Here is a 128,096-nt window from a genome sequence, read left to right on the forward strand (position 1 = left end):
CTGAGGCACTCTTTTGTGCAACCACTCACTCAAACCTGAAATTAAATGTGGAGCATAATTCCAGGCCGAGTGTTGAAGGGCCTCATTGTGTGTAATTGATGTGATCGTGATGTTATGTACGCATTTTCTCTCTGTGCTGCAAATGTTTGACTGGTGATGCAAAAAAAAAACATTTCAGAGCAATATGACAATAAAGTATCATCATCATCATCTTTAACCCTGGTGTCCATATTTTGGTCATTATAGGCAAAATATTCTGGAATTCAGAATTCTTTGCTTATAACAGTGCTTCTCAAAGTGTGGTCGGGGGACCCCCAGGGATCCTTGAGGGGATCCCCAGCTAAATGATTGATAGATGGTTAGGAACCAAACGTGAACAAGTCTGTAACTCTGAGAGAGTACGAATGGAACCAAATGGACCCGTATATTGGGGGTCCTTAAAACTAAAAAGGTTTGAGAACCACTTGGCTTATAACGTGACATGCCCCAGAACAGGGACTCCAGGGTTGAAAGTAAGTGAACAAACAGAGGCCAGTGACTCACCCAGTCCGGGGGGGATCTCAGGGCACGGCGGCAGAGGCTTGGGCGAAGGCGTGTTGCCGGCCTTGGTGCTGCCGGCTCCCAGCTGCTCCCCGGTGGCCAGGTAGCTGGCCAGCGTGGCGTTGGGCCGGGACAGGTTGTAGTAGTAATAGTGGTGGCCGCTCCCGTTGCCGCGAGAGCCGTTGCGGCCGCCGGCGTTGTTGTTGAAGCGGCTGAAGAGGTCGAAGCGCTGCGTGTAGACGTCCAGGTACAGGATCATCATGATGAGGAAGTGGAGCAGGCAGAGCAGCAGCACGCCCTTGCAGATGCGCTCCAGGGTGCGGCCCAGCATCAGCCGGGTCATGGCCGGCGGCCGCGGTGACCGCCCCAGGGCGGCGGGCGGACGACGGAGGACGCCGGCCACACAGCTGGCGCCGCACAGCTGGCGCCGCAGGGCTACGCGCATGCACTCATCCAGACCCGACCCGACCGACGTGACCGACCGCTACACGATCACCCCCTGCTGCTGTTAGATCCTCGATGGGGACATGTGGCTCCTTGGCAATACAGATGCGTGACTTCTGCAGGGGACATGGAGGTCACTAATCAAAGAGACTTAGAGTCATTGAGGGCCAGTGGTTCTTGTACTCGGTGCCTCTGGTCTGGTTCTGGTACTGGTCTGGTGCTTTGATCATGCCCACATGATCAAAGCACCGACGCTGCTACTATAGTGACCCTGGGTCACACGCTGGGGGTCGATCTATCTGCCTGGGGCTGATGAAAGGGGCTTACGGTCCCCTGGTGCACACAGACAGGTGGAGTCTGATGATATATCGGTCATCTACATGTGTGAAGTCAGTTGCTGCCCCACAACTAAAGTCCAAATATTAGTGCTCAGGAAGGAGTGCCTAGTGAGTAGTTCACTGGAGACCAGCAGTCGTCCACTGCTGCCAAGCAGTCATCAGCGCTGGGACCTCCTGGTGAGTCATTTGGAATCCCTCTCTTTTAATCCCCCTCTGCGTACAGTTGGTTGGCAACCCAACAACTAGAAATGAAGGGAGAAATGAAATAGAAGGGAAATATATTATTAATATGTTTAACTACAAGGATGGATGAATTATTTCCATCCTGCATTTTAGTTAAATGTAGGGTACAGTAAGTGATATATTTTTTTATTTAAATTTTTTGTAAAGGTTCAAGTACTATATTCTGATAGTAATCATTGCTACAGAGCGTTTGTTCGGTCACAGGGGTCTCTCCAGCTCTTTAGTAAACAGAATATAGTACATTTTCAGGTAGGTTACACATTTTAAGCCAAACAGGAGAGAGCACTGAAAATGCATTTTCTGTTTAATAAAGAGCTGGAGCGATATTGGAAACTCCTTATATGGACAGGACACTCTATACTAGTAACGAGCTCTATCAGAACATAGACCCATTTTGCAATTATTTGAATAATTGCAAATCACTTACCCTACCTTTAAGTCAAATGAAACATACATATATTGGAAAACAGAGCACATCATTCATATCCTTGTGAAACAGTGACAAAGTGAAGAGGCAAGTAAAATTTTCAACAAAAATAAATAAATAAATAAAAGTTCAATCATTTGTCATACAGAGTAAGCATATGAGGCTTATAGAAACACTAATTCTATTTTCAATAGGTATTTTTACCCATACACAACAGCAACAGCAATGGAGAGAATCCATCGACACAAACAAATAAGCAGCCTCAGGTGTAGGGCTGTTGAGCTAAATTGACATGCCAAGTCAATTTTCCAGCCAAGTGGTTCAAAAAAAGCATTTATGATAGAATGAGACAGCAAGTGGGAACACACACAACGCCCCACATGTGTGTGAGCAGAGAGCGAGGAACAAGGAGAGAGAGGACAGGAAGAAATCTCCATCCCCATTTTGGAGAGTCTTAGACGACCCGTTACAGATGTTTTGACTGATATTTTGTCTAAAATTGCAAGCTCACCCGCTCACAGCGCACATCACACGCCTCACTCCAGTACCCTTCTTTGCTAATTAATTTGAAAATGAAGGGAGCATAATTTACAAAGAAATGCATTATCATGATAACTAAAAGAAGACTTTACACTAGCGACTGAAAACATAAGTATAAGTAATTATTCAAATGTTTCCTACGGTAATAATACAGTGTAAAGTCAGGTCAAATACACTATACCCATAGACTTTAATGGAATGACAATTCTACTGCAACCAGGAGGGGAAATAGTGACACCTTCTCTAGGCCGTTAAAGTGGCGGATGCTTGCCGCCTGGTATATGGATCCAGTCGATCACCGATATTTGAATTCTATTCTGATGGTGAAAATTGGACAGGGGCCTGTTTGCAGATATTATCTGCAATTTACAATTTAGAATTTAGGCATTTAGCAGACGCTCTTAATCCAGAACGATTTACAGTAAGCAAGGAAAACACGAGGTAATACATTAAATGCACAGCAATAGTAATCTAGGATCATAGGTAAACCAGGAACCTATCATCAGCAGTGGTGTAAAGTAACTAAATACATTTACTCAAGTACTGTACTTAAGTACAATTTTCAGTACTTTTACTACCACTCCACTATACCTCAGAAGTATAGTGGAGTGGATTTACTCCACTATAATTATTTGACAACTTTAGTTACTAGTTACTTTATAGATTTTGATTATTATTACAAATCATACATTAACCACTTCAGCTCTGTATACTTTTCTACAAGCTCACAATGCGTTGCGAACCTCTAGTTTCATACATTTGAAAACTTTCTGCGTAATGAGTACTTTCTACTTTCTACTTTTGGTACTTTAAGTACATTTTGTGTACTACTTTAATGCAAATACATTTTGAATTCCGGACTTTTACTTGTAACAGAGTATTTCTACATCGCAGTATTGATACTTTGACCTAAGTAAAACATTGTGAGTACTTTTTCCACCACTGATCATCAGTCTAAACAGTATAATATTTTAAAAAAATCATAGCTGTCAATGAAGGCTGTCCTTACTGTCTGTGACAGTAAGTTCAAGCTAAATACAAGCACAACACCTGAAAGTAGAACACACAGTTATGTCTTTGTGTTTCATATTATGTTCTCTGGCCCTCAGGAACTCTCGCATTCATGCTAATGAGGAGTCTGCATAGCGCGCGCACGCACACATACACACACACACACGCGCACACGCACACCTTGAGGACAGCACAGGACAGTGCAAGGAGGAATCATCTCACAGGTCTTTCTCCTCTGGGAGGACACAAGGACAGGTCACACACATAGATACACTGAGGTCAATGAGTTGTAGGAGAGGAGAGAGAAGTCTGGTCACAGTATATATGTAGAGCTGGGGCTCTCAAACTTTTTCATGTCAAGGACCTGCAAGTTGATATGTATGTATTTGGGTGAGGACCCCCATCTGAAAAGATGTCGTGCAAGGGACCCCCAGAAGAGAAGATTTATGCAATCTAAATCATTAAAAATGTTCCCAAACGGTGGCGCAGTCGGTAGCGCTGTCGCCTCACAGCTACAGTAGAAGGTCCTGGGTTTGATTCCCGCCGGGGACGCTGTGGGCGCTGGGGGCGTGTCTTCTTCTCCGTGTCATCAGCGCCCTAATCTCTCAAGAACAGATTCTGCTCTGCGTTGGAATCTGTCGTGAAGGTTCGTCATAACGTGTACGCACTGTGTGGGCGTGGGCGTGCCTTCAGATCAGGAAGCAAACCGCGCTTTACCCAATCAAATGTAGTGGGCGGGATTTACGTGTCCGCTGATCCTTCCCTACTCGAAACAAGCCGAAACTAATTTAACAATGGCGTCCGCGGAGCAGACAAAACCACGGAAAGATATTCACATTTTAACTTGCTCTTTCATCATAGAAACAAGTGGGCTTATAACCAAAATGATCCATGTTCTCTGGGAGAAGTGGTGTTAGTGTTCCGTGTAGAAATATTGTTAGTGGGAATGAAAACATAGTCGCAAAAAAAAAAATGTTCCCAAACATTTTCGATATTTTTCAGAACTTTTCAAAAATAGCAGATGAGCTTGTAGATCTGCTATTTTTGAATAGCCAATGTATAAAATATGGATATGGATTTGAGAACCACTGATTTAGAGTTCTGCCTGTCTGCCCTTGACGTATCCAAAATAAATCTACGAAAGAATATTCATCCATACAATACTTGCACCATTCACACTGCGTCCATTTTGCTCTCACGTCATACTGCTTTCTATTCTTTATTATTAATGTTTAAGTCATGCTATAAATAGCCACAGGCTTTTATTAATTTTTTCACTACTGCTGCGATGAAATAAGTAAAAAAGTAACGCAAATTAGCATTGTGTGTTCAGCTGGTCTCCGGGCTGTTTGTAGAGGCATGATGCAGCACAAATAAATAAACACACATTCAGCGATTTGGCTGATGACCGGTGTATGACCAGCGAGCTGACTGCCTTCTGCTGCGTGTGTCTTTTCTCTGTGGACAGCACAGCATGCACTGCCAAGGCTGAGCCTCAAGGGGTGACACTGTTTGTGTGAGTGTGTGTGTGCGCACCTGCATTTTGAAATGTGAGTTAACGAGAGGGGGGGTATTTATTTTTGCTGACCGAGGGAGTGCACCACACCACACTCACCCTCAACCCTGGATTTAGGTCAGGTTCTCATTCCCTACGGTGCCACTTTCTGCAGTGGCACTAAATAGGCTGGCATGCAGTGTACCATGGTTGAGCTCCAAAGTCTGTCTGGCGGCATAATAATTTTAGCCCCAATTCTGCCTTATTACTACTGCTCAATTGTACCACTTGACTCCCAGGTTAAGCCCCATGGGGGGAAACACCGTTTCTGGTGCTTGGGGCGGGGGGTAGCTAGTTATGGGTTAAGTGTCGTGTTCGGGAACACTTTCTACACTTACAGCATACTAGGTGTGCCAAGTCGTTGAACCCTGTGACCGTACGACTCCGATTAGCTCGACCCACTCAGCTATGGCCACCCAATATGGAGGGGCAGCAGGCCTCAGGAGATAAAAGTTTGGATGTGGGAATGAGTATGTACTGGGCTTTAGTGTTGAAGTGGCCTTGAGCAAGACACCGAAACAATAGTTGCCCACTGCTCCCAATAGTTAGGATAGGTTAAATGCAGAGGATTTCAGGTATGTGCAACTGAGCTTGGACAATACACCAACAATAACTAGAGGGGACACTTTTATTTAGCACTAACTATTATTATTACACAGCAGTGGCCCATTACAGGTCCTTTTGGTTCCATTTGAACACTCTCAGAGTTATGGGCATCCTTGAAATAAAACAATAAAAAGAAAAAAACGTTTGAGAACCACTATTATACAGCATATCGTCTCGCTCGGGTGGAAACCTGTCCAAAACTCAATCAAATTCAAATCAAAAAATAGCAAAAGTAGCAGATCTACAAGAAGCTACACGTTACTTTTGTGTGACACTGTAGTGTGATCACGTATAGGGCATTCATTTACAAAAAGAAACACGAGATAAGAGGTTTCTGCCCGATAGAGACGATATACTGTGTACGTTCCTCAAAAAGACTGGTTCAGTTTTAGCCACTGTGCCGTGGGTAAATTATGCAGGCACAAAACCAACGTCACATAAGACATTAGAAACACAGGAAAAACCCTCGGGCAGTGGAAGTCCTACTGCACCACAGGCGACAGTAAACAGCAGAGCTATCACATATCAATGTGGAGGCAATATGCACATCGCTGTTTTATGACCTGGGCGGGCTGCTGAGGCGAATAGAAATCTACACGCTGTAAATCCAGACCAGAGAGAGAGAGAGCCACACACACACACACACACACACACACACACACACACACACACACACACACACACACACACACACACACACACACACACACACACACACACACACACACACACACACACACACACACACACACACACACACACACACACACACACACACACACTTTCCTACTTTTTTAATTTATTGACATTACAGTCAAACAGACCTCTCATGGGGACAGAAAAGACATTTTACTGTCAGGACATTTATTTTATTCATGATGGAGGCATTGCTAAATTAAAAAAAGGTTCAGGGGCCACAGAGAACGCTTGGTGAGTAAAACCATGACCGGTCAGCTCAGCTGTAAATTCAGGCCAGTCATTCACTCATACGGTAGTGGTTTCTGCTGCTTTATTCCTCGTCCATGTGCATTACTACCAGCTTATTCATTATTAATAGGTCTGGGCAATTAACCCAAAAATATATCGAAACCGATATTTAGAACTAATGACTTAATCTTGCTCATGGAGGTTAATCAAATAATTGAGAAGCAGGTTCTCTTTTATAATACTACATTTCTTAAATATCAATGAATCGACTTGAAAAAAGGATTCTAATAGATTTCCTATGATCGACTAAATTGATTAGTCTGATATGACCACTTAACCTTTCGTTGTACAACAGTGCGTACACAAATGGTGAAAATAGCCAATCTACAAGCTCACAATGCGTCGCGTCGCGGTGTAGATCTGCTGTTTTCACTTTGGTTTTAAAAATAATCGTTCATTAATCGTAGTCAAGGCCAAAGGTTTAACTAATCATGATATTCATTTGAAGTCATTTTGGCCAGCCCTAATATATAGTATATCGTTGCTGTCCGGCAGAAACCTCCAAATCTCCATATTCAAACGTTGTGTTTTTTCGTCGATTAACGTCCTACTTGACCATACTACAGCATCACACAAATATATCAAAAGCAGCATATACAATCCCGAAGCGCGGTGCGAAACACAGTGCGAAGCAACGTGTTTTGAGCTTGTGGTTCTGATACTTTTGCTATTTTTGAATTTGAATCCTGAAAAGTAACAGTTTTGGATGAGATTTCCAACCGACAAAGACGAGTTTTATGAGGAGGATGAGATTGGCAGAGAGACAAAATGTCAGACAGACAGACAGACAGACAGACAGACAGACAGACAGACATATGGACAGTAGACTAACAACCTTTTTGTTCCATTTATTTGAGGATTTCTATAATTCACCTATCTAGAGGGCCTTTTATTACAGCAATAATAGTGTTCCAATTCAGAAATTCTATGAAAATAATTGAAGTAGGGCCTTACCGTCTACTTTTAATAAGTTTCTAACGCTGAGGGGCGAATGAGCAGACGGCTGATTCTGTCTGGCTGCAGTTACATGCACCTCTAAAGGATGATGATGTAGGTCCTATACACCACTGACATTATTATCTACCGTATGATGTAGGACATTTGGCCGCGGACCACCATCTGAAAATGTTTTGTGCCAGGGACCCCCAGAAGAGAAGATTCAAATAATCCAAATTATTCCAAAACACTTTCAAGATAAAAAAAAAGGGGTTAAAATGATTGTGAACAAAACTGTGCTGTATTACTTTTTTTTTGCTGACCCCCCTTAAGGGGGACCCCACTTCGAGAACCACTGATGTAGGATGACGACGTAGGTCCTACACCATTGACATTACTATGTACTTCATCATTAACCACTTAAACGCCAGCATCGGTATTGTGGAGAAAGCTTTCGCTGAAAATAGCAGATCGACAAGCTCACAACGCGAAGCTTTCCCCATAATAACAGAAAATACACTAGCATTGAGCCCTGAGGGACTCCGGTTACCCATATGGGGTTTAAGTGGTTATCATCACTGCCTTCATCATATCATATCACACCCCGACCACCATCATCATCATTCCCTTGCTGTAGGAGAGAGAGAGGGCTACAGGAATGTAAGGCAAGGCATGAAGGATATTTTATTTCTATAGCACATTTCAACAACAAAGCAATTCAATGTGATTTGCACAGAACATCAAGCAGAGGAAGTAAAAACAAAAGTAAAACAAAAGAAGTAAAAAACAACAGATACAGCACATAAAGTGCAGAAGAGAAAGAAAAAGAAGAAAAGTAACTCAATGAAAGGCAGCGGCAAACAGAAAGCTCTTTAGTTGTGTTTTAAGTTCTAAGAAATCAGAGTGGCAGCAGACCTGCGGTTTTCTGGGAGTTTGTATTGTGAAAAGTATTTTGGCCCTAAACAATTCAAAGCTTTCTAGACCAACAGTAGTATTTTGAAATCCATTCTTTGACACACAGGGAGCCAGTGTAATGAAAACAGAGAGAGAAAGTAATGACAAAAACAATGGAGGGGGGTGAACGAGGGGGAAACGAGAGACGGAGAAACTAGAAGAGAAAGCGTTCTCATTGCTATTCCAAGACCGCACCTCCCACAGTTCAAGTCCAGGAATTTCTGGAACACTGCTGAGGTAAATGGAGTCAGAGACCAGTTTGAAGTTTATTGGATGATCTAGGGCTAGGCCTGTCACAATTATGACATAATTGCCAGATCACAAGTATTTGAGCTAATCGCAATTAAGTTGTTTATAATCATCTGTGCAAAAATAGCTGGATGAAATTATAATTAATCCGATATTTCTATATTATATTTCCATCATTATTTCCATGCCGTTGTCCAATGTCCAGGCTATTTTAACCCCTTTCTAACTGGTGTAGAACCTCACAATGTGTTGTGATGCGACATGTTGTAGATCAACTTTTTTTGCTAAAGTATAGAATCACTAAGTATGTGGCCGTTTTGGCCATAGTACATTATACAGTACGTGTCAGTCATTTCTTTGTAGATTTAAAGTAATAGGCTTTTATATTTAAGTTATTTGTCATATTTGCCCTGTACAATTTTAATTTACAATGCAATGTTCAATGCCAAAACCACAATTAAGTCATTCATCACTATTATCTGTACGACAATTACAAAATGTCATGACGACGGTGACAGCCCCGATAATATCAAGGGAGAAGACACACAGGTCATGCAGTCCTCTGACCAGACCAGGGCAGAGAAGAGAAGACAGGCCCTTATTATTATGATTAGATAAGCTGCTCCATCTGGTTACTGTGTCAGGGGACAGAAGGGACAGAAAGAGAGACCTGGAGGTCAACAATGTTTGTCCGACCGCTTGATGCCAACAGTGTCAGATTTACCATTACACCACCGGCCCAACGGAAGTATGAAGCGCTTTAATTTGTGCCTAACCTTATGTCTAGCCTCATGTACATACAGTGTACCAGCTGGATTATGCTACGTGTATATTGTCTCTGTCAGGTGGAGACCTCATATGTGCAAAACTGTTACTTTTCAGAATTCAAAAGTAGCAAAAGTAGCATATCTACAAGCTCAAAACGTGTCACTTCGCACCACTTTTGGATCTGCTACTTTTGATGCTTAACCCATTTTGGGCGGGAACCCCTATTTGTAAAGTATACCTTTCAGGACGGGAACCCCTTTTGTTGTAATTTTTGAATAAATATTTTAAGTTTTTCAGAGTTTTTAGAAGATGTTTTTAGAATCAGGTCTAAATGGGTTAAGGCATTAAGTAAGGCATTCATTTACAAAAAAAACACAAAAAGTTAGAATATTATGAAGATAATAATAATAAAGGTTTCTGCCCGACAGCAACAATATGTAGATATCGTAGATGTTTTGCCTATCCTTGACATATTCCTATTTACTGTTTGATTTATTGTTCTCCTTGCTCTCCCTGTCCCCCCTTCTTTTCTTTTTTCTCTTCCTGAAAACAACAAAACGATGGAGCTTGACCCACTTTATGTTACATCTGTAAACGTGTGTGTGATGTGACAATAAAGTTGATAGATGTAACCTCTACAATGTATGTATGCACAAGTACGCAACACTTACATAACATATCTCGTCAGGTCATACGTAGGCCATGGATAACTATTATTAGTGTGCTTGCTCTACTAGGAGAGCGCCCACTCATGTTGTTTACACTATTTATTTATTATTTATATATTTATCATTCTTCCCAAAACTTTGGCCCGGGTTCATCATTTTCTAGAAGCTTCATTCAAACTCAAAATATTCAGCTTCTTTGGGAGGCACAGGGAATTTTTGAAACTTTTTGAATTGTTCCATATATTTTGGGGGACATTTTCCAACTTTCCCTTTCTAAAACTTTGACTTGGTAAACTGGCTCTGTACTTGGACCTGGCTTTTTCTGTCTACACAAAATCTCTCAGCCAAAAATAGCTGATCTACAAGCTCGCAACGCGCTAATGGCTAATGTTCCCCTCTAGAATATGGACGCTGGGGTTCAAGTGGTCAATTTTATACAGCCATGGAATCCATGGAGAGACAAATAACTCAAATAATGTTTGGGGATGTCAACATGAAAGTATACCCCAGTCTAGTTCAAAACATTATTTCACACACATTACAGTACATTGTTAAGAAGGCAGCTCCATAATTAGAGCATCTCTTTGTAATTAGACTCTCTAAATCATCCTCATTACATAACAACGCTGCTTCGTTAGACAGAGCCACTTTCTTTTGGTCTTTTCTTAGAAGCCATTGGACCGTGTCACTGGAGGCCATTAGCATCCTCCATTTTGACACCATCACCTGTCACCCGTTGCAAAGCTTTTGCACTCGACATCGGTTCTTTGCCAGTTTAACCCATTCAAACCGGGAACGCTTTATCAATATTTTATACTTTGGCTATTCAAAAATAGAAGATATACAAGCTCATAGTGCGGCAACGAGTGCCGCGCTATGAGCTTGTAGATCTGCTATTTTTGAAAAATCTTGACCATTTGGGCAAATATTTGAATATATATATATATTTTTTTTTAAAGGGAACATTTGTAACTCAAATCTTTGCTTCTGGGGGGTCCCTGGAACAAAATATTTTGAGATGGGGGTCGGCGGCAAAATACATTTAGGGGGTCCTTGACATGAAAAAGCACCATTGATATTAAAGCAACATACGTTTTTCTGAAAACTGTTAGGACTTAGAAGACATTTGTAGAACCCCCAGAAGCAAAGATTTGAGTTACAAATGTTTGCTTGAAAAATATTCAAAGATTTGCACAAATGTTCACGATTTTTCAAAAATAGCAGATCTACAAGCTCGTAGTGCGGCACTCGGTGCCGCGCTATGAGCTTGTATATCTGCTATTTTTGAATAGCCAAAGAAATCTCAAAATGACACTGATTCTTTGCTGGTCTTAATGGGTTAACATGAAAGGAAACACTTTAATTTGCCATGTTATAATAGTGGAACAAGAATTATGTCTGGGTGACAAAAACGCAGGGGAAGTCAACTCTCACTTGTTAGCATCAGAATATTGTTGGTGTCTGGGCAGAAACCTTTTATCTCCATAATTCAACTTTTTATATTGTTGCTGTCGGTCAGCAACCTTTTATCTCCATATGCCGTTCGTTGTTTAATTCGCGTGGAACTCCTTTTGTTCTCCATATTTTATTCGTATATTAACGCCCTACTTGATCATACTACAAGTCACACAAAAGCATCAAAAGTGGCAGATCCGCGAAGCACCGTGTTTTGCACTTGCAGATCTGCTACTTTTGCTATTTTTGAATTTGAATCCTGAAAAGTAACAGTTTGGGACATTTTTCCACCCGACAGAGACGATATATTCTATACTACTTTGTTGTAAAAGAGTGTCATGCCATGCAGAGTATGGAAAATAGTTGTGAGCTTGTACTGTAGCGCATCACTTCGTGCCACGCTGCGAGCTTGTATATCTGCTATTTTTGAAAATATTAGAAAAATATCAAAGATGTTTGGAAAAAATTGAATCATTTTGAATAGTTTTTATAAATCTTCTCTTTTGGGGGTCCACGGCACAAAACCTTTACAGATGGGGGTCCGCGGCCAAATACATATCAATTTGGGGTTTGACCCGTTTGGGTATGACGTTAACAACAACCAGCTTTGCAGCAACCTTGGACTGTTTGGTTTCAGTCACTCCAACCACCAGGCCAGCCTGCCAGCCAGCCTGTTATTCATGTTGAGCTGAATGTGTCATGTACCATAACGTCTCTGATCCAAGCAGCCTGAGTTTCAAACTTTCCAAACCAAGTTCAGGCAGTGTATTACAGCTATAGGTGACACACAACTCTCTGGCTGTTAGGAGTTTGGATGACGGATACCTGACAGGCTTTTAAACTCGGCATTACAAAAGAGGAGGAAAAAAAAGTCTACTGAAGCGTGGGAAAGCAATATTCACATCTGGATGACATACAGTGCCGTGTATAAGTAGAATGCACCGACGTCAACACTTCTAAAGGAATATTCATCACAGGCTCACAGCACCAACTGAACTCAGAAAGCAAGCGCAGGAGGAAGAGGCAGACAGAGACGAGTGAAGCCTAACTTATGCTCCGTCACGTGGCGGTGTGGCGTGTCCGAAATAGCCCGTGTTGTACAAGCTCACGACATATCATACATGCAGCCTGGTTTTAAAGATACTCAAGGGACCAGTAACCATGTACATGTACCTGTCAAACTACTTCAAAAGAGTGAGAAACAGGCACGACACCAGATCCACTGATCTCATTCCCCCTCGATTCGGCACAAACATGGGGATGAATTCATTCTAATATTATGTCACCAAAATGTGGAATACCCTACCACCAGCCATCAAAAAGTACGACTCCCTACCCTCCTTCAAAACCGCCATAAACGAGCACCCGTCTGCAATTTGCAACTGGACCTAGACAAGTTTTCAAGCTTGCCAAAATAAATTACCCCCCACTGTTTTTCTTTTATTGCTCCTAGTATTGATGATTTCTTGTATAGTATTGTATGTCTTTATATGTCCTATGTAATTGAATACATAGGACCACAATGGAAACCAAATCAATATCACGGATGAGCTTGCACATCGGCTATTTTCGGTGCGCAACACCCGCTGCACTGTATTTGTCATCAGAAAATAAACCACTAGCTTACTGTACACCTGGTCCTCCAACTTTTTTTTTTCAAGGACACCCATAGCTCTGAGAGTGTACAAATGGAACAGCTTCATTTGTGCACTCATTTATCCCACAAGGAACCCTGAGGGTCCCTATACCCCACTTTGAGAACGACTGGCTTGCACTGTTCCATGTTGCTGTATTTCCTGGGTGGAGGAATGCCCAATCAATGTTTATAATGTTTCTGGCTTGCCCAAAGCCAGAAACTACAGAACTACGGTAGGACTAAAACACATGCTCTCGTAAAATCTCAATCCATAAAGAATTAACCCGATTAAATGTTAAATGTATGATTTTCAATTAATTAAAAAATAAAAACACTTTGAATTTTGTATTCTTTTTTAAACTTTTAGATTTTTTTGGGGCTAGTGAAAGTTACAGGTATGGTATGTGTGATATGAAATGTGAGCTTACCATAATCACAGTAATCCTTAATCATATTCCATCATATTCAAGGGCTTTTGGAGAGAAATGAGACAGACTCCAAGGAGCACTGCAGAGGGGAGGTGTGTGTGTCTGTGTACAGCTGATGCTCGTTGATGCTCGTTAGTGTTACGTCAAGGCAATTATGTTTCTGCATTCATTTTTGGAACAAGAATGTTCCTTTTGATCCTAAAAAGCGCTCACTTATCAATTAATTGATCGATAAGGTTATCAACTATAATATTAACTTAATATTTACATACTAGTCCATAACTAGACAACAATATCAGTTAAGTCTGATAAAATACAAATAATTAGAACATCATGACATCAAGAGAGGAAGTTGCTAGTTGTAAATACTGTATTAACTGTACTTGTCTTGGTACAATATTGGCCTATAAAGTACATTGTAATTGTCTCATTCAAAACCAGCTACATTTCATTGCTGTATGGCAGAAACCTCCATGTTTTAACTTTGTGTGTGTTTTCGTAAATTAATGCCCAACTTGCTCATACTACAGCGTCACACAAAAGCATCAAAAGTAGCAGATCTGCAAGCTCGAAACGCTTGAATCCTGAAAAGTACCGTAACTGTTTTGGACATATGAGGTTTCCACCCGACAGAGACGATTTGCAATGCTCAGGCAAGTTTTTCTACTGTCAAGTGTTAACAGTGAGATTAAATGCATATTGATGATATAAGTATATTACCATGGGTGGACTTCTTCCATTCCGGACATCATAAAACCTTTACTGGATTTCTGAAAGTCGGGGCGGGGCAGATTTTCAAACACTGACTTCCAAAATGTATACACCATGATTATTGTTATTATTATTTATGAGAATAAAGGCATTTAAAATGACCCATTTTCAAGTGAGGGCCCTGATGCAGAAAAGGTTGAGAACCACTGCCCTAGAGCATGAGAAGAGCATATGAATTGTTAATTGTCCTTTACTGTAGATAGGCCAGTAAATTAATTAAGATGGACGAGATAATACATACAGTAATTACCTATACATGTTTCTGTGGGGCGTGTGTGTGCGAGTACAGTATGTTGCTCTCTTTACATTGCAAGACATTCAGATCAGTTTGCATAAAGGGACACGATAAGCGTACACTGTACTACACGATATTGTCTCTGTCTGGTGGAAACCTAAAAAAAAGTCCAAAAATGTTACTTTTCAGGATTCAAATTCAAAAACAGCAAAAGCAGCAGATCTACAAGCTCGAAACGTGAGCGCGAGCTTGCAGATCTGCTCCTTTTGATGCTTTTATGTGACGTTGTAGTATGATCAAGTAGGTCGTTAATTTGCGAAAAAACACAAAAAGTTAAAATATGGAGATGGTTGGAAATATGGAGGTTTCTGCCCGACAGCAACGATATGATAAGCGTACACACTGTGTCTGTACTACATGATATGCAATATGGTTAGGAGAGATCATAGTTCAGCTATACTGCACATGAATGAAAGACAAATATGGCTAATATCTCCACGTTTTAAATGTAACCGTTAAGAAAGTACACCCGATTAATATTTTATAATACATCTTCCAAGGCTTGGGACATAAGAGTATGCAATGCCAAGCTTTACGCACACACACACACACACACACACACACACACACACACACACACACACACACACACACACACACACACACACACACACACACACACACACACACACACACACACACACACACACACACACACACACACACACACACAGCTGAAGGGAACTCTAAGTGAACTGCAAGCTAAAAGCTAGTCAAATACCTACAACACATCTATATGTTAAAACATTAATTTGTTGGCAGACGAGTGGTGACCTGGTAATTTGTGACGGTGCATAATTCATCAGGTCTGGGGTCAGCCATACAGTATGTTGGTACAGTAAGAGATGAGAGTATATGTGATTCAAGTGAGCATGACTGCTACATCTATGCTGGTGTGAAAGAGACATTTGCATGCTTACTGTACATCCATTTTAATTTGCTGTTGTCAGGCAGAAAACCTCTTATCTCCATACTTTTGTGTTGTTTTGTAAATCAATGCCCTACTTGATCGTACTGCAGCCTCACACAAAAGCATGAAAAGTAGCCGATACGTTTTGATCTTGTAGATCTGCTACTTTTGCTATTTTTGAATTTGAACCTTGAAAAGTCACAGTTTTGGACATAATGAGGTTTCCACCCAACAGAGACGATTTAATTTTATCAACCACTCTTTGCTGTTCAAACAGTAGATTAGGGATTGGACGATATGACAATGTCATGATGTCACGATTATTGTGGCCAAACTAATTCTGATTAACGATATTATCGTGATAATCAAAACATGCTTAAAACTCTTAAAATGCCACCTTTGTTATCCACTTGCACCCCAGCATCTAAATTCTGGGGGGGCACATTAGCCAAAAAATAGCAGATCTACAAGCTCAGAACGTGTCGCAACGTGTTGTGAGCTTGTAGATCAGCTATATTGGAAAATGTTAGAAAATGTGACTGCAATTTTTCAAAGTGATAAAAAAAATCGGGACACATCGGAATCGGACGCATAATTGCCAACACCGATGTTAAAAAGTCAAATGGCCGATATGTCGGTCGGCTCTAGTAAAATGTAACCAAATGGACCCGTAGCCATAAGGGTCCATTTGGTTACATTTGTACACTCTCAGAGTTAAAGGTAGGGTAGGTGATTTCCTTTGGTTAAAATAAGTGTATACTCATTGCTATAGAGTTCAGTAACAGGAGTCTCCATGTCTCTCCAGCTCTTTATTAATCATTTTCAGGACAGGATACCAATTTTATCCAATCAGGATAGAGAACTCAGACAGGATACAGTATAAAAAGAAATTGGAAGTGTTGACACAAAGAAATGAGCAAACAAAACTGCAACTGGAAAACTATAAAAAATGAAGCTGATAAATGGGTACTCTCACCTGATTGACTGACATTTTGTCACCTCCCTGAAATTGTATTTTCTGTTTATTAAACACCTGCCTGGAGAGACAGGGAGACCCCTGTTACTGAACAAACACTCTATAGCAATGATTACTATCACAATATAGTGCTTTAACCTTGTAAAAAAAAAAAACGTTTTGTTTTAACCCAAAAATATCACTTACCCTACCTTTAAATTCTCACTCAGGATGTTACAGTGTGCCTGGGGAACCTCAGCTTCTCCATTGTTCTCCATTCTCAGTTCAGATTCAGACCCATTGGCAGCTCTTTCTAATGCTGATTCCATCACTAAACCTTCCAACCAGCAAGAGGATGATGTTACCCCCGTAATTCTACAATGACGAGCTGCTTTATCTAATCTCAAGGCCATGCTGCTGCCGCCTTGGACTTCCATAAAACTCTTTGTCTACCGACTCGGATTCCTCCACTGTGTCTCCCTCTCATTCTCATGCAAACTCAGATTCTAAATGACTGAATGCATGAGTAGGATCGGGGTCTGAGTCTGAATGGAAATGAAAATAGGCTGCTGAATACATTTCTCCAGTAGGGCTCTGTTCCACAGCGTACACAGCACTGGTTAGGGTTTCCAACCGTCCCCTGAAATACGGAATCGTCCCTTATTTGGAAACTAAACAATGTGTCGCTTATTGAACTCCTTCTTTTTTTGGGAATCAATCAGTGACACACATCTTACAGAGATCTTACAAGTTCAAACTGTTCATACATACATATCGTTGATGTTGGGCAGAAACCTGCCCGACATCTAACTTTTTGTGTTTTTTCGTATATTAACGCCCTACTTGATCACACTACAGCATCACACAAAAGCATAAAAAGTAGCAGATCTACAAGCTCAAAACGCGGCGCGAAGAGTCGCGTTTTGAGCTTGTTGATCTGCTACTTTTGCTATTTTTTCAATCCTGAAAAGTAACAGTTGTTGGACATATGAGGTTTCCACCCGACAGAGATGATATACTTTAACCACTTAAATCATCTAGACTTATTAAACTGGACCTGAGCTGTGTCTGTATGTACTTGTACCACTTTTTTTCTGTCTACACTATATCTCTTTGTAGACAATTTCGCTCACGTTGTGAGCGAATTTACTAGCTCACAACGCTTCGCTTTGCCTCCTCCCGGAATATGGATGCTGGGGTTCAAATGGTTAATTTAATATACAAAAACTTTCAAACCTTATTAGAATTTAATGTAGTTGGCAACCCTAGCAGTGATCCATAAACAGGAACAGCCATATAGGCTCATCAAATTAACAAGGGAATTACTGTATATCACAGCCTTTCCACTTGCCATTTTACGCTTTTATTTGTGAATGCAAAAACACTGTTGGAGATTGTTCTTTTTATTTATTTATTTTCCCCAGATGGTGAATGCATTCTTGGCCGTTGTGTATACAAACTCAATCTATGGGTGTTCTCTACTGAGATGACTTTTCTATGCTTTTTAGGGTGGCCATCATTCTCTGCTGGGCACATAAATGACAAAACATCACCTCTAGTATGATTGGAAGATACAGACCTGGGCTTCCTCTCGCTACGTCTCTACAGCCTTGGGCTTTCACCCTTCCCTCCCACTGTCGTGAGTGAGACTGCCAGCCTGTGTTATTGATTGTCTGTGTAACACCCATAATGCCTAATTTATGCTATGTCGTACGCCAAAAATAGCCTACCTACAAGCTCACAGTTGTATGTAATTGTATGCTTGTCTATGGACCATGAGTTTGCAATATAGACATTCATTCATTCATTCACAATGAGCTTATCGGTAAGATCTTTTTGGGTTTAGAAAATAAAAATAAAAACCAGGCTTAAATCTAATGGAGATAACACTGTAACCGACACTATGAAACTATGACAAAAACAGCCGTTAGTTATAGCTAGAGAGCCTATATACAAACAGACAGACCCAGAATAAATTCCTAGTACGTAACACACCTACAAACCACTTTGTAAGTTGAAATCTGAAGATCAGAGCACTACGTCACGCAAAGCTTGGCTAATCAAAAAGAGGGACCGGGAGGAAAAACGTTGAACCGGGAGGGAAAACGTTGACCGGGAGGAAAAGAGGGACAGACAAAGCCTCCTGTAGGCCTGACCCCCTGGGTCTGGCAATAAGTTTCCCATTCTTCTGCTCCATTGCCTGGAGCTCGTTCTGTGCCGCTGAGAACATTCATGTTATTTTTTCAGTTGTCATGGCTGCCAGTTCCCACCTGATGTCGTGTGGGAGTTGCGACTGATCCAGATCGTACCGAGCGACCGCTAGCTTACATAACGTCTTCATGCTAGGACTCAAGTCTAGAATGAACAGGTTGCGTTCACGTCCTCCATAGACGACAATACGATCTCCCACCATGCAACAGTGACACCCAGAATCGGAATGCAGGCGTTTCCCTTTGGGCTCAAGCTTCTTCAAGGAGGTCTCTGGGTTGAATTTCCACACATGATCCACGCGTGCTTCAATTATGTACAGCTCTCCATTGTAGGCAAAGGCTGAAAGATAGGACACATCTAATGGAAGATGATGTGAAGACCTCAGCCAGCAGTTGGTCTCTGTGTCAAACACACTGATGGTCCTGTAGTCGTCCTTCTGGACCTTGTCTAGGTCCGGTAGAGCGGCTAGACTCGCACATACAAACATCTTTGTCCCGATGATGGTGGCAGAGTGACACCATGAAGCAGGAGGTGGAGTTCCTCTGATTTTAATTAAAGACCAGACCATTGTGGTGGTGTCCAACATGAATAAGTCATTGGTTTGTCCGAATCCGAAGCCATTCACCATCTTATGTCCTCCGTAGACATACATGACCTTCCCCAAGACACAGGCTGAGTGAAAATGCATCCCCTCTGGAACAACCCCTGATACCTTGGGCCTGAACCATCTGTGTGTGTCGACATCAAATGCATAAAGCACGTTGTAGTACTCTGTTATATCTTTATCCGTTCCCCCCCAGATGTAGGCGATATCTTCAATTAGCACAGCTGTGTGACCGGCACATTGGGAGGGAACCTCATTTGTCACTGGGGGCAACTTCATCCAGAGCAAAGACAATGTGTTAAAGATGTGGACAAATATCTGATCCCATGCAGGGAACGTCTCCCCGAAACGGAGATATCCAAAGGAGTACAACTTGTGCCCCACTGCAATAGCAGCACTACAGTTTCTACGTGGTCCCCCGGTCAGATGGACTGTGACGGTCAACATTTTATACTCCTGCAACACTGTGGACTAAACATAAATAATTCCTCTAACTAAAACGATAATTCTAAAACAGTTGAGTCCTAACGTACTCGCTACAACTTATATAAAACAGCACTAACTGGACACGAAGCTTGGCCAATCCACAAAGCCGATGGGTTGGGTTGGCCAATCAGGGATGTCGATGCTTGTTGATCTGACATTGGCAAACTTGCCATAGTAGCAACCCCACAGACACCCTGCAGACTGATCATTATAGACCAGCATCGGCACTACCCTCTCCTGGTTCCTCATCCTACATTTCCGACTGTTACGACCCTTTGCCTAAGGGCATAAAGTAGTAACATAAATATGGAAGAACGACAACTGAATTTAAAAAATGAAATGTTTTATTGTTTCAGTAGCAGCAGTTTTAACATGACATTTGTCACGGGAGATTGGCTTCAGGGTGAAGGTTCACAACAGTTCAGAACATCCTATACTAAACCCCTAACTTAACGCATCAAGTGCCAGAGTTTTTTTTTAAAACAGGGTACATCCAGTGCCACTGTTCTTACCGTGTACGCTGAGGTCTTTAGAGCTGTAGATGCCTCCGCCTTCACGAGGACGCGGTTGTAAACAAAGTGTGCGCGCACGATGGTCGAGGGTCCCGACTAACGACTGGAACAATAATATTTCTAATGCGATCCGCCATTGCGGAGTGATCGCACGTCGAAAACGGCTTGTTTTCACCGTGGTAAAAAGATATGGAGATATGGCCCCTTTTCTCCAGATCCTATCATTGGAGAGGACGGAAGAGACGTTTTTTGGGCCCTTGTCACATCCGTCCATTCCATTTTACAGGGACCTAGGATAATTCCTAAGATGCGTTAGGGCGCCCCTTGTGAGAAAAAATAAAAATAATAAAAACTTTGCAAACACGAAGATTCTCGTTTATGGCACTCAATGTGTTAACTCCTAACCAAAAATAAGACCAGGAGGCCCTGGTTCTGCCAGAACCAGAATAGATTCCTAGTACATATAGGTGAAAAGCATACGTCACGCTAAGCTTGGCCAATCAAAAAGAGGGACATGTAAGCACCATATATGGACAAAAACGTTGAACCGTTTTTGTCCATATATGGACAAAAGAGGGACCGACAAAGCCTCATGTTAGGCCTGACCCCCTGGGTCTGGCAAAAACTGTCCCTTTTTGTTTTTGGGCGGTGAAACCGCCCCTATATGTGAGGTTTGGATTTTGCACCCCCCCAACCCTGCGCTGTGATTGGCCACCAGTGTACCCCCCTAACCCTGCACCGTGATTGGCCAATCACAGTCTATTCAGGACTGTGATTGGCTAGTGAAACATGACACATGTGCATAGCCCTATAAATAGGACTATGCACTTTAAAAAAAAACATTTATGTTTTTTTTTTAAGTTAGGGGTGTACAATGGTTGGTCCACAATATTACTTTTCTTTAAGTGAACTTCCATCACTGTGATGACCACTGTGACCACACCGCCCACTTCACACTGGGTGTGATTTTTTGTATATATACTGAGTTACCAGCTCGTCAACTGACATTGAGCCTACCTGAATGTTGACAGGAAGAGGTGTTTGTCACAGCAGCCGTATTGACATAAACGGTTGTGTATTGTTACTTTCTTCACAGGTGTTACCAATGATACTGAATGTTGCCATGGTTACGGCTGCCCAGCTAAGGGATGGCCCCACGAGCTATGGGACGAACTGGCTCCCGGGTTGCCAGATCATGTGCGCGTATCCCCCCACGGGTATGGACTAGTGATACTAATTAACCACTTAAGCTGCTCTATACTTGGTCATACTACACATATATTGAAAACAGCCTATCTACAAAGCTCTGCTATTTTCATATGGTATTTTTATACAAAAACATAATAAAAGCTTTTGCAATCAGAGCCTTCCCATTGAGCCAACATGCATACTAGCAGCACCCTACCTCTGTTTGACCTGAATGGAACACAACCTTAACTAGTATCAACACCAACAATAACAACTATTAGTCGATGTGGCTGTCTGAAGCCACAAAAGGCTGTGGTTCACCGTGATTGCACACAGTCATATGGCAATGTATAAATCAGGCTTTAACTTCTTTCCTAAAGTCTCAAATAGTGCTGGGAGCTAGTTTCCCCCAGCCTATTGCCATTTTCGTGAGAAGATTAAGCGTATCAAATTTGAATGGCCATTCATGTGCTCGTCACTCACATTGTCGTCAATCATTTATCAGCCTTCATAGTATAACAAAGTAGGAAGGCCGTCCTATGTCCGAAATAATGCTTTAGCAGAGCATATCTCTCTCTCTCTCTCTCTCTCTCTCTCTCTCTCTCTCTCTCTCTCTCTCTCTCTCTCTCTCTCTCTCTCTCTCTCTAACACACACGCACGCACGCACCCACGCACGTATAACCTTAGCCTGATCTTATGGCTCCAGCACTGGATGCTACTGTAGCAGATGTTGTCAGCAGGCCCCGCGGGCTAGCAGCCCTGCTTTGTTTAATAAGCCTAAGTAAGTCAACTCATGTGGAACACAACACATATTCTGCCTTCAAGGTTATATGTGTGTTGTGTATTTCCACTCTGTATGGTTACTACTATCTCTTCATTTTCAGCTGTTTCAGAGATTCTTCAGTGGTCTTCAGGCGGTGCTGTGCAGTGCTCTGAGTGGAGCTTGTAGCGCTAAGCTAGTAGTTAGTATCAGAAGCAAAGATGGAGAAAGAAATGGTAAATAGGCAGAATTCTTACTTGGGTCACAGCTTTAGTATGCCACAGTCTATCTCTACATCCTCTCCCTCTCTACATTCTCTCTCTCTCTCTCTCTCTCTCTCTCTCTCTCTCTCTCTCTCTCTCTCTCTCTCTCTCTCTCTCTCTCTCTCTCTCTAGCCCCCAGCAACCAGGCTCCCTGTGCCTTAAACTACAGGCCAAGGCCCCTGCAGGTCTCATCAAAAATGCATTAGCCATACCACACTTGATAGCATGGTCCAGCAGTGGAGCCTTTCTGAGTGCTCTCTCTCTCTGCTTGAATATTGTAGCCTCTCAAGTCATTGCCATAGGTCAAGTAAATCTCCTAAAAAACCAACCAGTGGACAGTTGGATGAGCGGGAGTTATCTTAGGCTCCAGGCCACATCACCGCCACCACAGCTCCAGAGTTATCTGATCGGGCCCTCAGACCCACATATGCCCCTTAATGCTGTACATTTAATGTTAAATTGTTCATGTAAAGTCATGTAAACATGCCTACAATAAGGAAAAGTGTTCCCAGCTTATCTTAATGCATGTAAATTAAGAATGAATGATTTCTATCTGCAAATCATTGACTTTTTAGGTTAGGAAAAAATAATCTTAAAATGTCGCTAGAGATTATTATAGGACACTGCTGACTGACTTTGTGAGAGAAATAAGCAGCCAGGTCTATGAAAACTAGCCCAAAAGAAGCGAGTAGGCTACATGAAACCTGTATATTTAAACCTATATACAATCTACAAGCTCACAACGGGTTGCATTCACGACACGTTGTGAGCTTGTAGATCTGCTATTTTCAAAAATATCTTGAAAAGAAAAAGTGATGGGGGTCTGCAGAGAAATACATTAATTTGGGCGTCCTTGACGTGCAAATGTTTGAGAACTGGTTTAAACAATCATTTAAAAAAAAATAACTACACTTTAAAAACAAGCCCAAAAAAACGCAACCCGCAACTACCAATATTTACAAGCAACTTTACCGAAAAACAAGCCCAAAGTCGGTTATAATAAGCAGACATGGCAACACTGGTTGATGGCCCGGGTTACTAATCTAAAAACATCTCAGAACGCAAATAGAGAGAAATTGAGAGAGCATGATGATGGGAGAGAGGAAGAAATACTAGGAAATACTAAAAGGGAGGGAAGGAGGGATGGTGAGAAGAAGGTATAGAACAGAGGAAGAAGAAAGAGAGAGACAAAGTGAGAACAACTCTCTGTGGATTTAGAACACTGGTTTTCAAAGTAGGTCCTCGAGGGGGTTCCAGGGGGTCTCCAGAAACATGAGGAACAGTTTAAACACTTAACACCTACAGTATTTTTCAGCTATACTAAAAATGTGCCAGTCTACAAGCTCACATGTCGCGACACGTTGTGAGCTTGTAGGTCGGGTATTTTCTAAAGATATTGACAAAATTAATCGTCTCTTATGGTGGTCCCTGGCACAAGATCTTTTCATATGGGGGTCTGTGGCCAAATACATATCAAGTCCTTTACATTAACATAATTTGAGAACAACAGATTTAGAGAATCTGGGTCACGTCACCAACACCTTGGGAATTGAAGGTATGAATAAGACATGTTGTGGTGAAGAGCCATTGGATCTACATACTTTAGTGCAGGGGTCTAAAATGTTCAGGCCAAGGAACCCTTAGCTGAGAGAGAGATGAAGCAGGGCCTCCCACTACATGTGGGATTCATGTTAAATGTGTGTTTTCAGACATTTAACCACTTAAACCCTCAATACTTAGTAAACTTGACCATTGGCTCGGTACTTAGTCTGCTTTTTTCCGTCTACAGCAAACATTTTTGCCGAAAACAGCTGATTTACTAGCTCACAACGCGTTGCTATTTTCGGCTATGTTCCCCCCAGAATAGGGATGTGATGTGAGGGTTTATGTAAAAATAAAAAAAATAAGTCCCTATCACACAAAGATTTGGCGGCCACCCTGCAGTATCTCTGAGGAACCCCTAGGGGTCCCGGACCCCCTGTTGAAGACCCTTGCTCTAGTGTGACATCATTCCATTGTCCTGTCATGCTGTAAATACAGTCAAATCTACAGGGTCCTTTCTCATTCTCAACCTGGGACTCCAATAAGTAATTCAGTCTCTCAACCTGAGACCCAAGCTAATTACACAGTACACACACACACACACACACGCACACGCACACGCACACACACACACACACACACACACACACACACACACACACACACAGCTACACTTTAAGACTTCACACACTTCCCCATCTGGGGACTCAGTGAAAGTAGGCCGCTAAGCTAATTTGACAATGTGGCTTCCGTTCCGCTAGCTGTTGAACTGGGACGCATGTTTAAGTTTCATGCTCGAAGCAGTTAAGAATATCTCATATCAGACAGCTTTTTGTCAACTTCATCTTGGTCATTATGATAATAAATAGGCTACTTAACATGGACAACTGTACATTTGAGAACTTTACAGTACAGTGTATATCCAATCCACTCATTGTAAAATGTGTGTCATGTACTGTATGTTGCACTGGAAGAGAGATCACAGTAGTCGCCCACACGTACCTTCCGTGCCAAAAAGAAAACATGTGGCTGCTGAAACGGTTTCTGTTTTCATCTATTATTCACCTAACTAAAACTTTTTGGGCACGGAAGATACAAGTGTGCGGCTACTTTGATCTCTTCTTAGTTCTTTGATGTTGGTCTGCACCTCAACAGGATTGGTGTGCATTAACACCTCATTGGACTATGTACCGGTATGTTACTGTACATTATCATCAACTGCTCTGGTGGTAATGAAGCCCTCACTTCCAGGGAATACTCTTTTGGGGGCATTTCTTTGCTGTATTTAGATAGAGAGCAGATAGCGGTGGAAGAAGGGCATGCGGCGCAGGTCTCCAGGCGGAAAGAATCGGGGACGTTGTTGCAGTCACGTGGGCCACGCTCTATCCGTATAAGTGTATTGAAACTTTGATTATTATTTCAACATGCAGAGCTGCAGCTCCCTTTCCGCCTTGAAGCGACGGCTCTACGTGGTACCCATAGGTGGAAAGTAACTGGTACTCAAGTACTGTACTTTTCTTTGTTTTACTTTACTTGAGAATTTCCAATTTTCAATACTTTTACTTCTACTCCCACTACATCTCAGAGGCAAATATTGTACTTTTACTTGTAACCAGAGTATTTCTATATTGTGGAATTGAGTAAGAAGTAAAAAAAATGGAGTACTTCTTCCACCTAGGCCTGTCACAATTATTATATACTGTAATCGTCGAGATAATCGCAATTATTTGCTATTATCGTTTCCATGTTGAAAGATTTTCATATATTTTCAAATATTAAAAAGAAGCAGAAATAGCTGATCTACAAGCTTGCAACACGTAAAATTATCAAATATGTCAGTAATTTCTTTGTATATTTAAGTTATTTGACATATCTGCCCTGTGCAATTTGTGATTAAGAAGCCTAAAAGGTAAACAGAAATGTAATTTCTATTCACATGTTCCAATGTTCAATGCCAGAAACCCAATTAGATCGTCAATCGCAATTGTTTGTGTGACAAACAATTCTCAACATGAATGTGTAATGGTGACGGCCCAACGCATGTCCTGACTGAATCACTGGCTTCTGCTCCTCTGTCCACCACAACGCTGACCTTTCAGTGGGTCGTTAAAGGCGTTGCAAATTAAAATTGCACCGACCATCCTCCGTTTACACAAGAGGAGAGGAGAGGAGAGGAGAGGGGAGGAGAGGGAGAGGGAGAGGGAGAGGGAGAGGGAGAGGGAGAGGAGGCTGTGTATTGCTCTCACTCTTGCCCTTTCCTCCTCACCTCATTATCTCTCTGCCAACCCTGTGGTGTGGAGGAGATAAGGCACTGATCCTCACCTCCACACGCTGGCATTGAGTCCTTCTCATATTACTGCCCTTGGCAACGGGGTGCGTGTGTGTGTGTGTGTGTGTGTGTGTGTGTGTGTGTGTGTGTGTGTGTGTGTGTGTGTGTGTGTGTGTGTGTGTGTGCGTGTGCGTGTTCGTGTGTGCGTGTGTGTGTGTGTGTGTGTGTGTGCGTGTGCGTGTTCGTGTTCGTGTGTGTGTGTAGGCGTGTGTGTTTGCACATGAGTTCTATATCGTCTCTGTCGGGGTGGAAACCTCACATGTCCAAGACTTACTTTTCAGGATTCGAATTCAAAAACAGCAAAAGCAGCAGATCTACAAGCTCAAAAGGCTGCGGATCTTCTACTTTTGATGCTTTTGTGTAACACTGTAGTATGATCAAGTAGGGCGTTAATTTACGGGGACAAACAGTACACAAATATGGACATAAGAGGTTTCTGCCCGACAGCAGCAAGCATCTGACTTAAACGATGCACATGGAAGCATCACTGTGTTGCCATGCGAGGCACAGTTTACAGGTGCACAACATATTGTGTGTATCACGTAATTACCTGCTCATTATCACTTCATTTAACTATGACTCCTTTATGTTTCTTATGCGTCTATTTGTGTGTCTAGTGTCCTATCTATCTATGTGGATGTTTCAGCAATGGCAGTGTGGTTGGGTGGAAAAACACTAAGTATACTAAAATTATTAAATAACATAAAAAGAAAAAAGTAAAAGAAATAAATTCTTTAGTATTTTTTCTTCATCCACTGAATCCCCAGCATCCGTATCTTGCTTGTCGATCTGCTATTTTCAGCGAATGCTTTCCCCACAATAACAGAAAACAGAAAATACACTAGTGTAGAGCCCTGAGGGGCTCCACTCATCCATATAGGGCTTAAGTGGTTAAAACCTTTAAACATGTTTTTCATAGTGATACCAATAAATAAAGAACTTAAAGTCTACTGCGTTAGTTCCATTGATCCAAGCCGGAACACAATCGATTGATTGATCATTCAAATAAACATGCTCTGAAAACACACAAGGCCCACCCATCTGACCACTCTAACAAGTGTTAAGTGGACAGATAGGTGGGCCCTGATCCAGAAAAGGTTGACAACCACTGGCCTATAAGACATCAGATGAGGAACACACATGCAGCCCCCCCTAACCCCCCTGTTGGAGATCTCACCTATAGGAAATTATATAAATAATACACACTAATGGGTTGTGGGGTTATGTTGTCACATTAACAAATGTATATTTTGGAGTTAATTTTAACGTCGGCTTGCAACAACATGGCTTGCATGTCTGATGATTGGATGGTTCCGTTGAGTGTTGTGATTGGCTATGGCTAGACTAAAGAAATGACATAGTTAGTGGTCGTTGACAGTTTGGAAAAAATGTGAGAATTGAGGTCCTTCGGCTTGGTGTCAGCGTGCAACAAATGTGATGCTGATGGGCTTAGCAGTATCTGAAATTAGCTGCAAACACACACACGCACGCACACACGCACACACACACACACACACACACACACACACACACACACACACACACACACACACACACACACACACGCACACACGCACGCACGCACGCACGCACACACGCACACACACACACACACACACACACACACACACAGACACACACACACACACACACACACACACACACACACACACAGGCCATATTCCTGAGATAACACCGTTCAGAACAGAATCTGCCCCCCCCCCCCTAAAAAAAAGGTCTAGAATATTAGAATTCTAGACAACACACAGAGCTTACAACAGCAGAGCAGAGCCAAACAGAAGTGAGCACAAGAAAATAGAATGAAAGAGAGTCTGAGTGTAGAATGGAACATGATGTAGGTGAGCAGAGCACAGAGCACAACTCCAGGGCTGTCAGTGTTCAGCCCTCCACACAGCCATAGCTCTGCCCATGTTTCTATCTTAGCTGTCGGACAGAAACCTCGTATCTCCACATGTCAACTGTTTTCGTAAACGAACGCCCTATACTTCATCGTACAAGACTGTCGCACGAAAGTAGCGAAAATAGCAGATCTACAAGCCCGCAACGCATCGTGGTGAGATGCGTTGTGAGCTTGTAGATCGGCTGTTTTCACTGTTTTAAAAATGTTTTTATAATAATAATAATAAAGGAATGGTTTCCGCGCAACATCGATGATAATAAATTGCCTTCCTGCTGTCTCAGATCTTAAAGGGATAGTTCACCCCCAAAATGACTTTTATTTCTATCGATTACTGTTGTTTTTGTTGCATTCTCAAGACAATAATTTGATGACCGGCGGCGGCTCCGGTAGGAGACTCAAAGTGACACTTTGAGTCTCCTACCGGAGATATTAGCATCTTTCCGCCGGTCAAGCAGCCAATTCACTCTCCCATCATTGTACATTGGTTTTTCAAAACATAGTTGACAAGGGCTTCGCGACAGAAAGCAGAGAAAAGAATGGGGACGAAGCAGGAGCGTGGGGGGGAGGGGGGGGGGGGATTAGATGCAGTGCCATTTGTCAAAGTATTGTTATACATTACGCACGTCAGACACTTAGCCGATAACCTGTTCAAGTCATCCTGCCCCTCACTGTAAAAATCAGCCTTCTCTCAGCGTGTCAGCTATAGTCTACATTTAGTGCTATGCAAATGTCTGCGAGTTGGGTTCATCGCTGTAAAGACTGGAGTAGCAGGCAGCATCGCCAGCTCTCTGTCTCTATCGCTCTGTCTCTCTCTCTCTCTCTGTGATCCAGCTGCTCATTTGGCAAAGGAGCAAAGTATTAAATTAACCCATTCAATCCGGGGAACGCATCTGCGTCATTTTTTATTTTGGCTATAACCATTATTTTATACTTTGGCTATTCAAAAATAGCAGATATACAAGCTCATTGCGCGGCACTCAAGCTTTTCTTCTGGGGGTCCCTGGAACTAAATGTTTTGAGATGGGGGTCCGCAGCCAATTACATATAATTTTGGGTTTTTTTGGCATGAAAAAGTTTGAGCAACACTGATATTATAGCAACATAAATGTTTCAGAAGTGTTTAGAAGACATTTGTAGATGCGTTCCTGGTTTTAATGGGTTAAGTGCTTCGTCGGAAGGAAGTCTTCACTGGTATAAAGGATTCTGGATGGATGGACAGAGAGGAGGATTTGTGGAGGGGGCTTTAAAAGACACTTTATTCAAATGACCGTCTTTTTTTTTTTGCCTCAAAACGTCTTCGGGACATTAGGCTATAAGGCCTGCTGTTCAATTATGCCCTAACAGGCTGGAGAAACTAAACTAATTGTTTCCTAGAAGTGCTGTTTTCGTGTTTTGTAGTTGGTGAGTGGCTAGAATGGAGAACGCTGTGTTATTCTGTGCTATTCACTAGATCGGAAGGTTCCCGGTTCGATCCCTGTCTGCGTGTTGAACAGTGTTGCCAGATTCTGTGAGAGAAACAAGCAACTAGGTCTAGAAAAACCAGCCCAAAAGAAGCAACAATGGGCCACAAGAGCACTTTAACATATACATCAGCTATTTGAAAATAGCCGATCTACAAGCTTACAACGCACCGCGATGCGACGCGTTGTGAGCTTGTAGATCGGCTATTTTCGAATAAAATCTTGCCGGGAAATTATAGTAAGCAGATCTGGCAACCCTGGTGTTGAAGTGTCCTTGAGCAAGACACCAAACCCCCGATGAGCAGGTTGGTGCCTTGCATACAGCAGTCGTCTTTAACGTCAGTGTGTGAATGTAATGCCCTTTCTTTTACCTTTTAATGCTTGCTGCTCAGACAGGCTTATCAAATTGGCACAGAGGTCACCTAAACCGAAGGAGAACTCCTGTGTTTTTATATATTAGCATGTTTTCACCGGGTTTCATCAGACACTTGCTCCTAAGCAGCCGCCTGACGTCTCTCGGTACTAACTCGTGGGGAACTTTAACCGATTAAGACCTGAGGCCGATTCTATAAAATGTCTTCTAGATCCTAACAGTTTTTTGAAAAACCTATGTTTCTATATCAGTGGTTCTCAAACTTTTTCATGTAAAGGACCCCCAAAATGATATGTATTTGGCTGCGGACCCCCATCTCAAAATATTTTGTTCCAGGGACCCCCAGAAGCAAAGATTTAAGTAAAAAATGTTTGCTTTAACACTCGCATGACTGAGGTTTCATTATCCTCCACCATGCCTGAAAAAAGATCATTTTGATCCCCAAATCAGGCTATCCTATTGGCCACTGTCTCCCCTCTGGGCTCCAGACTAGTTCACACTTTCTCCCCCAAACAGTGGGGGTTCCATTGTCTTCTAAAAAGCTGAGAGTTGAAAATGGGTTGCCAAATTTTGAGAGAGAAATAAGCAGGCAGGTCTATGAAAGTGTTACTGCATGCGTTGTGCCCTGAGAAAACAGTGAGACATGAAGCAGTAGGCTAGTGTGTATTTCTATCTGTCTCCTATATGTCATCATGATTTGTGATTTGTGTATGTGGGGATCTCATTTTTACTTCCATGCAGTGTTGATTTCGTTAACGAAAACGAAACGAAATATGTTCGTCAACGCACATTTTTCAAAGGACGAAGACGAGACGAGACCACCACCCATATGAATAAACAATAACTGGGACTAAATCATTATGCAATTTCGTTGACTAATAAAGACGAGACGAAAATGTAGTTCACTAAATAAAGACTGGACTAAAATCTATGGTCATTTTAGTTCACGAACAAAGACGAGACGAAATATTATATCATATATTTATTATATGATTTTGTCACTCCCTGTCTCCTTTGATGCGCAGCGCAGGGCATGCTGTTCCTCACTCACACACACCCCCTTTTAAAGTTGCAGCCACGCACACACACATCCGACCCCAAAGTGCCCAAACTAATGCTGACGAACGTTAGCTTCTTAGCATGTAGCGATAAACTTACACCTGGTGTTTGCACTTTCTCCATTTACAGCCCGTATATCTACACAAACGTTCAGATTTCAAATATAAAGTGCTTACCTCATGGCCAGGGATGTTACAATTCTATTCGGGTAACCCATAAGTACCCATATTTTCCGTATTGTCCAATAAAAAACATTTTAATCCGATCGGTGGCCATTTTCTCCGTATTTTCTCCATGCTTTCAACTACGTGACCCTATCGGTTGGGAGGTGTAATTGCACTCTGATACACTATAACTCTATGAGAAAATGTCCGCCAATCGGATTAAAATGCTTTTTATTGAACAATACAGAAGTTACGGGTACTTATACCCACCCGAAGTAAATTGTAACATCCGTGGCCACGGAATAAAAACTTTATATTTGAAATCTGAATGTTTATGTAGATGTATGGGCTGTAAATGGAGAAAGTGCAAAAAACAGGTTGAAGTTTCGTCATGACTGTCATAATATGACCGTCATGTAATGCTGCTTTAAATTTAGTAGCAGCAAGCGAACTATAGTAACTTGTAAACAACCCAGTGACAAACCTATATTATTATTATTCATAATAATAATATTCACATTATTGTCTGAGCGTAAAGCTCTCATTCTATCAGCTGTCCACGACGCTGACAAACGCGTCTCCTCTCCTCCTCCCTCAGTGCAACAAGTGAACACAATGCTATGTTCCACAAATGTGCTCAATCCTGCGCAAAATATCTGATCTTCAAGCATAAAACAGTTGCTGCGTGACAAGCTGTATGCTTGTAGATCCTATCTTTTTCCACCGCTTTGCAGTGAAAGGGAAAGTGGAAAATGGGTCGCCAAATTTTGCGAGAGAAATAAGCAGTCAGGTCTATGAAAATGTTACTGCATGCGTCGTTGTGCCCTGAGAAAACAGTGAGGCATGAATGGGGTAATAGCCGAGGCTAATTTGCAACACCAGTCCCTGGTTAGACCTTTCTATATAAATATATACCTAATAAAAATGCATGAAGCTCTAATCTAAACAAGTATGAAAAGATTTTTATATCTGCAAAGTAACTAGTAACTAAAGTTTTCAAATAATTGTAGTGAAGTAAAAGTACAAGATTTGCCTCTGAGCTGTAGTGGAGTAGAAAAGTATTACCATTATAATGTAATATATATATATAATTATAATATTAATAATAATAGAAAGACGCGAAAAACAAGCCCAAAGTCGCTTATAATAAGCAGACATGGCAACATAGACTCGCTGCTGCGTAGGGAGTCTGCTCGTCTACGGGCCGCTCTGCGGGGGTCTGGAGGTGTGAACTACTCTTCCATGGGGGAGAGAGGGTGAGAGCGGTCAATTTAGCCGAAATATAACGGCTGGGATGGTATATATGGTATATATTTCATATTTATAATACGTTTCAGAAAGAAAAAAAAACGGAGATGATTTGAAACAAATATTTAGGAAAAGTCATGAAAGGGGAACTTTCTCAGAGCTTCATGAGAGAAGATAATCCACTTTAAATTCTCAAAATCGGTCATATTGATGGCTTAGTCATGCAAGTGTTAAACAGTATTCATGCCTTCATCTCATCCCGGATAGACTACTGCAACAGCATCCTCCACGGTATCACCGCCAAAACCCTCAATAAACTTCAATATGTACAGAACTCAGCCGCCCGCCTGCTCACTCACACCCGCTCCAGAGACCACATCACACCAGTCCTCCGTGACCTCCACTGGCTCCCGGTCAAACACAGGATAAACTTCAAAATCCTCATCATCACCTACAAAGCCCTCAACCACCAGGCACCCCAATACATCTCCGACCTCCTTCACAACCACGTCCCCACCCGTTCCCTCAGATCCAGCAATGCCAACCTCCTCAAATTCCCCACCAAAAAAACCAAGCACACCTGGGGTGATAGGGCATTTTCCGTTGCAGAACCCACCCTCTGGAACCCACTCCCACCTCACATCAAAACCGCCCCCACCCTTGCCGTGTTCAAAACCTCCCTCAAAACCCACCTCTTCAGAACTGCTTTTCCCACCTAGCCTGATCTCCTACCACCTTTTCAACTGCCATTCAACTTTTGTTTTATTCCCTGGCCCTCTGCAGCCTTTTAACTTTTTATTCTCTAGATTCTCTTATTAAAGTTGTTTTGTTTTTATTTTGCTCTACTTAGTTCAACATGTAAAGCGTCTTTGAGTATTCAGAAAAGCGCTATATAAATCCCAGGTATTATTATTATTAGTATATATTCAATGATTTGCACACATTTTCACGATTTTTCAAAAATAGTAGATCTACAAGCTCCTAGCGCGGCACTCGTGCCGCGCTATGAGCTTGTAGATCTGCTATTTTTGCACACGCACACACACACACACACACACAGGTGCTCCTCTATGAACTCTCCGTGATGACTAAGGTGAGCGCTGGTCCGTTCCCATGACGACAAATCCCAGTATGAAAGAGCTGGTATAATCTCTGACAGACAGCAGACACTGCTGCCCTACTAACTATTCTCCCTGGAGTCTTGAGAACAAAAAAAAAACACAGCTTATTCTGAGGGGAACGTTTGCAAGAGATTTGGTGTAGACAGCGGTCCGAGTAATAGCTTTAACTCAAGTCCGTTTCACTAAAGACTACGGTTGCTAAGCGGTTTTCTTACCTTTTCTGTGATGTTATGATATGTTTAGGATATGTATTTTTTTTTGGTGAGATCTGACGTTCATAGTGACAGAACACTATGCAACGTGATAGTCTTGAATGCGCCCCACCACCGGAAGTCTCGCTAGGCAAAATTCGACCGGGAACGTGTCATTTTAAGATTTCTTTGGCTATTCAAAAATAGCAGGTATACAAGCTCATGGCGCGGCACTCATGAGCTTGTAGATCTGCTATTTTTTTTTATTATCGTGAACAGTTGTCAAATCTTTAAATATATATTCTACAAATAGTTTTTTGAAAAAAAAAATATGTTGCTATATTGGTGGTGCTCTGACTTTTCCATGTCAAGGACCCCCAAAATGATATGTATTTGGCCGCGGACCCCCATCTCAAAATAGGTTGTTCCAGGGACCCCCAGAAGCACAGATCGGAGTTTTTTTTTAAATCGCTTTAAAACGTGTATATATATATTCAAAGATTTGCACACATTTAGAAGATTTTTCAAAAAATAGCAGATCTACAAGCTCATATGAGCTCGTATAGCTGCTATTTTTGAATAGCCAAAGAAATCTAAAAATGACACAGATGTGTTCCCGGTCTTAATGGGTTAAGTGGATATTTTGATTTACAACAAAATTTAAAAGAACCATCGATCAATGTCAATGACATCATCAGTGTCTGTTCTTTGTTGTTACCGTACGTCTGTCTGTACACGACCAAGGACCACGATGGAAATGAGTCTCTGACATCATCGTGTCTTTTTTTATCCTTGACGTGTTATTTCAGCGAACGCATTTCCTCTCTGTCGGACGGAAACCTCATAATGTCCAAAATTGTTACTTTTCAGGATTCAAATTCAAAGGCATCAATAGAAGCAGATCTACAAGCATCTACTTTTGATGCTTTCGTGTGACGCCGTAGTATGTATGATCAAGTAGGGCGTTAAATTACGAAAAAACACAAAAGTTAGAACATGGAGATCGAATGTTTCTCTCCGACGGTGACGATTCACTCGTATTTCTCTCTTTTAACATAACTAGATTCTCGGGGCGCTACGCGCCCCGAGAACCCATCCGCTGCGTGGGGCTTTGTGTTTGTTGGTCCCTCCGTGTCCCTCTCTCTGTGTCCGTGTCACTGCAGCACAGAGTGGGCAGTAGAGATGGGATTTATGTGTCTTTGAAGGGAGGCGGATCGTGGGGTTCTGTTCCTTTCAAAGAGGCGTTGTGAATACTGGCTCATTTATGGCTCATGTGTATATTATATATATTTTAAATATATATATAAATATGTATGTATTCATGTCATAATAGTATGTATAGTTATATTGTAGATATAATTTATATGTTAAATATGTGTTGTGTTATGTACTGTAATACAGCATATAACATGATGATATAATAATATATTATCATATGTAAAAATATATAATATAGGGATGCACCGATGTATCGTCCTTACATCGGCATCGGCCGATATTAGCCTTGCTGACTGCCATCGGCGTATCGGTGAATAACTTGACTTTCACCGATGGCAGTGGCCGATGTTCACTGACTGTGCTTGCTACAGTATGTGTTTTCTGCAGCCTACCAATCTGCAGTTCCAGATTAGATCCCTAGGTGGTGGTATAATACTACACTCACACACAAAAGAACAACTGCACATGCGCAGTAGGTACTACATGCGCTTCATGTTTACATACAATAAAAGAGACAACATCGGCTGTGTGGGATTTCTTCACTGTCTCAGAGAAAGATCGCCGTTTAGAAGTTTGCAAGACATGTTCCAATGAGATTTCAAGAGGGGGTAATACCAGCAAGGATTTCAACACCACAAATCTGGGTCATTTGAAAAGTAGACACGTTGAAGAATACAATGATTTCCTGAAAGCTGACCAGAAGCGGCGAGATGCACTGGCTCGTCTGGCTGCCAACACAAGCTCACAACGCATCGCAACACGTTGTGAGCTTGTAAATCTGCTATTTTCACAACGCATCGCGACGCGTTGTGAGCTTGTAGATCTGCTATTTTCACAACGCATCGCGACGCGTTGTGAGCTTGGAGATCTGCTATTTTCACAACGCATCGCCAGGCGTTGTGAGCTTGTAGATCTGCTATTTTCACAACGCATCGCGACGGTTGTGAGCTTGTAGATCTGCTATTTTCAAACATTTTAGTACTTTTACTTTTGGTACTTTAAGTATATTTTGATGCCAATACTTTTGTACTTTAGGCCTTTTACTTGTGTCAGAGTACTTCTACATTGCAGTATTGATACTTTTACTTAAAGGGTAAGACCACTTTAGTAGAGGTTTGGGTTGTGTAGTTACCTTGCCATGATGTAACTCCAAAGGTGGGCAAGAAATCAAAAATAATTGCTCCATTGATTAGAAATTGAATTCAAAATATGCTCCTCATTGACTTACATTGTACGGTAAAACAGCTCTTAAAGTCACTCTTTTAGCACATAAATGAACCCAAACATAACTGATTCAGACAATATAGAGCATCACCAAACCCAGTACTGTTTTTTTTCTTTTTTTTTAATGTCAACTTCCTGTTGATTTTACTATTTGAAGATCTGGATCCGGATCCGCCGATCCAGTCCGGGTTTTCTACTTATTAAAAATGGCAAAATCAACAGGAAGTTGACATTTTTATTTAAAAAAAAACCAGTACTGGGTTTGGTGATGTTCTATATTGTCTGAATCAACTTTGTTTGCGTTCGTTTTTGTGCTAAAAGAGTGACTTTGAGAGCTGTTTTACCGTACAATGTAAGTCAATGAGGAGCATATTTTGAATTATCAATTTCTAATCAATGGAGCAATAATTTTTTATTTCTTGCCCACCTTTGGAGTTACATCATGGCAAGGTAACTACACAACCCAAACCTCTACCAAAGTGGTCTTGCCCTTTAAGTAGAAAATGTGAGTACTTTTTCCACCACTGTTCGTTTGCAAAAGAGAGACTGTGGTGACTGAGAGTAAAAAAAAAAAAGGCTATTTAGCTGGATGTGAAGCAATCTGTCTGTAATCTTCTGTAAGTTACATATTAATAAAGAGATTGTTTCATAAATCTTATTGAATTTGTGCTAATTAAAAGTGATAAGTGATAAAGGGCTGAAATCCCTATAATATAAAAAATCTGTGTCTGTCTCTCTCTCTCTGTTTCTCTTTCGGTCCCTGTGTCTCTGCCAGTGTTGCCATGTCCTGTTATTGTAAGCGACTTTGAGCGAGGAAAATGGAGAAATGCCTGTCTTAGAGGCTTTGTTTAGACGCTGGTGTGGGTACAAATGTTTTGTTTGGCACGAAAATGACGGACATATCAGCGTGAGTGTGGTGGGAATACGGACTTTACCGCGGTGACTGCGACGACGTAATGTGTAAGTACTCTCTTCCGGTCTCCCCTTCCCCACACGGTAATGTGTGGGGAATTTGTGTTGGACGGATTTAATTATGGTCTGAGGAGGCAAATGTGTGTTGAGCAATGAAAAGTGGACGAATAACTGCGTGAATGAATTGCGCACGTTGTGGCTGGTGTTGTAGTGACATGTGAGATGTTGTTGTCGTTATTTCGCCGAAACAAATGAAGTGGCTTCAAGTCCTGTTATTGTAAGCGACTTTGAGCGAGGAAAATGCCTGTCTTAGAGGCTTTGTTTAGACACTGGTGTGGGTACAAATGTTTTGTTTGGCACGAAAATGACGGACATATCAGCGTGAGTGTGGTGGGAATACGGACTTTGCCGTGGTGACTGCGACGACGTAATGTGTAAGTACTCTTCGCCATTTTGGCTAACGCTAAACGGTGCTAAAGGGTCTCCCCTTCCGGTCTCCCCTTCCCCACACGGTAATGTGTGGGGAATTTGTGTTGGACGGATTTAATTATGGTCTGAGGAGGCAAATGTGTGTTGAGCAATGAAAAGTGGACGAATTACTGTGTGAATGAATTGAGCACGTTGTGGCTGGTGTTGTAGTGACATGTTGTGAGATGTTGTTGTCGTTATTTCGCCGAAACAAATGAAGTGGCTTCAGTCGCACCACCGGAAGAGAGCCGATCTCTCAAATGTATATTAGATAACATCCCAAAAAATTAAGTACTCCATTTCCCTTGGTTGCTGCAAGCAAGCAAGGCCACAGTCCGGGTAAGTAAATGAGATTTTTTTTTTGGTGGTGGATGTCTGAGCGAGGTCGTTTTTCACTTTTCATCAAGGAGCATCTAAACGATCATCTAGACTTTATTGCAGGTTTCATATAACAGTAAACTGGAGCACAGGAGGATGGTCCCCTGTGTGTAAACTACTGAATGCAGAGCGGTTTGGTGCTTTAAAAATACCACCCGACCCGACGGAACATTTGCTTAATCCATTAAGACCGGGAACGCATCCGTGTCATTTTAAGATTTCTTTGGCTATTCAAAAATAGCAGATATACAAGCTCAGCCGCGCTATGAGCTTGCAGATCTGCTGTTTTTGAAAAAAAATCCTGTAGGTCCCTGGAACAAAATATTTTACAAATGTTCTCTTTCAAAAATATACATAATTGGCACACATTTTCACGATTTTTCAGATCTACAAGCTCATTGTGCACGCTCTGAGCTTGTATATCTGCTATTTTTGAATAGCCAAAGACATCTAAAATGACAGAGATGCGTTCCCGGATTGAGTGGGTTAAGAGCTCTCTCTTTTTTTACATTGCATACCTTCTGGAGACGCAGTTGCTGGGACTCCAATTAACTTTTTTCATTACTATTGTTGGCAATAAGGTTATGTTATCGCCCTAGCGCTGTCACACAGGCTGTGTGACAGCAGTGACAGCTGTTCCCATTAAAGGTGTTGGTATTATGTAAACACCAGACTGCTTTAGATCACATTGCATGTAAACAGTTGACCCAAAATATTTAATCGGAATGATTTCAAATTCAATCAGAATGGGAAAAACGTGTTCATGTTAACCCCAGCAGTCATACTGCCCAGAATTCAGTTCACATATTCATTTAACCGCTTAAAGGGATAGTTCACCCCAAAAATGACTTTTTTGCTATCGATTAGTTACCCCATGGAGACTTGAATTCATGGATATTTTTTGTTTTTTGTCGCATTCCTAAGCCAATAATTTGTGTGTCCGCTGGTCATCAAATTATTGGCTTATTGATAGAAAAAAAGAAATGTTTTGCGTGAACTATACCTTTAACCCTGTTGGGCTCTCCCAATGGTCTGTACTTGGTCAGTGGTCAAATCTCATCGCAGAAAAAAAAAGCCCATTTACAAGCTTGTGAGCTAGCAGATCTGCTGTTTTCTGTGAATGTTCACTTATTATGACATGCCCAGAATAGTGACACATGTGGTTATTGCCAGTGGTTCTCAAACTCCATAATAGGACTCCCCATAGGACCCCCATAATACCTCTGAGAGTGTACATAAATTGTCCCATAAGGGTCCATTTGGATCCATTTATTCTCAGATTACAGATCCATAAGGGTCCATGTCATTCAACTATCAATCATTTAGCAGGGGACCGCCCCTGGAACCCCCCTCAAGGATGCCTGGCGGTCACCCGGGTCCCACTTTGAGAACTACTCGGTTGAGCATTACATCTCTGTCTGTCAAAAAATAGCAAAAGTATAGCAGATCGTCAAGCTCTGTGTTTCGCGCCGCGTTTCGAGCATGTAGATTTGCTACTTTTGATATTTTTGTGTGACGCTGTAGTGTGATCAAGGCATTCATTTTACAAAAAAACACAAAAAGTTAAAATATGAGCTAAGAGGTTTCCGCCCAGCAGCAACAATGTTCCAGTGCTCAACAACAAAAACACAATTAACCTATTAAGACCTGAGGCAGATTCTTACTTATGTCTTCTAAATCCTAACAGTTTTCAGAAAAACGTATGTTTCTATATCAGTGGTTCTCAAACCTTTTCATGTCAAGGACCCCCAAAATGACATGTATTTGGTGGCCGACCCCAATCTCAAAATATTTTGTTCCAGGGACCCCCAGACGCAAAGATTTGAGTTAAAAATGTTCGCTTCAAAAGAATATAAATATATTAATTTGCACACATTTTCTTGATTTTTCAAAAATAGCAGATCTACAAGCTCACAGTGCGGCACTCGGTGCCGCGCTATGAGCTTGTATATCTGCTATTTTTTAATAGCCAAAGTGTAAAATAATGCTTTTTGGCTCAAAAAACTAAAATGACACAGATGCGTCCCAGGTCTTAATGGGTTAAATCGCTAATCACAATTATTTGTGTGACAGTTAATCATCATGTAAAATGTCATAATCGTGACAGCCCCAGACACAACAGTAAGTTGAGTTTCTGTCTGCCAAACTGTTGTAAAGACTGGTTGGGTCTCTAGGGCTAGCTGAGGAGCAACCGCTCTGAACCGCCACCTCGCTGCGGAGGGAACTCGACAGCTGCTGTTTTCTCATTGTCTTTATGACTGTTTAAAAAGTCTATGGGTGTGCCAGACACAATAATGACTTTACGGTGAAAATGAATTTAATAATAAAACAAAACAGTCCCCGTTAGTTGTTGTCGGGGTATTTGTCACTGTACGTTCTGTAATTTGTACGCAGAATTTGTCCTCTGCGTTTTCCCATGCTAAGATATTAGACGCAGTGGACACTATTAATATACATGTACAGCGCCCAGGGTGCAGTTAGGGGTTAAGTGTTTTGCTCAGGGACACTTTAACACGTACACTGGGGGAGCCAGGGAGTCAACCTTCTGATTCCCAGAAGGTCTCTCTATCCACATAACATGATCATATACACCTATGACAATAATATACCTAGTTTAAAGTTTTTCTTTCTTTTCTAATTTAATACATAATGAAGTGAAGTGCATGAGTATTACTTTCATGTTATGTGTGAGAGTAATTGTCATATGTTTGAAAGGGCGGCTAGTATCATTCACCATTGAAAATGATGCTCCTTCATATGACGGAACAGTTTGCTATAGTAGGTTTTAAGTTGAGCACATTGGTCTACTCATCCTGAAATGACCAAACTCAACTCAACGTTAGGGGTGCAACAGTTAATCGAACTAATCAATTTAATAAAATTATGAAAAATATTTGACTATAAAATAGATCTTAATTGGTTAATCAATTTGTTGATATATAAAAAATATAATAAATTAAACACGCTTCTCGATTACCCGAAACAAATTATCAATAGAATAATTGCTCAGAAAATAATGGATAAGTTGTAGCCTTACTTAGCTCGAGTTGAGTTCAGTCTGGTCCAGTTCGGTGCTAACATAATAGCCTTTCTACAGAAAACATCACTATTTTGCACTGGGCTGAAAACCATACTTGCGTGTAGTTGTGTCCCACATTATTGTGGCTCACAACTACCGGCGGTACAGGGCAGATTTATAATGGTTATTATTATTATGGTGTCAATTACTGTAATGAGAGGTGGCACGGTCATAGATTCAGCCCCCGTAGTCTGTGTCTGTCTGCTGAAGAGTCGTTGAGTCACGAGCTGACCTCTCATTCACTCCATGACTCATCTGCAATGAATAAAAATGACATACTGCACAGGGCAGATATGACACATATACTAAATTTACAAAGAAATGACTGACATATAATTTAATAACCTAACCAAAAAACATTTTGCATCACAAAGCGTTGTGAGCTTGTAGGTCTCCTATTTCCACTATTTTTTTTAATATATGAAAAATGTCCAACATGGAAACGATTATGACGATTATACAAAAGATTATTGCAATTTCTCAAATAATTGCGATTAGGCGATTATGTAACAATTGCGACAGGCCTAGTTGTGTCCTGGAGCCTTAGATTTAGGGCATGATCACACATACACATTTGTCTGTGGTCAAATCAAGGTATAAACACACGTTCACTTCTATTCTACGAGAGTGAATGGGTGGAGCTCCCTGTTTGCAGCGAGTTGACGCGACGCTTCCATCGCGTCTGCTTGTGACCTTTGACCATCAACCAATAGGAAAGAAGCTTGTGGTTGACCCCACTTGGCAGGCAACTCACTTAGTAGTTTTCTTTCACTGAGTCAAACCAGTCCAACACACGTAGGTCAAAGGAAATACACGTCAGAAAACCGGCACTGCCCGCAATCTGCAAGACAACAAGGGAAATAGACGCGTTTGATGCTTAACCACCCCAGCATCCTTATTGTGGGGAAGGCTTTCCGCAGAAAGTAGCCAATCGACAAGCTCACAACGTGTCGCACAGAAAACAAACTAGTAACCATATAGGGATTAAGTGGTTAATAAGCACGTGCTAGCTACTCCCACACTTCTTCCACTGGCGGTGACATTGACCCGATGACGTTCGCCTCGCTCGAATGTTACTGTGCGCGTGCGCAGTTGATCAGAAACGGCGAGGAGGTCGTTACTTTTAAAGGAAGATTTCAAATAGAAATGTGGCAACTGCACAGCACACTTCAAAACAACATGGATTCTTTGTGTATTTGTGTAGATCGTGGCTGTAGGGCAGAAACCTCTTATCTCCATATCTTAACTTTTTGTGTTTTGTCCCCAGAAAATTAACGCCCTATTTGATCACACTACAGCGTCACACAAAAGCATCAAAAGTAGCAGATCCACAAGCTCAAAACGTGGCGCGAAGCGACACGTTTCAAGCTTGTCGATCTGCTACTTTTGAATTTGAAGAATCATGAAAAGTAACAGTTTTGGACATGTGAGGTTTCCACCCGACAGAGACGATGTCAAAATGTGAATTTAAACAGTGGAATTCAGCAGGAACATGCTAGCGGAAGCTTTTCTCCAGGATCCGAATGGTAATAGTTTCAAACACGGTTTTGGATCTCCAGGGCTATACACCTCAGCTTGCACTGATGGGGCAGCTACTGTCATATCAGCCCTCGGGGGTTATCAATGCTCTGCCCTAGGGGTTATCAGTTATCAGCCTCTCTCACCCCTTTTAAAGTTCCCCTTTCCCAGGGCAAATAATGGCAAAGAATACTGTATTAGAGGTGGTGTTATTTCCATAGTTTGCAATTTCCTTTAATTCAAATATTATACATACAGTTCACGTCAACTTATAAGTACTATATATATATATATATATATATATATATATATATATATATATATATATATATATATGTGTGTGTATAATTTTGTAATTAAGCTTCCAAGTTGTTCTATCTCATAGCATTAATCCCTGGTACAATAAGCTACCAATTAAAGATGCAATCAGGGTTGGACAATATACTTATTGTATCAAGTCGGGTCATTCCACTCCACTTGTCATTACGGTCTACATATAGGCCTGAAGAAAAACTGTCATACTGACAGTAATGTCACTTATTATTATGGTCAGGGACTCAGGGTCTCTCTCTCTCTCTCTGTCTCTCTCTGTCTCTCTCTGTCTCTCTCTCACTCACTCACACACACACGCACGCACGCACGCACGCACGCACGCACGCACGCACACACACACACACACACACACACACACACACACACACACACACACACACACACACACACACACACACACACACACACACACACACACACACACACACAGAGAGTAATGTGTAGCATTAATACTCAGCACAGGCAACTGGAGCAATAGATTTGAATGGCCTGCATGCACAATAGAGTAAGAGATAGCATATCTTTACATCTCCAGCACTGTGAGCACACACAGCTCATTAGCTCTGGTCTAACTGTACATTATGGACGAGCTATGAAGCAGCTATGGGCTTGTCATCAGGACTGCACAGAACAGCATGCACAGAAAGGGAGAACATTGCAGATACAGGGAGAGAGTGGTGGAGCCTAGTATGGCGGTTCCATGGATGGAATGAGCATAACAAAAGGGGGTGGGCATAATGTACAGTATATCATCATCATCACATTTCTGCAATGTTCAACATCAATAAATAAGAGGTTTATGAAAGAGGGAAACACACACAATGACAAGCTGGATGCTTTTAACACAGCTGGAAAGAAAAGAACATGAGGATGAGGATGCTGAATGAAACAATGTGTCCAGTACTGACACACATAGTAAACCTACCTTGATGATGGGAAAGCTTTCCTCAGCATCACTGGATGTTACATTTATTTACGTCAGCTGGGGAAATTCATGATCCGTTCGGTATCCCGTTTGCCAAGAGCTGGAACAATGTTGTAGTATAAAAAGGAGAAGAAAACCCCCAACAACAGAAATAATCGTTAAAAAAAATAATAATAATGAAAAATAAAAAAATAAAAAGCGACTGTGTTCCTATTTTAGTTAGGATGACAGCATGTTCTCTTCATTGTAAAAGATTGCCTCTAATTATCTGCCAACTATTTATCAGAAACGCCGCATATTATTGTGCAGCATACACAAAAGGCGAACAAAATCCAGTTTTGAACGTTCTCGACCCGCGCTGGTGTTTTAGTCTACATGATCGGCGGTTCCGCGGTGTTGATGGTCTGGATGCTGCTGTGGAAGCAGATGAGAGATGCTTCTCATAGCAGGTCCCTTTCTCCTGATGCCTACGGAAGCCCGGATGGTCCAAATTAAGCGTATGAGGTTTTTACTCCTCTGACACGAAGCGAAGGGAGCTCCGGTAGAAATGGTAGTTATTATGGAACACTGAGATCCTAACTCTGAGTCTGAGAGTGTGCAAAATGTGACCAAATGGACCCGCAAGGGAACGTTTGTTTGTTATATTTGTACACACACAGACTGAGAGAGTTTAGAGTCAGAGGCAAATGGATAAATGGACACCCTCAGTCTTCATCATCATCATCATCATCATCATCATCATCATCATCATCATCATCATCATCATCATCACACGACAAAAATCATAATCAATAGCCATTCCACACCCATATAATCTAGGATTCGTTTAAATTGATATAATCTTATAATTATTCATATATGAGATTGAATAAGCCTGGGTAATAATAATTGTGGTCATGTTTGATTATTTTTGTACTGTTACTTTGTATTGATTTGTATTGTTGATGGGTTAGAAGATAGAAGTAGTTCATGCCAAATGTAAAATTAACTGAAATTGAATGAGTGCCAGCGGAGTTTGAAAACAATTTACAGACAGACAGACAGACAGACAGACAGACAGACAGACAGACAGACAGACAGACAGACAGACAGACAGACAGACAGACAGACAGACAGACAGATTATAGGCCAACATGACTGATTTGCTCTGTTATTTAGCCCCCTCTAGTGGTGTATATCTGAATTGAGTTTCCTTTGTATCAGTTCAAAACACTGGTACCCACACTTGTAACATCCTATTCCAATCCGAAGCACCATTTGTGTGGTAATATATCAGCCCATGATATCATATTACTGAAATTACACCAGGACAAGTTTACACCAAACATTAAGCAAGATAAACACATTACCAAGACCAGTGGTGGAAGAAGTACAGATTTTAAGTAGCAATACTACAATATAGAGATACGCTTAAAAAATATATGTAGTTTCTACTTTCTAAAGTAGAGGAATGTCATAAAAACAATCGAATCATCAGTTTTTCAACCATGAATGCTTGAATTTTGTCTCATCACAAAGCATTTCAAGGTTCAAGGTTTGCAGCTGCTGTTAAATTATCCTAAAAAGTACTAAAATAAGTACAAATAAGTTACAATGTATGTCTGCAAGGACATCACTGTTGCTCAGTCACATCTTAGATTAACATCAGATTAATATCAAAAGCGTGTTTCCTGCAATCTGGAACCTATTCGGTTATCTATTTATGTATTCATGCAAAGATAAGATTTGCCATGAGATAGTTTCCTAAAGTAACGTCTATACTGCTCCATCTAGTGCAAATAATCAATCACTACAGGCTGAAGATTATTAACCTGGTAAACCCCTCCCTCCGGAAATCTCATTTGAATTTGATTTCCTGAAATCAAATACAAATGAGATTTCCGGAAGGAGGGGGGGGGGGGGGGGGGTACCAGGCTAGAAGATTATATGAAGTGATCTGCAGATTGATCATTTGTCTGTGGTCAAATCAAGGTATAAAAGACAGGGTTCAGAGTACAGACCTACCAGCCACAACCTCATTATTTAGCATTATACTTCAGGAGGTGAACATTACTCTCCAGAGCAAATACGTTGAAAAGCAAGAAAATACCACAACCTTTCTTGACTGGAACATTTTTATTTATTTTCCCCCAAGGACAGTTGAGAAGCCCACGGAGTGATAGATTTTTCTCATTATAATACACCATGTCGAAACAATGAGTATTTTTATAATCTCCATCACATCAACATATACTGTACATAGGTACCAATCACGGTCACTGAAACCTAGGACAAAGGCTGCATTCACAGCAGTTTCACCAAAACCATCTAGTTGTTCATTCTTGAGTTTGGTTGTGAATAATAGATATTGAACACGGCCAATCGTCCTGCAAAGATGCTTTGGGGAAACCAAGCCCAAACTATATATATATATGAACCTTTTGTCTTTCCCTTGACAAAGAGATAGGGGGTGGGGGAGCGTCACAAGGATACATTTGAGATGATTTATACTCAGCCATGGTCTGTGGAATGATGCATCACAAGTCGTGTGTTAAGAGGATACCAACCTAGTCGAGTGTTACAAAGGTATTAGGATTCATCATGGCCTTGCCACCAAACAGGAAGTTGGGTGCTGCATTCAAGTGTGCACTACTCTGCAAAGGGATACTTCCTGATTATTCATCGTAGAGGCCAGAAACATTGGTTCCCTTTTCAGCTAACACAACCTAAACATGTTGACGCTTAGATACTTATGTAAAATACTCGACATTTAGCTCAGAGATTATGGAGAATGGGTCATATCTGGCCAATTTACATGGGCGGGACCTCTAAGCATAACCACTAAACCCTATACTTGGTTGTATGTCAAAGAGTTAAAATAACTGATCTACAAGCTCAGAAGATGTTGTCAGCTTGTACATCTATTTAAAAAACAAAAACATGTTGAAAAACTGACGTTTTTCCCGAAATAGGCATAACAGGGTTAATGTGGTGAATGAAAAAAAAAAAGAACAAAAGTGAAACATAATTTTGACAATGGCTAAAGATTCTTCCCACTCAACTTAAAAGCCCTCCGAAGACCAGGTTGGATGCCTCTGTTCTACACACAAAATTTGGTCAATTTAGGAATGTTAGTAAACAAAAAGTGACATGGTTCAGACATAACCACCACTTAAGTTGAAACACCACTCCTGTAGTGTACTCATGTACATTCAAACAATTATAACAAAAAGAAAAGTGGGGGAAACATATCCTTGCACAAGACTTAGAAACGTCACCACTCGTAAAGCAGTTTGATTCTGTAATGATAGAAGTGCTAATTTAACTTGTGAACGAATGCAACCATGTGCGTTTACATTTATAAAATGAAATCAAAGGATTTGACTGTGTAGCTAACCATGTACTAATTAATACAGTTACTAAACCTAATTTCAATGTGTTCTCCCTCTGATGAATCACTTTGTTGCCGTCAGACAAAGAACTCCTATGTCCATATTTCACCTTATTTTTTTCCGTAAATTGATGCTTTACATCATACAAGAGTGTAGCGCAATAGTGAAAATAGCAGATCTACAAGCTCAGCTATTTTAACTATTTTGCTATTTTCAAATATAAGGAAAATTATTTGGACATGAAATGTTCCCACCCGACACCAAGGACTTTAGAATGAGGGACAGAGACCTGAGACAGCCAGGATGTTGATTTTGCCCATGGTCATCCTATTCGCAGATAAAGGCTCAACCACAGTTCCTTTCTTAAAAAGCCATTTTGTGGCTTAAGCCAGCTTTGATCAATACTGTACACGGGCCACTGTGTGGATAAGGACCACTTGTTTTCAACAACAAAACAAAACAAAAATCAAACGGCAAATTTGACAGACCAGGCTATTGTACATAGTATGGTTAACACCCTCATGCTTCACAGGAAAAACAAAAAAACAAACAAAAGCACACACACACAAACATCCTATATACGCACGCACACAAATATTTTCAAATATTCTATTTCTATTCACATTTTTAACCAATCACTTGTGAAGAGTGTCAATCACACACAAATTAATGTATGAAACAAACATGTAAAACAAAACAAAAACAATGTAGATGTAATTAAAGGCAAATGCAGTTAGGAGGTGAATATCTGATTGCATTTTTCTTCAAATTCACTTGTGTTCATCTACAGATGATAATGTATTCACCTGCCATTCATGACGAAGAGAAAACGGGAGAGAAAACCTAGTGGGAGTCACTGTAATTTCTTGTAACCATTACTTACATACAATGTTGATCATTTTCATTAAGGATTTACAGCCGTTTACTGTGAGCAATGAGCTGGAGTTTTTATATGACAACTGTACATAACAGCAAGAGCCCTGTAAGACCTACAATGATCTGTCTGGCAGCACTGACTGAAGTAACATGGCATTATGATATAGTGGTCATTTCAAGCACAAACTAATCAATTTATAAACCCTAACTGTTTGTGGGGACAAGGAAGCATTTGATTACTCATTTGGCTTGTGAGATGTAAAAGAACTGTTGGTAGAATGGAAGTATAAAAAAAAAGCTGCTGGTTTAAATTTCTGCATTTCGTTTGACTCCACAACTGTTCTGAAAGACTTAACCTGGGTGTGCCACTCTTCAACAAGTGATGGTTAAAAACAATCACCGACAAAAACAAAAAAATACATTTAAATAATTTACGATGTATTTACACAATAGTCCATCTTATTTTCCAGCAGGATGTCTTCTGTAAATCTTCTTGATTTGGATATAAACTTCTAGTCTCCCATCTTTACTTTCGATGTCTGGAAGAAATGAGACACATGGTTATTACACAAAAGTATCAAACAGTGAAACCTAGACTATTTATGCTTTCAGACACAATGTCCCTGTAATTCTGAGGAGAGAATGGATATCCTTATCTCAAGCTGTCAGGTGGAAGTCTGACACACACCAATTAAAAAGAGTATGGGAAGAAACTAACAAAACACACCTAAACACAAAATCTTACTTATGCTCAGAATAGACAAAAAAATAAAAATAAAAAAACAAGAGAAAAAGGGAAAAAACTAAAATAGTACAGCTCATGTCAGTCACCTGCAGGATGGCTACAATGACGCCAAAAAGGCCAATGGCGCTGCCAAAGATTTCCACAATGAGGATCTTTACAAAGAGGCTGGCATTCTGGGCATCAGCCAGGGCTGCCCCGCTGCCAACAATGCCCACGCAGATGCCGCAGAAAAGGTTGGAGAAGCCCACCGTCAAACCAGCGCCAAACATGGAGTACCCTGAAAGGACAGCGGCCAATTAATGAGACACAGAGTCAAATCAATTACTACCAGTCGATCAAACAAATCAGGGCTGCTGAGATTCAAAATGTCATAAGATTGCATTAAATTAAAGATTGTATTGAGTCGTTGCTACTACATTCAAACAATCGGACAACCGTTTTACATTTAAATATGTAACTGGCTAAAGTAACTACATAAGTCTAGCTGATTAAAACAAATTATTTTGCCCTCCTTTTATTGCAGTGGATAACCGTTTTCTTACCAGCTTGGTAGTTCCTTGCCCCAATGGTCTCAGGGGTAGTTCCACTGAAATTCTGCAAAGAGAGATGGGTTTAATCACCCAATTAAATCAAAGGACACCAGAAAGGCTAAGTAAGTTAGTAAGTTCCTTCTCCCTAACCTAAACAAAAAAGGGCAAACAAAATGCAAGTCTTTATATCATCTGATGGGTGGAAACTGTCCCAAAATGTTACTTTTCAGGATTTCAAAAATAGCGTTTCGAGCTTGCAGATCTGCTACTTTTAATACTTTTATGCGACGCTGTATGATCAAGTAGGGCATTAATTTACGAAAAAACACAAAAAGTTAAAATACAGTGATAAGAGGTTTCTGCCCGAAAGCAACGATATATAATGACATCAATTAGAAGGCTGCCATGCTTACCTCTGCCATGTTGCTTATAACAATAGCCATGATGATCCCATAGATGGCAACAGCCTCACAGAAGATAATACTAGGGAGAGAGAAAAGGACCAGGGCATGTGGTTAGGGTTGTCACAAGGACATTTTGTTGACAATTGTCAAACATATACACAAATAACTGTGATCAACGATTTAATTGCGTTTCTGGCACTGAACATTGGAACATATAAATAAGAATTACATTTCTTCTGCCTTTTAGGGTTTGTAAACAAAACCTGCACAGGGCAGATATGACAAATAACTTAACTGTATACAGAAATAACTGTAAGTGACTGGTATCAATAATCAAAAATAAATATTGTACCATTCCCAAAACAGTATATATGAATTTAATCATTTTGTATTTTTGCTATTTTTCAACAGAATAATTTATACAGATTCTGACGATTATGCAAAATAACTTCGAACAGGCGATTCTGTAATTATTGTGACAGATCTACACGCCTACATTGTATTGATGTAAAGCGTTATTATAGTTATTATGTGATGGAGCCTGAGGAACAACTTCACCCGTTACCAAATTGCAGATTTATTTTTGTTTGAAAAGGTATGGCTATATTGGCCTGCAAGACATACAATCACATGACCTCTATACACTAAGAGCCCTGAAACTGAGGGATTTTCAAGACTTTTTGGGGTATGTTCTCACTATCCTCCCTAAAATAGGCACCGCCTTTTGACATTCAAACTGAGAAATGACCAAAAGGCCACCGCATAGCGTAAAAGGTGGCCGTACCACTGTCTGGGATGGAGGATGTATGACTATTTTTCAGCAGAAAAACCAGACAGAGTGAAAACAGATGGCATCGAGATGAATAGCGTTCATCCATATTTACTAAGGTGTCACACCAAAGCTGGCCAAGTGACAGAAAAGCAGTAGCTATGAAATATGCGTGTTTGATGCATAGGTATTTTAGGCCGCTTTTATGTTGGGACAGCAAAAATGTGGGAGGAGACAATGTTAATGTACACACATGGCCCGCTACGGATGATTTATCATGGCTGGTGGCAGCAAAGGCTGCATCTGTGATTTAACATCTCGGACAAATGGCAGTTAACCACCATATCGTACAGATTTCAGGCTCCAATTCCATTTTAGCTGCACCATAGAAGCAGACAGAAACGACCACCTATACTGTATGTGTTACAACATTATGCAATAACTCTGTAAAAGCTTGCAGGATATAAGCATGGCAATGAGCATGTGCAGGGATGGAGACTGAAAACGCAGTCGTTTCATTAAGTTGTTCCAGGAAAACTTACATTATTATGTACAACATTACAAGCTCTGGGACTTGTTTGAACAGGTTTTTTTGACAACATGGAGATGTATAATTCCCAGTTATCAGCTATATTTGTTTTGGCAAGACTTTCCACACTACTAAGTACGGTAGGTGAAATCCATTTTTGTAGTCTTGAAATTTCATACGCTATATAAAAAGAATATTACGCCGGCCTCATCCTTTAACTATTTTCAACCAGGCATCCCTATTTTGGGCATGTCATATTATGTAGTCAATAGTCAAAAATGTCAAAAGGTTTCTCCCTTATCTGTCTCCTCTGACAGAGGTCCATGCAAGCCTTTAAAATAGCTATGGCGAGCCAGGGTACAAAGTAAAGCCACGTTGGAGGAAAGATATAGCTTAACTCAGTCATTCTCAACATTTTCCATTTCAAAGACCTCCAGATTGATAGAGCTGCTGCCTTGTTATGTCCAAATATTTATAACACACACAGACACACTTATCCACTTTCCCTTTAAAGACAATTCAACAATAAATTTGCATTGTGAGGCGTTGTGAGCTTGCAGATCAGATCTGCTATTTTTGCTGCTTTTGTGTGACACTGTAGTATGACTAATTAGGGCTTTAATTTACAGAGTTACAAGGTTTCTGCCCGACAGCAACGATATACATTAGGCCACAGAAGCCCCCTTCCTATACAAACCCATTGTAACTTCAAACTCCATTTTAACCATGTTAGATTCATCGGAAACACCCGTCCTTGGTTCTGGTGACTGATATTGGCCTTCTAATACGTGAGGAGACCGTGTTTTTTCAATCACTTTTTTCATTTATTTTCAATATTCTTTTTGGAAAATAAAATAAAGAAAATCAATAAAATAAATGAAAAAAGTAATCGAAAAAACACGGCCCCCTCACGTATTAGGAGGGCAGGATGAGTCACCAGAATCAAGGACGGGTGTTTTTGATGAATCTAACATGTTAAAATTGAAGTTTTAAGTTATAATGAGTTTGTATAGGAAGGGGGCGTGTCTGATCAAATTAATATCAAATATCTAAATGCTGAATCAAGCAACTTAAAAACTGTCTGGGGGTCTCACAAAAGCCTGAGTGGAGGATAAAATGACCAAACGTTTTTTTGAAAGTGAAATATCCCTTTAAATAGCGACAGTACATTCAAAGTAACTCACTGCGACTAGAGAAATACGCTGCTCAAGTTGAAAACAGGTGGCAGTACAGAATTTTACGGTCCTGAATCTCCTGATGATAATTTGCAGCACGCAAATATAGTTGCTGTCAGGCAGAAACCTCTTATCTCCATATTCTAACTTTTTGTGTTTTTTTGTAAATGAATTCCCTACTTGATCATACTACAGCATCACACAAACGCAAATCTGCACATGCGAAACGCGGTGCGGAGCGACGCGTTTCAAGCTTGTAGATCTACTACTTTCTGTTCTTGAATTTGAATCCTGAAAGGTAACAGCAAAGATTGTTAATTTAGGAAGATACGCCATCCCAATTGGAGCCACTACAAATGGTCTCCTAAGTGGGCGCCGGCGTCTGACGGCAAATCTCGCCAACGTCCAATGTTTCTCTTTTTACTGGTGCTAGATCCCGCAAGTGTGTGTTGCTGGGACAGAGAAAGGTCAATAATAAAGTTGATTTTCTCCTGATGCGTCTCTCTGAAAAAAGCCATTATAGTTTCAAAATGTTTGGAAAATTGTGTGGCTTGTGACGATCTGGTCCAATATTTAGTTCAGTGACCATGGAGCAAAAGAATGGTTCAGAAGCTCCCCGTCTCCTAAAAAAGGTGTCCACCCACTTCACACAGATACCGGAAGTAAACCGGAGATGGTGGGTCTTGCTATTTCCGTCTTGGGTAACAGTTTGAGGTTATGCATATGAGGTTTCCACCCGACAGAGACAATATGCACTAAGTGTGTTGTTTAACATGAGAGACCTACCTGACCAAATTCTTAGTTTTGATTCGTGGAGCCTTCACACCACCACCGATGATGCTGGAACCGGTGATGTAGATTCCCCTGGAATCGCAAAACACAGAAAATGAGCACCTGACCCTCATGCAAATAGCATCCTCATCTAAAAATCTTAAAGAACATTAATTCAATACATCTCTTTGGCATTATGTACAACAGTTTCAGGATAATGACAGGTTTTTATGGACCGTCTGTCCTGGTATTTCCAATACATCAAAAGTAACCACATCATCACTTTATCCATGGCAGATGGGAGTTCCTGCATTACCAAAGACTTTCCACTTCCACAATCTGTGTTCTGCTCTGAGCATTTACAGAATGAGGAAACTGTTCTTTTAATATCTGGAAAAGCTGTGTCCAATTTCCCATGGTTCACGGCGCTGGTATGAAACTAGCATTAAACTCACAACGTGTTCCTAGAATTATTTGTCCATGCAGGTTCTACAGCAAAATCTATGGGGCTGCCAAGGTTTTGCCAAGAATTAAGTGTTGATCTTTTGCATACAAGTTCACTTCCAAAGTGACACTCAAAAAACCAAGTACTCACCAGGCAGCCCCCACCACAGACAGTGAGATGGCCAGACCAATGCCCAGGTTGGCCCACATAAAAGGAGAGGTCTCGAGCAGGAACCTGAGAAAAGAGACAAACACGGTTAAGAAGCAATCCTGTCATTTAAGTGTTTTATGGAGCACCAGAGTAGTGGTATATTATAGTATAACAACATGAGAAAACAGTTCTACAGCATTATGGGAGGCAGTATTTAGGCTCTGGTGTCATAATATGAGGCTTTGGTCATATAGTATGATGTCATATATGCTATCTATAGTAAAAAATAAATAACAATCTGAGGAAGGACAACTTGGTTTAGGCAACATTTGAGCAAACAATACACTTACACTTCAAGGGCTAATTACCAAGTTCAAGGCATTGCATACATTTTAACTTGAAAATCCACCACGTTTATTAGATGATATATTTACACAAAAAGGCTAGGCCTTTAAGGTTGTGTGATAAGTAACTCTGAAATTAGGGAAGTTATTTCAAACACTTGCTAGAAGAAAAATGTATACCAATAATAATAACAGAAACCACATTACATTACTGAAACACAAGTGCAGTATCTGATCTGTCATTTGAGGACACCGAGAATGTTGTCAAAAGGAAGGGCTGTTACAATGTCAGGTGCAGGTAACATCGTAAAAAGGAGTACTGTGCTTTAGGGCACAATCCTTATTGTGAAAGGTGACTGTTGAGGCTACTATGCTGCATTTATGCCATATGTATGCCATTACACTGAAGTGTTTTATTCAGCTAACCATATATATATACCATCTACACCAGCTTAATAGACTTGAAACAGACATCTTCTAGTTGTTATAAGCCCCAACTTGAGGATGTATGGCAACATGTAGAGCAGTTATGACGTCTTATCACATGGGATAAAGGTTCAGATAGGAAACTGAGATGGGCTGGTGATTTACTTTTATAGTGCAAAAAAGGGTGGTGCATTGAATAAAATGAACAGAACAGATTTACATCAAAACGATCTATTAAAAACTGTTCAGAATGAAACAGTATTGTGACATTACTACATATCCTAAAAGGTGTTTCACTTCTGCTTTATCCTCTACTGGATCAAGCCAGGGACTAGCCAGGGCCAAAAACATGGTGTAAAAAATATTTCAACCTGTAATATAGATAATAAATATGAACAATATATAATATCCTATTCCATCTGCAACTGCTGGATGCCTGGTTATTTCTGGAATCCCAACAACTACATCCAAAAGAAAAGCTGTACATAATATATCCTACATCACACATCACAATTTCACACAAGGAGAACTTACCATGCCACATCAAAGCGGAACCCTAGGTCAAAAATCGTATAGCAAATACCTAAAAGGAGAAAGAGATGATTTAGTATATTTGATCAGTAGAAATCACACTTGGAATACCACAGCTCTGCGTAAAAAAAATATCAACCTTGAGGGTTTAAGATGCATCATTTCATGACATATAGCCTACTTCAATTAACAATTAACCCACGTTTTTGCTAGTACAAAACTGTAGCCTGTGTGTGATAGCTCACTCTCACATGAGAGCTGCTGCAGTTCCTATTTTGAGAGTGCTTCAGTGTCACCAATCAGTTGAGCACAGTTGCAGTTATATAGCTTAGCTTGCAGGCTTGATCAATGCTATGGCTAATTGACGTAATTGTACAGATCTAATGCAGTGGTTCTCAAAGTGGGGCCCAGGGACCCTCAGGCTGACTTGAGGGGGTTCCAAATGGACACTTCCAGAGTCTGTGACTCTGTGTGTGTACAAATGGAACCCGTTTGGTTCCATTTGTACACTCTCAGAGTTATAGGGGTCTAATGTATAGCATAATGTGTCATCTCTACAACTAAAGCAGTCAAATAAACAAACGTTCTATGTTGTTATGTACGTTCCACTGCAGGCTCGGGATGCGTCTAATTCCCGGCGTGCACACTGAACACCACAATGCAACATTCAGACATTACAGTTAACATTGGCAGTTCCTTTTAACTACTATTGTAACATTTAATTCACCCGCAAATACAAATATTATCGATCAAGCCTGATCGGAACTGACATTTACATTGATCTATAATTCATGTTCAACTTTCAGCATGATCACAATGTTTAAAAAGACAGGAGCCAATAAAAAACACTGAATCATTTCGCCGATTACAATATCAAACTTCAATTAATAAAAACAAATGCGTTATATAACATTAAATTAAACGTTATATGTTATTATGGCATTACATGAGTCCATAAAACCAGTAAGTTAGTCGTTCCGGGGTTTAGCCAGGCCCCACAACACAACCGTCAGGTAGATCGTTCACCGTTCATTCACGCCACGGAATCAATGAATGAAACGACGAACATATAAACGGTCATCTACTCAACACGTCCTTTAGTTCATGTGTGAATGGATTCCGATCACTTTCCCACGCGTGTTTAATCAATTCGTGATGATCTTACCGACGATCAGGATGGTGCTCCAGAAGGCCAGAGTGACCCCGGTGTAGAGGATAGCGTGTCCGTTCATCATCCACTCGAGAAGCATCTATCTATGTTTATTATCTACACGATATGTCTGTGTCTCTGCGTGTTGTTCGGCTCAATGTTGGCAACTGACGCCAATCAGGCCCCCCAGGAAACGCCACGAAAACGACGAGTTTTCAACGCCGCTCTGCTTCGATGGAGGAGAATCTATGGAGAAGGAGAAGCGATGGGCTGTGTGTCAGCTGACCAGGCTGGCTGACTGGTAAGCATGTGACCCGGACGGTGTTGCCAGGTTTTGGGAGAGGAACGAGCAACCAGGTATATGACAACGAGCCCAAAAGAAGCGACTGGATCACTATTATAAAAACATATTTTTCTAACAACACAAATCTTGTATGAGGGTCCCTGGAACAAAATATTTTCAGATGGGGTCCTCCAGGACAAATACATATTAATTTGGATGTCCTTGACATGAAAATGTTTGAGAACCACTGGTTTCAAAGTAACATAATTAAAGGTAGGGTAAGTGATTTGCAATTATTCAAATAATTGCAAAATGGGTCTATGTTCTGATAGTGCTCGTTACTATAGAGTGTCCTGTCCATATAAGGAGTCTCCATGTCTCTCCAGCTCTTAATAAAACAGAAAATGCATTTTCGTTTCAGTTTCAGTTTCATTTCCAATTTCTTCCAATCAGGATAGAGAACTCAATCAGGATACAGATTAAACAAGTGAAATTGGAAGTGATGACACTAAGAAATGAGCAGGCAAAATTGGAACTGGAACACCATAAAAATGAAGCTTATAAATGGGTACTTTCTCCTGATTGGCTGAGATTTTGACACCTACCAGAAAATTTATTTTCTGTTTATTAAAGAGCTGGAGAGACGGGGAGACTCCTGTTACTGAACAAACACTCTATAGCAATGATTACTATCAGAATATAGTGCTTTAACCTTTAAAAAAAATACTTTTTGTTTTAACTCAAAAATATCATACCCTACCTTTAAAAAAAGAATAATAATCAAAACATTTGGAAACAAGCTAAAATAAGCAACTGCACTTTAGAAACAAGCCCCAAAAAACCGCAACCCACAACTACCAATATTTACAAGCAACTTTACAGAAAAACAAGCCCCAAATAATCTTGTAATAAGCGGACATGGCAACGCTGCCCGGGGAGACGTGACGATGCTGCGCTGCGCGTCAAGAAAAAAAAAACAGATCTACAAGCAAAAAACGCGTCGCGAGGCGGCGCGTTGTTAGCTTGTAGATCTGTTCTTTTTGGAGAGAGAATCCCTCCTCGCACGAACAGGTCTTTGCTGCAGGCAGACACTCATGAATGTTTCGTATGTTGTTTACGTGTTTTTTTTCTCTCGAATGTAGCAGTTGTGGTTTTGTGAAATACTAAAACACAATATAAAATATATTGTGTTTTATATATATATATATATATATATATATATATATATATATATATATATATATATATATATATATATATATATATATATATATATATATATATATATATATATATATATATATATATATATTTCTTCCCCTAGCGGCCGGGCCAAACATGCCAAGCAGGGCTTCCTTCATCGGCCTCATCCTCATTCATGCTACCCGGTCGAATCATGCACCGCTTGTTGTGGACGCTAGATGGCGCCTAATACCTTGTGCTGGATTATTAAAAACATTGAAGATGGGTACTACTAACCATAGGTACTAACTGGTTGGGGTGGGGGGGGGGGGCGGGCCGGGCCGGTGGGGGGGGGGGGCGGGCCGGCGGGGGGATACACATACACAACTTACTCATTCATTCAACTATTAAATGCGTTCATTCATGTTTATGAGGATGATATAAACAATCAATACATTATAATATATTATAATAATACATTATTTCTGTATATTTTGTGTTTTATTTTGGGATTTCCAATGTGGTGAGCAGAACTAGCCTGGTAAACCCTCCCTCCGGAAAATGAGATTTCCGGAGGGAGGGTTTACCAGGCTAGAGCAGAACTACAAATCTCCGTTTTTGAGATAACTGCTGAAGATGAGGATGACTGTCAGTCAATGTAGAAACTGTGTCTGACAGTGCCAGTGATGTCATATATTTTTGCATCATTGTCTCCGCCAGGCCGAAAGGCATGGCGAGAGAGTATGTTTTCCACCCCGTCCGTCCGTCCGTGTGTGTGTCCGTGTGTCCGTCCGTCAGTCTGTGACCAGCTAATCTCCGGCACCGTTGTCTTGATCGCAGCAAAACTGTGCACACACACTCCCTGGATGCCAATTCAGAACCTCTGCCCCAAATTTTTCTCATTGGCCTTTTATAGCGCCACCAGGAGGCCGATTTTTGCAAAACATCTTTTTTGACAGTACTCCTACAGATTTTGTCCAAAAATCACGCAAATCGGTACACAGTATCTCTAAAGTCATTAAACAAAACGGGTTCTTCAGATTTCTCATATTCCATCCTGATTGGCTAAAAATGTCTTCCAAAGTTTGCAGGAGTGCTCCGTTTTGAACAAAATGCCTCAAATCATGAACACAGCATGCAATTTCCGTGAAACTTTGCACGCACATTCCGATTAGGCCGAGGAAGAAATGCCACTTGAAATTTTTCCAATCAGCCTCATGGTGGTGCTATAACAGGCCGATTCGTGTTTTTACCTATAACTGCACCAATCTGTGTAAAACTTTGTATGCACACTCCCTAGAGGTCAACAAAAAACCTTTGCCCTGCATTTTTCACATCTGCCTTTTATAGCGCCACCAGGAGGCCAACTTATGTAAAACACATTATTTTATACTACTCCTTCCAATTTTATCCAAATTTCACGCAAATCGGTACACATGATCTCTATAGTCATGTGATCACGATGGATGTGTTTGATTTTTCATATTCTATCCTGATTGGCTAAGATTGACATCTAAAGTTTGCATTATTGGCTTGTTTTGAACAAAATTCCGCAAATCATGAACGCACTGTCCGATTGCGGTCAAACTTTGCACGCACATTCACACTATGTTGAGGAACAAATGCCACCCATTTAACATTGCCCTGTTATAGCGCCACCAGCAGGTCTAATTTAGCGAAACAAGTGTTTTTAACAAAATGCCTCAAATCATGAATGCAGTCGGTGTCCGATTGTCGTGCAAGGCCTAAGAACAAATGGCACCCTTTTCACATTGGCCTATTATAGCGCCACCAGGAGGCCACAATAGCCTACCTGACCTGGTGGAGACCTGTGCTCCGAGGAGCACTTTGTCTAGTTCTTTCTGTGGCAACCATGTGTAACACTCATCATATGAATACAGTAGTTCTAGGAACTAGTACAAATGTCCACACAAGCCCTCATCTTCTCTGCAGCCAAATACTGAGCCCACAGGTTGATGCTGCTATCAACAATTATCATCCCATTCTCTCCATGTGTGTGAAGACTAGTGACTGGAAAACAACAGCTTCTTCCCAGAACTGGCAGCATGGATGGACTCATAACCTAATTCTCCTCCAAATACATAGTACACACGCACGCACGCACGCACGCACGCACGCACACACACACACACACACACACACACACACACACACACACACACACACACACACACACACACACACACACACACACACACACAAACACATAAACTCTGTTCTCTCTATTTATGATGCCAAGTGCAATATGGGCTATTGGGCAAGTGCAATAATATTATATGGTGCCCCATGGTCCCCCCTTATTGTAATATTTTAATATTCAAGACTTTTCTTTCTTTCTTAAGATCTTTTGTATGTATTATTGATGTTTTTATCTAACAACAGACTATGATGACTTGATTATGACGGACTAACAGTTTATGCCATAATGTTGCTCTGTATTTCTTCTTTGTTGATGCTGCTATTTGTTTTAAGTGGATGCACTAAACAAAATGTATCTTATCTTATCTTATCTTATCTTATCTTATCTTATCTTATCTTATCTTATCTTATCTTATCTTATCTTATCTTATCTTATCTTAACAACGCTTTCTGGATAATAACCGGCCTGAGGCCTACCCCTATGTCCCACCTGCCAGTCCTTGCGGGGATTGCCCCGGCCGGCCTCCAGCGAGGGGGTGCTACCATCAACCTGGCAAGGAAAGCCCAGATACATGACTGGCATATCCTGCATGAACGACAGCAGCGCCGCCAAATAGACTCGATCAAGACCTGCCACCCGTACAACAAGGCGGCACAAGAGATGCTCCGTTCTGTCTCTGAGGGCTTGTCTACAAGCGTATGGCTGGCGGCTTCCTGGAAGCAGGAGTGGGAGTCCTTCGGGCCCTCACATACCCACCACTGCAACAGTGACCCGGGAGATTCCGTCATAGGAGAAGATCTACCACGCCGGCAATGGACTCTGCTTAACCGCCTGCGTACTGGTCGGTTGCTTCAAGTCAACTATGAAGAAGTGAGTCCTGGCAGACAGCGCTGCATGCGAGTGTGGCGAGCCTAAGCAGACTGCAGAACACAAAATCACCACCTGTCCCCTCTACGCTATTATTGTTTCCATAGGAGGCGAGACGTAAGGCAGCACTTGTTTTCGGCAGAAGCGACGGAGGCGCACCGTTCGGTACGGCGACTCGATCGCTTTAGCTCGCTCGGCGGTGCCTCACGTGACTCAGGTCTGCTTCAGCCGACTCAGTGTCGTCCGAGTTATGTTCCAATAGGGACAGAATCGTAAATCCTCCAACATGACTACACCGCCTCGCACACGGTCCAAGTGAACACAGCGGAGCGTTCCCTACCCCCGCTTCAGCCAATCACAAGCCGCGGCTCCAATACTCGCCCCTGACCCTGTACAGACCACCTTCAGAGGCCGGCCTCTACCAAGTGGGACCAGAGACAAGGGCGTGGCTACACGACACTGACGATGATAAACGAAAGAAGAAGAGTAGTTCTAGGAGATATCTACCACTTGCCTGGGTTGGGGACAGTCGCCTAGACTTAAGGTGTTCATGCGGGTTAACCCTGAAATACTATAAATGCTGTAAATCCATTGTTTATTGTCTACATTCATATTTTCCAATAATAATATTTCCATTAACTGTGGAAACCTGGCAGTTGAAGTTGCCACCATCAATTGTGTGGAATGGAATCATTCAAGTTCCTTGGAATCACCATCTCCAGAGACCTCGAATGAGACAATCACAGTCATCAAAAAAGCACAACAGTACTTCTATTCTGATGACAGCTAAGGAAACTGAAGGTTAGCCCACCCATCCTGGTCTAGTTCAACTTGAACTTTATTGTCAAATCACAGGTTTACAGATGTAAAAAAAGTTGGCGAAATTCTTTTGCAATTTCAAGAAATTGGAAAAGACTGGAGAAAGAAAGAGAGACGAAAACAGGTGAGACATGTCAATATGAGCAGTATGAAATACTGTAGCCGATATATACATACAATTTACGTAAGGTGCATGGTTATAAATAGCAATGGAAAGAGGCAGTTAAAAATTGCAGGAGATAATAACAGATTTGTATAACACATTATGTTCAACAGATCTCCTCCATTATTATTTCGCATGACTGCATCTGCCCGCTCTAAGGGCAGCAGGCTACAACAGGTCATCTGCTCAGCAGAGAGGGCCATCGATTGCCGTCTGCCATACCTGAGTGGGTACAGAATCCATCTGGGAATCGGAAGGTCAAAGGCTCAGCCCTCAGCTCGCCCAGCAGGATATATACGTGTAGTAGATGAGTACGTGAGCAAGATATTTAACACCTAACAGCTCCCTCATCTGAGCCATCTGAGTGGCCATCTGCTGCTGGGGACCAGTAAATACTCCCTTTCACTGAGACCTGTACAACTCCTGGGCCAGGAGGCCTGTGAGGAAAATTGCCACTGACCTCTCCCGCCCCACCCACAGCCTGTTCCTGCTACTCCTCTCAGAACAGCTTCTTTCCCAAACACCATTGTGTCCGTCCTCTGTGCTTCCTTAAAGGACCACGTCACCCATTTTCAACCTATCTTCATGCAATTGCAATTGGTCCTCCTCACTAATTCTCATTATAAGATGGCGCCATTTTTGTTTACTTATTTTATTTACATATTTATTTATGTATGTATTTTTGTATTTATTTATTCAATTTCACTCTTACCTGTACCTCTCCTGTGTTTCAACCTTCCTGCTGTCGCTGCTATGACACCTGAAAGGTTTACCTTATCTCATTACAATAGTTTCATAATCATTTCACGGCTCAACTGATTTAAGAGAAGTCAAAGTAAGAGAAGTCAAAGTAATATAACTCAGCCATAGGTAAAATAGCCTGAATGCTGCTACCACACATCATGGACATGGCTGCTTACTGTACGTTGGAGGATGACCTTTGTTCTAAAAATAGCTCATCCAATACGAAATATGCGAGTCAATATGATACTGTAGGCATAAAACAACATAGGGACGTGGCAATTCCCATCCTCTGTGACCTCAATGACGCCCCTGTCTGGAAAAGTAAATTTGTATTTAATTCTGTCTTCAAGGTCTTGCAGATAATGAGAGGCAGGGGAAAGCCTGAAAGATGCCATCAAAGGACCAGGATAGCGAATGTGGGAGGGTGACTTGATGTGAAAGCACTGGCTGGAGGGAATAAAAAAATAATTTCAAAGTGAAAAGTGGAACATTCTTTCTGCAAGGGGCAATAATGAGGAAGGCCAAGCACCTCAGGGGTCTATTTTAGGGTGAAGGCTAACAGCTCCTGTGTGGGTAAGCATGTTAAAAGGTTTGGACAGTACGATGAGAATGAGTTTCCGGCTATGATTGTAAAACAAAAGCAATGGTGACCTACCACTTGAATCCCAGCATCCGTATTGTGGGGAAAGCTTTCGCTGAAAATAGCAGATCGACGACGCATTGTGAGCTTGTCGATCGGCTATTTTCATCGAAAGCTTTCCCCACAATAACAGAAAAAAGAACATACACTCGTACAGAGCCCTGAGGGACTCCGCTCAACCATATAAGGTGTAAGTGGTTAAGTGGGTACCCAGAGACACGCAGCTGACTGTTCCCCAATGATAAAAAATGCAATAGCATCATCCCTTTGAGCATATACGTGTGGAGATATACGACATTTGTATCACGTTTTCTTGACAGTGGAAACCAAACAACTAAACATTGCATCGCAAGAGAACTGAATGTTGCAGAATAATATGGTGTTGAATGTTGATTTTCTGGAGAGAGACACAAAACCGATTCCGCCCTAAATGTTTTATGATCTCAAGCTACTGATTTGCCTTTCGGCGTCCAATAGGCATCCGATAAGCTGCCATGTCGTCACTGCATCTTGTTTTATTCAGAAGTTTAATACCCGATGCAAATCTTTGCGGTGGAACCCTGAACATTATGTAAGAACATTGCTTTGATCATTAACCCCATCAATGCTAATGTTAATGTCTACAGGAGACAAACTTCTCTTTATTGTCCTAAGTAACCAGCTCTCATTCAAGACACGTTGCCCCCATGGTTCACTCAATGAATGTGATTCCACAAATTGTGTGCTGGCTAAAAGAACATATCCCACATTATATCCTTTAATTACAGTTATTGGTAATGCAGGAACATGGGATCGTTATATGGTGATTGTCTACAGTAATCATTATCATCATCCAAATTGTGTTACTATTTGGAACATCGGATTTCTTGTTTGTGCATGTAAATCTCATACACCATTTACTTTATGCAGGCATAATCATAAAACAAAATTAATATTATTGAGCTAAGCAGGATTACCCCAAAGAATGAGGTGTACAGTATAATTTACGGGGTACACGTTTCTTTTAAATTTTGAATTATTTATTGCATTTCCTAATAAACATGTTCTTGTGTTGTCATTGCTGATTGTTTGGATACTAAGATGAACTAGAGCACAAGGACACACAACATATGCACAATTACACAACTCACATCAATGTAGAACATGTGTTCTTTCTGTCTGTCTCTTTCCTCCACCTGACTCGTAATGCAATGCAACAATAATTGATTTACATGAACAGTCATGATCTGTCAATGCTGCACATGCTGTTCTTTCTGGCAAAACAAATAGCCAGAGTACACATCCAAAGCCACACAAAGTAATTATCGTCTCTGTCGGGAACCTCATATGTCCAAAACTGTTACTTTTGATTGATTGATTGATTGATTGAAAATTTTATTAGGCAAAATAATGTAAAACAACACAGTTACATTTATAATACTTTTGTCTAAAAGGTCTGACCAAAAAAGTCCTTGCGGACTTGTTTCCGTTGGGGTCCTTGAATTAATTTCATAGACACATATATAGTAGCAACCAAACAGTTCAAAAATCAACATACAAATACAGAGAAAAAATACCACTATGTACAAAAAAAAGCATGAAAAATAATATATATATACCAAAAAATAAAAAAAGGGGGAGGGGGGTCGTCTGTCTACAGCGAAACTGGTACTAGCTCCTCTTTTGGCCTCCAGAAAAATGAGTTTTTAGGGCTGTTTTGAATGAGCCCAGCGAACTGCATTTTTTGAGGGATGGGGTTAGACTATTCCATACCTTGGTGGCTGTGCTGTAGAAGGAGAATTTGCCCATGTTTGTTTTATGGGTGAGTGGTACCAGATTGCTGTTTACGCTCCCTCTAGTTTCGTGACTTTTCAGGATTCAAATTTAAAAAATAACGAAAGTAGCAGAACTACAAGCTCAAAATCTGTTACTTTTTATGCTTTTGTGTGACGCACGAAAAAACACAAAAAGTTGAAATATGGAGATAAGAGGTTTCTGCCTGACAGCAACGATTTGCAAAAAAAACAGTACACTGAGTCAAAGTAGGCAGCATGTGCAATTTGCTTCTGCAGAGATTGGCTGCTTCTAAATGCTCACATAAGTTCTGATCTATAATTTCAATCAAGAAATTACTCGCCTCACCTCAGTCTTCCTTTTTCTTCGTTGTTTTTGTTCCTGTTTGTTGTCTATGACAGTGTAATTGGCTGTGAACAATACGTAATCAGTCAATGTGCATTTCAGAAGAACAGGATGGAAACATATAGGCCCTAAGTGAATACATGGTGCAGACTATGGTGAGAGTAACATGTTTTTCTTGTTCCAGATTGTGTTGGGCTAATTCATACACTCATGATATTTCACCATAACTGTCTATTTCAGTGGGTTTTCTTTCAATTGATTATGTCTCTTTTATCTAGGGGGGAAAAATCAGGTGCATGGGTTAAGTTTGCATCGGTGAGTCAACATTAGCCTATGCTTCTATTCTAAATATTACATTTTAGATGTATTAGCAGAATGTTGTACAATTGTACATGAATCATACAAATTAACAGACATAGATACCATACCAACAAATAACATACAAGATAAGTGTGATGCAAAAGGAATGACTGTTGTTAGACTATTAGGTATCCATATCACTGAAACATATTGATGTTTCTGTCAAGGTTGGCTACCCGATAGTAGCCAAATAGTTAGGGCGCATAGCACATGTGCGCAATGCTCTGATCAGCAAGTCCCCGGTTCGATTCCCATGGACCATTTACTGAATGCAACCCTGCAACCCTCTCTGCGTTTCCTGTCTCTCTCCACTGTCACTGTCAATACAGGCAACAAATTGCCCCCAAAAATTTATCATCTTTGCTCACCAGCAATTTTTGGGAGAAATGTGTGTGGAGGCAACAACCCGCTGTGAATGTAATAATATTTGAACTAATCACCCAGTGTGTGTAATCTATAAATGTGTCCCAGACTTTTGGTAGGGCAATATCCTGTCTGTCCCTTTGCTTGCTGCAGCACCTCCGTTTATCATTACACACATCTGCCTGAGAGGTTTGATTCTTTGGAGAGGCAGGTGGAAAACACCCAGTAGTATTGATCTGTCTGTGGTATAGTGCCTGCCTAACGATGATGATGATGCTTGTCCTTTCTCTGTAATATTATTTATCTGTGCTGCTCTGGAGCAATCCTAGTTAATGCTCCTCACCAGGGCTGGGCGATATGACTTCAAATCAATATCACGATTATTTCAAACTTTTGCCTCGATTACAATTAATGAATGATGAAAAAGAAATGGTGAAAATAACAGATCTAATGTAAGCTTGTAGATCAGCTATTTTCACTATTTTTGCTTGCCACCATTGTACAATGAAAGCAGACTAATCAATTTAGTCGATTATGAAAATTGTAGATGTAGTGCCCCGGACAAGACCCGGACGCAACAGCTTTGCCAATCAAGCTCAGGTGGGTTGTGTGTCGGTTTGCTGAGTGGGAGAGTGGGGTTCGATCCCAGCTTGGTGCGAAACACTACATAATACAACGCCAACACATCTAGACAACACCAAGACAACATCAATGATATGTCTGAAAAAGACTCACACGTGCACACAGGTCAGTATCAGAACACATGTGTTACAGTGCGAAAACAACAGTTAAAGGGATATTTCACTTTCAAAACAAGTTTGGGTCATTTTATCGTCTACTCAGGCTTTTGTGAGACCCCCCAGACAGTTTTTAAGTTGCTTGATTCAGTATTTAGATATTTGATATTCGTTTTATCAGACACGCCCTATACAAACCCATTGTAACTTCAAACTCCATTTGGACCATTTAAAAAGAGAAAAACAAAAAAAAGAAGCAGGATGCTGGGATCATTCAGTGGCTCTGATAGATAAGTGCTCTTTGGTGACACAGGTAGGAACATATGAACAAAAAAGGATTTCCAAAGAAGTACTGCTTGCCAAAAAAGTTGTGAGATGCAAACTTGCAAAGAAAAGATTTCCAAGGCCCTCCGTCTTAAGTGAAAGAATTTACAATTTATTTAAAGCAAGGTAACAAAATATGACCAACGCATATCGACCTAGAAGGTCTTCTTCAGGGTTTGTCACTTTTTAACCATGTTAGATACATCAAAAACACCCGTCCTTGGTTCTGGTGACTCATCCTGCCCTCCTAATACATGAGGGGGCCGTGTTTTTTCGATTACTTTTTTTTAATTTTTTATATTGTATGATTATTTTTTTCAAAACAATATATAAAAAATAAACGAAAAAAGTAATTGAAAAAACACGGTCTCCTCACGTATCAGAAGGACAATATCAGTCACCAGAACCAAGTGGAGTTTAAATGGAGTTTGAAGTTACAATGGGTTTGTATAGGAAGGGGGCGTGTCTGATAAAATGAATATCAACTATCTAAATACTGAATCAAGCAACTTAAAAACTGTCTGGGGGGCTCACAAAAGCCTGAGTAGACGAAAACATTTGGAAAGTGAAATATCCCTTTAACACAATTGCAAAAGTCGGCAATGAAGCATCTATAACACACCCACACATACACACACACACAGCACGCTGGTACAGGCCTGCAATAGTAAGTTCAAATGTGCACTGTCGGCTGTTCATATAATTGTTGAATGAGAAGATGGAACTTAAAAATAAATAAAAAGAACTACAAGCTAAAACGAAAGGACAACAACACCCAGACAAAATGTCATCCTAGAAATGGTCTTGGAATGGTCTATATTCTCCTACTTGTTTTCTCTTTTCTCCAGTGCACCGCTGTGATGCGGCTAATTTCAGCACACAGCGAGAGACCGTTTTCTCTCTCAATAAGTATGATTGATTTAATGAGGCCTTATCGACCTTCAAACTTTAGTTACAGTGATGGATGATTAAGTCAAATGTTGCAGTCATTAACTGTGAAACCCTGACAGCCAAAATAGAGAGGTTCTGTACCTCTGGTAAATAATGGTTTTGTTTATGTGCTCAGCTGACCAGCTCTGTATAGACACAGAAATGAGAGCACTACTGTATATAGTAGAGCTGTTTGGCACTAAAAATCGTGCACTTTTTGAAAGAAGGCTGAAACTTTCAGCATAGTTAGTAAATACCATAATATAAATTTGGACGGGGAGGGAAGTCAGATTTGACCTCTGAGAGGTCAAATCCAAGATGGCCGCCAGTCTACTGGGTCTAAATGTCTAAATACTTCATAAAATACATTTAAGGCGTTCTTTCCAACTAAGTTGGGGTTTCCCATTCATTTGATGATATGTTGGAGATTGCCAGAACCTAAGAACATACATTAAATCAAGGTCAAGGTCAAATTACATAGTAATAAGTATATTTAAGCTTTGACAGTGGGTACTGCAATATAGTGGAACTGTTGTGTGCCAATGGGAATAATACAAAACCGATTAAACCTATGGTGGTAGTCTATTTTAATACTAAATTCATAGTAAATGACAATAATCAAGGTTCTAGGCTTCTTTATTGACACATCTTCTATACAGGAAAGAGAACAACAAGATTATCTCAACAAGAAAGTTGTGATAATGATGTGTTGTTTCCTTTGTCCAGCCCCATTCAGATGGCTCTGGCATCTCTGGTTCCAGTAACAATGTCTGGTTCCAACAGTTTGCCTGGTAGAAAGTGCGCTTGATGTGTTGCTTGAGTGCTGCTTGGGTTGGAGGAATGCTCTCGTGTTTTTGACTTTTTCGTGAAGAGCTGTTTCCTGGTATCATTCACTTCCATGCACTCACTGGTTCGGTCATACATGAGCACCACAAATCGCTCTAGCAGGAACATTGATCCTTCACTGCCATCACTTGGCAACTGTAGGAGTTCACTGAAAACCTCATTCACCTCTGGGAATGACTTCCAAGTTTCCCAGGCAGTCTTCTTTCCTCTGCCAGCAAACGCAGATACAGTGTCACACACGGTGAAAGCGTGAAAGACTGGGAGAGTCAGACACTGTGTTGGAGTCATTGTGGCAACCATTTCATGAACAGCTACCGAAAGCTTGATTCAACACCAAAGGCAACCCACAGCTCATCAGGACCTATCTTGATGAATGAAGCCACAGCCAGTACTACCACATCAGTATCAACAGTGCGTATGGTCACTTTCTTACACCCCTTTTGCACAGCATCTGCATCTCTTGCGAATATGGGGCAAGGCAGGCCAAGTTTGAATCAGCAGGAGAACTGAGGACTCCACTCCCATTGGTTGCATGAAGTTCCTTGCCCTCTACTAGAGGAATGTTAATACATTAATTGTCTGAACCACATCAGGTGTGTCATTGTTGGTGTTGCCTATATATGAGACCATTGATTGTTACACTGCCATTTGTTGATTCTGAGGAAATCACTGCATTTTTTGGGCACATTTTTACCTTGACCTCGACCTAATTGCATTTCCTTGAAATCTGGTGATCTCGATAGTATTACCACATGAAAAGGCATCCCCTATTTAGTTGGAAATTATACTTTAAACGTTTTTCTACTGTGTTTGGTTCCAAACTTAAGTTGGACTAGCGGCCATTTTGGATTTGACCTCTCACGGTCCTCAGAGGTCAAATCTGACTTCCCTCCCCGTCTGAAAATGAACATTATGGCATATACTAACTATGCTGAAAGTTTCACGCTTCTTTCAAAAGGTTGCGATTTGCTCAAAAACGGGAGTTAAACAGCTATACTAATATTGATATTATCATCTATAATGCAAATCAACCCTTTTTTATATACCTTAAGGTAGGGTAAGTGATTTACTTTGGTTAAAATAAGTGTTAAATAGCTCTATGTTCTGATAGTACTCATTGCTATAGAGTGTTTGTTCAGTAAAAGGAGCCTCCCATGTCTCTCCAGCTCTTTATTAAACAGAAAATGCATTTTCAAATACCAAAAAATATCACTTACCCTACCTTTAAAACCTGTCTGAGCTAAATTATTGACGTCACTGATAAGCGTTTTGTATTTCCTTGTATTTTTTTTACCAAATCTGTTGCCCTGATATCAAGGTGACTAGGACATAAAATAATCTGAAAGAAAATGTTAACTAATGCAAAATCTTTAAAAAAAACATATGACATTAATGGTCAAATTGTTTATATTATATATTGGCTGAGCTTATGTATTCCTCAAAGTGTCTGATGCTCCCAGCTGTTTCATTCTGATATTATTTCTCATTATTTAGTGACATCATGCATGAATGAATCACAAATACATTTGTGAATAATTCATGGGAAAACGGTTGAGGCTAATTTGAGTTCTAAAAAGGTACAAATGTAATTTGTGGGCCTCATCATAACAGTCCTTTAAATATGGACTGATGCTCCTTGACTTATACACATGCACATCATTTTAACAGTTATGCTTTTATACCTTTTAGTACATTGATCACTGAAAGGTTTTCAGTAAATAAGCGGTGTCACCCTCTGGGTAGAGGTGTTCTACAACCACTTTGAGTGACTGACATACCAATTAGCTAATAGCATACATACACATAGAATCTACATGTAAATGGACTGTATGCTGTAACACAGTGCTGGAATTAATAAATAAAAACTTTTATCAATAAAGTTAACCACTTGAACCCCAGCATCCATATTCTCGGGGGAATTAGCCAGACAGTTTTACTCAACAAAGAGATTTTGGTGTAGTCTTTGGTGTCTTTGGTGTAGACAGAAAAATAGCGTTCCAAGTACAGAACCAACCCAGGTCCAATTTACTAAGTCTAGAGGGTTTAAATGGTTAGAAGCCTATTTTTTCAATCTTTTATTTATTTTTCCTTTTTTTTTTGTTGATGCAGGCATGAACAAATATTGTCATTATGACTTCTTGTTGTTGTTGTTTTCTTTTTGACCAGTTTTACAGGTGAACTGTCCAAAGGAGTAGGCTACAGGTTGTAGGTATTGTAAATTTAAAGACACATGTTTAATTCTCCAAGAAAGATTCCAATTAACTGATTATGACCTTTACCAGAAAAGACATGTAGAGATTCAGCAAAGGTTTGGACCACTGAAAAAAAAAACAGCGATAAAGGAAAGAACTCGAGCTCTGTGTGCGTCATCCATTCATTCACAGTGTTACATCTTCTTTACTTTCAAGGTCCCTGGTTAAATAATGTAGGAGCCTGGGGGCTAAAGCCTATAATTTATACTTCATAGAACGGCAGTTTTAAAAAATGACTCATTTTGTGGTTGGAGTTTGTGATGAAAGCAAGTTATAATTTATTTGGTCAGTGCTGAACCTGTGACGTCAATCTGTGTCAGTGGGTCCTCTGAAAGGTAACAGATAAAGATGAAGTTTGTGAATTTTGCAGCTCACATCTAGGCTACATCAAGGATAACCATACACAAACATAGCGTTGCTGTCGGTCAGAAACCTCATCTCCATCTTGATCAACTTTTATGTTTTTTTTTCGTAATTTCCCAAATATTGTACTTTTGACTCCCAAAATTGCAAAAATATATTATTTATTAACCTCTTAAGCCCTATTTCAAATATATTGAAAATGGCAGATCTACAAGCTCATAACATGTGGGTGCAACGTGTTTTTGAAAATGTCTGAAACACAGTATATAATAAACAGCAACATTACTCAGAGTGTCGAGCTGTCAGCTCGAGTGCTCTGGTGATTCACATAACAAACACATAAATATCCTATTGTTACAACCTTGAAACACTGTTCATACTTTTAGCTAAGACCAGTATATCATTATGGATTTTCTCTCTCTCTTTATTACTCTCTCTTCCTTACGAACTGTCAAGGACTGAGATGACAATTAAGTACTAACTAGACACATAGGGGTTTATTGATTCCCGTACGGAAATTCAGGTGTTGTGGCAGCACTGCAGTGAGCACGAAACACCTGATAGATAGATAGAAGTAGTGGAGAGACACAACTAAAATAAAAGTATTCAAGTATAAATTCCAGATTCCAGATTAGGTAGTACATATTGGTGTGTAGTTACTTCTTTTTTGTCTATTCAGCTAAATTAAACATTCATCAGTCATTCATTTTTACAAAAGCCTCACCCGTCGAAACAGTGCTGCCACAGCATTTTCTTTCATGGTTTTGATTGAATGGCTGAAGGCACTACGTTTTCATACTATCTGAGCTTGGGATTCAAGGACTGATGTTATACGTGGTTGCTCAACATCAGAGATCAAAAGAAAAAACATTTCTCATGGTCTCATGGTCTCATGGTCAAACTCTTGAGGGTTTTTGTGTGTGAATTTATGTCAAGGTTGTATAGTTGCATGAAGTAGAAATATTGACTTCATCGTTTAAGGGCACTTCAGATATCTTGGAGAAATACATTCAAATACATTTAACATATTCATTAACATTCAAGAACCTTTCTATTCAGGCCATATTTAAATGGTCATTATCTTTGCATTTATATGCAGCAATCTTCTGTGCCTGAAATGTTGTTTTATGTAGTTCATTAGTGCAGCAGCTACAGTATAGCCTGTTCTTCTTTTTCAGATGTTGTCAAGAGCTGGAGGCCTTACTTGATAGAAAATAAGTCGCCTATCTAGTAAGTAAACAGCAGCTCCTCATTTTATTTAATCAAAATCTCAGAACAATGCGTTGAAGGAGAACTCTCATTGTCAATGGTGCCAGGGTAAAGTATAAAACAATTCAAATCAAGTAGCAATAAGAGAACAAAACAGGGCTATATCAATTAAACATGGCTGTATCAATTAATAATGAATGAATGAATAGAAACAAAAAAACATTTTCAGCTGAAGGCAGAGCAGCGGTAGAGAATAAGACCATTGTATGAACCACACTCATTCTTGGATAGGACATAAACACGCTGTTAGACATATCTGTCACCCATTCTTGAGAATTGGGACAAATCATGTCCCACCAAAACATTTCAAATTATTATTTATTAACACACTAATTTAAATAAAAGTTTGGTGAAAATATATTCTCAAAGGATTTATATATATGAATTACATAAGATTTATACAATGTTTTGGTCTGGTTTCCTTTTTTTCTTACAGCTAAATTTGCACTCTGCCAAAAACACCCTTGTTTAAGACAATGATTCACAACTTCAAACATTTTTTAATTTTTTTGTTAAAAGCAACATAAAAAATAAACTAACCATGTGTATTGATAACACAGGTGTAAGAATGCACTATTAATATCAACTCCAGTCCAAGATCGTTGTCAACTCCGTAAGATTTCAACAAAAACATAATTTAATCAGGCATAAACAGGTTCTAGTTATATCCTAAGGTCCCCGGTCTTACTTCCCGGTTTAAAAAAAGGTGGGAAAGCTGCGAAATCTCTGCTAAGCTTTAAATTTTTTGATAAATGCACTACATAATATTACTATCTGGTGTGTCCCAGCCATAACATGTCAACTCTGTCAGTCCTTCAAAATCCAAACTAAGTTAAAAGTGTAATTCTATTAACATTAATAAAACCTAAGCAACTTTGATGGATCAATTGTCAACTCTGTGCTGTGGAATGAAAAAAACTCCGTCAGACTCCATCAGATGTCAACTCCATCAGATATGCCATCTTATGGAGTTGACATCTTTAAAAAAAAAAATTTCAGATTGGGGTCCGCAGCCAAATATATATCAATTTGGGGGTCCTTAATTGACATGAAAAAGTTTGAGAACTACTGTATTGTAACTACTGTTCTTTACTTTAGTGGTATAGAATTGTGTTTGGTACAGGAAGCCAGGCAGAGACCACCAACTACATAGATATCACTGCACTGCAGTGGAGATTTAAAATTCAATGGTGTCCCAGTGGTGGAAGAACTTAAGGAAGAAGTACTTAGATGTTTTAGTAGTAAATTGTAGCAACACCACAATGTAGAAATGCTCTGTTACAAGTAAAAATCCTGTATTCAAAAATGTACCGGTACTTGAGTAAAAGTACAAAATATTGCATCAAAATGTACTTAGATGTACTCATTATTTCCCCCAAATGTGTCAAAGTCTTTCAAAAATTGCAGATCTACAAGCTCACAGCGCATTGCGATGCGACGTGCTGTGAGCTTGTAGATCGGCTATTTTTGAATAGCCGAAGTGTAAAATAGGACTTAAGTGGTTAATGTATGTTTTGTAATAATAATCTTAATATACAAAGTAACTAGTAACAAAATTCTTCAAATAATTATAGTGCAATATTTGCCTCAGAGATGCAGTGAAGTAGAGGTAGAAGGATAAAGTAGTGCACATTTTAATACTACAAGTCATGTATGATGAAGTAGGGCTTTAGGTGACAAAAAAAAAACATAAAAAGTTGAAACATAGAGACATGAGGTCATATTTGTTTGCTAGAGATCAATAGAACAGAGTGTACTAGCTGGGTCTAAAACAGATGGTGGCTCACAGAGAATAGATGCCAGTTAGGCAGAATTGCAGTAGTCGTCTGCTAGTCACAGAACCATTTTGGCACTGAAATAGGACCTCTTGGTGGTGATGATGGGGAGCCAGCAGGACTTGTTGTGGACACGTCTACAGCAGCAGAATGCATTCCCCTCAGACCCCAAATGACACCTCTGAAGAAGAACACAAGGACAATACATCGTTGCTTGTTTGATGCTAATGGGAATAAAGTTCCGAACATTTAAAAGTGAGTTGCAAGTCCTTCTTTGAACCATGAGTTTGCTGCCCGTAGCAGTTTGGCTCAGCACTGAAGTTGGAGGACGTGTTTTTGTCTTTGGAGAGATTATAACTCAAAATGTGAAAAATGAAGCCGTTAACAGGAACATGGTCTGTTTGTGATATAGGCTATGTGGCCAAAATGTGAATAGACAATGACGCCGGTATGGTCCTTTAACCACTTGAAACCAGCATATATCTGGGGAGAACATTAGCCAAAAATAGCAGATCAAAAAGTTCAAAACACGTCACATTTGCGATGCGTTTTGAGCTTGTAGATCAGCTATATTAGCCGAAGAGATTTGGTGCTGGTAAAGTTGCAACTCAGGTCTATTTCACACTAAAGACTAGAGGGTTTCAGTGGTTAACTTGTAAATAACAATGAAAATGTAAAAAATATTTAATATAAAGTCAACATTACCTAAAGTAAGCCTATTATATTCTCCATAGGGCAAAATCTTCTATTATTCTGCTTTCTTCTGCTCTCTGGTCATACAACCTGAATGCTATCTTTTCAATTCCATTACCCTTTTATTCGTCTATTCTCTCCTCCAGCCTTCTCCCTCCTGCAGTCCTCTCTGCCTGCTTCTTCTCCTCTCCCATAATCCCTTCAGAAAGGCCATGGCCTTTGGCATGATTTATTTGTCGTTCCACGGTGTCGAATATCCGATCTACAAGCTCAAAATGCGTCACGGACGCGACACATTGTGAGCTTGTAGATCGGCTATGTTCGGTGCGTGAGCAGCACGACACCATTAAACGACGGAGCATAAAGTCAGCATTAGTTTGGCTCGGACACGCTTGTAGATGAGCTTGCTGCGAGTTCATGCCCCTCTGTGGCATGAACTATTTAATCATAAATGCAATGAGACGCACAGGGAGCGTGAGCGTTTATTTTCAAACAAACCACAGAGTGCCACAGTGCAACACAGAATATCAATGGTTTTGTTAGTATGTTCTGCTGGTTGTGTTCAGGTTGTCCTTCGCCGCGAAAGGTCAGCCAGTGACGGCAGCTGTGAGTGCTGATATAATGCGTCAATGGCAGAGCGTGTCTTTCACTGTGCTTGAGCCAGGAAAGAGCAAAAGCACTGTCTTTTTTTAATTCTCTGACATTTTAAACTTTCTCTTCATCTTAAGGTTATAACCACTTAAAACCCTATATACAGCCTACTTTGTTGTCTGGGTCCCCCAGGTTCTGGACCACTTCTTTTCCCCTCTACCCTGAACCGAAACTATTTTGGTATTTTCGCAGAATGTTTGCCTATTATGAGTATGACATGCCCAGAATGTGGTTAAGCCACTCACTGTAAGTACGCCAAATAGCAAAAATAGTTGATCTACAAGCTCAATTTTTTTTTCAATCTTAGTTTTTTTTGTCTATAACGACATGCTCAAAATAGGGATGCCAGGTTTGACGTGGTAATAATTTACCCACTCCTCGACACTCCTCAACGCACATGCCTATGCCACCATGGAGTCTAGGGGTTCAAATCCACCATGATGAATCTGGCTTGCAGAGCATCTATACAAACGCAATTGGCCGCGTTCAGGGGAGGGAAGAGGAAGTCGGTGGGGAGTGGGTATTTGTCACTGCACGTATTCCTACAGGCTGGGGCGCCACCTGTCAGCTGGGAATGTTGAATGGGAGGAGTAGGATAGAGGCACTACATCCTCCTGGTGGAGGCTCCTCGATGGCAGGTAAGCCACTATAGTAGGGTACAACAGCAGTGAGGATTTTGGCATAACAACTAAATTGGGAGAAAAAGAGATCAAAATAATTGGCTATTCAACATTTTAACTGAGGTTGGTTCTAAAAATGTCTTCTAAATCCAAACGGTTTTCTGAAAAACGTTTCTATGTCAGTGTTGCTCAAACTTTTTCATGCCAAGGACCCCCAAAATTATATGTATAAACATTTTGTTCCAGGGACCCCCAGAAGCAAAGATTTGAGTAAAAATATTCACTTTAAAAGAAAATAGCAGATCTACAAGTTTGTAGCGTGGCACAAAGTGACCCGCTATGAGCTTGTATATCAGCTATTTTTGAATAGCCAAAGTATGAAATAATGCTTTTTAGCTCAAATCTAAAAGGACACAGACGCTTTCCCGGTTTTAATGGGTTAAAGGAAAAAAGAGACCCTGTGCTGACAGGCATGACACCGCCAAATTAGCATGTGGATTATGTAATACTTACTTACACTGCCACTGGGATCATTAAAGGTCTTAAAACGTTTCATACCAACACAATATGCAAATCCTTAGCACACCAGTGAACTCTTTCAGTCTCTGGTGCCCCAATTAACAGAATAACAAGCATTAACCACTTCTGTACCTCATTGACCGGAGTCCCCCAGGGGTCTAGGACAGGCCCTATCCTTTTTTCCATCTAAAGTTAACTATCAACAACAAATGTACAAACTTGATAGAGTTCATGTGGTTCGTGTATTGCACGCTTAAGTTATGGCTACCCAGAGTTTTTTTATTTACGCTTTGACCTTCCTCCTACCAAAACCGAGAGACAATTTGTGTTTATTAGCACATAAATTTGTGTTTTTGCACGCAGGTAAACATTGCCACCAGCTCTCAACGGTGGACTTCTCAGCAGCAGCAATCACCTGTTGAAAAGAATATCACCCATTGTGTCACAAAGAGCCCTCTTCAACTGACTACAAATGTAGTTCAATTGTCCCCTCTTCAAAAACAGGCAGTGTTTTATAATCCCACTTTTCTCTGAAACCACCCACTGAATAAAAGAAGAGAAGGGGTACAGCATTGCTCTTATCATGTGTCATCCTCTGGAATCAACCGCATGGCTGCATGGTCACCACACTCTGATGGAAGATGATTGCTTTTGTTTCATATAGAGGCTTTTATGTACTTTGTCCTCTGTTTTGTTTGCAGGTTTACTGCGGGAGGAAAGCACTGAAGAGTTATGTAAGAGTTTTGTTCCCGAATGAGAAGAAAAAAATGAATGACGCATACTGCACAAATGTATATGCAAGCAAAGGGATAGCAAGTACTGAAAAGTTTACATGATGAATATGATACTTGAAAATAGTTGTGCACGTGTACTATGTGTGTGTGTGTGTGTGTGTGTGTGTGTGTGTGTGTGTGTGTGTGTGTGTGTGTGTGTGTGTGTGTGTGTGCGTGTGCGTGTGCGTGTGCGTGTGCGTGTGCGTGTGCGCGTGTGTGTGTGTGTTTTGTGGCTATTTAGCCTGGGAGATAATGTTGCTAGGAGACCCTGATATCAGACCCCTGAATCATGCTGTAGCCCACAAGTGTGTTATAAACTCTCTCTGTGTGTGTGTGTGTGTGTGTGTGTGTGTGTGTGTGTGTGTGTGTGTGTGTGTGTGTGTGTGTGTGTGTGTGTGTGTGTGTGTGTGTGTGTGTGTGTGCGTGTGTGTGTGTGTGTATATTAGTATACTTGTGAGGGCCAGATGTCCCCAAATGTAGTTGAATTTGAGAAATAGACATGGTGAGCACTATTTTCCTGGTCCTCACAAGAGAAATGTTTTTTTAAGGGTTAAAAAAAGATTTGGGGAATTAGGGTAAAAGACTCAGGTATAGGGGTTAGGTTTAGGATTAGTCATTTTAGAGATTAGGTTTAGGATTCAGGATTGGAGTTATGTCTGATTTATACTTAGTTACACGCCGGTGTTGCGCACCTGAAAATAAGCCAATCTTTTAGAACGGCTCTTTCTATAATTTTCAGCGATTTTGCTGTCCTAAAATGTGTGTGTGTGTGTGTGCGCGGGTGCGTGCGTGTGTGTGTGTGTGTGTGTGTGTGTGTGTGTGTGTGTGTGTGTGTGTGTGTGTGTGTGTGTGTGTGTGTGTGTGTGTGTGTGCGTGTGCGCACGTGTGTGTGCACACTGTACTGTATGTGCATTAGTATTCTCTCGGGGGGGTTATGTGCGTCCTGATGGTGTGCTCGGCCACTATATAAGACCGTGGCATCTCCTCTGCTCTGCACTCGCACTCCACTGAAACCAAGGCTGCTTCAGCTGTACAGGGAGGAAGACATGAAGACCTTCAATTACTGCAGATGATGAAAATCCAATTACTCTGAATCCCATGCAGGCGCCGACTGACACTGATGGAATAGCATTTTTTCAGGGTAACAGTTCAAACACACAGAGCTGCCAGCAGCCATGAAATGAGCGATACTCTGATCCGCTTGGAAACCAGTCTCAGTAAAGGCAGGGCTGTTGTGACTGGAGAATGGACCTAAAGCGAGGAGCGTAGATTCAATCGCAGGGGACCAATTTAAAGGTAAAAGGTTAAAAAAAAAACAGAAATCTGTCCGGAATCTAGACCTGGAAAACAGAAGCAGGAGATATTCATCTGTCAGAAAAGAAGAGAAACAGATGCTGCAAATATAAAAGGATCATTCTGGCTAAAAGGATCATTCTGGTCTGGATTGGACTGCCAAGTGCCAGAGCGCTGTGAACACTTCAACACAGCCCACACTCTACCTCTACGGGTGGCTGGCTGGCAGGTGAGGCTTGTCCATCCACTTGGAAAAAAACTGAACGCTTCACAGACAGCCGCTTTCGCCTGTCACCTGAAGTGATGGATGTGAGAGGATGCAGGGACCCCCACCAGTACTTGACTCTCACACGTTGCCTCCATTGATCTGAATTTTCTCTGTTGCTCTGCTCATCCTTTTGCTGCCGCTGATCAAAGCTGTGGATTTGCAGTCAGCAGGACTCTCTGTGTCGCTTTGAATACAAGAGCAGAGGAGTCCATCAAAAGCTTTGTTCCCCTCCTTCTCTCTCTCTCGGACACCTTTGACCGCCCCCCGCCCCCTGCCCCCTCCCTCACACCACCACCACACTCCATCAACCTCCAGCATCATTTGTCTTGCATACCGTTTGCCATTCACTTGTTGCCTGCCCTCCACACTTTCTCGTCTACTGAGGCGTGCGTGTCTCCCTGTCCTGTTGTCCGATCCCTCCACCACTCTCCAGCCTGCCTTCTCTCTCTCTCTCTCTCTCTCTCTCTCTCTCTCTCTCTCTCTCTCTCTCTCTCTCTCTCTCACTCCCCCCCCCCCCACCCCCCTGTCTTCTCTTTTCTGTATTCTTCTCCTGAGCGTTTGGTCCTCTCTCTTTCTCACTGTCTCTCTCTATCTCTCTCTTTCTCTCTCCCCCTCTCTCCCTCACCGTCTCTCTCTCTGTTTCTCACTCCCAGCATCATCCACTCCTGTTCAACTACTCTCTGCACAACTTGCCGCTGCGTGCACGTGCTTTCTTCTCCAGTCATCCTCTCCTCTTTCTCCCTCTCGCCTGACGGTCCGTCATCTCCCACCATGTTCTCCTCATCAGAGGAGACCTGGAACGCCACCACGGAGCGCCTCTGGCTCAACGCCTCCGACCTGAACTCCTCCCGGGACGGCGGGGACGCCAAGGAGGAGGAGGAGAGGGAAGGTCACCCCTTCCTCACGGACGCCTGGCTGGTGCCTCTCTTCTTCTCCCTCATCATGCTGGTGGGACTGGTGGGCAACTCGCTGGTCATCTACGTCATCTCCAAACACAGGCAGATGAGGACGGCCACTAACTTCTACATAGGTGAGGAGGATCGAATCGCAGTAAAGCCTGCTGTATATCGTCGCCGTTGCGTGGAAACCTTGTATGTCCAAGATTGTAACTTTACTGTTACTTTACTGTTGCTGTTCCAATGGATCCAACTTGGATCCAAGTTTTTGTCAATACCTTTCATTTGTTCAATATTTATAAGACCCATAGACAGACTTAAAGGAGTAGTTGACCCAAAACATTTCTTATTTTCTATCGATTACACACCCCGAATGCATGGCGATTATTTTTATTTTTTTACATTCCTGAGCCAATAATTCGATGACCGGGTGGCTGCTCAATAGGAGACTCAATTGAGTCTCCGTTGGTCATCAAATAATTGGCTCAGGAAAGCGAGATATTTTTTGTAGAGCAGATGCGACACATTGTGAGCTTGTAGATCGGCAATTTGTGTTACCTTTGTGTGACATTGTAGTATTAAGTAGGGCATTCATTCATTTACAAAAAAACAACAAAAAAAATACATAAAAAGTTGAAATTTGGAGATACAAGGTTTCTTCCCAACAGTAATAATATTTGACCGGGGTCCCCCAGGAATCTATATTTTGCCACCACCGGCGCCGGGTTTCCCTCTGCACCAAATCTCTTCGCCAAAAATTGCAGATCTGCGTGTAACCCATGTCCAGATGTGGACCTGCACACAACAGTGTGGCAAACCTGTATGAATGTTGCACACGTGACAATCCTCGGTGTTCATGTAACTCAGAGATTTTTTAAGGGTCCAATTCAGAGGATTTTACCGTTGAACTTGAGAAGGTTAAGGAATGCTATACCCATTTATTCACATTAGGCAATTAAGAAAAGAAAAATCAACAAACACATTTTCAAACATTTCTACAAACAATTTAATTAACAAAATGTGTGTACTTTGTTGTCAAAATCAAAGAGATATTAAACATTGAGCAATTGCACAAAATGTCATAACAATGATGATGTCAGTCACAGTAGCCTATGCAGCTGTAGTGTAGTTCTTATGAGGTGAAGCACTTGTATGCATCCCTAATGAACTGGTCAAAATATCAATTCAATAAATCAATCACGCCTTAACGTTTCTTGATGAGTAGCACAGAAGGCTTTAAAGTGATTGATTTGGTCTGTCAATCTAAATCACATCTGGCGAGCTGTTGACAATAACACAATCCCAATGTAAAGGTGATGGATTAACTGAAAAGACAGGGTGGAAGTGGAGGGAGCGTATGTGTACGTGAGTGTGTGCATGTGTGTGTGCGTGCGTACGTCAGTGGTGGAAAAAGTACTCAATTGCTTTACTTGAGTAAAAGTACCAATACTGCAATGTAGAAGTACTCCGTTACAAGTAAAAGTCCGGAATTCAAAATTTACTTGAGTAAAAGTGCAAAGGTATTGGCATCAAAATGTACTTAAAGTACCAAAAGTAAAAGTACTAGAATATTTGAAAATAGCAGATCTACAAGCTCGCGACGCGTTGTGAGCTTGTAGATCGGCTATTTTCAAATAGCCTAGATATAAAATAAGGCTAAAGTGGTTAATGTATGTTTTATAATATAAAAATGTATATCTGAAAAGTAACTAGTAGCTAAAGTTTTCAAATAATTGTAGTGGAGTAAAAGTACAATAGTTGCCTCTGAGATGTAGTGGAGTAGAAGTAAAAGTATTGGAAATTGGAAATACTCAAGTAAAGTACAAATACCTCAAAATTGTACTTAAGTACAGTACTTAAGTAAATGTACTTAGTTACTTTCCACCACTGGCGTACGTACGTGCGTGCGTGCGTGCGTGCGTGCGTGCGTGCGTGCGTGCGTGCGTGCGTGCGTGCGTGCGTGCGTGCGTGCATGCGTGCGTGCGTGCGTGCGTGCGTGCGTGCATGCGTGCGTGCGTGCGTGCATGCGTGCGTGTGTGTGGTTGTGTCTGCGTGTCTGTGGGTTTGTGTGTGTGTGTGTGTGTGTGTGTGTGTGTGTGTGTGTGTGTGTGTGTGTGTGTGTGTGTGTGTGTGTGTGTGTGTGTGTGTGTGTGTGTGCGTTCGTGTGTGTGTATGCATGTGCACGTGCATGCTCACTTCCATCTGCGCCTGTGTACAGTATGTGACATGCATGTTGATGTGATGATGTATGTAATATGCCATGGCCAGTATACTGGGCCGTTTAATATTCAACAACATTGGATTACACTGCTCATCTCACCAGCTGCCCGCTCTTTCAATATATTGTTCTGGATGTAAAAATAGCAACGGTAAAGCATCTGATTAGATCAGCCGCTTATCCACTGATCCAGATGTTGGGTAAGAATATTGCGTGATTATGTGTTAAACCCAAGAAATGTCACTGTCCCCCAAGCTTTATTAATTCTAAACAAATGCCAATGTCCTCCAAGCTATATTAAGTCTAAACAAATGTTAATGTCCCGCAAGCTATATTAGGACTGTGATGAATGCTATGCGGTATTGTCAAGGTTATTATTTAGTTATTTAGTTATTATTAATTTTTTTTTTAATTTTGTTTGGACTTCATGTTTATCAAAACTAAGAACATTGTTTTCTATTATTTTAGTTGGTTTTGTAATCACACAATACAGTATCAGCTAGTCAACTAACTTTTTATGTTTATTATGAGTTATTTTGTTAGATAACTATGATAACTATAATAACCTTGTTTCTTGCAGTACATTGTGAGTGAAAGGTTGCCAGAGAGTTGGACTGATTGGTAAGATTTTGCTGGGTGACGTTTCTCAAGGTTGAAGATCTATTGTATCATCATGTGTACACGCCACGCCAGAGTAGAATTCTTTTATTCAGGGTTTCTCTCTGCTCTCAGCACCTTCAACCAAGCACTTTACAATGTGCATTACATTCACCCATTCACACACACACATTCACATTCAAGGGCAGAGGAAACCATGAAAGGCACAAACCTGCTCATCGGGCGCAATTAGGGGTTCCATTTCCCAATCCATTGAGACTGACAGAAAGGGAAGCTGATAGGAAGAAAGTGTGGGGGAGGAAATCCCTGAATCAATTTGTCCAGGAGTCACGTAATATTGCAAAGCAAATAGCAAAGGTTTTTCATTCATTTGTTCATTTTCCTCCAAGCTGGTTATTACTGTCCTGTGTTATCCAACATATAGCTTGGTGGCGAAGCCACGTTTACTCCCGGAGAGGGCATGACCTCATCGTGTGGTATGAGGTAGAATTCGTTGTATTTGTCGTTGTCGTATTGTCGTTGTCGTTTCTTTCGTTCCCTTCTCTCCAGTTGTGTAGATCAGTGGTTCTCAACCAGTGGTCCTCGAGGGGGTTCCAGGTGGCTCCCCGGCTAAATGATGGAGAATTGGTAACCAAATGGACCCTTACAGATCTTTTAACTCTGTAAGGGTTTCATTTTACACTCTCAAGAGTTAAATTATTGTTAAACATCTGCATTACTTAATTAAAGAATTAATATTTTGATCAGCGTTTGCCTGTTATCTCTCCTATGTCTGAATTGTGGCCAAAAACGACAACAAAATATGCGGTCTTAGAGGCTAAATCTCATCAAATGGTGGTCCGTGGCTCAAAATGCCAAATAAATAATGGACCTTGATATGAAAAGGGTTGAAAACGACAGTAGATACATCAGCGCTACCGTGCACAACATGGCCGGTCTATCTGGTGATGCATTCTTAAACCGCAACAGTATTCACAGACGTGATGAATGCCTTGTTGAAGAATGAGACGTGATACTGTGCACATGCACAGTGTGTGCTGTAGCACCACCAGGAATCAAACCCAGAGAAACAGAGGAGCAGAGAGTGGAGCATCTAAACATTGTATCCTTTACATCAGTGGTTCTCTTTCGTGGTCGAGACTGGCTCTCCACTACATATTATTCAATATGTACGGGAACTGACCCCCAGAGTATCCACGAGCACTGCCCCTGGGGGTCAGTTCCCGTACATATTGAATAATATGTAGTGGAGAGCCAGTCTCTCCACTCAGAGAACCAGGGTTACATCGGATGTAACCTGCCGTTCTCTTTCGTGGTCGAGACTGGCTCTCCACTACATATTATTCAATATGTACGGGAACTGACCCCCAGGGGCAGTGCTCGTGGATACTCTGGGGGTCAGTTCCCGTACATATTGAATAATATGTAGTGGAGAGCCAGTCTCTCCACTCAGAGAACCAGGGTTACATCAGATGTAACCTGCCGTTCTCAACCTGGGGGTCGCGACCCCCCCCGAGGTGACGCCAAATCATTTGGAGGCGTCACCAACCATATGCTTTCCTGAATGTGCTCAAAGAAATGAAAATCTGAATAAAATAAACTACATAAATGTGTTTTCTTTGTTAATAATTCAGTAAAAACATATCATATAAGTCACATAATACAGGTACCATTTCTTTGGAGGAAGAGAGAGAGCGAGGAAGTGTGTGTGTGTGCGTGCACGCGTGTGGCACTGGCCACAATGAGACGGACCGTTCACACTGCTGGCTCTGCGCTCCCTACAGTATTTACTCCTCCCTTTGCGCCATGAAAGTTTATGGAAAAAAACTGCATAAAGTTAATCTATGTAAGGAAACTGTCGCAATACATGAAACGTGGCACTCAACAGCCTGTGGACGGTGGATGGAACGGTGTGGTGGATGCATCTTGCTGTTAGTAAGACACTAAGATCCATATAAAATATCACACACCTAACACCTCACAAGTATTTTCAACCTCGACCTGCAAGTGAGAAACTCAAAAAAAGTGGGCAAGTTGAGGCACAGCAAAGCGGGGGGGGGGGGGGGGGGGGAATAAATCGATCAGCCCCAATGAGTCTGAGGTTCTGACACACGAAAGCTTAACGTCTGAGGTTTTTTTTACCTGAGAGGCAGAACTGCAGGGCCAGGCTACTGTGTGAAGAAAGGAGGTGCATATATGTTCCTCTCGGATGCACGGTTCGACTCGAGTGTAATATTACTCCTCTTATCAAACCCCGGTTTTAGAAAATGTACCTATTATTAAAGACATAACGAGCCTAACGATGAACTAATATAGCTATTTTATTTAGTATAGCAATCTCAGTCTGTATGTGTGCACACATGTTTGTTCAGAGTGCGCACACGCACAAGCATTACTAAATTTGTTCAGTGCGTCTATGTTGTTAGATTGGTGAGTCGTGAAGGAGGGGGGTCTTTTTGGGGTGTCCCCAGCCAAAAAGGTTGAGAACCACTGCTTTACATCAGAGGAAGGCCAAATTGTTGGGCCGAAACATTGTTGTATACCTGTATTTTGCCAGTAAAAATACTTTTCAGAGCTAAGATGTATTGCTAAGCCACTTTTTTTTTTTTCATTTTTATGCCACTTTAACCCTATACTTGGTTGTCCGGAGTCCCTCATATCAGGGCTCTATGCTAGTGACTTTTCTGTTTCCACACATTATCTGTTTCCAGTCCACATTAGCTGTTTCCACTCTATGTTAGCTGTTTTCAATCTACATTAGCTGTTTCCACTCTATATTAGCTGTTTCCACTCTATATTAGCTGTTTTCAATCTACATTAGCTGCAATCTACATTTGCTGCAATCTACATTAGCTGCAATCTACATCAGCCGTATAAGCTTGTAGATCTGTTATTTTCTGTGAATGTTTTCCCCAGAATATGGATGCTGGGGTTATCCTTTCCTAGACCAGCAACTATGGGATTTGCACATCATTCTCTTTTGATCTATTTGAATCAGAATATGTGAGAAAACAAAGAAAAACATAATAGAAAAAGATCGAACCCCCTCCAGAGATCCCGAGGGTCCCTGAAACAGACTTTGAGAACTACTGCTTTACATTATAGAGCGTGTGATTGTGAAGGAAAGTGAAATCTCTTTAAAAGAGCTGAAAATCTATTAGTATAGTCTATTTTATGTGTTACACCCTGGATTCGGATCACGGTGTAGTGTGTGTGTGTGTGTGTGTGTGTGTGTGTGTGTGTGTGTGTGTGTGTGTGTGTGTGTGTGTGTGCACGCGCATACATGTGCATGCATCTGTATGTGCATGCAATAGTTTGTAATGTGGCCTTTGAGATTCCAAAAGTGATTAAAGCCTATTCATAGTTTGAGTTGTGGTGTGCAGAATAGTTGCTTATGCATTTCATCCTTTTCAACATGACATTTAGAAGGAGGCATAATTATGCTTTTAGGGCTGGGTGACCGTGATATTGACAAAATCAAATAGCCTATTAGCATATTTTTTGTTAGTACTGCAAATTCTTCAATACCACAAAAGGAACTTTAGTATTTAATGACCTTTAATGCAGTGCACACATTGCAGACATTAAAAAAGCCTGCAGGTTTCCATTTCCATTGAATGCTACACAGATTAATGGTCCATACACAACAGAAGGCATACTGTTTATTTAAGACCCATCATCTCATATCTGCATTTGGATTTGATCAGAAAAACCGCTGACATAAAATAACATCCAGAAATGTTTACAGATTTATTCATTCAATTCCCATTGTCCAACATGATTATGTGGCGTAAAAAAGACTGAAATCACGTTGTGTTACGGTTTATCTGAGCATGCAAATAGATGGTTTTGTGCAGGTGGTTCTGAACATGCAGCTCTACCTTTTCAAAGGGATTTGGGAACGCTATTATGGTTTACTGACTCATGGACAACACCAAGCATCTGTTTCAACAAAAGACTGACAGGATGTGGAGTAAACCCTCCCTGACTCAACAGCATGTCCTAAATTCTTTGAGCTATTGCAGGTGTGCCATGACATTGTGACTTGCACATTGGCGTGCTTTGGGCACAAAACATTTAGGAAACCACTGCACCAAAGTAATTATGCTTTTAGGGCTGGGTGACATTGACAAAATCAAATAGCCTATTACCATATTTTTGTTAGTAGGCCTACTGCACATTCTTCAATTCTTTGAGACACACATACGGGTATTTCAGGGCTTTGCCGGATCCGCCATTCCTTCGTCACAACAAACAACACAGTGGAATTGCACTACGGAACGTACACATTGTCAAATGTTATGTTTTTTTTCTTTCATCATAGCGCAAAATATGGTTACGTTTTGTAGTGCAGGCCATTGCAACAACCACCGTTCATTTAGACACTTCAGCTCAGAAATAACCAGACCGTAATGAACCATTAACCATTTATTACCATATAGCTGTTACCATATGTGCAATGATATTGCATCCAAGTTTGGCGGTGTGACTCTGCTCATGTGATATTACAGATTCCTGTGCAAACATGTCACAGATCATTCCATCACAACCCCCAGAGCAGAGCATTCAATTCAATTCAATTAAAGTGTCAAATCACAAAGTTGTCTCAACACTTTACGTGTAGAGAAGAGACCCGACAATCCCACCCTGAGCAAGCAATTTGCGACAGTGGCAACGAAAAAACTCCCTCTTAACTGGGAGAAAACGTCAGGCAGACCCTAGGCTCTAGGGTGGCGGCCTTCTGCCTCGACCGTGTCGGGGGAAAAGAGAGATGGAGAGACAGAGAGCATGAAACATAAACACAGTTTAACATAACATTGAACCTTCAATGCATAATTAAACAACCACAACATAGTACAATCCAAAAACGCAGTACAATACACAGAATCATAGAACCACAGAGTACAATACACAGAATCATAGAACCACAGTACAACACAAAATCAACCTATAGAACCACAGTACAATACACAGAATCAACCAATAACAATATGAACTAAAAGCCACAGGGAGGAGGCCGGGGAGGTGGAGGGAATTTGAAAACCTACAGCTGTACAACCGGCACTGACAGCCACGCACATAGAATGAACAGAGGCTGCTTAAATGAACCGCCTGAGATGCACTGTGGGTATGAGGGCGTGAGTAAGTTAGCTAGTAGCAAATGAGAATGACAAGGGGTTGAACGTATGCCTTAAAGGAGTACAACTGAATAAGCTTGTTAGCGAATGGGGGGGTACGGGGAGTATGAATGAAGTATATAACATTCTGCCTTCCGTGTCTACATGAACTAACGTTTACACTGAATTTCATTTAGACACTTCAGCTCAGAAATAACCAGACCGTAATGAACCATTAACCATTTATTACCATATAGCTGTTACCATATGTGCAATGATATTGCATCCAAGTTTGGCGGTGTGACTCTGCTCATGTGATATTACAGATTCCTGTGCAAACATGTCACAGATCATTCCATCACAACCCCCAACACGCGCTCACTTGCAGTGAGCAAATACAGAGCCACACCTTACCTTATATGAGAATGTTTATCAGTAAAAGCATCAAATTGACGCAATTCCATTTAAATCCATTTGATATAAATGAAATATGCTACATGAATTAACTATGTGAGTGTCAGCGTTGACACATTTCCTTTAAATGCATACCGAAGATGCCCTTCACATCTAAAGCCGACATCCTGCGCCAGCAGCGACTATTAGATGCACATTTGGCAAAACACCACTGTGTTCTGATGTTAAAGGAAATAAACTATGGACTTATGAATAACTATGTGTATAGACAGCAATGTCTAATTCCTTCTATATGATGGCAGCAATGCTAACCCTTTAGGCAAGTCCCGCTCGCCCGGACGGTGACCTGATATAGAAGGAATACACTATAGTGAATTACCCATCTGAACCTACCATCTAAACCACCATTAAGCATACGTGAGACCCAACACGACCAAAGCTTATAAATTTACCTATCTATAAGCCTACCACATTAAGGTAAACGTGAGACCAAACACGACCAAACCTTAGGTTAACCATGCCTACCAACCTAAACCACTGAAGCATATGAAGACCAGTTATACTTTAAAAGATACATCATAATACCACACTATAGCCTACGTGAGACCATGACACGACCGATGCTATAGTGTTTTACCAGTTATACTTTAAAGATACCATAACATCATAATACCACACTATAGCCTACGTGAAACCATGACACGACCGATGCTATAGTGTTTTACCAGTTATACTTTAAAGATACCATAACATCATAATACCACACTATAGCCTACGTGAAACCATGACACGACCGATGCTATAGTGTTTTACCAGTTATACTTTAAAGATACCATAACATCATAATACCACACTATAGCCTACGTGAGACCATAACACGACCGATGCTATAGTGTTTTACCAGTTATACTTTAAAGATACCATAACATCATAATACCACACTATAGCCTACGTGAGACCATAACACGACCGATGCTATAGTGTTTTACCTGACCCCCAACCTGCGCTCTGGCAGGAGCAATTACTTAACCATAAGACATCAATTATGCAACTCCTGACTTAATTCCATAATTGATTACACATTTACACTCATGCTTTTGAGCTGAAAGAATTTCATCCGTATTTAACGGATATAACGTTCATAAGCAGCAGATGACCAACGACCCATGGCTTTCAGTGTGAATGATGGAACCAAAGATGCTGCTGAGTTGCAGCACCAATCCGAAAGGAGTGGACAACTTGGGGCAAGTCCACATCTGAAGGCATCCTGCTTCCTGGCAGCGAACCAAGCCTTGACATGGCCCTCCCAACATCCGAACAAGGTTCATCTCCCCCAGAATTTAACCGCCGTTGAAGGTAGCGAGACATAGAAGAGAACGGACAAAAGCGGTATCAGTTCTTACAATAATTGATATTCCATTAGAATAAAGCGGTATCAGTTCTTACAATAATTGATATTCCATACGAATAATTAACTGATTTAGAGTGCTTAAGAGGAATTGAAACATGTGACTGAAAGAGAAGACCGGAATGGAAATGTCATGCAAGGGGTTAAAGCTTTCAGTGCAAGAAATGTATTCCCCACATCTAAGAAACCCATAAGATACTGCTTCCAAATAATATCTACATTAGTTAAGATTCTTTCCTCCGCTTAGTAATTACATAACTTCTCGCAGCTAGCTGCGTTCATCAACACATGAGCCGAGTGATCCAAAGCTACTTTTGAGTCAAAACATGCATTAACTTTTCACAAAATTTCACTATCACAATCCCAACATAGAATGGAGCGATTTAAACGCCCATGTAATAAGTTCAATATAAAGCAACCATCCCAGAATACTTAAATGTCCGAGATCATTAAACGATCCATACCATTTGACATACGCCTGGATTTTATGGACGCCGTTTCCTTTAGAACATCAGTGTGAGTGGGTTACACAGATCAAGCAGTGAGCAACCGACATGGCTTTCAGTAAGCTTGAACCAGAATAAATTTAGATTTGATTAATGATGACCTGCCTCTCATGACTTCAGCAGAAGTAGCTCCAGTTATACCACCAAGGTGATCTTGAGAACTGCTCGGCAATGACCATATCGCTGCAGTAGTTATGAAGACCGGCAGCAACCCACAACCTGAACCTTCCCAGCATCCATGATGGACAGAAGTTCATGCCATCGTCAGAATTGGATCACCATAATGGGCAGTTGCTCAAGAAACATAAAACAGAAGCAGAATGAGTTTAAGCAATGAATGAATATCCCTTTACAAAGACATGTTTAAGCTAAAAGTGAAGGTAACATGCAAGTTACCCCCTAGAGATAATTACAGTTAAACAATCAACCCCATTCACAAGCTTCAATCCACAATGAATAGAAATAGCTACCATTATCTGCTCTCCTTCCAAACTACTTCCATTAACCCTTCTTACATATACTACAATCCTTACCTCACATTACCTGTTAAGCTTTTGACTTGAATAGCAGTACGGTGTAAGCTTTTGACTTGAATAGCAGTACAGTGTCAATGCTACATAATGATATACAACAGCCCAAATAACTATCACAATTTAAGAACAATGACCTTGAATACAGCTCGAATTGAAACTTGGTGGCAACCAGAGCATAATCAAGCTAAGCCTCAGCAAACTATCCATATTATTTTATTTGAACCGAATGATTCAACCTATTATAGCTACCTTTAACTTGAGCAGCTAGGCAGTATTAACAGATAAGCCTTTTATTTTAACCCCATTTAGATCTTTTGGCCCTAATGTACTCCAAGAGACCACAACAATACAAAAATATAATACTACTACTATGAATGGTATCATGGTGGAATACAGCCGGGTGAAAGTATGTGCCATACCATCAACCAATCTTACAAATACTTCCACAATCCTTTTAATTTACAATGACCTTACATTATCTGATGAACCTTGGACTTTAAAATAGCATCAATGCTTCATTAATATAAAACACAACCAATTATACCTAATGAATCAATTAGAGCCTGTTCTGTCCTCAATAAGTGTGGAGGTAGACAAATAGACAGACAGCTAACAATAGCTTTTTTTTTTTTTTAGTAGAATCAGTAGCTTGCACTTTAGAACTAACAGCAACCCAACCTGAACCTTCCCGGCATCCGTGATGGAAAGAAGGTCATGCCATCAAAAGCCTTGGATCACCATAATAGCAGTCAATCATGAAACGAAAAAGAGAAGCAGTGTGAATTCAAGCAATGAATATCCCTTTACAATGACATGGTTAGCTAAAAGTGAAGTAACGTGCAAATTAGCTTCAGTGCACTAATGAATCCACCTGCATCTGAGAATCAGATTAACCTTTGTTTGCCCTCTAAATGGCACCCCCTGGAGGACATCCCACTACAATTGAAGCAATCGCCCCATTTCACAAGACTTCAAATCCACCATGAAGTAATTATCTATTTAAGCATCTGCAAACTAATCCACCCACATTATAGTTACCTGAACTTGAGCGTTAATTAAGTGAATAGAACAGGAATGCAGAAATAACAGCTTCACTGAGTGGATTAAATTAACTTGAATATCCCATGATAGTTGTGTACCTATTTAACATGACAGTTACACTGCCATAATGCCTGCACATGACCAGTTAAGAAAGAAAACACCCTTGCCCTTTCACCTTATTCTCACAAGGTAGCATTGAACTGATCCCCATGATATGACTGTCAGTTGCATAGACTACAGTACCCAAGATGCATTGCTGTATTGTATGAGACTTCCTGATTACTCCCAAGGAGTAGTCACGTGACACCACCACGCCGTGTTGCCAGATTGTAAGAGAAACAAGCGGCCAAGTCTATAAAAACAAGTCGCAAAACAAATGTTTAGAATATTAAACATTTTTATTATTTTTTTTCACCATGATTACATATGAATCTGGGGTTCCTTCACATGAACACTGTTTAGTAATCATATTTGCTGTGACTTACAGAACACAATCCCAAAGTCGCTTATAATAAGCAGACATGGCAACACTGATTTGATACACATGCTGTGTTTTCCTATCCTGGCTTGAGTACATGTCTGAATTTGACTTCTTGTCTTATATTATGCCCCGTTGCAACAGATTGTCTACGACAGCCTTGATAAGTATAAACATATTATAAAAGCATTTGAGCAAGCAGTAGCAATACAACTGTTGGAAGCTCTGCTTGAAGCTTCAGAGCCAACTAGATGGCACTGCACCATTGTGGGTATTCCCAGAGTCAAGAGTGCCTCAGCAGAACAGCATTAGAACTTAGAAGCAGTACTTATTTTGGAAAAAGATTTGGCCCAAAATAGCTCCATTACTTCTATACCTTAACCAAACAATAAAAATAATAATAATAATAATAATCTAAAATAGCCAAGTTTCATTACCTGATGAGGTAAAGGGGAGTAGCCTACATGGGAAGCAAGCCTGCTGTGTTAACTGTGCAGTGTTGAACAAACAATCAAAGCTTTTACATGGCAACAAGCATGCTATGTTAGCGTTAAGCTACAAACAATTCGATTTTTCCACATGGGAAGCAAGCATGCTATGTTAACTGTGCAGTGCTGTATAACAAACAAAGATTCTACATGCAGCAGCATGCTATGTTAGCTTTAAGCTACAAACAATTCCAACTTTCCACATGGTAAAAGAGAGTAGCCTACAACCAAGCTTCTACTGTACATGGGCAGCAAGCATGCTGTATTAGCTTTGAGCTACAACAATTCCAAACTTCTACATGGCAGCAAGCATGCTATGTTAGCTTAAGCTATGAGCACAGTAGTGTTAGCAGCAATAATAGAAGAAGCATTGGCTGCTGTAGCAGTGGTAAAAGTCAGCATCATGAGCAAAATCATCTCATATAGCACCAAAATAACATAGAGCAGCACACAAAGCGTAGATAAGCAGCAGATGACAGCTCGCAGCAGCTAGCAAAATGCATTGGTTCAGCAACCAAGGGATTTGAAAATGTGAAAACCTACAGCTGTTTGAAAACCTACAGCTGTACAACCGGCACTGACAGCCACGCACATAGAATGAACAGAGAACAGAGGCTGCTTAAATGAACCGCCTGAGATGCACTGTGGGTATGAGGGCGTGAGTAAGTTAGCTAGTAGCAAATGAGAATGACAAGGGGTTGAACGTATGCCTTAAAGGAGTACAACTGAATAAGCTTGTTAGCGAATGGGGGGGTACGGGGAGTATGAATGAAGTATATAACATTCTGCCTTCCGTGTCTACATGAACTAACGTTTACACTGAATATCTTGTGAAAAATGAAAACGGGACTGCCAAATATTCAAAACTTTCCATGATTCAGCCAAATTATCATATGCCAAAAAGAGGGACACAGGTTGAAAGAAAGAACAATTAGCAGATGACAAGTTGTCATCTCCTAATTAGTTTACTGACACATGGACAGCAACTACCATCTGTTTCAACAAAAGAATGACAGGATGCCTGACTCAACTCCATGTCCTCCATTCTGGACAAATTGAGCTATAATTACAGGTGTGCCAGCCCAGGACATTGTGTCTTGCCCATTGGCGTGCCTTGGGCACAAAACATTTTGGAAACCACTGCACTAGAGCAGTGTTTATCAACCTTTTTTGTGCCAAGGCACACCTGGCATAGCCAAAAGATCCCAGGGCACACCTAGATATACGGTGTATATATATATATATATATAATTATATATATATATATACGGTATATATATATACACACACACTAGGGGTGTTTTTTCATTTCATGAAACGATACGATACGATATTGGGCACACAACTTCGATACGATTTCGATACGATACGATACGCACTTTTTTATTATGAAAATATATGGCGGAGAAAAAAAGCAAATGCAAACAAATATTTCTGTTTTTGCATTATTCAGAGATGCAAACTTGTAGCTTTTCAGCTTCCACTAGCCGTTTTGAATCCAAATAGGGCAATAGTGTGACACCTGACCCGAAAAAAAACAGCATGTTGTCACCCTTTTCACCTCGGGGCTGTTTCTATGCCTGATTATTATTATTGTAAAAAAATACATATATTTTTTCAAACCTTCTTCAAACGGCGCGGCACACCTCAGCAGTAGCCCCGGCCCAAAATTGGGACGTTTGCCAGGGTTGATAAACACTGCACTAGAGTACTGCAGTGTTTCCCAACGTGTGGGCCGGGGGCCACTGGTGGGCCGTGAGGATATTGCAAGTGGGCCCCCAAATAATTGACACGACAATTTTAACATTTGAATGATAATATAACATCAATATGCAGAATGTAGAAATAAATGCTGTTTTTTGTTTTAACTGTGAAAAATGAGTTTTCATTGTGATACTGATAAAGGACTTAAAGTAGCTTAGTTCCATTGGTCCAAGCTTGCAACACAGTCGATTGATTGAAATATACATGCTCTGAAAATGCACGTGGCCCACTCATCTGACCAGTTCGGCTGCCGTGTTAACTGATCAGATGGGTGGGCCGTGAACACTGTCAAGATAAGTGGGCCCTGATCCGGAAAAAGGTTGGGAACTGCGGGACTAACTAACGGACGGGATGTTTTCTTCTCTTTGTGCAGCGAACCTGGCCGCCACTGACATCATCTTCTTGGTGTGCTGTGTTCCATTCACTGCAACCCTCTACCCTCTCCCTGGGTGGATCTTTGGGGACTTCATGTGCAAGTTTGTTGCCTTTCTCCAGCAGGTAAATGCATGGCACATCATTTGTCAAGCGTCCATGAACTTTATGTGAAAATAGTGAAGGGCTTACGTAACATGAACGACATGAACAGATGGAGAAGAGTAGTCCCAAAGCAGGTTTAATCATTAAGATATTCATTTTGAACCACATGCAATAAAAAGATAATCCCACTCACCCAATCAAACGTTTTTTTCAGCATCAAGAGAGAATGTTAGATGGAGTGGGCCACATTCTATAGGCTCCTTATAATCATCTTTTTGAGATAAGGGAGCCAGCAAAAAAGATGATCTACACATTTCTTTGAAAATACATGGATATCCATTTGGGCCAGAGAGTTCACATTTTTGCATTTAGCTGCTGCGACATGTTCTTCTTTCATTCTACACCAAATCTCTTTGCGGAAAATAGCCAATCTACAAGCTCACAACGTGTTGCGTTGGGATTTTTGCCAAATGTTTGCCTATTATGACATACCCAGAAAAGGGACGCGAGGATTCATGTGGTTAATCTCAGACTGATCCTGCCAGATTCATCATTTATTTCAAGCATGGACTGATTTGTAGTCTTTTGACAAAGTAGATGGGCAAGAATTCCAGTTCCATATTCCTTTAAGACTTTCAGCCTTAAACACCTATGTTTGCCTATTATGATGTGCCCACAATAGGGATGCTAGAGTTCACTGGGTTTAATGAATCAAGTGATGGAGGGAGTGAGCATGTATTACATCAATACGATATAATGTCCTCCCACGTATGTTTTCATCAACTCACAAACAACTGAGGAGGACGTGCACAGAGTGTTATTATATTCGAGATTATAATTCTCATTCTCCCTTCCATGTCCAATCAGTGTGTCGCGAAGCCACGTTGTCTGAGACATACAAAGCTGTGTACCGTGTGGTATTCCATTGATTTCATTACCCTCAGCTCTGTGTATGCAGCGTTGTCGACAAGGGCATATCTCACAGCCTGCTCCGCCCTGATAACATCGGCAAGCGCCTTTTTCATTTCAGACGTCAGAAGTGCGGCAGTATCTGTCTTCAGAGACACTGAGACAAGGATCTCAACTTTAAGATCTGCTTTAAGCACATGAACTCTATGGTGCCTATTCAGGGCATGTCATTATAGGCGAAAGCAGGTGAACATTTCGTGAAAATTGTGTCGTGATCTACATGCTCGCGACATTGTGAGCTTTTAGATCTGCTATTTTCAGCAAATAGATTGGTGTAGAGGGGAAAAAAGGAGCATACCAAGTATAGACCCCATATGGGGGACCCCGGTCAACAACGTCTGTACTGTAGAGTTTAATTAGTTACGTTGATTGGTCTGGTTCAGGACTGTCGTCGTTCTTGCTGGCGGGTTTCTTTTCCTCTGTACTGCGATTTGCACAACTTCACGGTAATTAGGAAAACCCCATTCTCCCACACACTGTCTATTCTGTTTTGATCTGGAAGTCAGAAAAAATGTAGACAGATGAGAAGATAATGAAGACATGACTTCTCTGAGGCCTAATGTGCCTCAAAATGATTATATAGTTCACACATGAATACTGAATACTTTGTGCAGTAATGGCACATACTGTGTTGTAAATGCTGTGGTCCTGTCTAAAGAATGGAAGAAACTGCCGTGGTTCCTGTTCAATTAATAAGCAGCCTGTCAGGTTTAAGTGAATAATGAGCACCAGTCCTAGTTAATCACTGTCCACTATTAGTCCACTATTTTGTATTATTATTACTTTTTTGGAAAGAACTGAAAGTGGCTTTACGTTCGTTTTGGAGATGGAACAAAAAGTTTTACAGGCATGAGAAAAAATGTAATGTATTAATTAGGAAGATGGAGGACTGGCAGACAGGATGAAAGGCGGGGAGTGCAGAGAGATGGTGACGTTTCCGCCTCAACACACAAGACTAATTTACACATGAAAGGGAACACACGAGGCTGTCACGTGCACCCACAGTTGTCAAAAGACAAACGCGCACATTCGTTTTTCTTCACTTGAACATATAGGAACATAATTAGCTTTATTCATCTTAACCTGCAGCAGACGAGTAGTTTCCAACCTCGTGAAAGGCATATTATAGAATGGTCCCTTTCTTCTTTTGACTATGAAAATGCAATTACCATCATCGTTATTCTCCAATATTAATTTGACTCTCACTCTATAGACTCTGTCTATGCATCTTACTGACTCCACTGTCTTCCCTCAAAATCATTCGATTTTTCATTTTCCTCATGAGGCTCACAACTCTTTTTAGAAGAGTGGCCTCTCCCTTTGGTGGGAACCTTTTCTAGGTTAAAAATACAATACAATACAACTTTATTAGTCCACAAGGGCATTAAAATTTTGGGCACCATAAAAACAGACAGGAAACAGACAAACATTCAGACAAGGGAGCGAACTTGCATGGGACCACATTGACCCAAATTTGACCAAAAACTATGAGAAATATAGGTAAACTTAACAAGTAAGAAAATAGTAAGAAAGTACTAGCTCCAGATACAGTAGAGCACAGAATTGTCCTTTAAGTTGTTGTGATGTGATTCATCTAAAAGCAAAACAAATATAGGTACAATTAATAAATAAGAAAATAGTCCAGTATTTAATCTGCAACAAATTAGATCCAGATAGAGTTCAGGATGTGGGGTGAAGGCATGGCTTTTTTCATTTCTATTCTATTTTCTATTCTATTATCTTGTATTGGAGTGCACTAGAGAAGTGGTTCTCAACCTGTGGGCAGGGGCCCACTAGTGGACCGTGAGGATATTGCAAGTGGGCCCCCAAATAATTGGCAAATCACTAAGAATTTGTATGATAATATAACATTACATTTACATTACATTTAAATTACATTTACATTTACATTACATAAAAACAAAATTAAACTATGTTGTTCCTCTGATCCAAGCACAATCGATTGATCATTAAAATAAAACGATTTTCAAGTGGGCCTTGATCCAGAATAGGATTCCTCCTTCTAAATATTATCCATATGTGTGTATGCTCAATCTGAATATTCATGAGGAAATTATTGTCATGTGCGCACGTGCATGTGGAGTGAGTGAGTGAGTGAGTGAGTGAGTGAGTGAGTGAGTGAGTGAGTGAGTGAGTGAGTGAGCGAGCGAGCCAGTCAGTCAGTCAATGATTGTTGTTTAATATTTAATTCAATGATTTTTTTTTAATGAATATTTAATATTTCTCTGCATGGCCTGAAATACAGTGCACTACATTCAAACCAACTTCAAAGATTTTAATCTTTTTTTCATTGAGCTCATAGGACATTGAAGTGAGGGAAATGGATTGCTCACCACAGATGGTAAATATCTTATTTAGACAATGGAGGACAACATATTTCACCTCAACATAACCCATAGCTTCTGGCCAGTTCATGCTAAAATACATATAGCTCAATCATCTACTCAGCATTGTTCCCACCTCCATAATTACCAGTGGCCTGATTATAGCTTCTGTCATCAATTTGAATCACTGGGTACTGACGTCATGAGATGGGTACTGACGTCATATGAGAGAGAGAGAGAGAGAGAGAGAGAGAGAGAGAGAGGGGGGAGGGGGGGGGAGTGGTGAGAGTGGTGAGTGGTAAGAGATGAAAGAGAGAAACAGAAGCTGAAGAAGTGCATTGACAGATACAGAGCTAAATGGGGTCCTTTTCTGTTGGGCACATTCATTTTGTTGGGCTGTTTCAAAGGAATATGGCCCAGCATGCACCACACAGCATGACCCTTGTAATAAATAAGAATCCCTTTGAAAAACAGTGTAACTGTGTTCATGTCGTGCACGGAATAAGAAAAGACTCTGAGATAATGGCTGTTTAGGTCCAAGCACATAATTGTCCGTCAGAGGGACTACTTTAATGACTACAAACAGAACTGCTATCAATGTCTGACGTTGGCCAAAAACATCACATACAAAGCATTTTGTGGAATAAAATAAGGGTTATTTGTTTTTCATCAGAATAGCTTTTACAATATATAATCATTTGAAAAGTCTCATAGTAACATTTACTCTCTTATTTTATGCTTTAATTAAAGGTTCCATGACTTTCATTTTCACTTTTTTATGTTTTTTGGGTTTTTTTTATCAATTACACCCCAAAAAACTGAACTTTGAACATTCAGTGGATTTTCTGTGGTCTGGGATTTTTTGAATAATTAGGTTGAAAAGTAATCTGGGATTGGCCCCTTGACTTTGATGTCATAGTCACTTAATCCCGCCCCTCTCCTCCCCGCCCCTCCCCTCCCCTATCCTTTCCTTTGGGGGGGGGAGCAGAGGCGATGAGGCGATGATTGACAGGCAAAATCCCTCAACTGTGACACCCGCTGGTCTACATATGGTCGTGGCCTTCTTCTCCCCCTCGAGGCAGTGCACCACTTGCGCTCCCACAGTATACAGTAGGTGGGCAGACAGCCAGCTCAGGTGTTGGACACACATTGGCCAGCAAGTTTCAGACGACACTCCTTGATCTTGTCTGTCACTCTCAGAATGCCATCGTAAAGGTCGATGTCCATGGTCCTGCCTCTGGTGCGGTCGAGTGGACAATTGTCTTATATTCTCTCATGACTACTGACAGTAGAAGTTTCACTGAGACCATCAGCAAAGTCCAGATCAGTGATATTCACTGGTGGCACTTGCCGACGCTTCTGTGGGACAAGGGTGAAGCATAGCAATTCCTCTCTCCCAACAATGGCTCTGCTCAGTGCGACGAGCACATAGTCAAGTATGACGATGAAGAGGTATGGCGTTGCCCTGCAGTGCTCCTTTCAAGATGTCACCTCAGTGGTATGGTCGGGCATGGTGACCTCGCGGGGGCCGAGGTCACCATGCACTGCTTTCACAAGTTTGAAGCTTCAACACTATCCATTATATACGCTGAGTATGTCCACAATCTTTCCCCTGTGGACTGAGTCAAAGGCTTTGCGGAGGTCGGTGAAGGTTATTATCGTGGCAAGGTCTTAGTTTTTGACCCCAGTTCAATTTAAGTGGGGGGAGAAACACGTGATGGCGAGTTGCACCATCAATTTCAAATGTAAACCGGTATGAACTGCATTCTGTTGATGTGGCGCTGTGGGTAGATTAATTGAATTCAGCATTCTTCACCCTAATTAGAAATGTAATGGGATTCTGTGTTCATATGTTAATTAGTAAATGCTATCTCAAAGCTATTACCAACCCTTCACAGCTCTGCACTTCTCTCCTTCCAACTCCTCAGTAAGCTTACTTTGGCTCTCTCCTTCATTTCACTCTCTGGCTCTCTCTCCTGTCTCTTGCTCTCTCTTTCTCTCTCTGTGTCTCTGTCTCTCTCTCTGTCAGAGAGCTCTCTGTCTCACACACACACACACACACACACACACACACACACACACACACACACACACACACACACACACACACACACACACACACACACACACACACACAGACACATACACACACACACACACACACACACACACACACACACACACACACACACACACCGTCACGCACACAGTCACGCACACAGTCACGTCACGCACACACACCCCCCCACACACACAGAAACACACACACAGAAACACACACACACACACACACACACACACACACACACACACACACATACACACACACACACACACACACACACACACACACACACGCACACACGCGCGCGCATGCAGGCACTCTCATTCAACCCATGTGCTTCAAACACAATCACGTTAATGAGACCTCAGAAATATCGTAGAATTGGCAGAAAAGGCCATTTCTCTTGAGTATTAAGTAGCTGCTTAGAGTATGCATCGTTCCTGCGTAAGTGGAATGAAAGTTCTCCACATCTAAAGTATATTTTCTACTCACAGTTACTACGTACAGTCTCTTACAGTTATTCCGACCTTGATCTTAGAAAACATTCATTGAACAGTTTCACTCCAGCTGCAGGCAGCCTCGCTGTGCTTTGGCTCACTGTTCTTTGTTTTGTTTTGCTTTTGTTCACCTTTATTTTACCAGGAGTAGTCCCATTGAGATTCAAAATCTCTTTTAAAAGGGGGTCCTGGCCAAAACCACAAAACCCATTTAAAAACTTAACAGTGCAGATCAGGGGCATTCAGTGACATGACAGTGGTCAAGTAGTCTTTTATCCTGTGTGTGTGTGTGTGTGTGTGTGTGTGTGTGTGTGTGTGTGTGTGTGTGTGTGTGTGTGTGTGTGTGTGTGTGTGTGTGTGTGTGTGTGTGTGTGTGTGTGTGTGTGTGTGTGTGCGCACGTGCATGCGTGCGTGGGTGTGTGCGTGCGTGCGTGCGTGCGTGCGTGCGTGCGTGCGTGCGTGCGTGCGTGCGTGCGTGCGTGCGTGCGTGTGTGTGCGTGCGTGTGCGTGCGTGTGTGTGCTCTTCCTTCCTGTAGATGACAGTGCAAGCCACCTGCATCACCCTGACTGCCATGAGTGGAGACCGCTGTTACGTCACCGTCTACCCGCTCAAGTCCCTCCGCCACCGCACACCAAGAGTCGCCATGATCGTCAGCGTCTGCATCTGGATTGGTTAGCTATAGGCTACTCTATTTGTTATGATTTCATTCAACAAATGGGTTTTCATTGTGAAATTGTTCCTATGCTGTGAGTATGATTCAAAAACTGAACATATACCACACGCAGGCGGGCTGTGAAACAGAAATGTACAAGATAATCTGAATGTGTGTGTAATTGTAAACTACATTCCCATTTCATAAATTAGAACTCTTCAGCCACATGCTCAGATGATCAGCACCTTATTTTTCCAAATATTATTATTATTTCTCGGACTCATACATGCGCTCTATCTTGCATATGTCTTGGAAACTTACAGAGAATGCCATAGTTACTACTGTTTGGCTCTCATATGGAATTGTCTATAAATACAACATTGCTCTTCCTTTCAGTTGGTGAGAGCTGTTGTCACCTGACTTGTTTGCACCTTTGCAAACAGAGGTGCTTCTTGGGTGTATTTGGCTCCTTTTCATGGATCGGGAAGTTGAGCAAAATGAATATTTGGACGTCCCGTCTTCCTTTTTCAGAAGATGGTGGTTGTTGCAGGTCCCTGCACTACAATACTTAACCATAGTTTAGTACTATAGGACAGAAGCGTGTGTCCATATTAAACACTGTAACCGATCCATCTCACAAATGCTGATATCTGCATTGGTCAACTTGTTTACACCTTCAAATACCAATACTGTATGTGTGTGTCTCAAAGAATAAAGAATACATACATCATAACAATTATTCAAGTTTCAACTAATTCAGTAATTGTCCTACCCAGGCTCCTTCATCCTGTCCACACCTATCTTCATGTACCAGCGCATTGAGGAGGGCAACTGGTACGGCCCCCAGCAGTACTGCGTGGAGAGGTTCCCCTCCAAGGCCCACGAGAGAGCGTTCATCCTCTACCAGTTCATAGCTGCCTACCTGCTGCCTGTCCTCACCATCTCCTTCTGCTACGCACTCATGGTGAAGAGAGTGGGCCAGCCCACTGTAGAGCCAGTCGATAACAACTACCAGGTAAGCAAGTGTTCAACCGCTATAATCAGTTATTCTTTATTTTCTCTATTTTTTGTTTTTGTACATTTTTGGAAATATGAAATAGGGCTTAAGTGATATATCATATTGCCATCAATAGCTTTAGCCACATCATAGATAAACATAGAGAATTTGTAAACATTTCTCTCCATAGTCATTAATACATTACAGAACTTATCTGAATAGCTGAGTTGGCTAAACATCACAGATAAGTTAAGTTTATTGTCACTGCATGGAACATACAACAACATTTTGTTAAGTGCATCCACTTAAAAACAAATAGCAAAATGATGCCTTTAACTGTTAGTCCATCATAGTCAAGTCATCATAGTCTGTTGTCAAATACAAACATCCATAAAGTAATACATCTAAAAATATAAATCTTGAAATCTTAAAATAAAGGAAGACCACAGGGAACCATCCACTAGATGCGATTTTGCACTTGCCCAATATGGCATCATAAACATAGAGAACATATGCGTATTTGGGGGAGAATGAGGTTGAATGCTGTCACAGTTCTTGGGAAGCTGTTGTTTTCCAGTCCGTTAGTCCTGACGCATATGGAGAGAATGTGTGTGTGTGTGTGTGTGTGTGTGTGTGTGTGTGTGTGTGTGTGTGTGTGTGTGTGTGTGTGTGTGTGTGTGTGTGTGTGTGTGTGTGTGTGTGTGTGTGTGTGTGTGTGTGTGTGTGTGTGTGTGTGTGTGTGTGTGTGTGTATTTGCGTGTGTATGGAGTTATGAATCCAACAGTGCTTTCACAGCTTTTGGGAAACAGCTGTTTGACAGCCTCTTGGTCCTATAGCCTGCATGGCTCTCAGCCTGCCTGATGGAAGGGTCTCGAACAGGTGGTATCCAGGCTGTAAGGGGTCCCTGAAGATCTTTGAGGCCCATTAGGGGATACGGCTAGAGTGGATATCACTCAGGCGTGGTAGTGGAGAGCCGATGATCCACTGCACTGTCTCAAGCACCCGCTGCAGGTCTTTTCTCTCTGCATCAGTGCAGCTGGAGTATACCAGACTGTGCAAGCATAAGTCAGGATACTAGTGATGAGCGGGCCGACCCGTAACCCACGGGTCCCGCAGGTTAACCCGCGGCGCGGGTGGTCGAGTCAGGATTTCAGAGGCAATTATGCGGGTTGCGGGTGAGCGGGTCAGCCGCTCAAAAAAAAAAAAAAAAAAAAAAGAAATGTTTTGAACAACATGCTTGTTTATTTAGCCCATGACAATGTTGTGCTAGTGTAGACATTTAAAGCGACTTTGGGTACTTAAAAGAGCGCTATATAAATCTGAGCTATTATGATGATGATTATCTTTTTTTCCCCACCGCAGGTCGTGGGGCAGGTTGAGCCATAGATTTATACAGTATATGGGTTCGCGGGGCGGGCTGAGGCGGGTTGGGTTCCGTGGCGGGGCGGGTCATGAAAAAACCCGACCCGCACATCACTACAGGATACTCTCGAGCGGTAGAAGTTGATGAGCAGGTTCTGTGTCCTAAGGAAGAAGAGACGTTTCTTGGCCTTCTTAACCCATTAAGACCCATTACATAAAAAATATAAAAAATATAAAAAATATAAATAATATAAAAAATATAAAAAATATAAAAAATATAAAAAATATAAAAATATAAAAAATATAAAAAATATAAAAAATATAAAAAGTATGAAAAATATACAAAATATACAAAATATATCAAAAATATTTTGTTCCAGAGCTCCCCAGAATCAAAGGTTTGAGTTACAAATGTTTGCTTTAAAAATATATATATATTCAAAGATTTGCACAAAATTGTCACGATTTTTAAAAAATGCCTGTGTCTGTGTCATGCATACTAGCATCATGTCCAGGGGTTGTACTTGTACATCAAGCTGCCTCACACTAAGGAAACAAGAGACCTATGGGCCACATGGCTTGGGAGCCTATGAGGCTATTTACTTACGTATTTACTTACTTACTTACTTTATTCGTTGAATGTAGATCTGATATTACGTCATACTAATAATTATTAATGATTATGAATAATTATAAGTAATCGTACCTCTGTACAATCTGCAAACTGTTAAAGGGATTGTAGGCGATTCAGAGATAAACAAAGAAAAGAACTCCAGCAGTTCGTTTCCCCGACCACCAGGGGGTGACGTAGGGAGGACTTCCATAGAGTTAAGGGGACTTCTAAACGGGCCATGCCGAATATAGGTTACTTTATTCGGATACAATTCGCGGAACTGCCCACCCCTGCCGGTTCTCTGAATTTTTATTTTTAAATAGGCTCTTTCATGACAAATTGACCACATATATGAAGTTAAACAACTAAATTCTATCCAAACGCTATCTGAAAAGTAAATTATGTGCCTCAAAAACGAAGTTTGAGAGCGTTTTCAAACCGAAAGTAAAAAGTTCACACGGACACGGACGCGCACGGATGTGCACATGCGTGCGTTAATTTACGGCCCGCTACAAACATAAACAGTAGGGAAAATACGATTTCAGAAAGAGGACTGTGTTTCAATACAGGGAAACACCCCAGCATCATTATATAGTGGCTGATAGAGGGGAAAAAAATCTAAATATATATATACAGATATTTTTCAAATTTAGGCTTAATGTTGCCAACAATCCCTTTAATAAAGTATTCAATCAATCAATCAATCAATCAAAGCACGTTTTTAAGACCTCCTCTCCTTCCCAGGTGAACCTGCTGTCCGAGAGGACCATCAGCATCAGGAAGAAGGTCTCCAAGATGGTGGTGGTGATTGTGCTTCTCTTCACGGTCTGCTGGGGTCCCATTCAGTTCTTCATCCTCTTCCAGTCCTTCTATCCCAACTACCGGCCCAACTACGCCACCTATAAGATCAAGACATGGGCCAACTGCATGTCCTACGCCAACTCCTCTGTCAACCCAATAGTCTACGGCTTCATGGGAGCCAGCTTCCGCAAGTCCTTCAAGAAGACCTTCCCATTCCTGTTCAAGCACAAGGTCAGAGACGGCAGCACGGCCTCCAGGACGGCTAACGCTGAAATCAAATTCGCTGCAGAGGAAGGCAACAACAACAATAACGTGGCAAATTGATTTTTAAGAACAAGACTTTGTATATGTACATGTTCATGTGATGAGCAGCACTTCAGAAAACAGTGCAAGTAATATAACATAAAGAAACAGTCATGGGAAATGAACATGCAAGTGATTTGTGTCACGGCTGTGCTGCTGCTACCTGTCCAGCAGATGTCACTCTCCCACCTTCGAAGTCATGTGTTACACCTGTATTGATTGTCCATTGTGTTCATGTGTGTCCTATCAGGGTGTACTAAACCTGTTCCTGGATTCCCATTCTGTAGATTCATAGTTGTTGCAATTTGAATGAATTTATTTGAATAGCTTAAAAAATGGCTGTAGATAATTGAAAACAATGGACGTATTCATGTCTTGCTAAATTTGTGCAATACTTTGTATTTACTAATTGCGAGAGTTAGTGTTCCTGTAAATACTCACCTGGATAACATGTGACTGGTGACACTTTCTGGTGACTTTTGAATGGAAAATATGTACCGTATGACTAAGGGTGTTCCTAGTGCCACATGAAAAGAACCACAATCTAAATAAAGGAAAAGTAGGCCTACCTGGAAATGTAAAAAATCTTTAACCTGTACAGCCCTCATGATTTCCCCATATAAAGCCAGCTATGAAACTGCCAGTTCAGCTAATGTAGGGTTAACATGGTTGGCATTTCTGTTTTGATGAAAGTGTCAAGCCAGGCAGAGCTAGGTTCCAGATGAATGGATCTGTCTCTGCAAACAGCCCGAGATAGGGGTGAGGGCCAGTCAAGTATAGAGAATGTTTACTTATCTTTTGAGCTCCACACGCAAACATTCATGCATTCACAGACAAGCGTGTGTTTTCGTGTGCTTGACTATTGATGTGTAGATTGGAAATGTCAACAAGTACCGTAGGGTTGCACATTAGGAAAGACTAAGTATTATTTCAGTTAATATTAGAACTGTGATGTGAAATGCAATATTATAAACATATACCTTATTTCCATGCACAGCGGCAAAATACCTAGATTCAGTGCATCATTAAAATGTTCTGGCTATTATTAAAAAAAGAACTAAACCAATAATAACATAGATAACATACACAGTCAGTCCTATATCATAAAGGCATTTGGGTTATATTAAAAGTTCCTTTTAATTGGAAGGATACCTGAGTTCATCCTTGTCAATTTTGAAGTAAAGAAAGTCTAGACACTTTTCATGTCCATGGTTAAAACCATTAAAAGCCATATCCGGACCAGTACCCAAGAATAAGGCAATTTTGCTGAAGCATAGATCAATAAAGGAATTCTTTGCCAATAAAAGTGCTGTGGCTTTCTTTTCATTTAAATTACCTTTTAGAAAATTAGGGGAGAAAAGAAGAGTGCTGCACTAAGTAAAATAATAATTATAGTACGGTACTGTTGAGTAAACCAATTAATCAGGTGCTCTAAGTGGTTCAATATCAACTAGTAAAAAGCAGTGACGTCCCATATATGAAGTAGCAGTCAAATAAGGGGCACAATAGTCTTCATTCACCCCTGATGAAGATACATTTGCATTGGTGTCCCTGCTACAATAAAGGAGTTTTAACTTCATCTGAGTGTGGCTAGGGTGCCGCTTTTTGACTGCAACTTCATGGACTTCCTTTTACTGTAATAGAGTTTATAGAATGGAGTTAGAATAGTTTAGTTTAGTTTGAAAATCAAATGTAGGCCTATCTCTTTCACTCCGCGTCACGCAAGGTTTGTCAGCAACATAAAACTTTGTCAAATACTGGAGAAAGGTGCATTGATTATAATACATCAGAGGTAAACGTACTGAACCTAATTTTGAGTGCAGATTATATGTCCATGTAGCCTTTCTATATGATTATACCTATGTGCTGTGCTTATTCCATGTGGAGTGATATGGTTATCAATATTGACAGCAACATAATTAACAGCAGACATTTTATTTAACACATTGTTCGGTCATTATTTGAATGCCTGTGCACTTTCAATGTAAGAGAGGAAGATGGAGAGAATTGGTTATTCAGTTTCAATTACTCACACATACAAGTATGCAAACCAATGCACAAATAAAGAGAATGCCTTTTTTATTTTAAGGTTTAATCTAGTTTCAATATCAAGCCGAGCTAATATATTGCTGTACATGATTTGAGCAGACAGAGAATGCAATGAAACATTTTAGTTTGCTTGTGTTTTCCAGTGTTTGTATTACATTAAGTGCCATGTTGTATCTAATGTGACCATAATGTGACGCTGTGAAGATGTAATACTGTTATTATGTTTAGTATTGCTCAATTTGTTTGTCATATTAAATATCTCAAACCAAACCTATGCATATCATTGGGGACACTTTCCATTATCTTTTAAATGTATTCATAATTGGCAGGAGATTGAAGACAATAGCATTGGTAATCATGACATCTGTGTAATGTGACCACCAGTGATGCTTTCTGAGACCTCTGTAAAATCAGCTTGTGTGCAAAGCTGACATTCTGGCCTGAGGGTGGTGCTAGAGGAAAGGTCATGGGGGCAGGGGCGACGATATTTATAAGCTCTAGTGGGTGCCCAACCTGGCACACATGCACGCGCGCGCAACCTGGCACACATGCAGCGGCCAATTTTGCGGGTTTTGGCCGGATAATTTACTAAAGCAGTGGGTGCTTTAGCCCCGAGGCACCCACAGTATCGGAGCCCTTGCATGGGGGTCACTCAAATGGTTAGGGGGCATTCTTCAGGCAGCATGAACCCACGCAGTAAGTTTGATGGCAAACTACCCATCAGATTAGAGTATTATAACACAACACACCATTCACAGCTCCAACCACCACCATGTCCCGCTCCAGGGCCTCACTCCACTGCACCACAATTACAACAGAGAGAGAGAATAAAATAACAATAAACAAATGAAAGACAAAAAATAAAAATGAAAACCCAAACATTTCATGAAAGTAGGAAAGTAGGACCCTGGTCTGGTAGCATCCATTGACGTGTTGTGAGGGTACTATTTTCACAGAATGTTCACCTATTCTCGCTGAATGTTCACCTATTATGACATGCCAGAATAGGGACATGTTCATGGTTAAACAGATTGAGAAAGAATCTGTTTAACCATGGCATTTTGCATATTCAATCTACTGTATGCCTGTATGGCATTCTGCATAATTCGATCTGCTGTATGCCTGTATGGCATTCTGCATATTCAGATCCTCTTGCCTTTGATTTCTCTTCTTTTTTTTCCAAATTGTGAGGAAGGAATATGCTGTGCCAATTATCCCTTTTGAACTCGGATTAAGCTCTAGAATGTCTAATGTGCTGCGTGGTTGAGTTGGAAAATAGGTGGACCATGAAGATAAGAAATTGCATAACTGCAAGAATCTGTAGCAGGGACAATGAGGGACATTCAACTTTTGTTGCTCAAAAGACATACAACTAGAAAAAGTGCTCCTCGGAGCACAGGTCTCCGCCAGGTCAGGTAGGTTATTTTGGCCTCCTGGTGGCGCTATAATAGGCCAATGTGAAAAGGGTGCCATTTATTCCTAGGCCGTGCACGGCAATCGGACACTGCATGCATGATTAGAGGCATTTTGTTCTAAAAATGTGTTTTGCTAAATTTGACCTGCTGGTGGCGCTATAACAGGCCAATGTTAAAAGGGTGGCATTTGTTCCTCAACGTAGTGCAAATGTGCATTCAAAGTTTCACCGCAATCGTTCATGATTTGCGGCATTTTGTTCAAAACGGGCCACTCCTGCAAACATTACATGTCAATGTTAGCCAATCAGGATGGAATATGAAAAATCAAACAGATCCGTCTTGATCACATGACTATAGAGATCATGTGTACCGATTTGCGTGAAATTTGGATAAAATCTGAAGGCTTAATATAAAAAAATGTGTTTTACATAAGTCTGCCTCCTGGTGGCGCTATAAAAGGCAAATGTGAAAAATGCAGGACAAAGGTTTTTCCTTGGCCTCTAGAGAGTGTGCTTACAAAGTTTTACACTGATCGGTGCAGTTATAGGTACAAACACGAATCGGCCTGTTACAGCGCCACCATGAGGCCGATTTGAACATTTTCAAATGGCATTTCTTCCTCGGCCTAATTGAAATGTGTGTGCAAATTTTCACGGAAATTGCATGCTGTGTTCATGATTTGAGGCATTTTGTTCGAAACAAAGTACTCCTGCAAACTTTGAAAGGCAATTTTTGCCAATCAGGATGAAATATGAAAAATCTGAAATTAGCCGTTTCTTTTAATGACTATAGAGATACTGTGTACCGATTTGCAGGATTTTTGGCCATAATCCGTAGGAGTACTGTCCAAAAATGTGTTTTGCACAAATCGGCCTCCAGGTGGCGCTATAACAGGCCAATCAGAAAAAATCAGTGCAGAGGTTCGGCTTTGGCATCCAGGGAGTGTGTGTGCTCAGTTTTGCAGCGACTGGGCCAACGGTGCCAGAGATTAGCTGTTCACAGACACACACACACACACACACACACGGACACACGGACGGACAGGGTGCAAAACATACTCTCTCGCCATGCCTTTCGGCCTGGCGGAGACAATTACAATCAGTATTCAAGTTCTTTAATGAGGTATAATTCCATTTTCAGTCCAGGTATTGAAACTTGTATATCTATGATAGAGGATGTAAACATTATTGCTTAGTATAGGTCACTGAAAACACCCATCCTTGGTTCTGGTGACTCACCCTGCTCTCCTAATGCGTGAGGGGGACGTGTTTTTCCGATTTTTTTTCTTCATTTATTTTATTTTATTTTGTATTGTATTTTATTTTTTTCATTTTCCAAAACAAATATGAAAAATAAATGAAAAAAGTAATTGAAAAAACACGGTCCATTCACGTATTAGGGGGGCGGTATGAGTCACCAGAACCAAGGACGGGTGTTTTTGATGAATCTAACATGGTTAAAATGGAGTTTGAAGTTAAAATGGGTTTGTATAGAAAGGAAGTCTGATAAAATGAATATCAAATATCTAAATACTGAATCGAGCAACTTAAAAACTGTCTGGGGGGTTCACAAAAGCCTGAGTAGACGATAAAATGACCAAAAGTTTTTTTGAAAGTGAAATATCCCTTTAAAGGTAGTGTAAGTGATATTTTCTTTGGTAAAAAGAATCTGTATATCAGCAATCATTGCTATAGTGTTCGTTCAGTAACAGGGGTCTGTCTCTCCAGCTCTTTAGTAAACAGAAACTGGGGGTTGGGCATTATTGGCTTTTATTATTAGGTTGTGTTATTTTGTTGTTGAATTTATATAATTATTGTATCTGTTGTGGAGTATGTTTTTTTCTATTGGTCTGTTTCCTTCTACATTTAATTAGAATACCTAATGGAGTGATTAAGAACAGCAGAAAAAATCAATACACAGTAATGAGAATTTAGTCCATTTGGCCTGTGCCTCAATCGACCAACCAGCCAGGCAACGGATACAACGCTCAGTCACTAATTTAAGTTAAGTGACATCTCCGTACAAGTGTTGCGTAACGGCATAGACATGCACTTAAAGGTAGAGTAAGTGATATTTTTTTGTAAATATATTAAATAGCTCTATATTCTGATAGTAGGCTACTCATAGCTAATAGAGTGCATGTTCAGTAACAGAAGTTGCCTTGCATGTCTCTCCAGCTCTTTGGTAAACAGAAAACACATTTACAGGTGGTCGGGATACCAATTTTATTCATAATAAAAGATTAATTGGAAGTAAGTTAATTGGAATAAAAAAACAAAGAAATTAGCTGACGAAATTGGAACTGTAGCACTAATAACATTTAAGCTAATAAATGGGTACTCTCTCCTGATTGGCTGAAAATGTGCAACCCACCTGAAAATGTATTTTCTGTTTATTAAAGAGCTGGAGAGACAGCGAGACCCCTGTTACTGAACAAACACTCTAGTCTATACTACTATCAGAATATAGAGTTTAAACGTTTAAAACGTTTTGTTTTCACTAAAAGAATCTCACTTACCCTGCCCTTATCTGCAAGAGAGTAATTGCAGTTAAAGAGAGTATGTTTTCCTTCTCAGCACCAGGCGGGGTCAAGCTGTGAGGGTACACAGTGTAGGCTGTATGGACATCACTGAGAACAGGTGTGCTCATTATCACCTGGGAGATGAGAACATTGGGACTGCAGGGGACATACTGTTTGTTGGGTAGCAGAGGTGATGGGCAAGTTGGTGATATTGATTGGACATTAGTCATCTCTAGATCTTTGTTTTTTCCCTTTTTATGGCATGGCTCTTCGGAGGTGAGTTGTCTGGAAGAGTGTCGGTCTGTCTTTCTGTGTGTAAGCCTGTCCGGTGTCTGTATGTCCGGAGCTAATCTCGCACCGTGCTGGACCAATCAATGCCAAATTTCTTGTGCACACTACCAGTAGTCCACCAAAGTATAAAATATTTAACTTTAATTGTATAATGGAAGGCTCTGATCAGGCTAAAACCTTACCCAAATTCTGAGTCACGTTTCATAGATACTGACTGAATGTCATTGATGACTGAAGTCATAGATGACTGGTGTCACAGGCCGGCCACATGAAGTCTGTGATCCACATTGGAGCCATGCTGTATCCCCCCAAAAGTTCAAAACTTATGAATGGATCAGATTTGGATTTGGGGTGTTAAATATATTATTTGATTAATCAAACTTATATTTCTTATTGACATAATGTGTTCTCTTTGCTGAGATAATTATATGATCACAGATCAGATATCTAAGTGATCCAAAAATGTTTTAACTCTTGGCCATGATCCCGAGATCCTCTTCTGTTGTAATAAACATAATTTTATAAGTCCTATAACCTCTGTCCCTTTGTATTTGTTGGTTGTGGTCATTCTCAGCAAATATTCACTTGGTTATGACAAATGTTTCACAATTGGATTTGAAGAATATCTGGATATAGGTTCAGTCGTTCAGATAATGTAACGAGGCAAGACGAGGCAAGACCACAAGACAAATTCTCTAATGACAAATGTTTAATAGTAGTAAAACCAGATGAAATCTTAGTCCAATATTACAGCCAGATTTGTTCAGTGCAGTAGGTGGTGAGTAGTATTTTGGAGTGGATTCTTTGTTTGACCGGAAGGTCGTGGAGGACTGGTGTAATATGGTCTCTGAAGCGGGTACTGGTGAGCAGGCGAGCAGCTGAGTTCTGAACATATTGGAGTTTATTGAGGACTTTGGAGGTGGTGCCATGGAGGACTGTTGCAATAGTCGAGCCAGGATTTGATGAAAGCATGGATGAGTGTTTCAGCTGCAGAGAATGACAGAGAGGGCAATGTTCTTGGAAGAAGGCAGTTTTGGTGACCTGGTTGGGGTGGGGTCGAGAATGATGCCAAGGTTGCGGACGTGGGTGGAGGGAGTGAGGAGCAATCAATATTGAGTGAAAAGTCTTGGGTCGAACGGGTGAGGGAGTTGGGGTCCGATGACGATGATTTTCTATGTATTGCAGTTGAGTTTGAGAAAGTTATTTAGCATTCATATCTTTATATCTGTGAGGCAGGAAGTGAGGGGGGAGTGGGTGGCTGCGGAATAGAGTTCAATTCCTCCTACTTCCCCTCCTCCTCCTCCTCCTCCTCCTCCTCCTCCTCCACAAACACCTCCAGACTATACAGCCTTGTAAAATCTCCTTAGAAAATAAGATTTGTGTGCGTCTTTGGTACATGAGAAACAAAATATGTTGTCCTCCCGATTTGGTGCGTATGTGTTAGCCAAGATAATGATATATAATCCACCTACTACTATATAGCCACCAGCAGTATCTGATTCAACATTTGACCTAACAAGTGAAATTATTTCCATAATGAGCATTCCCTCGATCTTGATTTAAACTAAATTGGAATGATAGGACTGACCTATCCATCCTCCTCAGCCTAGCGTCAGTACGCAAATGAGTTTCTTGTAATAAAGTGATTACCACATTAAAGCTATACCCTCTGTTATACCTTGGATTTAAACCCAGGGTCCTGCGCAAGTGCTTACATTTTTAACCATTGAGCTAATAGAGCCTACCTGCTTGCTTTTATTTAGATCTTCAGTCAGTTGTGTCAAACCAGACACAGGATCTAAATGTCTCAATAGAAGAGCAAGTTATATTGTATTAATATACTCTATGATACTGATTGATAAAATAACATTGTAATCACCAATCACATGATTAAAATGTGAACGTACCTTGCTGCACTGGACAAGATGGTTTAACGATGTACTGTAACATTCCAGCTTATACAAATGACTTGGCAACCAGCTGATCTAATCAAACAAGAGGGATTGACTAGATCCTGTTTTTAATCAACATTGCATTAAAGCTAAATGAGCTGCGATCGATTTAGAATTGCAAGAGATTCCTCCTTAGAGACAGTATAAAAAGAAACAGAACTATTTCAAATAAAAGTCTGCTGCAATATACGGTATGCCCAACCCCTATTATATCACCTCATCTCATTAGAACAAGATGACCCTTTGACTCCTCACATGCAGGTGTATTTATACGTTTATTTGGACGGGACATATTAATGAACACCACACATAAAATGCAGTGTAAATACGCCGGATTTAGCAAGAATGCTAATTAGTCCCATCCGTAGTCCCCATACAGAAAACAAGCAACATTACAAAAAAAGAGCACATACATTACTAAAAACATTACTAAAAGGGTTGACCTATGTCCCCAATCGCCATCACCTATTAGAAGAACAAGATGACCGTTTTGACCTTACACAACCATATCCCTACCGCTATCAACTATTAGAACAAGATGACCATTTGACTGCTCAAAACCATGATCCCAATCGCCATCACCTATTAGAAGAACAAGATGACCGTTTTGACCTTACACAACCATATCCCTACCGCTATCAACTATTAGAACAAGATGACCCTTTGACTCCTCACATGCATGTTCCCAATCGCCATCACCTATTAGAACAAGATGACCGTTTGACCCTTCACAACCGTATTCCCAATGCCCATCATCTATTAGAGATTAACCAGTTGGCCCTTTAACCTCTTGCAAAAACATCCACACATTAAAAGTTTGTGCAAGTAACTATTATCAACCCACACAGAGCTGCTATTGTTCAGCACAAAAGGTCACTTGCTGTAAGCGAGAGGGTTGCACCAACCTGAAGTTGAATTTGCAAGCAGAATGCTAGTAAACAAGTTAGTAAACATGCACCTTGCACTGCATTAGTCTGCAGTGCACCAGACACATCACAACACCCTGCGGGCAGGGAATGTACCTGAAGATGTTTATCAACGTTAGCGAACATTTACTGTATCGTTAAAAGCCATCTTCAAGCTAAAGTTTTAATTGCACAATTTTCCAGGCATTTACTCATTCAGTTCAATGGCTGTATTAGAGTAATAATACAGTAATTTGAGATAAAATAAACGGTTTAGACAGGACTAGAGCATGCACTTCTGACGCTAATAGTGGAAAAACTATTACCGTCCCCTCTATTTTCAATGTACCATACAAGGCCAATGTGCCAGCCATAAACATAATGCAAATAGTCTAGTGCAACGGTAGTGTGCTGAAAGTGTCAACAATAGTACTAGTAGTAGTTCTGTGTGGTGTGGTGTGGTGTGATACGTAGGCATTTTGGGAATCCATATACAAATAATGCAGCAAACAGGTCTGCATGATAACTCCAACAACATGGTTCCAAATTCTTTAGAGTAGAGTCATGACAGACAGCACAGAGCTGTTTTCCAAAGTATACAATTTCAGCTCCTCAAACTAAATAACACCACTGTAAATCTCTCCTTCACCACTTGATCATGTATGTAAAACTATACACTACACCACGTATAGTAGAGGTTCTGAAAAGGATGAAGAAAATGATGAATCATACCTAGCAACTTAAAAGTCTCGTAGAGCTTTACACACAGCACGTAATTTGGTACAAACTGCCAAGAGTATGACACTTGGAATTAAAGAGGTGGGCTATTGTCATGAATTTATTTAATAATAAAAGTGACTCTTGTGACTTTATTATTAAAGTCATTAAAGTTTTTTTCAGCGTTTTGGAGGAAGTCCAAATTAAACTGGTACTGTATGGTTATTAGAGGCCGTTCAAAGATGAAGATGCATTTTATTATCTCCATGACATTTTCTTTGACCGAAGCTCTTGTTGAAATGTCGTTGGTGACGTTTATGTTGTCAAGCTTATTCAGCATCTCTTCTTTACACTTTGCTCCCATGTCTAGCTAATACCTCACACTGAAAGCCAAGCTACCGAATGTAATAACAAAACAAAAGAATATGACATGCACAATACATCAACTCTGAAAGCAAGAAAACATCAGTGATTGAGCATATTATCTTTCCATCCACGTAATGTACCGTTTTACTCGACTCTGTCTCGACTCTGACAAATTGAATCTCCATTGTTATGTCCCTGTCTGATTAAGTAACTTTGAGCTGAGGCTTTGTGGACAGCCAGTGCTAGTACTGTAGCTACAGCTCTGAATAATAGTTTCAGGACAGCTTGACCTGGAAAGTTGGGGGTTTGTGTGTGTGTGTGTGTGTGTGTGTGTGTGTGTGTGTGTGTGTGTGTGTGTGTGTGTGTGTGTGTGTGTGTGTGTGTGTGTGTGTGTGTGTGTGTGTGTGTGTGTGTGTGTGTGTGTGTGTGTGTGTGTGTGTGTGTGTGTGTTGGCAATAGCCACATCATTTGACCATTCTATAGAAACTGTAATGTTAGGTAACTAATGACTCAACTCAAATGTCACACCCAAACTAAAGACGCACTCACAGGTTTTCAAAATCTGCAGGACATATGGCTTGGACCAAACATTGCCTCTAACCTCATTACGGTGGACCATTAGTCCTATGCCTGCACTCTGCAACCAAAAAACCTATGGTGATTGGCAACATCAAGTGGCTTATAATAGAATATGGCTGTGCTGACTCACCGGTCAGTAGAGCTGCTACATTTGTTAAATTTCCGCATGACTGCCTCTTTCCATTAAGCACAAAACACTGGAGAAGACCGTTTGCCTACCAAGTACGCCTCTCTTGTTCAAGTGTCATGCTGAGCCTTTTATCTGTGAAAAGATTGTGTTAGGCATAAGCCTACATGTATATAAAGAATCTTGCACATGAATGAAACTCAGTAACAATGTATTCCAACCATTCCCTGCAGGTTGTACCAAAGCATTTCTTTTCCCTGAACAGGCAGACAAGTCGGGAATTTGCTAATTTATTCCTGAGAGGGCTTGTCCCTCTATCAAGTCATCATCATCATCAGCAGGGGCACCAAACCTGCATGGAGAGTTGGAATGATGCCACATTCCTGTTTCTAGATTCTTCCGTGGCTGATTTGAGTTGCTTCCCTGGTATGGGTTTTATCTCAGGGGCGTAGGAATGAGTTTGACATTGTGGGGGGAAACGTCCCTTACAACAAAACCTTCCACAACAAATGCATCAGCATTAAACTCAACCACGTTACAGACAGTAGTACATATTCAGTTCAATGGGGTCAATCAAATTATACCACGGCCATGATTTTGATTGGCTGTAGGGTGTTTTCATTTCCGAATGACCTTTGACGTCGTGTCCTCATCACCATTCATTTATGCTTACTGTATGTTACGTCATAGGGCTGCAGGTTGTGTCTGTACAGTGTGTGTTTTCTTCGGTTTTCTTTTTTTCAGTCCCCAGAGTGACAGTGGACCTCGGCCTCGTTGCAATCAGCCAGCCTGCAGCATATTCTAAGCCATGGGAGAAGCTCCAGTCCACAGCTCCTTATGCCCTTGACATTTTGTACCTGTATGCTGTATCTGTAGGCTGTATTGTGTAGGCTGTGCCCTTAGAGTGTAATTATGTGGTAATTACAGTATGTGGTAATTATGTGGTGTGCTGACATTTCTTTTGTTCCCCTGTTGTTAGTCAGTTCTACTATTGTTTGAGTTGTTGTATTAATTATTTTTAGGTAGTGTGATGTTTGGTTTATTGACCTGGCCTTGCATGGCCACCCTGGCTTCTTGTGCCTCCCTTTTGCTTCTTTTGATTTGTTTTTGTAACGTGATTTAGCTATTAGCAATATATTTTTTTGTATGTTATGTTTGTTTGTGTTTGTGCATCTTCAGGTTGGTTTGTGTTACTCCCCTGTCTTTCCCCTAGGCAGCACTAGGGGTCATAATAAAACGTTTGTTGTATAAACATATTTAAGCTAACATTACTGTATGCTTAAAACAATTACATTTGTATGTAAAAGACGTTCTGTCAGCTGACTGACTCTGGTGCTCATATCTATGTTGTTACTATGGCTTCACTCACCTGTGAGAAAGGTTTGGCTATGGCCTTTGAGCAGTGAGAGACCCATAGCCATAAGACTGTCGGCCACAGAACGAGCTACGAGTGTTTTTGTTTGGACAGTAATGTTTATCTGCTGAGACAATGTGCAAATGATGCTCAAATCCTCCCGGGAGCCCATGCTAATGGCCACGCATGCCAAATAATCATTCAACAACATCCCAGTTGCCCCCACCAAACCTGCTCACACATGCATGCTGTTTGGATTCTGTCAGCACCTTAAAAATGAAAATAACAGCTTTCCGCCATCTTTTGGGCTTCATTTCACTTGAGATAACTCACCTTCTGTTACTTATCCCTCGGTCTTGGCACTGGTATTCTTTAGGGATGCAGAGAAAATAGTGTGTTGTGTGTATGCAGGAAAAATAGGCACATGATTTGAATGTTATATTTCAAAATGTATTTTATCAATACCTGAGGGATTATTATTTGCTGTATAAATGTCGGTACCTGTTGAAATGCCCAGAGTTAATTTAACTCTGAGAGCATACAAATATAACCATTTGGTCACATTTGTATGCCCTCAGAGTTGCACATGGATACATTGGACTGAGGATTTAACTATATACAACGCAAACATGCTGTCATTTGGGAAATGCTCATCAAACAAGATAAATTGTTCCATTTGATAAACAGTTACACCTTCCATAACCTGTGCTTCCCACAGGAAGGACACATATTTGTAAATGTGACAAAAAGCAATCTTCAAGTGTCCCAGGGAGCTAATTTGTCCCATACGGACCAATTGGATTTTTGATTGCCAGTCAGTTAAAAGTCTCTAGCCTTGACAGCCATGCCTCCTGAGTAAACTGGGAGTGGGATTAAAAAAGAAAAAAATCATGTCACTCTCACTGCCAACTGTTCGTTCCCAGCTGTGCCTGGTCAATAGAAATAACCGCTGCTTTAATTTCCGCCAAATGTCTTGGACTCATGTTGTGAGTTGGAGTGATGGGTACAGGCCTCCGCCAGGGTTTGTGTGTGTGTGTGTTGTGTTTTAGTGTATCTGTGTTGTTTGTTGTCTTCCAGTTGGTGTTGCTGGAGGCTATCAAGACATTGGAGGCAGCCGAGCTAATCTCCCAAGAACCGAGGAAAATAAGTATATTCCAATTTAGGTTTCTTCAGATTTTCTATATAATTAAGGGTTTGAAAAAATGGTTACAATCTTACAATTTGGAATACTTCTAGGGAAACGTTTGAGCCCTGAGATGGAGGGATGGATACAGTGGTGGTGGATGGATGTAGTGTTATTCTGTAATTAGTAGTTGGACAGAAACACCATCCCCATATTTCAACTTTTATGGATTTTCTTTGTAAATGAATGCCCTGGGTTACTTCACCATACTACAGTGTCACCAAAAAATATAGCAATGCATCCCGATGCGACGCATTGTGAGCCTGTTTGCCATTTTCAAAACGTCTTGAAAATGTTTCATATTTTTTTAAACATTTCAGCAACAAAAATATTTTATGGGGGTCCCTGGCACAAAGGGTTTTCAGACGGGAGTCTGTGGCCGAATACAAATTAATTTGGGGTTCCTTGACATGAAATGTTTGAGAACCACTGCTATAAACAACATTTGGTCACATTAATCTTTGTTAAATAAAATTCCATGTATTATCTGAACAAATGTTAGAGTGGGACTGAGGCAAGAATCAGTATTTTCATTGGGAACTACATGGAAGATAGATTTGGCTCTTTGATTTGAACCCCTTTCCACTTCTTCGCATCTTTGCATTTTGTTGATTGGCTAGAAAAAAGTATAGATCAGGTTGGTTAAAAGCAGACTACTACAACTATTGAATTCAGCCTTGAGCTGGTGGAATGGATATACAGTAGTGGTGGTAGTCGTGTTATTCTGTGTTTATTGGTTACAAATCCAATATACAGGCCAACTGTGCCAGGTTTATTCAGAGTTTTCGTTGTGCCATTAAATAAAATACATTTTGGGAGCTTTAAACCAGTGTGCGGATGTTTTACCTTCTCCTTGATTCTTGCCTTGATGTCTAGCACCTGGCCTATATACAGGTACAAGATGTGCACCCAACCTCTGAATCTCCTCTGTGAATTGTTCAGAGTCCTGTGTTTGCCAGCATGATAGACAGACAGACACAACATAAACAGCATGCTCTGAATTGGATGATGGGTAGGCAATTTCACTAACAACGCTCTTCAGCTCTGCTACAGGTGGAACATTTTTGTGAAAGCTTGACCATTTGAAACCCAGCATCCATATGGGGGTAGAATTTGCCAAAAATAACAGATCTGCAAGCTCACAATGCATCACATGACGCATTGTGAGCTTGTAGATCTACTATTGGGAGAAGAGATTTGGGGGGGGAAACGGTGTCAGGTATGAGTGTGGAATAGGACCCAAATGCAGGACGGGGAGGCAGGCAAGGTTCAATTCAAAAAGTTCAATAACCAACAAGGCTGTAAAAACATAAACAAGCACACAAACTGGTAATACAGAAGGCTCACAACCTAAACTCTACTCTCACACTGACTGTAACCTCAAACTAACAAATATCTGAACACATAGTGGAGTCTAAATAGACACTAACGGGACACAGGTGAATCCACTGGCAATCAACACAGCACAGGGATAGGCTGGGGCAAACAGGAGGACACAGGTGACTAGGGTTAACAAAATAAATCATCAGGGCGGAGAGACAATACAGGTAATAGCAAACAAGGGTAGACAGGGAGCACAAGAACACCACTACAAAATATGAGACAAAAGAAACACCTGAGGAATAAACAGACTAGCAGAACTCAGACCTAGACACAGAATATACTAAACACAGAACACAGTCAAACAAGACTAAAGACCTCAACATAACAGGGAAATAAATGTCCAAGTTGACAAACATGGTCAAAGTCCAAAGGTTGAGGAGCGGGCCGTGACAAGCGGTACAAAGCCAACTCAGGTCCAGTTTACTAAGTCTAGAAGGTTTAAGTGGTTAAGCTGTAAAAATATGGCCAGAGGTCATTTCTGTCAAGGCAGAAAGGCAAAAAGAGACGAAAATAGCCATTTGCCTTGATCAGTCATCCTCCAGGACGTGTTGGTGTAATATGTTGATTTGCCTGAAGGGGGAGACAGAGAACAAGAGACACTTGAGAATAGATCCTCCTTGGGTTGTAATGAAGTAAAGTGACTTCAGCAGAAAGCTAATGACCTGTGGCAGTTTGTCTTGGCAGTTTGTGTGTGTGTGTGTGTGTGTGTGTGTGTGTGTGTGTGTGTGTGTGTGTGTGTGTGTGTGTGTGTGTGTGTGTGTGTGTGTGTGTGTGTGTGTGTGTGTGTGTGTGTGTGTGTGTGTGTGTGTGTGTGTGTGTGTGTGGCCGTGGCCGTGCGTGTAGCCGTGCGTGTGAGCATGTGTGTAGCTGTGAAGGCAGAAAATTTGTCCCAAGACACACACACACACACACACACACACGCACACGCACACGCACGCACACACACACACACACACACACACACACACACACACATTGAGCCCTTGCTTGCAAAAAGAAATACAGACTGCACCCTTCAAGTCAAGCCAAGTGTATTTATACATTATAACGCCAAATCAATCATTATAACGCCAACTCACTCATCATGACACTGTACATGTAGAGCAGATCAAGAATGTATTCTTACACAGAGACCCAACAATAATCCTATTGTTATGGATACTTTCCAATAGGTTAGATTTCTTCACATATGGTCCAAGGTGTAACACTATAAAGCCTAATTTATGCTCCGAAAATAGCAGACCTACAAGCTTGAGCCCTGAGGGACTCCGGTCAACCAGGGGTTTGAGTGGTTAAGGGCTCTTATAGTCCAAGTTCAACATCTCCAAAATCCAGTTGCTAAACTGAACCCTAATGATACTGTTCTTTCTTTCTGTCTTTTTCCCCCACTCTGGCTCTCCATCACTCTCCCCCTCGCACAGCTAAGTGCAGCTGCAGGGTCAACAATGCTGGTGGTGACGGGCTTTTACACACCAAATTGTCCGCAGCGGGCCGAAGAGGAAAATCCCTGTCAGCACTGGAAAGAGGCAAAGGCAGAGAGAGAGAGAGAGAGAGAGAGAGAGAGAGAGTTAGACACAAAGAGACCTTTTTTCACAGCGAGGAGAAACCACCTCACGTCACTACAACACAGGCGGGAAACACACCACCACCACCACCACCACCACCACCACCTTGCCCCAGGACTGAGAGAGAACACAGAAGTAGAGAGCGAGGGATAAATGGAGGGAGGAGTGAAGGAGAGTAGAGAAAGAGAGGGAGTGAGAGAGAGACAGAGACAGAGAGAGGGTGATGGCGATAGGGAGGAAAAGAGAAATGGAGTCAGAATGAAAGGGAACGAGGGGAGGGTTGGTGTGAGGGGAACGTCTGGGACCATTCAAGCCTTAATGAAACCCAATATCCTGCCTCTGGTCTAAAAATAAACGGAGCAATGTGCACATAAACACAATATAGAATGTGTGTGTGTGTGTGTGTGTGTGTGTGTGTGTGTGTGTGTGTGTGTGTGTGTGTGTGTGTGTGTGTGTGTGTGTGTGTGTGTGTGTGAGAGAGAGAGAGAGAGAGAGAGAGAGAGAGAGAGAGAGAGAGAGAATGACGTATTGCCTCTGTGCTACAAAGAAGAGGTGTGAGCAGTTTATTTTTATTCGCAGGTTTATTTGTGTTGAAACTGAATATTGTACTGTAGGCCTACCTACTTTGCCACACGCACACGCGCGCACACACACACACACACACACACACACACACACACACACACACACATACACACACACACACACGTCATATCAAGTGCAGCAGTATGTGCAATGTGAATGCATAGGGGTAATATCAATTAAACCAGGCACTAGCCTATATACATATAATTGGCAATTAAATGGTAGACTGAGTCCAAGCAATTAAGCAGTGAGCTGAGACTGGGGGATCTGCATCAATTCTCTGGTGTTATTCCTAGCAAAATAAAAAATTTACTTGGTCTGATAATTACTCACAGAAGTCATGAGTTTTTCTACTTTGGTTTGTGAGACCCAAGCACCAAGGGATCCAGGCCCTCAATGTATTGCATGAAATAGGCTATTATTTACTCAGTACAGTTTGGTCATATAGCCTACTGTAGCACTTTACTTAATTGTTAGATCAGTGCTGCTATTTGAAACCATGTTTCTTTGGCGCCAGTTATTTAATAATGACACAGGCAAGTTCTTACAGAAATAGGCTCTCACACACACACACACACGCACACGCGCGCGCACACACACACACACACACACACACACACACACACACACACACACACACACACACACACACACACACACACACACACACACACACACACACACACACAGACACACACACACACACACACACACACACACACACACACACACACACACACACTCTACATACATAAACATACATACATACATAGTACATACTGTACATACATACAGACATACAGACATACCTTGATAAGCCCCCAGTGAAATTCAGGTATCCTTTAGCTCCGGGTAGCTCAGTCGGTAGAGCTTTTGCCTTTGGACCGCAAGGTCATGGGTTTCGATCCCGGGCACCGCCAACTCAGCGTATGAGTTGCACGGCTCGGGTGCGGTAAGTCGTGCGGTAAGTACTGGGAGCTGATGTATACTGTAGGTGTGGCGCTCCACCTCGGCAATCCATCTCCCAGGGGTCTAGCTAGTGCATTGTAACGGGGACATGACTACCCTAACGTATAGCTCGCCCAGTTACATGGAAAACACAACAAAAGAAGACAGCAGCCCTTTAAACCAATTAATAATTAGCAATAACAGTGAGGTCATACTTGTAACAACAGTACAAATCCTGTTAATGGACATTTCTGTATGGTCCTTTTGTTATAATACACACACTCTGTCATATTTGTATTTGTGTTTGTGTCATATTTGTATTGATGTGATGTGTCGTGTCCACATTTTCCTCAAGCTATGTGGCGCCATCACTGATTACCAAAGCTGTTGTTTGACTACTATCACCTGTTGTGGATTACAGAGACCTGTTTCCTTACTAAGACGCTGAATTTACTATTGGAAATGACTAAACTATGAATACATAGAGATGGAAATCCATGTAATGCTTGTAAAGGGTTAGTAATATTTTGATGTACATAGCCAAAAGAGTGCATTACATTCACCCACGCCGATGGCAGAGGTAACCATGCAAAGGCGCTACAGTAGGTAACTAATCCAGACAATCAGACTGATCCAGGCTGGTGCAGTTAATTCCACAGTTTTTAACAACGGTAACAAATGCAAGTCTTTTAGACTCCCCAATGATTCATTGGGATGAATGTGTCATGTTTTATTGGAAATGAAAGCCACAAGAAATATTCGAAGATGACAAAGTTGCTTGGAGATATAAAACCAAAATATAGTGGATTTTACTGGGGGTGGGGGGGGACAAAGTTGTTTTTCTTAAATCCTGAATAGACCCTCATGTATGGCTAATTTCAGAATCTATGCTGACTCTAGAGATTAATCTGACTCTCTTGTCACTGCCTCTGCCGTTTGCCCCTGTCCAGTTTGTCTCGGTGTCACCCCAGCCCCCTTTTCCCTCTCCAGTTTTGCCTTGATTCCCCTCTGCCACTCTCCCCACCCCCCTGTGCCCTTCCCTGATTGCCATGAGTGGACTCACCTTCGAGCTCCAGCTGGACCCAGTTGGCTAAGTAAAGGAGCTCCAGAGACGTAAAAAGTGCCCGAGAGTGGATTCTGTGCTGATTCATTCTCCTGTTCAGTTAAGTTTTAGAGTTCAGTGTTCTTGTGTAGTAGTAGTCTAGTGTTGGGATTGTTTGTGTGAGTGGTACCTTAAATGTTTGTACTGTATTGTATCAATTGTTGTTTAGTAAAGTCTTCCTCAATGTTATTCCTCGTCTCCTGCGTTTGGTTTTGAGTTTTTGAGTACCTGCTTTTGGGTCCTTTACTTCGTGTTCAAGAAGTCAGTTCCTGACATCTCTTGTCTTATCATATAACTCTATGGACTGGTCATAAAGTTGTTTTATTGGAAGTAGGCCATTTGTCTGCCTGCATCAAACAATTTTTTTTCCCTCAACGTGTTTATAGTTTTATGTTTTCTTACTTTTCTAGAAAAGTAAGTAACGTTAGCAGAGTTATTTCTTAAATTAGATTAATAAAACTAAATTAGATTTGATACATTTTAGGAAAAAAGGCTCGAACAAAATCAGAAGAAAGAACTGCTGAATAACATTGAAAATGTGTAATTCAAATAACACTGTGAACATTTCTATAAAAAACTGCAGGTCCTCAATTTCTGCCATATATTATTTCCAAATAATAAAATATGTAACAACATTAAGGAAATACAAGCATATGCGACTTGCCTATTTCTGTATCAAAGACTCAATAAACAGCTCAAGCCAAATAAGTCTCCAGGTGCAAATTGAATAATGGGCTGGCTGTATTCTATAAACAAGACCAGGAGACCTGGTTCTGCCAGACCCAGAATGAAGTCCTAGTATGTAACACACCTACAAACCACTTTATAACTGAAGTTCATGATGTCATGAATAGTTCGTGACGAAAGGGGACGTCACAAACTTTTTTTTGGCTGGGGCCGGAGGACAAATGGCCCCTGCCCATGTATGGACGAAACAGGTACAAAGCCTCATGTAAGCCCGACCCCTTGGGTCTGGCAAACATATTCTCCAATGATATTTCATCTCTCCTGCTTAGGGTCTTCGTGCAAGGTTTTGATAATGGATACCTCCCCCCATACCATGCCTCAAGGTCTAGTTAATGAGATTCCAAAACTAGCTAAAAAGATTACGGATGCTCTCATTGAATTAATAGATGAAACCCAGTCAGGTTTTATGGCAGGCAGACACACAACCAACAATGTAAGACTTGTACTAGACATCTATACAGTAGATTACTAAGACCTGATGAAGGACAAGGGATTTATTCTTTTCTTTGACTTCTATGAGGCTTTTGACAGCATACTTTCATTTTTAAAGCCTTTGCTCTCTTTGGTATCTGCATGTGCATTCTCAAATGCAATTAGACCCCTCTACAAAAATAGCAATTATTCCATTGAATTATCACATGGCGTGTCAAATATAGATTTAGCATAATCACCAGGGGTGCCCAGTCTCATATCTATTTTAGCTTGCTATGCAAAGTATTAATATTTCACATTAAAACACGGTATCATGTCCATTGCTGATCAAGCTATCTTCATCAGTAGATGACACAACATTATTCTTAAAGTTGTACAATGCAGAATCACAAATAACGATTTTTAGCAACCTCTGCTGGTCACTACCGTCACTGCATACAATTTCCCTAGTCCTCGATTACCCAGAATTCCATTCGTTTTCACCGGAAGCCGGAAGCGTTTCAAAAAGCGATCTTTTAATTGTTTTATACTATCTACGGATCGTTTCTCTTAGCCAGTGGAGCATTAGTTACCATGAGCTGTGCTTTCTTTTTCTGTTCTTTTTCGATCTTCCAATCCTACATTATCTTAAAATCAGCGTGAGGTTCCTTTTTGTTAATAGCGCGGTAGTTCCTGGCCAAACAGGAAACCGTTGCGGTAGTTCCTGAGGACGTCGGCCACGACGTCATGACGTTGGCCAGGAACGTCATTTTCCCGGGAAAGTCCCCCCCGTACACGTTCAATAGAAAATATATAAATAAAAGGCTTCCGGGGGTGAAATTCACGGAGTGGGTGTTGTGAAACTTTTGCCACTCGCAAAAGATATACAATTTAACTTTAGTTTTGTTGAAAACGTTACCTAGTATTACTTTAAAGAACAAAGACCAGATTTTAAAATATCTAATTAAATTATCTTCTATGTACAGATACATATAAGGTCAGTCTATATTAAACATAGAATATGAACTACTTCCATTAAAATATATGATACCTGTAAAACTCAGTTAAATATCTTGGAATAACCATTTAAAAAATCGTAACTATTAGTGTCATAGCGAATTTTAATCCTTTGATCGAAACAATTGAACAGAGAATCAACCTTTGGGCCTGGCTTTTGGAAAATGTTGCAGAATAGCACGGTTGCTTGTTTAATTTGCTTGTATTTATGCTGTGAACAGTTTCTATTTTTTGTGTTTTGTATAATTTGATGTACCAATGTCTGTTCCCTGTTGTTGTTGTTTTGTTTGACCAAGACCAAGGACCACAATGGAAATATGTCTCTCACTTTATTGTGTTTTCATCCTTGATGTTTTTCTTTCTGTGAAAAGCATGTATGCCATGTGTTTTTCTTTTAACCACTTGAACCCCAGCATGCCCATTCTGGTTCGCCAAAAATAGCAGATAAGCAAGCAACACGCTGTGAGCTTGTAGATCGGCTATTTTTGGGAAAAGAGATTACCGTAGGTGTATAGACGGAAAATAACTGTCAAAGTACAAGTTTAGTTCTCTAAGACTAGAGGGTTTAAGTGGTCAAACAAAACATCAAATCAAATCAAATACCTTTAAGATAAAGTTAGAAAGATTTATATTTAAACTGGCTGTAGTATTTCTATAAACAGGGTTGAAACTATAATTCATCTTCTCTGAGAATGTGCCTATTGCAGCAAAACTAAACAAAAAACCTCTGATATTTATGTTATTGTTTGCAAAGTGTGCCCCCCCCCCTCCCCCACCAGTGCTTACACGATATCATTTCAAAGTTCATGTTGTATTTTCCAAATGTAATATTAATGTGGAAAATACTAGGGCATAGAGCTGAGACTGCATGGTAGAATCCTGAA

At 40.9% G+C, this 128,096-nt stretch overlaps 4 protein-coding genes across 4 annotated transcripts in view; 2 read left to right on the top strand and 2 right to left on the bottom strand.

The window, feature by feature from the left end:
* The window catches only part of b4galt2 (UDP-Gal:betaGlcNAc beta 1,4- galactosyltransferase, polypeptide 2), a gene marked incomplete at both ends in the record, with an annotated part of 174,315 nt that extends 173,432 nt beyond the window's left edge, over window positions 1–883 (bottom strand). Inside the window, one exon of the mRNA XM_080439864.1 lies at window positions 544–883. Within this exon, the coding sequence (XP_080295990.1) occupies window positions 544–883 (340 nt within the window). The remainder of the gene's footprint in view (window positions 1–543) is intronic.
* Window positions 1–17,722, top strand: part of LOC308092884 (von Willebrand factor C domain-containing protein 2-like) — a 244,544-nt gene extending 226,822 nt beyond the window's left edge. Inside the window, exon 4 of the transcript XR_013933815.1 lies at window positions 17,694–17,722. The gene's annotated coding sequence lies outside the window, so the exon portion shown is untranslated. The remainder of the gene's footprint in view (window positions 1–17,693) is intronic.
* A 28,577-nt stretch (window positions 17,723–46,299) lies between these two features.
* Window positions 46,300–56,694, bottom strand: atp6v0b (ATPase H+ transporting V0 subunit b). The gene is made up of 8 exons (XM_080439000.1): window positions 56,435–56,694; window positions 55,273–55,321; window positions 53,969–54,052; window positions 53,389–53,466; window positions 50,139–50,208; window positions 49,738–49,789; window positions 49,282–49,472; window positions 46,300–48,989 (listed from the first exon to the last, which is right to left on the bottom strand). Exons 1-8 carry the CDS (start codon window positions 56,517–56,519, stop codon window positions 48,963–48,965), a joined length of 636 nt encoding a protein of 211 aa, XP_080295126.1. The 5' UTR covers window positions 56,520–56,694; the 3' UTR covers window positions 46,300–48,962.
* A 5,335-nt stretch (window positions 56,695–62,029) lies between these two features.
* Window positions 62,030–106,016, top strand: kiss1ra (KISS1 receptor a; the record flags this gene model as incomplete). Its single annotated transcript, XM_080439865.1, has 6 exons — window positions 62,030–62,124; window positions 80,086–80,462; window positions 95,287–95,411; window positions 101,803–101,938; window positions 102,696–102,934; window positions 105,636–106,016. The coding sequence occupies 6 exons, from the start codon at window positions 62,030–62,032 to the stop codon at window positions 106,014–106,016; spliced, it is 1,353 nt and encodes a 450-aa protein (XP_080295991.1).
* Between the last annotated feature and the right edge of the window lie 22,080 nt (window positions 106,017–128,096).

This window comes from Gymnoscopelus braueri (assembly GCF_963280865.1).
Source record: "Gymnoscopelus braueri genome assembly, chromosome: 10".
Taxonomy (NCBI): Eukaryota; Metazoa; Chordata; class Actinopteri; order Myctophiformes; family Myctophidae; genus Gymnoscopelus; species Gymnoscopelus braueri.

Coding starts and splice junctions, on each gene's coding strand:
- atp6v0b (XM_080439000.1), bottom strand. CDS start 56,519: ATGCTTCTCGAGTGGATGATGAACGGACACGCTATCCTCTACACCGGG. Junction 55,322..56,434: donor GAGCACCATCCTGATCGTCG/GTAAGATCATCA, acceptor TTCTCCTTTTAG/GTATTTGCTATACGATTTTT. Junction 49,790..50,138: donor TTATAAGCAACATGGCAGAG/GTAAGCATGGCA, acceptor CTCTCTTTGCAG/AATTTCAGTGGAACTACCCC.